At 40.8% G+C, this 144,179-nt stretch overlaps 1 protein-coding gene across 2 annotated transcripts; it reads right to left on the bottom strand.

The window, feature by feature from the left end:
• Window positions 1–25,874: 25,874 nt before the first annotated feature.
• Window positions 25,875–138,978, bottom strand: TBC1D4 (TBC1 domain family member 4; the record flags this gene model as incomplete). 2 transcript variants are annotated; one of them, XM_080352622.1, is made up of 20 exons in its annotated part: window positions 25,875–26,809; window positions 28,451–28,627; window positions 31,591–31,760; window positions 34,444–34,603; window positions 37,499–37,743; window positions 38,204–38,362; window positions 41,118–41,276; window positions 44,897–45,106; window positions 45,996–46,156; window positions 55,043–55,192; window positions 57,038–57,264; window positions 58,261–58,335; window positions 61,795–61,914; window positions 62,654–62,764; window positions 63,565–63,656; window positions 65,510–65,642; window positions 68,368–68,472; window positions 72,089–72,178; window positions 73,550–74,152; window positions 138,478–138,978. In XM_080352622.1, the coding sequence occupies 20 exons, from the start codon at window positions 138,976–138,978 to the stop codon at window positions 26,582–26,584; spliced, it is 3,876 nt and encodes a 1,291-aa protein (XP_080208748.1). In that variant the 3' UTR covers window positions 25,875–26,581. The 2 variants fall into 2 exon arrangements, with proteins under 2 accessions (XP_080208748.1, XP_080208749.1); XM_080352623.1 differs by lacking the exon at window positions 55,043–55,192.
• Window positions 138,979–144,179: the final 5,201 nt, after the last annotated feature.

Raw genomic sequence — 144,179 nt, 5'->3', positions numbered from 1 at the left:
GTTATATTGGGGTGGTGCCTGCCAATGACTCACGTTTTACCTTTAAATCTCCTTAATTTTATATGTTACCCAGAATTCCTTGCTTTCTAATAGCTGCAAAGTGTATTTTTTTTAAAAAGTAATTAGACTAGCTGTGTATTCACTCACCTTTTGACAGAATTTTCTCTGCAGTAGGGACATTACGTTTAATAACCTAAATTCTCTTCAGTTACATCAATATAAATGTTACTCTCTCAAAATACGTAGTTTCCCACTCTTAACATTCAGTTGAATCTGCTTGTTGCTACTTGTGGGTTTGAATTGTTTTAACGATAGCTTTGGTGTTCTTAGTTTTAGGAAATTGGCATATTAGATGGATTTTCTCCCTTTTTCTTGGCCTTTGTATAAACTTCTTTACTATTAAATACAGACAATCAGGATTCCATGCTAATCTTGTTACTTAGACCATAAAAGCAGATTGGCAACAGGATTGCTGCTTCGTTTTATTCCTATAAACAAGAAGATCTGTCCAATTGCTAGAATGGATTTATAATGATTCATAATGGACTAATTGTTCACACAACCCTACCAATTAACAATACACCAGAGATTAATTTGTCTTTTGACATTTAGGCCACATGTTGCACCTATGAAGGGTATATGTGGTTACCCATTAAGGTAACTTGACAATCACATCTTTGACTAGCTCCAAGTCTTTCCATGAAAATCCACCAGTACCTATAATCACCTCTGTGGAAAACAATAATAAAAAAATATATTCTGGGTAGCTGTTGCCTTCAGTATTTTACATATTAGCTGCACTAGGGGGTTATATCACAAAATGTCCTTAGCCATAAAATAACCGCCATTTGCAAATACTTCTGCACATCAAAAGAAGAATGCATGGAGTGTTTCTACAAGACTGCACCCTTTAAGTCCCTGATTCTGCAAATGCTTGACTTTGATGAATGTGGCTATTACTTGTGTTTCTAAGGTTAAGCATATTCATGTCCACAGGATCACTCCTTAGCTCCCAAGCATCTTGAAGCAGGAACATTGCCTAGAGATGAGTACACCTCTGGGAATAAATTTTCATTGATGTGCTTCCATGCACAGTGTATAAAGAATCAATGATGTATATATTTCTTTTCTTTTAATGAGAATAAATCCAGCCTATGTCATCAGCAAGACTAGTTTATCACCAGCACATCACAGCTAAATGAGTCACAAGTCATCTAAGGCCAGTCCTGCCTCCCCAGACCTCGCTGTGTCCCATGGTGGTTTCTACCCACAGAAAATACAGCCTTTAACAGCACCTTATCAGGACTTACTTAGTGGAGGATACGATTACAAGTTCAAATCTGTGTGTTTTATATATTTCGGGTAAATATCATCCCATTTTTATAGGGCCATACTGTGATGGAGCTCAGACAGGGAGGTTTGAATTAAACTGCTGTGGCAGCAGACAACCCAACGGTTTTGAAAGGATGAGGGCTGTAAAAAACATTAGTCACATATCATTGTTAAATATCTTTGCAGAAGAGCATATTGAGAGTTCATTCCTGCTAATTCAGCAAAACAGAAGAATAAATGAAGTTTATTATTCTTCACACAGGCGTTTACTGTTTCAGAGGATCAGGACTGCAGCACTTGAGCAGCAGAGCAAGAAATACACAGGTTTGGGCAATCATAGTGTTTTCACTAGTACAAGAAATAGCTGTATCTGCCCAAATACACTCTGTAGAGATCAGCAGCCAAGGTCTCAAAAACAAAGTTGTAGAACTGGATTATTTAAGAGAGGAAAAAAGCCAACAACTACCCCACACATCATAATCTCCAGCATGGCACTGCACACACACACATACACATATTTCTGCAATGCCAATTTTATTGCCAGTGCCAGCTCTGCATCTGCCTGGGGTCTGGAGAGAAGAACCAGAGGATTCAAAGCACAATCCAGTCAGTTTTTGTGTGCACACACAGAGAGAAACGTTGAGGGTATGGCTCAGAAATAATGCTCTGAACTCCTGGGGCACAACTAATTCATGCCAAGGCTTGGTACTACAACAGTCACCCCACCAGCACTGCCATGGGGAGGGTACCCCATTCTCAGGAAGGCCTCACCCAGCCCCAAAAATCCATTTGGCTTGCCTATCACTGGAAAGATCCCTGCTGCTGCCCACCCCACCCATGGGCATCCTCCACTTCATCCTTCACCCCAGGCAGTCCCCAGACATGGTGGCAGCGCTTCCAGTGCCCTCTCATCAGCAGATATCCATGGCAACCGTTCTCCAGCCCTGGAAGGAGCAAGATAAGCTGGACTGAAAGTCTCCCTTCTGCTCCTGCCTCCATCATGCATGGCAAATGGACAGGCAAGAGGCTTCCCCAGCTCTCTCAGATCAGGATGTGTATTTCTACCTCCCTTTGTTCCCTTCTTTTGAGCCATCACTGGCACTCTCACCCACAGGCACCCTCACACTCTTGGTGTTGTTCACTTAACAAAGATACTGTCCACCGGCGCTCCTCTCGCACTCTGCCGAAATTAGATCTTGGTAGCCAAGCCTTGCAAATCACTGACAAACACAGAGGCTCTGGCTATGCCAAGGCTTTTGTTGTGCTGCCCTCAGAAACCAGGCAGCCACGTAATAAATAGATTCTTAATAACACAATCAAATTGGGGGATCAAATAACTGTAATCATTGTAAAGCGGTTGTTGATGCCACAGATATTCAGACAGGATAACAGCTTGCACATCACGTCCTCTCTGCTTGCCAGCAGCTAATTTGCACACCGTGGCCCCATGGCACAGCAGCTGAGCCCTCGGTGGATTTGCAGCAAACCTGTCGGCCATGGACCATGGGGTCTGCAGACAGTAACCACACACAGATGCAAGACTTCACACTGATTTCTGGCAAATTGTGATATCAGCAGCCCTGGACTGGGCTGGGCTGCCAAAGAATTTTGAACTCTGTTCGGGGAGTGTTTCCATCCTCATTTGTGAGCTAATATTTTTGGATATCCAGCTAAATCTGAGTTGCAGTTTGGCTTTGTGTTCCTCGAATGAAACACTTTTTGTTTCACTCCATAGCACTCTTTGCCAGATCCTTGGTAGGAGGAAAGACAGCGGAGTTTGATAGGAACATAGCGCCAGCACATAGTCCTGCCTCAGTGAGGCTGCAGCAGTTCAGAGACTAAGTCTCTGTGTTGCATCCAACTTGCCTCTGACTCCTGTATTACCCTAAAGAGAGGCTGAGAGACAGGCGTCTTACCTTATTTTTTCCATGGAGTGACAAAATGCCTCTGAATCTACATTCCCAAGAATCTGCCTTTCCTTTGGCTAGCGCACACAAAACCCTGTACCGCTCTGCAGTCTTACAAAGGTCTTTCAGGATTAGTCACTGAGGACAGAATCCATTAAAATGCCTTAGAATATACCTATGAAACATCTGTGATAAATTTAAGTGTTAAGAAAAAAAAAATGCGTAACTATTTTATATATTAAAACCTGAGGCTCTTCTTTTTTTTTTTTTTCCCCAAAATACATAGAAAATTAAGAACATCTGCAATCCAAAGAACTTTGTATCCCCTTCTTAAATCACAAATTCTGACGATTGAAGCAGGTGAGTTTGTGAATGGCATGGGTCACGGATGTGCTTCAGGTGACTGATTGACATAACTGGCTAAGAACCGACATCTTCAGCTGTGCTGTGAAAATAGCAACCTATAACAACAACAGAAACCTGTGTTTTCCCCAGACAGATGCAGCGGATGGGCCACATATGTAGCCTATTAATACGGAGAGATGATATATACAGGCTTTCTGCCTCATCCTTCTAAAAAGGTTATTAACTGTCTTGCCTACATCTGAGGGGAGAGATTGGCCAGAGCTGTCATATGTTCCTGTCAGATTTTTCATACTAGCACTGCAAATTAGGGCTTTGGGGAGTTAGCAAAAAATAAAGATAGGTGCTATGGAGCCGGGAGGAGGAAAATGTTGAATGCTGTATTTGCATAGGGTTTAACAAAAATGGGATCAGAGTGAAATTCAGCCTCATGCAGAGGGCTAGCTTGAGTCCCATGAAACACCCCATTAAACTCTGACAGCTTGCATTATGCACCCCACAGCTAAGGTAGATCCTTTGCATGTAAAAAATACCCCCATTAAAAAAGAGCAGTCTGGCTTGGATGTCCACAACTTTTCCAGCTGGCTCCAAAAAGATAGAATGCAGCATCAGCATACATGAATACCATGTTTGAGGACAATAAAGTACATAAAACGCAGCTACCACTAGAACCTAGAAGGAGAGACAGAGAGAGGGATCACAGCAATTTTCTCCTACACAGAAACAGCCATCATTGGTCAGCAATACAAGGGCTATAGAAGTGATGAATTTCTGCACTAGAAGTCCAGTTACAAGACTCCTCCACTTTTGTGTGATCTGTTCACTGTGTGTTCGTATGCTCACAAAAAAAAACATTATCGGGCTTTATTCTTTCCTGCTGGCTATTTCTATATGATATTCTACATGTCACATCTTGTCATAAGTCTGGGCATCTCAGAGGCTGCCCTGTGTGCAATTCAGATCAGCAGGTTGAGAGAGGTGATTCTGCCCCTTTACTCTGCTCTGGTGAGACCCCACCTGGAGTCCTGCATCCAGCTCTGGAGCCCTCAGCACAGGAAAGACATGGACCTGTTGGAGAGGGGCCAGAGGAGGCCACCAAGATGATCAAGAGGGCTGGAACAGCTCTGCTGTGAAGACAGGCTGAGAGAGCTGGGGTTGTTCAGCCTGGAGAAGAGAAGGCTGCAGGGAGACCTTATTGTGGACACTCCGTACTTAAAAGGGGCCTGTAAGAAAGATGGGGACAGATTGTTTAGCAGGACCTGTTACAATAGGACAAGGGGTAATGGTTTTAAACTAAAGGAGGGGAGATTCAGGCTAGACATAAGGAAGAAATTTTTTACAATGAAGGTGGTAAAACACTGGCCCAGGTTGCCCAGAGAGGTGGTAGATGCCCCATCCCTGGAGACATTCCAGGCCAGGCTGAATGGGGCTCTGAGCAACTTGATCTAGTTGAAGATGTCCCTGCTCATTGCAGGGGGTTTGAACTGGATGACTGTGATTCTGTGTGACTTTAGAGGTACCTTGCAACTGTTCTATGAGTCTATGATTCCTGCATGAAAAAAAATGAGAAAAGCTCCTTTGCCAAGCTCCCATCACACCTGCCCCAGCCTGTTCCCATACCAGCGTGAGGCATGTGGTGCTTCAGTCAAAAGAACGTTTCTACTGAATCAAAATGCCTTATAATATTTCAACTCCCTCCTAACTTAGCCCGAGGACTTTGCTTCAGCCCCATTTTGGCTCCCCATTCCCTTCACTGGTTCACTGCTAGTTCCTGCCTGTGCCTGCGGTCTGAGCTTGAGTGCTCAACCCATCTGAGTGCATTGATTGCCCTGATGAAGCTGTAATAACTGCCTAGAGATGACTTCCAAAGAAAAGAAATGCAGAAAAGATGAAATAATCAATTCCGGTAAGAGTAGGATTCATGTTGTTAGTTGCTTGAAATCTGACAAGCCTTAAAAAAGAGCATGAGTGTTTCAAGAAACTGGCTAAAAACCTGGAACAAATAGTAAAAATCATTAACTGCTCACGTTTAGAAGTTCAAAGTACAGAACAACCACAGGAGAGTTTATTTCCAACCTAACTGGAGCTTCACTTTCTCCTTTGTTTAGATGGTACAGGGCAGCTGGAGGCAAAGACTTGTCATTTTATTTATCTGTAAAGTACCATGCACACCTCTTGCCCCATATATACAATAAAATACTAATAGTCATAATAGCAGTAACAAAAAGCTCTTGTGAAAGTTTGCTCTTTGGAGGCTTCCAGAGCCATTCCTATCCAGCTAAAAAAAAAAAAATAAAAGGGAAAAAATAGTCCAAATACATCAGAGTAAACTACAAATAAGCACTAAAAGAGACTCCAGGATTTGCGAGTTTCTCAAAGATTTACTGTGCATCACTGGAAGGCTTTGCTCACTGGGAGAAAGATAACAAAGCTTGGTTATACAACGAGCAATTTGACTTTAACCACAATTTTCCTCCTATTGTTTTTGAAGATATTAATGTTTTGTTAAAAAAGAGCTTTCCCTACCCAGAACCTGGCAGCTTCTGCTTGATCCTGCAGTGAAGTCATCATAATCCTGTTTTATGATGCCACAGTCTGTTGCCATGAAAATAATTGTCGTGTCATAAATTCAACATTATAACTTTACCGTGGAATGAAGAAAGAGAAAACAGGCTCTGAGGGTAAAAATAACCTGGTGAAGCAAACAAATGTCTTTGAAAAGTAGCCACAGAAGCTCAAGGGAAAAAGAAAACACCTGAAAAGTAAGCAGATGTCACCAATGACACAAGTGAAAGTTGCCCCCAGTGTGAAAATTCTTCCACAAAAGACAAATCAGAGGATTTAGGTCACAGAGCAGTCATGCCTGCATGAAGGGTGGAACATATGGAATTTTTTGCTGTTAATTAGGATGTGCCTATGGCAAGGCCACTGCAGTTAGGTTTGCTTCAGTTCAGAAATGCTCAGCTCAGCATAATGGTCTGGTTGGAATTCAGAAAAGAAAACCATGTGTGGGTTTGGTGTGGTGGGTTTTTTAGTTTTATTTTTATTTTATTTTTCACAAATGCCAGAACAGACAATGTAGAAATCAGAAGGAATAACGTTACAAGGAATGGAAGAGTCCTCACAGTCTCCAAGCTGGGGTGGTGATGCCCCAGGTGAGAGACCCAGGTTTGAGATGCCAGCTAGGACACAGGTCCCACACCATTCTGCTTAGGGTCAGCTTTTGCTCTTCACAAAATGAGAATAGTGATGTTTAGTGACCCATGTAAAGTTGACTGGGTTGGGATGAAGGGGATCTGGATTCTGTTCTTGTCACTTCCATCACTGGGTGAGTGATGCTGGGCCAGTTATATTGCTATACCCCCGTTTCCTCAGCTTAAACAGGGCTAACAATACTGATCTCCTCTATAAAGAGCTTCCCAGTACACAAAAATCTGGATGTTATTATAATGATTGGCAATCACATCACTAGGGTGGGATTAATTTGTTCAAATTCAGATGTGTAAAATATTTTAACCCTTTCATACCAACTCTACGATCATTCTTATAGTCAGTTTAGACGTTAGCATTCTCTTTTGTGTCTGTGCACAATATCTACAGGACTTGAACCAATCACCAAATGTGAATGCAATCCTGAATATGAACTACATATCATACATACATAGAATCACCTTTTGAAGGAACTATTGAATTATCAGGAATTGAAATCTTAACCCATGAAGTGAAACACTCTGGCTCCTCAAAGAAATATGTTATGTAGCCAGCTTGTCCAGGCTTATTTTCCATATGCTATTGACTCAGTAATAAATAGAAGTCTTATTTGTGACCCCTAAACAAATCAAGGCCATCCATATAGCTCTTACGGTGATGTCTGTTTCTTCAGTGAGATGTTTTTTCTCACTTTGTTCTTCTTCCCTGAGTCAAACTTCAATGAAAGTTCAAATTTGGGACTAATAGTGATGTGGAGTTCTGTGGACTTTGGATAGAGTCTGTGGTGAACCATAGTGCCACGTCCACACTGGGCCTTATACAAGTATGAATGTGTCTTTCAGAAGACTGTCCTTGTCATAGCCACCCATGATGTATCTTACAGACCTGGCAAGGTGGGATAATATGACGCTTGGGGAAAGAAAGCTCAAGTTCATTGAAGTCCCACAATGTTCATGATGAACTCAAGAGCAGAAAGAAGCTTTTATTTAAAAAAAAAAAAAAAGCCTTTTAAATTTTACTGTCTCACCTGAGCATGAATGGGTCCAAATTAACATTTTAAATGAGGCAATTTGCTGTAGATCCAAGCAGGTGATCAATCACACTTTATCTAGGTCTTCGCAGGGGAAGAGACAGTGAATGGAACTGCAGCATTTAAAAGAAAGAACAAAGACACAGATACACCAGTGGTGCTGCCTGTCATGTCCAGAATAAAGAGAAGGAGATTTTAGAGAGTCTCCACTACAAGGAGATGCCCCTTTTATGAGCCAGCTTTATTGAAAAAAGCTCACAGCTTTCATTTCTGTGGTAAACCCTGAGAAATGGACCAAGCAAGACTAGCCAGGTACGTTCAAGGCATCGTTCTTACAGTCCATTTCCCTTTGATGTTTTCTGTTACACATTTTCCATTAACGCAGCATGTATTTGTTAGCTCGTTTGGCAGCCTGTTCTGCCCTATATGCAGACCTTCTTATTATATCAGCTTCACTGAGGTTCAAGAGCAACCCAAATGTGAAAGGGAGCCCTCACTTAGTTTCATAGTTGTGCTGCAAATGCTGCACAAAGGCACCTGAAATTTCCTGAAGGACACATTGACCCACAGACCACTGTGGGGACACCATGATTTTCCATCAGTGTTGCAGGGATTGAAAAGTTTGAAGGTTTTTTTGTTGGCTTTGTTGTTGTTGTTTTCTTGCAATGATTTAACAATGGAAATTTGCATCACATGAGATCTTCCAAATATAGCCTGTACTGATGAGAAGAGATATTTTTATCTTACTTTGTACTTCTCTAAGACCACCTCAGATACAAAGAGCAGAGGTTATTTAGGGTGATGTCCCAGCTGTCTTAGCCTCTCTATAGTGCAGCTGAATACATGAAGTTGGATTTATTGACTAGGTTCAGACTACTGAACACAGGACCCCAGAAAAAGATTCCTTCATCGAACTGGGGAAAGAGGTTGGATTAAGGCAACAGAGATTTTGGCTTTTATTCAATTAAGAACTTTAAAAAAAAAAAAAAAAAAAAAAAAGAAAATATAAAGCCGCAACAAGATGTTTTCCAGTTTTCCACTGTATATTTCCTTGCAGCTTGCAGTCCAATGTATTAGAAGATTGTAAAATTATTCATGGCCTTTTCCTCTGAGATACCTATCAGAGAAGAAAGATGGTATATGCTCTCACCTACTTTCTCCTAGGCTTGAGATAGTCTCTGATGTTGACTGGATTACTTGAAGTTCAGCTTCAGGCTAGAAGAATCAAATATTAGTGATGAAGACAAAAGCTGGATGCTTTATTCAGATAACCACACATATTTTTTTCTGGATTATTTGAAATACACAGGATTATATCTGAAAAATTCCTGAAATATACACAAAACCCCCAACAATTTCAAGACTCATTCTTGTTGTCTTGTCTGGGCAGACTCTACAGTAATACATCCTTATTCCTTATTCATGCTCATTGCTATCATTACAGAGCACTTAAAATTTTTTTAGCTTAGATTTAATGAAGGCCCTTCATTCTTGACTGTTTTCACCTCTGTTTTGCCATGTGATAGGTAAAGGACAGCAGTCTCTCCAGAGCTGCTTCTGTTACAATCCTCTTTGTTAAGTTACTCTCAATTAATTTCATATTTTCTGCTACTCCCCCTTCAGGGTAGGTCAGGTTTGAAGCAGTGGTTGTGATGCTATTTCACTGATAGCCATGTCCAAGAAATAAAAAGAAGAACATGGTTTATCTGAAAACAATACCTTTACTCTGTAGATTCAACTGAGCTGCACATTGCTTAGGTGCAAAATCTTTGCCTTTCAGTATGGATAATACCTTTCCTTGGCCAAATTCCAGAGGGATTTCATTACAAGTCTAGACATGGCCACTTAATTATCTTATGCCAGAAGGAAGAAGATTTATTAAATAAAACATTATTTGATTTAATTATGTTTCAGAACTGACTTCTCCATTGATGATACAGAAATACAGGAGGCAATGTAAACACCCAGATCCAGAGGCCAGTGCAAGCAGTAGTTAGGCTGCCCCTTAAATTGTGTTTCTTGAACAGTTTGCAGGTAGAGAAAAACTAGGAAATATTTATTATAATTCAGCTGGTCTTGTACTTTGAGGCTTAAAGACCACTCTTGGGAATTCATTGGCAAGAATCCCCAATCCGAGTCAATTCAGCAGAAGGGTGAAGAAATATAGATGAGTTTTCTAAAATGCAGAAGTATTCGCTATCTATTGTTGTCACTATCTGCACTTAATGTGAGCGACGGACATCACAAAAAGTGCCAATACATTACTCAAATGGTCCATCCCACTCAGAAGTAGAAAGCTACAGTAAAGTGATGCTTGGACAGGCACTTTCCATTGGATGGGATTTAAACTAAAAGGTCCTCCTCCAGTCCCACAGGCACCCCTCCACAGAAGTTTTGCTGTTTTGTTCTTTTGTTTTGGTTTGGTTTTTAATGATATATACCACAGCTGGAAACAGAGCGCCTGGACAGTATGCATGATCCACAAATGACAACTTCAGTCATCTCTTTTCCTTTCCCACACCAGAACGAAGCAACATTTGGAGGCAGCCTTGCTGAAACCCATGGCAGACTTCTCCACCTCACCCTGCCATTTGGAACACATTGCCAGCCTCTCTCCACGGGCTGCCCACAAGTCTGGTCTCTGTCCCAGGCCCACAGATGCTCAACCCTGGGCTGCAAAAGCAGCTGCAGATTGCTTGGATATATACAGAGCAGGTGGCAAATCCCAGATCTGTGCCGGGTGAGGGTGTTTTAGGCCTCACCTGCATTCATAAAGGCAGAAATGGCTACACCGCTCACAGGACTAATCTGCATCCAGAGAGGCAAAATGCATACTTTGGAGCCATGGCAGAGATCTGAAAACAGTTGCTAGAATAGGAAAATGTGAAAGTGTGTGTGTGTTTGAGGATAAAAATTGGTGCAGGCAGCGGCCCATCACACCGCATAGGAGTATTGGGCAATGCTCACAGAGGCATGAGGGCTTATTTTGTCCCCACTCTGTCTGCTAGACAGTCCATGCTAGGTGGCTACTTGCCGGTTACCAGTTCTCCCCAGTACAACTGGAAGAGCCAAGGATCACGTCTCAGCTTATGAAATGAACTAAAATCTACTTTTCTGAAGAAAACCAATTGTCTCATTTAAGACACCATTCTCCATGTCAATTAACAGCATCAACAAAATTGTCACCCGTCTATCCAGGTAAAGAGTAATTTTCCACATGTAATGCACAAGTAATTGAAGGAGCAGAGGTCTTTGTGAAGAGACGGGAGTAGTTGTTTTTTACATATCTGATACATCTTAGCTTCACTATTGTGACGGATCTTGTCAAAGGAGAGTTAAAGTGTCAGGTGTGATTCAGTTTATACATACATGTGCCAAAGGTCTGGTGCAGTACCTGTTTGAAATGAGCCACCTTCTGCCACAAAGGACCATGCTCCTCATGGGAGGGGATGGAGTCGGTACCAGAAGCACTTCTGTTTGCCCTTTTGCTTCTGTCAGCTTGTATATTCTAAGTATACACAAATGTGTTGTCTTCTTAAACAACAGGCTACAAAAACAAGGGGGAAATACGTTTTCCCAGGTCTAGACAGCTCAAAGGGTTATACAACTACAAAGACCTACCCACAAGTGTATGCACATGAGAAGACACACAGGAGATGATGGGGAGAATAAAAAGAAAAAAAATCACGGCAGCTCACGAGACTAAGAAAAAAGAAGGCATTCAAAAATGTATAAAACCCTAAACCTCATGCTTTTCAGGATCCTAACCCATAACTGTTGAAGCTCTGAGAAGACAAAGATCATCGAGCAGGAATATTGGTAGCAGTTCTTCCACAAGGGAATAAAAGGTCACGATGACGTCTTCCCTTCAAGATGTAGTTTCCTAATTTTCTCCCTGGTACCAGGAAAGAAATCACCAAGAAATCCGTGCCCTTGTGGAAGGCATGAAATCTTCTGCTTAATATTTACATCTTCACTGAGGGGTAATATGGAAAACAGGTTTGGGGAATGTAGAAGCAGGCAGCTTGGGGAATACTCTGGACCGGGCTGAGCCTCTGCAGAGGCAGACAGCCACCTACTGCCAAAAAATGAAACAGAAAGCAGCAACACAGGCTTCCTGAGAGCTGCATTACAGAAAAACATGATTCACATGAAACAGCTTTGCTTGGCACACTAGGCAATCCACACTAGCCAGCATCAGGACAAACCTGTCTCCGGAAACATAATATTTTTTTCTCCCACTGACATGTTCGTGCTGCACCTAGGGGGAAAAAAATCAGAAGTAGATGATGGAGTGGTAGCCTTTTCCATACAGATACGCTGCAGGTTTTCAGTTTCCATTTGTGGAAAATCCCTTCTCCCCCTCCCTCCAACGCGCACAGTCAAATTCACACCGAATCCCCACAGACTGAAACGCTCTGACAATGAAGGGCAGCAAGGGGAGGTCAGCAATGCAAATCGGAGCAACAGGAGCACAACGCAGGTAGCTGAATATCAGATTATCCATGCACCACAGCCTACAGCTTCCACCTGGAAGGAAGAGAAACAGAAGCCTCCCTTTGTGTCCCAGGGTTTTGCAGGAATTAAAACACAGCTCCCCTTTGTGGCAAACCCAGACTCTCACCAGGAACAGGGGGCAGCCAGTAAACTCCCCAGGCTGTCCTCCGGGAATGGCCTATTTTAAGCCTGCTTGCAAACATCTCCCTGTATATGTGCTGTGTTTTCACGGAAGAATAATTTAATCTTCATTGCCATCATTAATTTTTGACAGAGAGCACCATACGACATCCTGTTTACAGCCCACTAAATCTCCATTATGAAGCCATGCTTACAGAAAGAAGAACAATCTGAAGAGCCATGTTAACTTTTATGATTACATTCCAGCCCTGAAATACAGAAAGATGATTAGAGTTACACACAAAATGTAAATTAGAAAAAAAAAAGAAGAAGTTTTCAGGCTCTAGAGCAAGAAAATCTCAAGTAAATAACCTGCAGTAATACAGCAGATACCTTTAAAATGCATGTGTAACATACTGGCATTTATTAATTTATTCTTATTGCAATACTTACCCTGTTTTCTCCAGAAGCACCGCATAGCACAGGTTAAGTGCTGCTATTCAGAGCCAACCAAAATTCTGTGACAGAAGTGGAGATTTAACGCTGGTCAGTGGTATTTTGCTGATACTTCTTGCACTCATATCCTTTCATTTAGAAACCTGAAGAGAATTTTGGTGAGAATTGTGAATTTCCTCACCGTCAGCTAGGAGAACTGAGGAGAGCCAAGAGCTCCAGAAGGCTTTAAACACGGGAGTATCACACACACAGCCAGGACTATGAGAGGGACTTGTAAAATCAGGACTATGAGAGGGACTTGTAAAATCATTGCCAAATTTGACCCGATAGCATCCCCATGTACACAAAACATACACTGAGGTAACCACCACTCAGGTGCACCCAGTTAATTTAACGCTTCCTCAAAAATCAATGGAACAAGAGAGGTCCCTCCAGAGAGTAATTCCAGATTAAATTACTTGAAAGTTAGCATAAGGTCTGGCCTGTCCTCTGGATGTCTCCCAATCCTCCCCTCTTGCAGAGAGTACATAGAAACACCCAAATAAGTGACTAGAGTCGTGGGCTAAATCTGGACAACTGTCCTCCAGCCCACCACCTTTCTTTGGCTTCGAGATGAGACTTTCTCTTTTGCAATGGTTTGAAGAACATCCAAGACACAGGCAAGATTTCTAGCCCTACTTAACTATTCCAGAGGGAGACTATCTTCCTCTAATATATACTTTAGTAAGTATAACTATATATTCTATTAAGTATTTTGTGAAGCATTTAAGTATATGTTTAACACAGTACTTAGGTTTCAATCCTGCTTCTAGCAGCAATCATTCTTCACATACACCCAGTCTCCTTTGGATTTAAGAGAGGTGAGTCATGGCTCAATACTCTGAAATAATCCTCATTAACGTTAACTCCCGGTCATCAGTTTTTGGTGAATAAATAACCTCAGTGGCATTACTGAGGTAAGAGCTCACAACTATGCAGGATAAACCCAGGCTTATGTGGGTATCTCCATTCAGTGAGAGTCTCTGGAAATAATTTTTCTGGAAACTGAGATAATAACAATTGGACACTACAGTGAACAGCACTGTGGTTAAAATATTCTTCATAGATTAAAAAAAAATACATAAATGTTTATCATTGTGTATATTTTGCAAACTTACGCAAACTCTGAGTTTCAGATTCGTTAGTCCTTTCAGTCTCTCAAAACCTAACACCAAGCACCCATAACTCACCTTGTTAGAGGAATAAACAAAATTCTGAAGATTGATTTTTTTGGTTGTTGTTGCTGTTTTTCTATTTGGGTGATAGAAACAAAACAGAGAATCACTAACAGCTTTGACTGTTTTCTATCAAGTTCCCTCACAGTCAAAGGTTTTGCAAAAAGAACAGGAGACATTTTAATCACCACCTTTCAAGTACTGCTGTTCCTAGCCTGACGCTACTGATGGCTCTCAGATATTACCATCTTTATATACATATATATACATATATTTAATTTTTATAATTAGCATAGCCTGTTGAACCTCATGCTCCAGCCAGGGCATTGCATGGCCTTCATCTGGGAAACACTGATGTCCTGTTTGATGCTTCCTCCACAACTCGCACATACACTTCCCCAATTTTGTATTTTTTTGCCTCTTCCACCTATTTTCTTAAAGAAAAGTTGTTCGCCTTTCTCACAGCCTAATGTCCCCACCTATTTCCCACACTGGTGACAACTGCCCTCCTCAAGTCTTCTCCTCCCTCATCATAGACGCTGTGCTCCTTTTGCTTAGACCTACCTGCTCCTGCCTCCCAGCTCTACCTCAGTCTTTGTCAGGGGTTTGCTAAGAGGTTGACAAAAGAACAAAGCAAAGTGGGGACCACTCTTTGGTCCTTAAAGAGTCCACTTTGCCCTTGCTGTCCGTACTTCTCCGTGGAGCTCCCTCTGCTGCTGCTGGTTTGCTCCACCAGCACCTACACCTTCACTTTAAGTTTCTGGGCCAAAGCAAAAGGATCAGGGGTAGGAAACAGAGTGGGGGGGCACATTGAGACAGTCTTATTTGTTGTTGTTTTTTTCTGAAGATTACATCACTTCTCAACTGAGAGGGTCACCACCCTCTCAGCTTGGTCCCCTGTTGTTCTGTCCCTCCCTGCCACATCTGCAGCCATCCTTGCCCTCTGTGAGCTACCGTGCTTTCTCCTTCCTTTCCCTCCAGCACGCAGAGCGGAGAGCAAATCACAAAGCTTTTAGTGCAGGCGGTGGTCAGAAAGGAACTGAGTGAAATGGTTTCTTTTACTGACACTTCTTTGTTTCCATGGCTGTTAGGGACAAAATTGAATAAGGAGGTAGAATCAGCAACCACGTCAGCTCTGCACTGTGGTTAAAGGGCTGCAAACCCTGCTGAGAAACTTGTGATCATCTTTTTGCTTTCTTTTGCCTCCCCTCTACATCTGATGCTTTTCTATTTAATTGGTTTGACAACATTCGCCTAGTAGAGATCAGACACAGGATTTGGAAGAGAGAATGACTGTTAACGAATGTAACAATTACATTATGTAAATGAGAAGAGTGCTTAAATACTTAACTTAGGTATCAGACTCCACAGAAAGCTCCACACCCCAAACCTTTGCAAGCTCAGTGCTGTACTTTAAGTTAATCCTACATGGTATAATAGCCATGACTGTGTGTGGCTTTTCACATGGACGGAAAGGAATTATTAAAAGCTTCTGTAGAAAGATGCCCAAAGGAAGCCACTCTCAGTACACAAGTTTTATTGGCCCTGTAAATTGAAGAAATATGCTACACACCCTTCAGCCTTCTGTACTGAAATTGTATTTATCCCTTACAGACACAGAACAACGTCTATTTTAACATTAAAAAAAAAAAAGCAACAACCAGACCAGATGGTTACCTTACAAAAAGGTAACCCCAAGGAGGTCATGTGCTCTACTGTCTGGCTTGGTATTTCGTTTTTTCTGAAAAGAAGAAGTTTTTTTCACCCACAGTTCAGAGGCCAAGCCAATAGGGGTTTAGTGCACTCAATCTTTACTCAAAAGCTCACCTCCTCCTTTCCTGGATGTCAGAACTTCAAATGGTGGTGAACTTGGTCTTTGGGAAGGGAGAAGAGTTTTACTCACTTGAGTGCTGAAGTGCCTTTTGTTTCATGGCAAAATCCAGCCTGTGGCTTATTTCACGTGGGAAAACGGATCAGTTTGTGGGGGGCAGTACTTGTGGGGGCTGTCAGTGTGTTTCTGGGGCTACCAAGGATTTGGTTGTACGTGCTTCCTCCTCCCTACTTTGTTACAGTGAAAAGGAGGTAACTATTATCTCTTGACATGTTTACAGCTTGGAGAGGGTTGCTGGCAGATAGAAGAGAGATATCACAAACTTGATTGGTAACTCCAGACCTCATGGTGACAAGAGCCTCCGTCATGCAAAGAAAGTGGCGGGGCTTCTCACATGCCCAACACAACCCCAGTCCTTGTTCTCTCCTGCAATACACATTCCCTCCTTCCCTTCTGTTTCTCCTTTTTCTTCCCCGCCTTTGGGCCCTTACACTTTTAACCGAGTCTGGAGTAGTTTGTTGCTGTGCACACATTACACATGGTGGGAGAACACACGTTTATTTTATGATAGATATATTGAAACCAGGCCCAAAACTCCAGTACACACTATCTACTTAAGGCATCTGCAGCAGAAAGATCTTTCTCCTTCACCTTTCCCTGCAGCTCCAGGCAAAGTTTCATTGCTATTCATTTTCCTGTCGCACACAGGATGGACTACACTTTATTTCTGTGTTCAGGGCTTTACACTGAGGGTCTCTTCAGACTCTGACTCACCTGGAATGAGGAGGAAAAAGAAGAAAAAAATACTATTAGCTTGGATGACACCATAGTTGAAGAAAAGCAGTGCCTCAGGTCTCAGCATGTGTGGAGGGACAGCAAGAGCATCACACCGCCCTCTTCTTCCCTTCCTGCCCTCCTGACATGGTGGCTGGAGACCCTGACCCTGCGGTCCAGGAGCAAGGAAGGGACAGAAAGTGCTATCAGGATTCTGGCTCACCCAGGGGAGCAGGGAGAGAGACTTACACACACTCCAAGGAGCAGAGGATCTGCCATAGCTCAGATAGCCTGAGGGTTCGTGTTTTGTTTAATAGCATGTTCATTATAATTTCCCTCAAAGCATGCCATAAATGGGAGAGTCAGTAATTGAGGTCCTTTGAGGATCTAATCACACTCTTTATTTGAATCTCTAAGTATAAAAATAAACAAACGGGCTGAGGAGGCTGTCAATATTACATATTTCCCCTTGCTTTTTTTACCAGGATGCACTTCTAATGAGAAACAAAGCCTTTTGTTTCATTAACAATTGTGCTAATGATCAGGTTATTATACAAAGGGAAAGAAAGGAGGTACCATACCTCTGTTTTTCTTACTGGTATGTGGGGTGGGTGGCAGAGAAGAAAGGAACAGGCAAACGTTTTAGGACCCACCACAGCCAGAGAGAGGTGGATATCGAAATCAGATGAATGAGATTTCACCTTTGGTGGTGTCTCTGTCAAGTCAGTGCTGAGCCAGAAAGCTTGATAAAGACAAAATCAAATCTTCCCACTTCTATAAACAGGCACCTACAAAATAATTGTACATCTGCCTAAACAGATCATAATTGCCCTGAGCCCATGGTGCTCTTCTTACCAACTCACTCATTCTTATTCCCATCTCTTTGATTTAATGGTAAATTTCTGAGACACTGAACATCTTTTGCTGTCTTATGAGATTTATATTGTAGCATCTCTCTGTGCCCTGTTATATCACCCATAAATATTGTTTCCAAAGTGCAGGGTCCTCCACTTAGCAATTTTGCATCATTTTAGTGCTTTAGTTCTCTAGGATGTTATGGTAATTTCAGTTGGTTATAGGAAAAATACATACTTTTTGTAAGAAGTAACTAGGACAAATGTCAAGAAGCTAGAAATCCTGAAAAACTGGCATGTTACCAGGTGTTTTGGTATAAATAAGCTGCTGTAAGAGCAGAAGTGTTTGTCATATCTGTTTTATGATGTCCTGCCATAATTCCATTTCTTCCTGCCTACCCACACACAACCGTTTCACATATCCCAAATCCCCCCCAAACTAAACTAATGTTTCTTTCCAGAGCTGTTGAAGTGCATCAGGTTGCCTTCCACTGAGAGACAGTTAAAAAAACCAGCATCTTCATCTGCTATGGGAGTTTACAGTCATCCAGATCCTGGACCTTTAAGAAGCAGGAGCTGCACCAGGCACATGAAGCATCCTCCTGCATTGCTTGTGTGTAACCTCTCAGGAGCACACAACTGCCGGACAAGGTGCTCTGCCTTTTCCCCAAGATGGGCAGCGGTGCTACTGCCCATCCAGCTGATAGAAACACATTCCTTGGAAAACCACAGAGCTTTGATGCTACGTTTCTCCAGCAGGCTGGGGTTGGTAAGAACATTGCCCATAGACAAAGGAAATGGTCAGTGATCTCACCCTTCGTGAAGAATATGAGCAGGAGGGGAAAGACTAAACAAGTGGGGACCAGCTAGCCTGAAAGGAAAACAAGACATGCAGCAAGATCTGGTCCTCCTGCAGAGAATAAGAAGTTGGAAAAATAGGAGGAATAAAGACATAAACCAACCAGTTTAATACTAGTTTGCACATTTTGTTCTGAGAAGAAATTCAATGGGGATCTGCCCAGTCCAGGCTGTAAAAAGAGCCAGTACCAAGCGTCAGAGCTGGGCTACCCTCCACTGCTCTCTTACATCTCCCTCCAGCCACTGGCATAACCAAATCACCCAACTCCTTCCTACAAAGGAGAAGTTTACTGCAGCACTATGTGAAGTTTGCTTTTACACAGAATAGAGGAACCAAAAGCTTTGTGGAGAACTTTACCTGTGTGTCTCCATTAGAAAACGGTTAGAAGTTATCCTCCCAGTCGGCATATTATTATAGTTATGCACAAGCACGGGTCACTGTGAAAGCAGTTAGGCCACTATAAGCAATTCAGTAGTTCAGCAATACCTCACATCCCTTCACTGGTCCATTTGCAGTAGGAAGGACCACATAGTTTTTACTTGGTTTTAGCCAGAAAGTGATAAATGGATGTTCTTCCCAAAAGTCTGCTACCTTTGCTCCTTTCACAATGTGCAATACCAGGAGTCAGTGACAAAAATACCCATTTCAGCCCACCAAAGCCCTCTGAAGTTTTCGGGATTACCATAAGGGCAGAGGACACAAACATCACGAATTCTGGTTGGGATGATGGACTGGCAATACATCCAGCTCCAACAGCTGTGACTGCTCGATGGGCAAAGGGCATCATGGAATCTCTGCTCCCTGGGCTGCTCAATCCCATCCCTGATACCAGGACCGCAGGCTACGCAGGATGGACATGTGCCTGGTCACCGAATTTTTAAGATCCTCTCTCCCTCTCCAAAGCCTTAAGCACTGCTGAAGTTAACATTGTTCCTAATAGCTTCTTAAATAAACATGTAACATTAAGAAAATTACTCTGTAGATTCTCCCTCATCTATATTTACCCAGGCATAATACCAGCTGCCTACACAATTTTTGTCTTGCTAATGCACAGCAATAATCATAGATCCACCCACAGCCCATCTATTTTAGTAGAGTGCAGAAATAGACATTAAACCTATAAATGTCAAAGCATGCCTTCATTTTAGATGTTAGTATTATTTAAATTAGCACTTGAATGATGTTTCCACAACGTGATAGCTTTTCAAATGATGGTATATTGCACATGAAGTGCACTGGCCCTGCTTTAAGCACCTTCAACCCATTAGGCCCATCTATAATTTGGTGCTTTCAGAAACGCAAACACATTGCAGAAGAGATGTGGTCCCTTTGTTTATGCCCAGAAGTCCTCAGGGAAATGCAGATGCTGTAATTACCAGAATAAGGTTTGAACATCAGGCTCTGGTCGGGAGGTAAACATGTCTCGCGCTTGTTGTCCACACATACTTGAGAACAGCTGCATCTTGGTGGTAGGAACAGCATGTTATCTTGAATGTGTCCCCTGCATCTCAGAGCGAGTGTGACATATGAAGGCAACGCTGTTGGAGGGAAAAGAATGGAAGCAGCAAATCATGTTTTTGCTGCAGCTCTGGGAAAAATAGGAACAAATCCTTCATTTTTGTACTGATCACTGAAACCCCAGTAAGCTTAATTAAAATAAAACCTGGGAAGGACTGGTTCTTTCAGGCTTAATGGGCATAGAGAAGCCTATCGCAAGGAAGTCTTATTTTAAAAAAGTGCAGAATTGAACTGCAGTTAGACCAGATCAGCCCAATGCTGGTTTCAAGAGACATAAAAATAAATCCTGCTCAACCAGAATGGTACAAAAGGAGACAGCCAGGATCAGATTGCTGGGGACAATGTGCTTGTTGCAAGGTGTAAAAGTGCTTCCGTAGTTCTCTCACACAAGAACAGAGGCTGAACACTGCAACCGAGGCGCCTGTTTCTGAGAAGGCCGTATCTGTCATTCAGTAAGTCTTCTCATTACAGTAAGTTCTTTGACCACAAACATCACATTTTACTACAAACAGCGTGCAAATAGAGCATCGCGCTTCATCAGGCAGGATAACAAGTTATTTCTCCTCATTTAAAAAAGGGCCATAGGGTGCTGCTCGCACACTGCATGGCACAGGAGCCCTGCAACCAGGACACCAGCTGCACGTACAAAAGCAACAGTGACACCTCGTGGGCAATATTCAGGTACAAATACTAATGACTATGATTTCTTCTGAAGCACCAACTTGAGCAGATTGAGCCCTAAAATATTAAGGTGAATGTTTTTTGTTGCACTGAGAAAAAATAAAAGTCCCGCACCCTTTACTGAAGCCTGGAGAGGACAGGGCTGCCAGCTTCATACAAAACTAGTCTTGTGTCCTCCTAGAGAAGTGGTGATGGATGCTGACAAGGCTTTGTGGGTCTACAGCAGGCTTTTGTTAGCATCAGGTGTCCAGCTTGCAGGAAATCTCCCATGTATCTCCATTTACTCTGATTTGGTTTGGAATGTAGTGCTGTCTCAGCACCTAAAACTAAACTGGAAGACATCTTTCAGAAGCACAAACTGTGCGTGACAAACGGGCATTCACTCCACAGGACCAGACTTGACCATGTCTGAATCAAGGAGCCCTGAGATGCAGCACAGTGGTGATTGTCTAGGCCTCCCAGAGCCATACACAGACTGCACTCCTGGATGTTCAGCAAGCCAGGCTTTGCATGGTGCTATTGTGGCTGCTTCCAGGCTCTGGCTAGCTCAGATCTACTCTTCACAGTGTGCCCAAGTATCTCTGTTCCCCCAGAACTGCTACTGATGATAACCTAGGAGGAGCTGTGGACTCCCTCAAGGGTAGAGAGGCCTTACAGAGAGATCTGGATAAGTCAGAGAGCTGGACCACCACCAACCATATGAAATTTAGCGAGAGCAAGTGCCAGACCTGGGACAGGGCAGTCCTGGTTTTACATACAAATTCAAGGATGAAAGGCTGGAAAGCAGCCCTATAGAAAGCGTTGTGAGATTTGGGTTGATGGCAAGGTGAACACGAGCCAACAGTGTGCCCTGGCAGCCAAAAGGGACAACCGTGTCCTGGGTGCATCCAGCACAGCATTGCCAGCCAGGCAAGGGAGGTGATTGTCCCGCTCTGCTCTGCACTGGTGCGGCCTCACCTGGAGCACTGTGTGCAGTTCTGGGCACCTCAATATAAGGAGGACATCAAACTATTAGAGCGTATGCAGAGGAGAGAGACCAAAATGGTGAAAAGTCTCAAGGGCAAAACTTACCAGGAGAAGCTGAGGTCACTTGTCTTATTCAGTTTGGAGAAGAGAAGGCTGAGGGGTGACCTCAGCACAGTCTACAGCTTCCTCATGGTGGGCAGCAGAGAGGGAGGTGCTGATCTCCCCTCTCTTGTGACCAGTGACAGGATACAAGGAAATGGAATGAAGCTGCATCAGAAGAAGTTCAGATTGGACAACAGGAAAAGGTTCTTCACTGAGAGGGTGGTCAGCATAGAGTACACACAGACAGTGCAACTTGGTTTCTGTTTTGAAGTCAGATACAGACCTATTTCCCACACTAAAAAGTGACATCTCATAGTCCAGCATTTTACAAGCACACGCTCACTCAATACTTCTCTCCATGTATGTTCCAGCAGGACATGATGTATGGCATATAAGTCATCTCTCAGCATGTAATCTAACCAAAAATAAACCCAATATATTAGAACCTTCTAACACTCGTTTCATCAGAATGGAGACTTGAATAAGTTGCAATTTGAGTACAGGAACAGTTTGGATAAGCTCCAAGAGAAATTTTTCTGATGGTAAGACTAAGAACAACAATTCCAAGTTCCCTTGTTAAGAAGTGGCTGCTGAGCAGGAGTTCTGAAGATAATGGTAAAGGAATGGAAAACCTTCTCAACTCAAATGAAACACCAGCACATCATTTTGGTAAAGGAGCTCCTTCCTTTGGTCCAGAGTCAAGGTCAACATTAAAATAAAGCCAACCACCACACCAAGTACCAATCCGTCCAGATTCATTGCAAGCCAGTGAGAACACAACCCACTAGGTGCTCAAGGCCCACAGTAATCTCAGTTTTATTTCTCAGCTTTTTACTGTCAACTGTCGAGTTTAGTACGCTTTCAGGCAGAGTGATCTAACATATTAAACTTTAACCACATAAACTCTACCCCTTGTACACCAGATGTCTGAAGGAAGGATATAGCTAAGCCTTCAATATGCCTTTTTGGAAAATAAAGTTAAATTTTGTTCTTTCTAGCCACTAGAAAGACGGAGGAAGGTAAAGTATACCTTAAATGCATTCAATGGCTAATACTGACAGGAAAAGCTGAACTACAGAAATACAGAATCAATTACAATTTTTCAAATGGATGGTGTAGCCTGGCATAAAGCTTGGAACGTTATGGCCTGCACATGCCTGTCAACACCCATCTGTGACTGCAAAGACTGAGTGGATAATCACTATTAACACCGCCTGGTGTTATTCACCTCCACACACAAGAGGCTATTCGCACTAATACCTATGTGGTTTTAGGTTTAGATTAAGTGTCCAAATGTAGACTCTCTCGATCATACTAGTAATATCAAATTATTGGATTAAACTGCTGGAATTCTTTCCTACATTACAAATTGTTTGGTTTTCTTGTAGTGATATTAAGCAAAGCAGTGTCATGTTGAAGAGGGTGTAATCAAACCACAAGATCAGCTAGATTTGTGATTTCAAGTCAGGTCTTCAATTGGAACATGCCATTTATCAGGAGACTCTTTTTTTCAGTAAAATCCAATGCTTTTTTTAGAAAAAAGTGAACAAAATGCAACTTAAAGGCACCTTAAATAAATATTCCCCTTTTTAGAAGAGAAATACATACTCTCTTTTTTAGGAGAGGGGAAAAAAAACAAACCAAACCAAACCAACAACCACCACCAACAACCTCTCACCCCCTCCAAAAACCCAACCAAGCAAAACCCCCACACACACACCTCAAAACCAAATTCAAACAACCACAAAAACACACCACCACCACACACTTTCCGGACGCTTCTTCTATCCATGAAAGATGTGAATACAAGAGAGTTCCCCAGATTAGCCCTTCTTACCAGACTGACCTATTTCAACTGCATCCTGGCAAGCAGTACTCTTCATTTAGAATCTAGTTTGCTAGCTAAAAGGACACACCTCTTCCCAGACTTCATAAAAATGTCTCTGCCAGCAGAAACCAGTCTAAGTCAGCTGTTCCTGAAAACAGCTGATACTTTTTCCTCCCAAGTTACTTCTCCACAATTCGACTGCAAAAACTGTGGGTGCTGCTGTGCTTAGCTCAGACAAAACAATCACTTTATTCTGAAAACTTTTTTTCGAAACAGAAAAACAAGATACAGGAATTAATGAGCAATTTATCCAAATGCAGGAACCAGCTCTTCTCCCAAGCAAACATCCTTGCAGCTCTGTCTCTGGCCCGCTGCACCTTAGATTTCCTCCTTCACAGTTGCGCAACTGCACCCAGAACAGAGCAGCTGTAAAGCCATTGACAGGGAGAGACAAACAGATGGACACAAACACACACAGACTATTCACAGTCTTCTAGATAATCTTGCTGGTTATTCATCTGAAGATGGTCTGGAGCATATCTGATTGAGGGTAGACTTCAAGCCAGACACCCTAGAGATACCCCATTACAAGCCACACTCATGTCCAGAATACAAATGCTGTCACAAATGATCTGATGTCACGAGGCACTTACCTCCTTGTGGTTTTACTGCTGTAGTTCATTCCTGCCTGTTGATACGGTGTCCTCCTCCTCCTCCCAAGCTAAACATACAGTGTAGAGTTCATAAAATTACTATTCTCAACATGCATGCGTACTAAATGAACTGCTACAGAAGAAAAATGCCTTATAATAATTTCGTCTTCAGTTAAGAACAATGCAAGACTATTTTCCTCAATAAGAATTTCTATCCTCCCCGTGTCCTTTTGCAAACCTTGTTGTTTTTTTTCCCCCACAACTAAAAAGATCCTTTTCATCTTTCATTTAAACAGTACTATGGAGAATGAGATTAGTACTTGAAGTGTAGAAAAATAAAAACCAGCCAGAGGCCATGGGGAAATGCAGCAATGACATTTATTGGAATTTCTCCAGGCATTACATGAAAAATTCTATAAAGGAAACAGAGGGTAACGCACATTCAGTGCATCTTCAAAAAAACAGAACAACAACAACAACAAAGATGATGTATCAGAATAACCGTGATTCTCTGCAATACATACTACTGCAGTTTCTGGGATTGGTTTTGTATGTACACACCAGCTAAAACGTATTTTGTACAAAACTGCAAAGAACTGCCTTTTCGCTTGGCATTTTCCCATCTAATACAATACAACATTCTTGAAATATCTAGACAGAGTCCACTTAATTTTATACACAGTGTTAAAGACCTTTCACCCCAACTGTAAAAAGAAAGACTTAAGTGAATCAATATCTTTAATCAAATAAAACACCATGGAAGTAAAAAACAATAACAAACCCAGGAGACCCCAAGCCCCTAAGTTCCACAGCAGCGTGCAGCAAATCAGCATTGCTCTTCACTTTCACGTTAACATCAAGCGTAATACTTAGAAAGCAGTGATATTATGTCCTTGCTTTCTAAATTGGGCAATTTTATGCATAAAGACACTGCTGGATTTGGCACTTTGCTTAATTGTTTTTCTTACTAAAAAGAATAAGTGTTTCCTGAAATACAGTATAAATGGTAAGAGATAACATGACCCACTGTAACACTCAACAGTTCAGACATGCACTCCAAAACACGTGTCTATTACACATTTGTCTAAGCCTGCTTAAAAATTCCACTCAAACATTTTCAAATCTATATGCATCTTTTTATACCTTTATAAACATATTTTCTCCCTTGAAATGATCAGAGCTTACCTCATCTTCTGCCCAGAACACAAAATCATGACTTTTGTTTTAAAAAGATGACCACAAAGCAGTATTAAAACAGGAATAACCTGGAAAGCATTATTAAAACTGCATCTGTACTTCGGAATCCCCTTTGAAATGTATACCCCACTGTCTATGTGAAAACTGAAAGGTACGTAATACTTGAAACCTGCTTGGTCCTCATGCTCAATTTCCCATAACCTGCCTCAACTTTTTCTTCAAATAAAATTTAAGAAGAGTTCCCTGGCTCCCGCTACAGCAAGACAAGGCTTCTTGCAGTATTTCTTTGGTTAAATGAGAACCTCTTGCACGCATAACTCTTATGACAGCGAGTCTCCTGCGGAAAATTAACGTCAGAATAAATACCACCCTGCAGCCTCGCTTCCTTCCTCCTGTCATCACGACCAAGCCCAGGACAGGTGGAAGCAAACGGGCTGGGAAGTAGCAGTCGCCATTAGCTCTTGCCTTTACAGGTGCTGCGAGTGTGTACAGATAGCTATTTCTTAGCTCTGAGTGATGGAGGCAGAGCTACGACATGATGCTTTTTGTTTCCAGTTCCAACATGCACGTGGAATTCTGCTGCTGACCGGTACAGCCCAGGCAGCGGATGGCACTAGAGCTCTTTCTGTACGAACCAAGTCATGATAGCTCATCTGCTTATTGGTCTGTGCACGCAATGTCAGTAGAATTAAAAGAGAGGCACGCATGAGCTCACACAGATTTTCCACAGAAGATGTGAAACATGCTGCTCTTTGGAGGGAAGATTACATTCTTTTTTTTTTTTCTTCAAGTATTATTCAACATACATATATATAAAGATACGCTATCCTCACTTCACTGCAAGACAAGCATATCTAGAGTGAATCTGTGGATCACCATTATCTTGGCTTTGACTACTGAAATTTCTCTTTTCCTTTAGGTCAACTCTAAATATACATCGAATCATCAATATTACATATGAGAACTCTTTATTTTCCCCTTCTGATTTATTTACACAATCATAAAAAAATTAAGAGCTTGAATTTGCATACTGACATTTGAAGGCGCATCTGTAGCTGTAAGTGTCCCAGCACTAGTTTTGGATAATACCATTGCCTATTGCTAATTTCTCTGAAAGCAGCATACTCATCTTTTCTTTCCCCTTTTTTTTTTTGAAGAAATGCTGCCTAGAAAAACCCTGGTTTATGGCTTACTCCTTATTTTTTATTTTATTATTTGGATTATAGTTTACTTCCTTTAGGAGCAGTTCACAGTCAGACAATGCTTCTGCTGGCAAATACTTCATCATCTGCTCAAGAGTCTTTTGATACGTTATCTTCTCCTGTTCGAGGGTCTGAATTAAAGTCTTCATTTTGTTCTCTCGAGTCAAAATAGTCTCCAGGCTGGATTCCAGATTCTGAATTTTGGCATGAGCGACCTGTAAACAATAATATTATCTTTATAATCAATTGAGACATTCTGAATAACTTTTTTTTTTAATATTATAATATGGTATATGTTAAGAAAAGACCTCAATTACACAGATGTTCTAAAAGACACCTGTGTAGGCAGATGATACACAGAACACCTACTGTGTATCATACACAGAATCTCCTTCTAGTGGCCAGATCAATCTGAAGGCTTTGTGAAAGCTTGACAAGGGGAAGGAGACATGCAAGTTGGAGCAAGCAAGGAACAGTTGAGAGTAACAAGGAACTGGAACTCCAGGAAGAAAAAAGAAATCAGCAGCTGGACTGACACTGGAAGTGACAGCTTGTATGACAGTGATGGAGCAATGGAAACCCTACGCAATAAAGTAAATCAGCATGATTGAGAGGTTAGAGAGAAAGAGATCCTCAGTGTTCAGGATAGAAGCAGACTGCCTTCCCTATTTTCCAATAAAAGACCTATAGCTTCCTCTGAGAAAAAAAAAAGAAAACAAAAGAACTGACTAGTAATCAGAAGCCCTGGACCTCATCATTAGCAAATGTCTCCCTGTGGGAAGTGGGGAGAATTCTGACTATTCCTCGGAAAAGGCCCAAGCAGAGTAAGGAAGAAGATTTACAAAGAAAGAGATGAAGAGGTTGAGGAACTGAGGAAGATGCACTGAAGTACAGCACTCTGGAAGCTTTGACAGAGGCTTTCAAATCAGTCACTCATAATTATTCTATGCCCTTGGTGCATTTTCAGAATAGAGGTAAAAGCCCAGGTACTGGTAAATAAGTAAATAAATAAATAAATAAAAAGGCAAAAATAATAACTTTATAAAAGGCAAGCGACCCCTGTTTTCAATATCGAAAGAACACAGCACAGCACCCTCGGGCTATAAACATAAAAATAATGAGGACTTGATCTTTCCTTTCTTGCTTACTTCTATTTCCAGGTTTCACAAACTGAAGGTGCTCTTGAGCTCTTCTCAGTGCTTTTTTAAATTTACAAATATAGCAAGAAATGGCCTGGTGATGTAAAAAGAACTTGTCTTTCAGGAAAATGTAAGACAATACATATTGAAACCTGAAATAAGTCTTGGCCAGGCTACGGTATAAAGGGCAAAACAGTGAAGGAGGAAGAGAAGACTTTTAAAGCATGACTTTATCAGGCATAGTCTGGTGGGCACTCAGTTCTATTCAAGTCTGCTAGGAGAGATCATGTTTCAAAAGTAGGCCTGTGAGCTTCAACAGAAGAAAACAGAACCATACTGCCTACAGAAGTCTGGAGAAAGCAAGCCTACTGCGCTATGGATTATTTCTTAAAATTCTCCAATAAGGAAGCAGAGATGAAGGAACAGAGAACTTATTCTTCAGCAAGATACACAAACTCTGCCAACAATTTTTATGGGACGTAAGGGTAGAGGTATTTTGAGAAAAATAAATCAAAATAAAGAAGGAAAAGTCTAAGAAATTATAAAAGAGCTAAAAATATATCTAACAGATGTAAATCACCATAACTGATCGAACTGCTCAGCTGCATAAGATCTTGCAGTTTGGAGACCTCTCATTGACATTTTAAAAAGACACTCCTCTATTGGCTGAATCACAGAAATGATCTCTCTGTGGGTTTGTAGTCCTAAATCACTTACCTGTAGCTTCTCCAACAAATCCATGTTTTGTCTCTTCAGATGACTGTTCACCCTCTCCAGCTTCTCCAGGGGTTCACCTTCATCACAAGGATTCACATTTTCCTGCAGCTCATCCTGAAGTACATGGTACTCTACTTCATAGGCATGGAGCTGTTTTGAAATATCCATCTCAAACACCTGCCATGAGAGAAAAGACAGTTTTTAACTACAATAGAGAACACTTATTCCCATGAATGTTTGGTTAAGAGGCAACTCTGCTTGATTAATCTTTTTTCCTGTTCCTTTCAAAAAAGTATTTTAAGGGGAAGTCTACAATAAGAGCATTTTAGCATCTAGAGTTCTTATTGCAGCCACAATAAATCATGAGACTTCTCAATAAATTGTACCATCACTTCTACAATTACCAAATACCATCTCTTACTACGAGATGTATCGGCAGAAAAGCCTTATTTAATCACATGATTTTATAATATTCTTGCTCAGGAATATTAAGAAGCTCAATAAACTTTTAAAATTCAAGTCTCACACACCTGTGATGGGAGCAGGATCACACAATGAGGAAGAATAATCCAGGAATCATCAGATCTCCACTCTCAAAATTGGATCTCTTGACTCCAAGTGCCCATTTATAGACTTTTATAAAGCACTCTTCATGGTTACAGTTTCCCTGTGTTCTGTCTCTTCGTGAAGATACACTATTTTCTTATTGGGATGCTTTGGTGACAAAGCATTATGAACACTATAGAACTGACCATGTAAGCAGTGATGGGACCATATGACCCTTATGTGTTTATTCATCCAGTCACAGCCTCTCAGCTTCTGAAAGCTGCCAAATAGTTTAAGCTGGGGAGGGAAGGATCTCTACAGTGACATTAATTCTGTTCCTTGTTCTAGAGATCAAGCATTACACCAATAGAAGACACAAAAAGATACCCCAGCTAAACAAGTTCTGCATTACAACCACTGTTTTTCAGGTAATTCAAAAAAAAGGTAAAACTTTAAATTGCCTATGGTGTTCAAGCTGGGCAAGTGGCATTTTCCTCTATGTAGCTACCCAGTCAATTCTTTATCTTTGTATCTAAGTCCTACATAATGTCTACATTTTTCTTTCATAATCACAGAATCACAGAATGGTTGGGGTTGGAAGGGACCCCTAGAGATCATCTAGTCCAACCCACCTGCTAAAGCAGGTACACCTAGAGTAGATTGCACAGGAATGTGTCTGCTATAAGAGGACAGTCCTGGGAAATTACAATGCTGAAACAGCCAAGTTACTCCACCTGCAGCCAGCCTAGGTAGGAGCAATCCAATACAGGCAGTTCACACATAAATACAGATCCAGAAAGCTGGTAAAGGTGAGCAGGTGACTGTCATCTCAGAGCTGAGCTGACCTGCGTACAATCACATCCACCTCAATCCAGGCTACATAATCTGTTTCTTTACTCAAACCTAGCGCTGCACAAAGCCACTTCTACCATGTGCTCACTACAGCACGATTGCTCTGCAACACACACAGACCACAGGACAAAGATTTAATTTCTAACTATATCAAAAATACTGAACTATCACCTCTATCGCCATCAGAATCAGAGAGTTGTGAAGCCAGACACTAAAGTGCCTGACAGGTTTACTGTGGCAATCACAATCAGTGCAATGAGAAATTAAGATTTAGATGTCATCTAAAAATGAATTCTTAACTGACAGCACCTGAAACATTCAAGTGTTAACCAAACCATTGGAATGCATCAGTGTTAACTGTATTCCTGCATATGGAGATGGCTTTCTAAAGATCTTTTGTGATCTCTGAACTGCCACCTGAAGGGGGAAAACTGTTCACATGTTCACAGTTCAGGTACCAGACTGAGACTCATTTTCAATTTGCAGCTTCAACTGAGAAGAACAGGATGTAGAGAGATGAAGGTCTCAGCCACTGACAGTATTTCACAAGAAGCTTGTTGCTTCTCCTGTATCAGCATCAGTAATTCTTTTTCTCCCTTCTATTACAGAACCACAGAATCGTTTAGGTTGGAAAAGACCTTTAAGATCATCAATTCCAACCATTAACCAACCCCTCCCAAGTCTACCTCAAAACTGTGTCCCTAAGAACCTCATCTACCTGAGCAGCCTGTTCCAATGCCTGACAACCCTTCCCATGAAGAAATTTTTTTCAAATGTCTAATCTAAATCTCCCCTGATGCAACTTGAGGTCACTTCCTCTTGTTCTATCACCTGTTGCTTGGGAAAACAGAACAACACTCTCCATGCTACAACCTCCTTTCAGGTAGTTGTAGAGAGAGTTAAGGTCCTCCCTCAGCCTCCTTTTTCTTGCCCATTGCCACAACGTTGCTGTGATACCACTGAAATAACACTACTGCAGTCCTCCTTTCCCTTACCCGAAAAAGGCAAGGCAGGTATCAGTCCCGAGGAACTTTTACCTCTGGCATCAAGAATCTGCCAGATATGAACCCTTCAAGAATGGGGTTGAGGTGAAAAGGTGAAATTGCATGAGGGCACCCTAGAAGTGATCGCCAGGAGGACACAAACTGCCCATACAACAGAACAGCAAAAGCTTGCTTGACCTTGATTTTAATACAGATCATGGAAAACAGGGCATCGCCAACCTCCTAACTCATAGGATTTTAAGTTGGAGGTGTCAGGAAAGTTCTTGTGGGGATACCTGGCCCTATGCAGCCAGAACTTCAAAAGGTCAGAAGGAGATGTTGCTGTGATGCTGCTTCTTCCCACCATGGCAAGCTGTGCTTCCCATCATGAACTGCTGGTCTGCTCACCCACTAGCAGGGAGCAATAGCTGGGTTTAAGTTTGGAAAATAGGCTACTTTTATCCTTCTAATGGTGACATGGAATTTATGAGCAAAGTCATGTCTTCCCAATACCTGGGGCAAAAACGAACCTTTGAACTAAATCTTGATGCAGCAACTACGGTCTTGCTAAACTAACAGTTCAGAACACATTGAAATTAGCTTATATCCTATTTCCATACAAGCTTCTCAGAAGATGATTCCTTTGCATTTCAAACCAAAACAAACATACTGAGAAGACTTTTACATATAAGTTAGGCATGATATTTTCAAAGTAAACCAAATGGGGGGAAAAAAAAGTAAAGAGAAAAACAACCTTACCTGGGTAATAATTTTTTCCATTTGAGGCTGAGTCATATCTGGAATAGTGGTTTTAAGAAAATCAACAATGTTCTCAAAACTCTCACATCCCATTATAGATGTTTCTTGACTGCTAAGGAGGCTCAGTGCTACTTTAAATATGACTTCTGTTCCTTGAAGAAAAATAATGTCTAAAAAATAAAATAATGAAAATATCTTGAAAATGAGAGCTAAAGTCATTGGATAAACATTATATTTGCTGGGATGTTTTTCTCTTTAATCAATCATACTGCAGATGTATTCAGTTCAGGAGAAGTGCAATGTCTTATTTCAACATGACATAAACGCACATAAAAGCATTTTCTGTCATCTTACAGATGTGAAAGAACATTAAAGAAAATATTGCACGCTTGTTATGTCTGTAACAGTTATCTGCAATAAGCATTTCATTACTGCCTACTGTAGATTGTTAACTAACTGCTAACTCTTTTTAAAGTGCATTTATGACTGAAAAACAATTGGGAAGTGGATCACAACACAATGTGCTGACATTTTACTGTTTTCAACAGGCAGAAGCTAGACCTTAAAAAATGGTAATGGAGATACTGTAACCAATCATAGTATTTTCAAAATCCATACTAGTGATCACACTGGCTATGATTTAAGCCCCAAACCCTTACTTTGAGGTATAAGTATGTGGATAAGAGAGGCAAGTACAGGCTCTGCAGGAGTCAGCAGACACAGTCTGCGCAGAAACCTGAAACTTGATCACAGTAACTAGAAACTTGGTCTCAGTAGCACCGACAGACTTGCAGTTCATAGAATCACAAAATGTCCTGAATTGGAAGGGACCCACAAGGAGCATCACGTCCAACTCCTGTCCCTGCACAGAACAACCCCACACTTCACACCATGTGTCTGAGGGTGTTGTCCAGTCCCTTCTTGAACACCACCAGGCTTAGAGCTGTGACCACCTCCCTGGGGAGCCTGTTCCAGTGCTCCAGCACCCTCGGGGGGAAGAACCTTTTCCTGATGTCCAACCTAAACCTCCCCTGGCACATCTTCCTGACATTCCCTCGGGTTCTGTCACTGGTCACTAAAGAGAAGAGTTCAGTGCCTGCCCCTCCTCCTCCCCTTGTGAGGAAGCTGTAGACCACAATGAGGTCTCCTCTTAGTCTTCTCAAGGTGGGACAAACCAAGTGACTTTAGCCACTCCTCATATGGCTTCTCCTCTCAACTCTTCACCATATCTGTAGCCCTCTTCTGGACACTCTCCAGTAGTGACTGAGATGAATGCAGCACACAAGCAGCTCAGATAAGCTTCCTCTGCTGCTGGCTCTGTTACACCACCAAGAGCAGCACCGCATAACAACCTCAATTTCTGATCCTAACACTGACAGGTCATCCTTGGCCCTAACCCAGTGTCACAGAGTAGCACCAGGACACTGGTGAGGCATCCAGCTCACTCACACACAGCTCCTACAAGTCTCCCTTCTCAAGTCTATGACACACATTCAAGCCGCATAAATATCTAATTTATGATGGGTAGACACTTAACCACCTGTTCCTGGTATGTGACAATGGCCTTTAAGGATACGGGAATTCAAAGCATTAGGAAGTAAAACAACACTGTGACTTTTCAGTTTTAAAATCAGAACATGCCTTGCTCAGCTCATTTACAGAGAAATTAATACTGGTTCTCCCCATCCTTAAAAAATAGTTTACCAAGCTCAAAGCCCACTGAAGTTAAAAAAAAAGGGGGGGGGGGGGGGGGGGGACCTTATCTTTGAAAGCCAAATAATAAAAAAAAGCTTGAATATCCTGGAATTCAATAATCCCACTGGGAAAGAGATGTACTCATCATGTGCATATCACTGAAAACCAGATACACCAATAATTTGCTCACCCAAAGAGCAATCAGAACAAGTTTGCTGTAAAAGGAAATAATTGTGTAATGGAGAAATCACTAAACCAAAAAAAAAAACCACCCAAAATCAAAACCCAACCAAACAAGGCCCTCTTCCCCCCAAACTACCACACCAAACAAATTAAAAACCCAACACTCTCCAGTAATAAACCGTGAGACAGAAGTCAGATTGAATTTCTTAAGAAAATACAAAAGGTGCCATACGAAAACAGAAAAATCAAACGCAATTAGTTTTACATTAATAAATAGTTCTTTTAAAACACTGCATTACTGGAGTTTTGATTAAGCTGGCAGTTCTTATTGACAATAAGAATAAAACAAAACCAAGTACTTGACATGCTGATACTGTAAACACTACAGAGCACAATCGTTATTTAAGCTTCTGTACTTGATGTTATCTGAAGAGGAAAGTACCACAAAAAAACTTTTTAAATGGAAAAAGAGGCATAATAAGACTGGGAAACTGTTTTATATATATATACACACACACACGAATACCTGAACAGCCTTTAAGTTCCAGTTTACATGAATTTTTATTAGATAGTACATTAGAATCAGTTATTCAGAAACACTTTCTTGAAAACCGATGCCTTCTCTTTTTTCAATTTGCAAATTCAACAAGATGAACTTTTCTATACACGTAGACTGAATGCTTAATGCATAAAATACATTTGCAACAACAAACTTCCTGCTGTTCACACTTCAGAATTCTCTTGGCTAATAACAGCAGACACACTTAATTGCTCAAGTCTGATGTTTCAAATAATACATTTCAGTTTTCCTCTTTGAAAAGGGGCAGATATGCCACTAGAAAGAACATTGCTACTTGCCACCCACACTAGTCACCCCAAATGTCCCTAATATGTAGAAAACTACTCCCCGAGTGTTTCAAATCCAAATGGACAACATTGCTCTGTTTATTATTGCAATAGAATAAATTTTCTTACCAAATACTCTGGCTACAAATCCTAATGGAAACTGAGATGCGAACAGTGTAAGAAACCACGGTGCAGCATAAAGACTGGGACTGATTTCATTTTCTTCAAGATGATTATACAGGTCTCTGTGATAATCATGAAGAAGCCTTGAGAGCTGATACATCTGAATCTACAGTGCATGATGGGGTTGGAGGGAAAGAAGTAGAGAAAGAGAAGTTCAGCTTTACTCAGTTTTCCAAACCATTCACATTTCACTCAAGGGAAATTAACTCCAGTACAGATGGCAATGTAAATGAAGCTTAATTGTTGCCTAGGGCCCATAGTGATACCTACTCATGTATAAACAATCCACCCCTAATGAATTAAAACCAAAAGAGTGGTCAATAACAAGAACAGTTTGAACCTGATTATTAATGAGGTATCATTTCAGATTCATAGGCATAAGAAGAGAATATATTGATCTAACTCTATCAACAAACCAGAACTTTCAGTCTCACAGCACTAGAAATAGCATTTGCAAGATGCCAACACTCTCCTTTACAGAATTTAACTAATTCTGCCTAAACTTACACATTTCAGCTTTCATCCTTTGAATCTTGCACACATTTTTGCTGCATTTAAAACTCCTATGCTAGTCATCACTGTAGGGAGCTGCTGTACCCACATAGTATATTAGATACAGTGGGTCAATAGAGCTGTCCCACATATGTATTTCCCAGCACAGCTCCCACATGCCAGTGGTCCAGAGAAATTTAAGATACTGATGCAAAAAAGTGCTGCTATAGAACCTGGAAAAGTTTGCAAGGCAAACTGGTTAAAAGTTGCTATTCAACGCTAAAAATAGCGCTCTATGGCAAATTATTTCCTTGCAATTTTGATAATTTTGATATTTTATATTCCACGGTAAGTCACTCATAGCACAGAGCAACGTTTCTCTCAGAAAGCAGAAGAAGCAGACATATATCAATTAGCTGTCAGGTCCAATTTTGCTGTCAAAAGTGCCTTATGCCTAAGGTGAATCCATTCCTCAATAAGGAAATGACTTAGTGGAATCAGCTACTTTCCTACTTTTGGTAGTCATGATTTTTTCCCCACCACAATCGGACTGCACTTGAAACTATCTTATCAGTCAGCAGAATCCGCAAGCAGACAGATCACTTCTCATTCAGACAAATTAGCTAAATTTGTGCGTGTCTTTAAGTTCCTCCTTTAATTGCCAACGATACTAATTAAGCACAGTTTGGACAGAGTCAATAAAACACACATTTACATGTGAAATTAGAAGAGTATCATAGAGGCAGTAAATCAATTGGATGGGTTCATCATGAACTAAAGATCTACAACAGACAACAATTAAAAATATAAGTCAAATAAGTTTTCATTATCCTAAAGAAAGATCCAGGTATTTCTTCTACAGGACAGAAGCTAATTCTGCATATAAGCTTACTTTCTGTTTCAGTGCTGTAAATGCAAAAGAATTTGCAAGTGGTCTACTCCTGTTAAAATCTAAAACTAAGAGAGTTAGGCTTAAGCAAGATCCTGTAAGTCATCTTCAACAGTCTAGTTTGTCTTGAGCAGAAAAAACTTCCACTTCTGTCTAGAACAGGATAACTGCCTAGAAGCAAATTGTGTGGAAAGGGGTAACCTCATTTAAAAGGGCAAACTGTACTACAAGTGGTAAACCTTCTCAAACCTAAAACGCATTTTTCCTAAGAGCTTTGGATGATGAAAGTTTCAGACTTATTTAAACAAAAAAGCAAAACCTGGACATTTGAATGCTCTCAAACCATCAGATGGTACAGAAAACCTACAACTGCAGTATGACATACAGACACTAAGAGAGCATCTGCTTGGGGGGGGGGGGTAAGGGAAATCCCACAACCACACGCCTACCATCCTTTGACACCCACTGGTCCAAAACACATTTGGGATGGGGCAAATGGGACAGGGAAGAGGCAGAATGATGCTCTTTATGGTTGTTTACTCTTAATTCATCACAACAAACTTGTTAAAGCGTACTTATATCCAGAATAAGACATCTCTCTTTATCATTTTTAGAATTAGCACATACAATTTCTTTAACTACAATCTGTTCTGTTGTTCTGGACATTTGCCAAATAAGCATCTAATCTGACTGACCATGAAAAGTGGACTGAAACTCCCTCTTAAGTTTTTACTTAATTGTAAGTGTTTGCCATGCAGAGAGCATGAAAAAAGAGACTTTTAAAAACTCTTAATTTTCTCTTTTTCCACTGTGGATTTCCACTTTAACACAGCTGAGGTATATCCCTTCATAATATTAGGGACTTACGGAATCATAATAACTTATTTAAGTCAGTGGACAGTTGTATCTCAAGGTCAAAGACTCATCAAACTTTAAACCTTGGAGTTTATACAGATCTGAAAGATGTTCTGTTTCCTTCCTAAACAGGCTCAAGTATCTATAGCTAGCCATTAAAAACCAACAGTGCAGAGCATGTATCATTTCATAAGCAAACTAAATTATTAAAAATTCATCTGTTTTCTTTCGGTGTTGGGGGTGATGGGATAGAGAACGATGAGAGAAAAAGGTTGCCAACGATGACACAACACAGAGCAGCCCCAAGTACAAATGCCTGTGGAGTACTCTGACTGGCCACTGGGTGCCACTATTGATTTGACTAGGAGTAACTAGAGAAAAATCTACATTTAAGTGCTTAAAGAACTGCAGAAAAACAAAATCAAATTTATTTTTAAACTCTGTCTATACAGATGCAAGCATATTAGGGCTTTTTTGGAAGGAAGAGGGAGAAGTGGGGAAAGGAAAAGGAAGAGCAAAATAGCAGAGAAAGAGTTTCCAAACAGGAGATTATAGAGACGTGTGACAGGAAAAGCCTGCAAGTTTTGAACTTCTCTGTTTGCAAACTCAGAGTTGAAGAGGGGTTTGACAATAACATTTGCATGCATGTCACGATCTCCAAAACAGCACAACAAGCTTCATAAGGCCCCGGAGAACAAGAGCAAGCTCTGAGATCTCAAAACTCATTTAAAACTCTGGTTTGCTTTAGGAGAAGAATGGACTTACCTGTAGTGACATCATGTCTGGCCTGTACTGTTTACGGAAGCCAAGGTCATACATGAGGAATTTCAGCATTTCAAAGGCCTGTTCCTCACTCATATGTAGAAGCAGCACTCCAGCTACAAAGCTTATACCTTGACAATAACCCACTTCTTTGTCCAGCAAAGAATATGCTTTCAGGAGATTAAAGAGTGACAGCTGTCCTGCTCCCAGGTGGGCAGAAAAGTAAGGATGTGTAGGGAACGTCCGTCCTGATGTGAAGAGAGAAGAGTAGTTGATATTCAATTCTTCTCATAAAAAAAACCCAAACATCCATCTGGCAACCAGCACTTCTCTCTTCTCATAGACCTTTTCTCTTTGCTTTTATGTGCAGGTTCATTTTAGACAGATCGATCTGTATTTTATTGATTTTAGGCTGTATCCATTGAGCTCATTTAATATTCTCATCTGCACAGAATTTGCAGATACAACGGCTTGATTTCTCTCTTCAGACAGATGTAGAAGAGCACAAATACAAACAGCATAACCTAAGAAATCATTTGCTTAGAGGACACTAAGTGGCAGACACAGAATGTATCCTGACAACACTGAAAGTGGGGACTGACACAGCAGCATCTATCTCCAGCAATAGCTCCCATTAAGATTGTTGTGTTTCTGCTCAAAGACACAAGAAACAAGCCAGAAAAGTCTCCCGGCTATGAACAGACGTACCTAGATCTACAAGGATGGCGTGCTGTTGAGCAGTCAGTTGTTTCAGAAGTTCTTTGTAGGAGATGTCAGGAGGCTGCTGCTTATTTGGTAGTCTGTGTCTGACTCGATGCTGCACAGCCAAAAACTGCCAAATTTCTCCCCGACGACTTTTTGGTACACCTGCAGATCAGTCAAAAACACAAGAGGCCTAAGGAGGGGCATATTTTCAGTGCTATAACACAAGAATTCAGTTTTTCAAAATCTTTGCCGTTGGCAAAACCACCCTGGACGATCCCTTTATAAGCACTGAGCTTCAGAAGTTGTCCACTCTGCAGTGTATTCCCTCAGTAAGCACAGTTTGTCCCACTAATTAGACATTCATTACAAACTTATGGTAATTAGACTGAGTAGTACATTGGGCAACAACTGAGGTACAGACATCACTTGTTTTGCCACCTCTGAGCTATTAGTTTTCAGCAGGAAAAGATGCACAACTACATGCAGAAAGCAGACTGTCCCGTTTAGAAAGGCTGAACTAAATTTAGAGGTGTAAAATATACAGAGGTCCACCTCCTCTTCCCCCTCCCCAAGAGCTGCTCATGTCAGCTGATCGGAGCCAGCCCAGCAAGAGCCAGAGCCGGAGGGGTTCAGCCGGGGTTATTAGGGGCAGTCAGCATGGCTTTACCAAGGCTAAGTCACACTTGACCAACCTCATAGCCTTTTATGAGAATGTAACAAGGTGGATGGATGATGGCAGAGCTGTGGATGTGGTCTACCTTGACTTCAGTAAAGCCTTTGACACAGTCTCCAACAGCATCCTCACAGCTAAGTTGAGGGGGTGTGGTCTAGACAATAGAGTAGTGAGGTGGGTTACAAACTGGCTTAAGGAGAGAAGCCAGAGAGTGGTACTCAATGGTGCGGAGTCTAGTTGGAGGCCAGTATCTAGTGGAGTGCCTCAGGGGTCAGTACTGGGGCCAGTATTATTCAATATATTCATTAACAATTTAGACGAGGGAATAGAGTGTACTATCAGCAAGTTTGCTGATGACACTAAGCTGGGAGGAGTGGCTGACACGCCAGAAGGCTGTGCTGCCATACAGTGGGACCTGGACAGGCTGGAGACTTGGGTGGGGAATAACCTAATGAAATTTAACAAGGGAAAGTGTAGAGTCCTGCATCTGGGCAGGAACAACCCCAGGTTCCATTATAGACTGGGGAATGCCCTATTAGAGAGCAGTGTAGGGGAAAGGGACCTGGGGTTCCTGGTGGACAACAGGATGACCATGAGCCAGCACTGTGCCCTTGTGGCCAGGAAGGCCAATGGCATCCTGGGGTGTATTAAAGGGGGGTGGTTAGTAGATCGAGAGAGGTTCTCCTTCCCCTCTACTCCGCCCTGGTGAGACCACATCTGGAATATTGTGTCCAGTTCTGGGCCAGTCAGTTCAAGAAGGACAGGGAACTGCTGGAGAGGGTCCAGCGTAGGGCAACGAAGATGATTAAGGGAGTGGAGCATCTCCCTTATGAAGAAAGGCTGAGGGAGCTGGGTCTCTTTAGTTTGGAGAAGAGGAGACTAAGGGGTGACCTTATTAATGTTTATAAATATATAAAGGGTGAGTGCACTGAAATAGGCTGCCCAGGGGGGTTGTGGAGTCTCCTTCTCTGGAGACATTCAAAACCCGCCTGGACATGTTCCTGTGCGACCTCATCTAGGTGTTCCTGCCACGGCAGGGGGATTGGACTAGATGATCTTTTGAGGTCCCTTCCAATCCCAAACATGCTGTGATACTGTGATGTCAGTCCATAGGCTTGTATAGCAGAAAGATGTACAGATTACAGAATGCTCAGTTTAAACCTAAAAGCATTAATGCTGCATACCAAAGGAAGGACACAGAACCACTCATATTGAAAGACAGCATTTCTCTTTAGTCAGGCTAACACCTGTGAAAGCATAAACTAAATTAAAATACTACTTTTGGTATTTCACATACAACCCCCTGACTCCGTAAACTGACCTTCGGAAGTCAAAATAAATCGTCAACTCTGCTAATATTTTCCAGGCAAATAATCACTTAACAAGAATACAAGTTAGAAAAATCATATCTTTGTTCCTAAGTCTAAACTTCAGTCCAGTAGCAGAATATAGGGCAGCAATTCAAGTTGTTTGTTGGTTGTCTTCTTTGGATCACTAACAGGAACTGCCTTATTTCTACCAAAATTTTCTTTGGTAGCGATTTAAACTTCCCTTCTGTACCACTAGCAGATTACACTGAAATGTTGTTTTTCAGCATTTGTAATACAGACATGAGATTCTATGGAGGAGAGCACAGCAGAGCAGTAAGACTAGATTCACAGGCCTCCTGGCCTACAGCTATGCCACAGAAGACCAAATTCAAGCCGAATTACCTCAAGCCTTTCACTTGAGGAAACAAAATACTGAAAGACCATAGTCCAGACCCCATAAAATGTAGTCCTTTTGACTCTATGAAGCTTGGTTGTGATTCCCCTAGGTTTTGGGTACAGTTCACATTAGACGTTATGGTCCTGCCTTCTCAGTGAGTAATTGAAATCAGAGCATCTGAAGCTCTGAGTCAACTGGATAGGAGCCACAGACCAGAAACCAGAAGGTCATAGTGTCAGCTGCAGAAGCTCCAAGTTCAGTCTTCAGTACAATAATACATGGGCACAAGATGCTTCTCTCAGAAGAATGACTACAGAAGTTTGCTGACACTATAAGCTGTAGACACAGCAGAACCTGTTTTCTGTTTGGCAGCAGGAGGAGGATGCATTTGCAAAAAGAAGGCCATTTTCTCATTATTTTGTGCTACTGGAAAAAGTGTACTGCTGGCAGATTTCCTTCAGTATCAAAAGGCAGCTTCACACACACATCAAAAAAAATCTTCAGACTTCATAGTTAAAAGCCATCCCACATGCATACCTTCTTTCAAAGTGGAATGAATATCTTCCATGTCACATCGGATTTTGGCTCTGCAGTTCAGTAACTTCTTATCCCAGACATTTATGACATCTTTCTGACATGTACCAACTTCATCATAGTCCAGTTTGACTTTTCTTGATTGGAGCTCATCTCTGCTTGCTAGAACACAAAACACAAAGGAAAAGCAGATGAAAAACCAGAACATTAGAAAACTAGAAGAAACATCAAATAACCAAAACCCATTCGGGTTACATATATATTCCCGATAATCTGACTCGGGATACATATACCTTCTACAATTCATCAGTTAATAGCTGAGATGGGGCCAGTCTTTTGTTGTAAGATGCTGCAGGTAACAATCTAACATCTGTCACTGGGCCATGAACATTAGTAATTCATGAAATATATGAAAACATATTTTTAAGGCTTGAGGCAAGAATTAAAAACCACTCAGGTACAGTCAACTTCATCACATCTTCTGCTTCTTTCAACTGCAAAAACACCTTTGATCATTTTTCTCTTGTTTATATTTAAGATTACAATTGTTCTAGTATGGGAAGTCTCAAACATATGAATGCTCGTACTAGAGATTTAAGCAAGCAAGCTAGGCAAGTCTTCTGAACTGAAGCGTGTCCCACTGGTCCCAGTTTTTACATGTCCCTTAGGAGAATCATAAGAGCTCTTGGCACTGCTACCTGGCATCATCATGCCAACTAGAAGTAAACAGAATGAACTAACATGAACCATATCCAGAAAGGCACATCTGTGCTGAAGCACAGAACTCATGTGGCCATATAATTAAAGAATTAGCTGCATAGGACTACCTGGCATACAAAATTTAATCCAGAGGACTCACTATTTCTGAAATAAAGCTGCAGCATTACTCTAGAATTCCATGGAGGAGCAGCTTTCATTTCCATTACTGAGAAATTAACTGTCATTGTTTTATCATACACGATACACATACAGAAAAACACTCAGATTCCCACACTACTGGTGGAAAAAAAAAACTGGAATTAAGACCTTCATGTGTCTTAATTTAAAGAGATCGGTTTAATTATCATTGGACTGAATTGTACACTCCACAACATGACCTCTGAAAACTGCAGTTGAGTTTATCCCAAATTTGTCTTGATCCATGTGCAGTACTTGCTCCTTGCAGGAGACTGGTTCCTCTTACAGATGTACTGCCTCTGCCCACCATCATCTCTAGGTGAAAGAAAACTCTCACATTACTATACAAACTGCAAAACAAGACAAGCAGGTCCTTTGTCTGATCAGCACACTTTGGATACATCCAATATTGGATGAATCCAGATGATTATTGCCTATTCCACTCCAAAAATGTAGGTGGCATTTTTTTTTCATTTCCAAAAACTGTGTGTTACACCAATGAAATCTTATCTATTCAAGTCTACAGGGGAGCTTAGAGAAGCAACATTATGCAAGGTGCAGTACACTTTCACCAAAACACGAATATGATCTTACCACAAGAATCTGCAGTCTAACTTGGGCAATTTGAAATGCTACTCTCTTGCTGTATGATTTCATTTGAGAATGCTCATTCTCATAAACAGTATGTGACAGATTCAAGATGACAGTAACACATACTTCAGTGTGGCAACAAACTCCAGGATTAAGTCCATGGGTTATTACTCACTGAACGGTACTTTGGCTCTGCAGTTAACTCTAGTGAAAGCCAGCAGTCCATTGTACTTGTCCTACTTCCTGTGCCAACCTTGGCTCCTTGCAGACATCCTTACTAATGTTCTTCCTAATCATTGCTATGTGGATTTTTGTAGTTCTTGTATTTCTAGGTGATCTACTGGAAAAAGGAGCTTTTAGCTGCTCATTAAAAAAAAAAAAAATGTTTGTGCAATTGACAGAACTTACCTTCTGTAAAACAAAGAGCTAATAGATTTCAAGTCTCCTCGACAGCAAAAGAACAGGAAAAGAGGTTCTATTAATATTTTGTAAATAAAAACCAACAAAACATTAACAGAAAACCACTGAAAACAATTCCACAGCAATTCCAGTCTTAAACCAGTCATATACAGCTGAATAAATTAACAGGTAGAAACATGACTTCAAGCAGAGGTGGCATTTCTGTTATATTTCCCATTCCTGAGATCTGCATTTAATTGTAGGCTAAAATGCCAAGCACTGCCCAAACCAGCTCTTGTTTGGAATGTATCAGTTCTGCACATATCCTGTCCATAAAATGGCCCACGTTACAGTAGCCCACAGGAAGGATGCCTAGAGACAGGTGCTAAGACAGTTTACTTTTCAACCTTTGAAAATAAGATGGTAAATTCCAGCTAGCCAGAGCACCAATTTCACTAGCAGTACTTACAAACCTCCATACAAGGAAAGAGACATGCTCCTTGGAGCACAAACCTACATGTGGGCTGGCAGACAAATTCCAGTTTGCAGTCTCCACTGCTGATGCTCCTGTTTTCACCGCAAATGATCAGGCAGGAAGAACTTATTTTCTACCTGTCTCTTAGAGAATGGAAATAACTTGTAACTGAATCTTAAGGAACTGGACTGATTTAACAGTTTCTAATACCTCCAGCTACACTGGGTGGATACAGAAATGAGTTTGTTCCCTTAGCAGCTCATACCACCAGAGAGACTAACATGAAATTGGTTACTGCAGCAGATGTCCAGATTTCCCACTCCACAACAGCAGACTAACCGTTTGCTAAAACAATAAATTAATATTTTGGCTGAAGTTAAAACAGGCTTCTCTGTAGGTGTTCCCTATGAATCTAGGAGTTTCCACAGAAGTGTGTGCCAAAAGCGAGACAAAGTGAGAGAGTGCATAGAGAAATATGCTACACATATAGAAGACACATTCAACGATGTACTGCTGTAGGGACATGGAAGGACTTCTGTCCTGCTGTCTTCTTTCCCCTCCCTGCCTTCTCAGTAAGTACCACTAAAGGAGGAAAAAGAGTTCACTGACCTTAATAAGATCAATACGCTTTTTTTGAAGAACGAGACTACCATATAATGAGGTTATACACCACAGAGAAGATGATGAGGGCAGCAGTTGTAGAGAAGACGTGACATTTTCAACTTGCACCGAAAGCTACTATATTATACTGAAGAACTTCTATATGCTAGGATAGACATTGCATCCTATCTTTTATTTGTGTGTGAGTCTTGACCAGCCACAATAAAGTATCTTCGCCAAAAGCTCAGGCAGCTGACAAGTCAGCATGGCGATGTTCAGATCCCTCACTAAGAGCCCTCAATTTTCAGTGTACATTGCTCATCTTCCAAAATAAGAACTTTCTGACGTGCCTCAAGAACCAGTTGCTCAAAAATCATATTTGGTTTCAAATACTTATAAATTATCACTGTGATGTGATTAAGGAAGGACAGGAAGCCTGGACATAAGGACTGAAAGGAGATTTAGATGGCTGACCATACCTAAGGGTTCACATGGCAACTGTGGTTCCATGTTCAACATAGATCCACGTTAGAATTCCTAGACTAGATAGAGACTGCAGCAGGCTTTGTCTGACATGTACTAAAAAAGGAAAAGTGATCACTTTCTTATTTTCCTAAGGCAACTCCTTACAAGTTGGCAGGTGGGCAGAGAACCTGGCAGACTGGGAGATGTGACTGAGTGAGCACATTTTTTTCTAGCACTGTTAACCAAAAAGTTACAGCATCACATCTCTGTTTGAGGTGCCCAACACCAGTACAGTTTTCAGCTTCATGCAGTAGAATATGTAGTAGTTTTTAGGTGTATTTTCTAAATAGCTAACCTTCCAGCTTCTGGTTTTCTTTTTCCATTCGAAGTAACAGAATTTGTTGATGGATAGCTTTTCTCCACAGACTTTGTAGTTCTTCTGAGTTTTTCCTCTCTCCAGTTTTATCTGAACCATCCTCATTCTGCAATACCAGCACAAGAGGGTCCTCCTCCAAGGGTGGAGCAAGAGGGGATAATGGTAACAATTCACTTCCATCATGACCATCTGCAAAGAATCAGAAAGATATTATAGGAAACTCAGATTATTTGACATATTATGAAAATCTAAGTCACAGCAGAACAAAAATAGCTGTCTTCCACATTCAGCAGTGAGGTGCTGATTTCAAAGACAGAAAAATGCAGTTCAACAGCAGAGAATTATTTTTAAATAAAGTGTTTACTTAAATAGCTATATTTAAACGAAATCAAGTTAAATTAAGGGTCACCCAGTATTTCAACACTTTCCCCTGGTAGCTCCTCTAAAGTTACAAAGAGACATTTATTCATAAAGACTCTCTTATAACTGAGCTTGTTTACTACTACCAAGGCTCTGTACTAAAAGCAACTTTTCCCCATCTGCTGAGCTGCACTTTATGGTCACTAAATTTAGAGTTGGTCATTTACCCATGTTTGCAAATTCTGCCAATGGGACTATATCAACATAGCAGGATTACAGATATTTCAGAGGTTTCTACCTTAAATCACCTAAAGCTATAAGAATTGTTAACACACTCAACTGGTGCTATGTGCAGTACATGGACAAGCCAGAAAAAACCTCAATTTTCTGCAAACAGTGCTATTATGTAAGCAGGCTAGGGTAAAAAAATGCTAAATGTTAGAACGGATATCTTTGTCAGCAAGAGGCAGTTCTTAGTTTCCTTGCTACCAGTGCAACCATGGCAGACTGCAATTCATTTTATTTTGATGACAGAATCCTCTGTTCAAAGCAACAAGGACCTAAAGCCAACTGGGCACAACTGTTCTCTAGTGAGGTTCTAGTAAGAAAATTATATCGAGTTGACTTCTCCCTTTCATATTTTCAGGTTGCAATTCACTACAGTAATAACTAGTCAGTAACAACTGCTTGTTTATTTTCTTTAAAAGCACACACAGACCTGGATGCTGCATCTTGGAAGGAGATTTATTCATAGGTGAAGCTACCTGCAGGAATATTCTCCGCCGCCAGGAGATGCGGCGAGGTGTGAGCGTGGCCCCCGCAGCATTTAAAGATTCACTGCTGCAGCCGGTTGATGTTCTTTTCTTTCCCTCCCCATCACTAAAGGAAAGAAAAAGCAGATGGGATGATCAAACTCAGTCATCTTCGGAGGAAAAAAAAAAAGAAATCATTATTAAGTCTGTCTAATGTACAAGCAAACCCACAGGAGCATTTGCTGGGAAGCTATAGAATGCAAAGTGTGCTGTGTGTGAGCTTCGCCTTGAATACAGAAGCGTCCAGTTGTTTTCTGGTAACACAGTGCTGTGCAACTTGCACTACTTGCCCCCAGGAAGAATTCGCAGCATTCATGAAGTGCTCAGCTGGAAGCTCAGAATAAAAGCTAAACTTTCTGAAGAGCTAAGAGAAAAACATAGTAATATTTAGCCCATAAAACAGAGAGCAATGGGGTTTGCTTTGCCATACGTTAGTCTTATAGGGGTGATCTGATGCAAAAAAGCAGAGATGTTGCTTTAGCAGAGCACAGTGCTCCACTTAATGCCATTTTACATGGCATGATGAGCTCACAGGTGAACATTTCATTAGAGGCAGTATTGTGGACTTCTTACAGAGCCGCTTTCCTGTGCTTCAAGAAGCGGACACCTTACTTGCACAAATGAGGCCAAACGTCCTCATCTTTCATCAGCATCTTCAGCTGAAGGAATGGAGCCTTCAGATACAGAGGGTAGGCTCAGTTCTTGGCACAATGATCTCAAGGGGCTGACCAACTCCCCAGTTGCCACATATATTTTAATAATAATAATAAACAATAAATAAAAAATAATGTGATAACAATCTAATAAAATAATATAAATTATAAATAATATATTAATAATATAAGAAGTATATTTACACTGTAACTTTAATAGCTTATATTGCTGGAAGAGGCAAGGAGAGGATATAGGGAAGCTTTGCTGGGAGGTGATTTTAAAAGGACACCAAGCAGATCTCTTTAGTGACTACTGCCAGAGGTAAGGACATTTAGCTTTCAGAAGTACTTGAGCCACTTTCAGAAATGTTTCAGCATTTTGTATTTCATAGTAAAGCAGGTGCACAGATCTCATATAGCAATGGGTACATTGATTATCTGCCAAAAGTCCTTCCACGTAATGTCAACAGCACAACACACAACTACAAGCTTCTTGGGAAGACAAAACTGAATTTGGTGAACTGTGTGTGCAGCTTCATCTTCATCATAGGGAAAACCGCTATATTAACACAGCAGTAGCTATGCTCAAAGCTTCATCCTGTGAAGAATTTCCATGCTACAGTACAAAGTCTGTAAAAAGAGTTAGATGAAAGGAAAGCCCAGCATGTTAAGCGTTCGCTATGTTTGTCATGGTAAGTTAGTTGCAGATGATCATAGTTTGCCAGCTGCAGTTGGTTTTTCCACATTTGGCTTGCACAAAAATAAGAAATCTGCAAGGCAGACAGACTAAAACTTACTGAAGTTTCAGCTACACCACCTCAACCAGCACATTTCATATCAAATACTCTGTGCTGAATGACAATCCACTGAGCCAGAATTAGCCTTTTTGGTGATAGAAGCTGTCCCTGTAATAACGTTTTACAACGGTTTCCTGACATCTGTAAACCTCAGTAAGCAAACTGGACTCACCATCATACACAGGTATGAGACCCTGCTTCCATATCCTGGCAGAGCAATAATAATGTATTCACATGCACCTACCCAGCATTATGCACCAGCTCTGCTCTCTAAGAACAGCACTATGGGCTGGGAGACCTGGACAACAGATAGTCTGAATTATTCTCTACTCTTGATTTAGATTCTACAATCTTTGGCTAATTCTTAGACAGCCTTGGGTGATGGGGTAACCACTGCTTGTGCTAGCTAAACACAGATTACAAAACTAATTCTGAATCTAGAAGTGCTGTCTTCTAAAGGTATTTCAGTTCAACTCTTCAAAATAAGGTATTGAGTTTGGCTGTATTAATCATTATAACTCAGGTTTCTATAAATAATGTGATGAAACTACTTCTTCCTATTTCAAGTCTTACATATCACATGCTAGAACACAAAAACTGAGTGATTTCCAGGGCTTACTAAATAGGAGCTATATAACACAGGAATGAAAACTTCCTTTCTATTGCTATGTAAAAGAAAACACCCAAATAAAAATAAAAATTCTACATCCAGCTACTATGTCTCTAAACATGCAGACAGTCCAAGGAAACTTATTCAATTTACAGTAGTAAAATTTACAGGAAAATCAGAATAAGAAGGTGGCTATTTTAGTCTATGAAACAAAACTGTCTACATTATTTGAGTCTCAGAGTTTATGGTGGGATGGATTAGTCACATGTGCTATCTCGTGAAGCGTGCAAATCACACAGTTCTGAGGACCTGCATTTCTGTTATTAAACCCTCCCTTCCAAAATTCCCCTGGCATTTTAAGCAACTAACATTAATCATCTCCTTTGTCGAAGAGCTGTCTGGTGAGCGATCAGAGGAAAACTTTTGAAAGTCTCGTGCACACTTTGCCATATTCAATGGAAGAGAAGGGCACCTGTGAAAACACTGAGATTTAGGAAAGGGAAGCTAGAAAGGGAGAAAGGAAAGCCTTCCCAGTTCAAGACAGACAGACAAGTCCTAGTTTAACATCAGATCTGAAGGTGTGAAACAATACCCTACAGAGTAAAAGCAGGAAGAATAAAATGGTAGTGCCTCCTATCTTGTGATGAAATGGTTGAGAAGGCTGGTGCAAAGAACAGATGAGTTAACTCAGTTATATATGCCCCACCTTGAAACAGGAGTTGCACAATATTTACTCCTTAGATTTGACCATTCCTCATACCTAAACTTCACCGTCTGGCTTTACTCTTGCTCATATTTGCAAGATTACTCCAGGTTTTAAGGCAGCTGTGAATTTTAACAGCCAAGCAGGCATGTGCTCTGCTCAGACAGGCCAGCAACACCTCATACGGTTCCTCTGAACAGGGTGGGCGTAAAGGGAAAAAGAAGCCATTAGCTATCAGCTTCCTGCACAATTAAGAGGTTTATTAATGTGAGTGGAAAGACTAAGAGCAAAAGCAGCTCCAAACCAAAAATTTCTTAAATGGAGTTCAGTCATTGCTACTGAAAAGCAGAGCAGCGTTTTCACTACCTGGGGAAACAGAGAGTTTCACAACTTTCCTGCCAGGGCCCTGATATCAAACCTCAACCACTCATGGGAAAAATTCTTAACAAATCTTAGAAAAGACCCTGTTCTGACAACACACAGGCTTGAACATCTACATGAGAAACATGTTGCAAGGTCAACTAGCAAAAACAGTTCCATCGTTAATTACAGTTTTTAATGATGTTTTTCCACTTTACGAAAAAGTTGCTACCTCAAACTCAATAAATTTATAACTGCTCTATAAACTATGGATTATAGTGCCTAAACACTGGGGCAAGGCAGAGGATGAGCATTTATTGGGTTGTACAGTGACATAGCAACCAAGAAGAAGAAAAACGCAATTACTTTCTACAAGTTCTTGTCCTGCTGCAGCCTCCCAACAACTGAGCAAGATAAAATGCATCACAGTCAGTGTGCTGCAAATGAAGAGACGGCAGCATATAAAATCTGAATGAACTGCAGAAGAAATACTGAAGAGCTGAATGGACAACTAGGACATAATTGCAAGAACTGATGGATTTGGTTTTCTTTACTTAATTTTTAAAAATTTATTTTAAGAAAACGACAACTAGATTATGGTACAGCTTCTACATCAAAATATTTCAGCTTGGTAAAACAAGCATATGAAATGGCAAAGCCAAATAGTTCAGTAGAGAAATTTCACAAAATTGAATATTTCTGGTTTATTTTACTGTTCCTGTCTTAATCACTTAATATTCCTCCCATGCAGCTCTGAAAAGAGGCTAACAATGTAGTACTCTATATTTAAGACAACTGCATCACAGTTCAGTGCTTCTCACCCAACATAGAAACTAAGATGCATTTATCAGCTTGTATGCAATAAAAAGTGAAAAGCCACCAATTCAATATAATGCCTTAAATAGTTCAGTCTGTACTTTCATCCTTAAACTATTACACATTCAGGTAACTGCAACTCAGTTTCACAAAAAGTGTCATCCCATTCACTATTCTATCAGATAATGCTTAATATGAATATGAGACAGCTAGTTTAGGAAAAAAACAAAACAAACAAAAGAACCCCACCAACTTGTTCAGATTACAAACATTCTAATTGCTTGGTTTCAACTACCCAAGTCTCTTCCCAAAACTGTTCGTTACAATGCTTCCAAAGACTGCTATTAAAAAAATGACAAAGCTACCCCATTTCTTGGGAACTCTTTATACAATACTTATCTGAATGCAAGCCAACTGATTCAAAAATAAACACTGGTGCTGCTCATGCCAAGATTTGCATTTTATCCAGCTTGCTTTCATTTCAACTTCTTCTCTTGATTGCTCTAAGTAGCAATTGAATCGACTTGACCTACTTTGCAATTTGGAGGTTGTGATGGTACAAAACCCCCCAGATCAAGTACAGAGACACGGCTGGTATTTAAACTCCAAGGACTTACACTGGCAGAAGTCTGTACGTAAGCCTCATACATGAAGCCTCCCCTCTAGGAGGAAGAAAATCCAGTTCCAATTCGTTTCTCTCTATTAGTTCTCATTCCTGTCACGTATTTTTATTCTGCATAATTACTTTCTGCTATTTTGTTTAAAGAACATTCTCAAATATTTTACTTTCTTCATGAAAAATGAAGTGGTTTTAGAAAAGCGATCTGTTCAAATTCAAGTGGTGATAAATCAGCTTAAATTATCCTTGCATAACAATGCTAGTCAAACCTGTGCAGAAGGTCATCCCATTTTTAAAAGTGCTGATTTTATTTTTGTATTAAAAACCTAAAGATTCTTCCAACAGCCTACCTTTCAGGAGTACCTGTTGAATAAAAGCCAGAAATTCCAGAAATTACAGAAATGAAAGTTTACCACATTATGCTCTCAAATTCCTGTTAGTTTACCTCCATGTTGACAGGACTTTTTTTAATCCTTATATGTGCTTGCATTCAGTATTAAATGCTGTACAATACCTGTCAAAAGCCAAGATTATGTGAACTGTTTCCACCCTAGACTTGTCTCTAGACAAATTAATCCACAATGCAATAAAAACATTCTGAAGGCACATATTGTGTTGATGCTCAACTTCATTCCTTAAAGCAGAAAATGTGTCAGTGTTTTCTGCTTTCCACATGAAGCATTACAGCAGTGATCATCTGAATTAAAACCCAAAAGATCAGCTGGGAAAAAAGAGATGTCTTTCACCATAGTGAACCTATCTGGAGAACAGGTTTTTTTCTCCTGGCTTTAGGTAACCCCAGCACAGCCATTTAAATTCTAATAAGTCAACTGAGGCTTCCTTTTTACTGAAGGTCAAGACACTTAGGGCATGATTCACGCTCTCTAAATGAACATGTTCCCAGTGACAGGCACAAATGGCAATGTGGATAACACATGGAATGTGGATAAGTAGGCAGGATCAGCTCTGCAAATGTCAGAATATTAAAGAAAAACACCTTAGGATGAGAGCAACCATGCTGCAGAAACAGCAACTTCTCTCCTTTGATGAGATGAAGATATCTACAATCAGGTGAGAGCCACTGTATCACAGTATCACAGAATGTTTGGGATTGGAAGGGACCTCAAAAGATCACCTAGTCCAATCCCCCTGACAGAGCAGGAACGCTTAGGTGAGGTCGCACAGGAACATGTCCAGGCGGGTTTTGAATGTCCCCAGAGAAGGAGACTCCACAACCACCCTGGGCAGCCTATTTCAGTGCTCTGGCACCCTCACTGAGAAGAAGTTTCTTCTCAAATTTAAGTGGAACCTCTTGTGTTCCAGCTTGATCCCATTACCCCTTGTCCTATCGTTGTTTGCCACCGAGAAGAGCCTGGCTCCATCCTCATGGCACTCACCCTTTATATATTTATAAACATTAATAAGGTCCCCCCTTAGTCTCCTCTTCTCCAAACTAAAGAGACCCAGCTCCCTCAGCCTTTCTTCATAAGGGAGATGCTCCACTCCCTTAATCATCTTCGTTGCCCTACGCTGGACCCTCTCCAGCAGTTCCCTGTCCTTCTTGAACTGACTGGCCCAGAACTGGACACAATATTCCAGATGTGGTCTCACCAGGGCGGAGTAGAGGGGAAGGAGAACCTCTCTCGATCTACTAACCACCCCCCTTGTAATACACCCCAGGATGCCATTGGCCTTCCTGGCCACAAGGGCACAGTGCTGGCTCATGGTCATCCTGTTGTCCACCAGGAACCCCAGGTCCCTTTCCCCTACACTGCTCTCTAATAGGGCATTCCCCAGTCTATAATGGAACCTGGGGTTGTTCCTGCCCAGATGCAGGACTCTACACTTTCCCTTGTTAAATTTCATTAGGTTATTCCCCACCCAAGTCTCCAGCCTGTCCAGGTTCCACTGGATGGCAGCACAGCCTTCTGGCGTGTCAGCCACTCCTCCCAGCTTAGTGTCATCAGGAAACTTGCTGATAGTACACTCTATTCCCTCGTCTAAATTGTTAATGAATATATTGAATAATACTGGCCCCAGTACTGACCCCTGAGGCACTCCACTAGATACTGGCCTCCAACTAGACTCCGCACCATTGACTACCACTCTCTGGCTTCTCTCCTTAAGCCAGTTTGCAACCCACCTCACTACTCTATTGTCTAGACCACACCTCCTCAACTTAGCTGTGAGGATGCTGTGGGAGACTGTGTCAAAGGCTTTACTGAAGTCAAGGTAGACCACATCCACCGCTCTGCCATCATCCATCCACCTTGTTACATTCTCATAAAAGGCTAGGAGGTTGGTCAAGCGTGACTCACCCTTGATAAAGCCATGCTGACTGCCCCTAATAACCCTCTTATCCTTGACATGCTTTGAGATCCCAAGTATCTCCAACATCCTAGTCACAAATTCAGAAATCGATACCATATGTCAAATGTAATGTAAACATAGATCAGAATCACCTCCTATACAGCAGCAAACACATAAAGACACGTACATAATAAGCAGAGCTGCTTTTTAACACCCAGCTCCCCCGCTGACCCTGGCTTAGTGTATTTGCATAGGCCCATCTGACTGCTACAAATCAAACATCTTTCTAAATTAATTCAGACTGAAACTGGCTCTGCTTCTGCACATCGAAGTTCACCAGAACACCAAGAAAAGCTGCCGGCTGCATCACATGTTACCTCAAAGCTACATGACATGGAAAGTCAGACGATAAATAATATTTCTCCAGTGCAATGTGGGTAGAAAGGTGGGGTCAGCTTAAAGTGACTCACTCTTCAAAACTGTGAAATATTTCTAAAACTGGTTTTGGAAAGATGTTCTAAAGTTAAGTAATGATTAGTTTACATTATCCCCCTATTAGAAAGTGAACCTAGACAACTTAATGTTTACTTCTTAAAAACTGTGGGACTGGGGGGAATGGGGGAGGGTACAACAGGCAGCAGTGATCCTGCCACTAAGGCTATGGGAGTCACCTTCCTGTAAGAATGTCTTACCTTATTCCATAATAAACACAGGTTTGTTCTGCTGGAAGGACCTAAAATATAGAAATTTCCCACTAGGTGTTTTGTAATTGGGTTTACAGTAGTTTTTGGATGCACGCTATACACCAATTACAGATTAGAAGTCAGAAAGAGACACTGTAAATGACAGTTAAATCAAGGTAGGATACAGTGGGCTTAAGGAGATGATATGTACTTTGTATTTATTTTAATCTATATCTTTTTAGAGATGAGTAACCTAAACTGTTCCTCAAAGCCACCTTTAGGTCAACTGCCTCTCACATTAGTTTGTATATTTACATAATTTCCCACAGTCTACCCTAAATGGGGATGATAAACTAATCTGTGTTTAATTAAACTGCATCCCACAATGCGAAAAAATTTCTTCATGCTCTCCTAAAAATTTCCACACCCATCTCACAAAACTGAAATCCCCATGTACTAGAGTCCTAACACACCTGGAATCCAGATTTCATCAACACTTGTTTTTGGTAAGAATGCAGTTTACTGTTAGTTTTGAAGGGAGAAAGAGTCACAAAAGAACCTTCCACAACTTTACAGGTTTCCATTGGGAATGACTGGGGAAAAGCCACTCTCAGAGATTAAGAGCACCAGAAACACAAGTATAATTCAGTGAACAAGGACAGTCTGATAAAGAAAAAAGGAGCTTTCATTGACAGAAGAGGAATTAAAAAAGGCAAGCAACTGGCAAAAACTCTTGGAGTTCAAAACTATGGCTCCACCTTATTCACTACAGTCCTACTTCAGAAAAATAACCCATCTGCAGTTTCCTCAAGCACCCTCCCGAAGGAGAGCCTGTTCTTACAGTAAAATGAAGTGTGACTTCCATCCAAATACTTCATGTTTCACACCGATGTCAGAAAGCCCTTCTTGTATCTTCATTTCTTCCTCACTCTTCTTTAATTGCAAGTTATTTTTCAGTTCTCTCTAAACATCTCACATCTAGTATCAACTTGGCATTTCCCTTTCCTCATGCACAGGCACCCCACATTAGTACTGTACACTCTTCACATCGCTCTTCTGTTACTTTCACATGCCAATGATCACAGCAACACATGCTGGTTTGCATTCAGCAGGGGAAGCATTAAATCGGCATGACACTCCTGAAAACCACTGCATTTCAAGTGACAAATCAACGGGACAGATTTGCAACGCTGCAACGGAAATAGGTCACAGCTACCAGATGACAGTACAGAAGCCTCTATTTTTAAATTTTAAATTTTCTTTGCATCAAGTACTTAGGAAGTGTGTTAGAAATGCAGGAGCACAAAGCAGAGTGGGAGAGATCCCGTGTGCTGCATTGCACTAGGAATCTTGTTGTTAAGCTGGTGGAACTGAAGAGCTAAGCAGGAGACAACGCTCTCACCTCTTGGAGAGGTCACTTTCTGAGGGCTGGAGCAACCTTCCTGAGCCCTGGTAAAAGCTTTTCAGGAAAGAAGGGGCAGAGACAGAGGAGGGGAGACCAGGTGACGCAGATTCACTCTCATTGAGAGCGCGCCGAACCCCAACAACAGGGCTGTGTAGGCAACAAGAGAACATAGCAGATGGGTCAGCATGGGTTTGGATACAACAACAAAACATCCAGGTTAAAGATACTGGCCAAATACTTCATCTTGGCTTATAGTAACCCTGTTTTCCAGAAGATAAAATGTACCAAGTGCACCACTGGGCGGGTTCCCTGATATTGATTTTGCTGTTACAGCTGACTTCTTTCAAGAAACATTTCAATGACACTGCAGAACAGGGAGACCATCTTATTTCTCTAGCTTTATTTCTTCTCAAAGCAAATTCAGAAAAAGAATCTCTGGAACATTCAGAAAATATCCTTAGAAACCTGCTTCCAGTAACATGAACCACCTTGTTTCTTCCCTTCAGTTTTCTCTTGTTCTTGTAAATAACAAGTATTGCTAAAACACATCAGAAAGTAAAGATTATTTAAATCAATATTTTTTGATCAATTTTTGTGAAGAGTTTAAGCCAAGAAGGGTAGTCCTACTACACAGTTAACTATTACTTAATAATAGTAACAAATATCAAGGGAACATAAAAATTGGGTTTTTTTTATTTAACATTATTAATTAATATCCAGTAGAAGAGAAGGAAAAATCTCAGCCTAGACCCAAGTTGCTACAAATTGTTTTGACTGAAAATCTGCTGATGATGCCACTTAATCAGTGACTTCTTAAAAGTTATTAGAAATAAGTGAAGTCAGCAAGTCCTTCAGTTTGAACTGTCAGGGTTTCCTGTTTGCATACAACATGGTCAGTGGAAAAAAAAAAAAGGAAAAAAAAGGAAAAAAAAACAACCACCAAAGTTTATCTCAGTAAAAAACACATTATTTATCTCTTCAGAAACACAATGAAACAAGGGTATTTCAAGGCTAGTTTCTTACCCTTCAACCCCTTCCATTCTCCTAAACAGGGAAAACATTTTTCCCTTTCTCTACAAGCTGGTGCAGCATTCACTCTGGTATTTTAATCTAGACATCAAATAGGCAATAAATAGTTATTTAAAAACATTTTTAGAAAGAGCCCGCAAAAGGCATAATTACAACCAAGCACTGAAACAGACGAGTAGTTTGGAAAAAGTGCTCCTCCGACGGGAAAAACTGAGCTCATCTGGACCTGAATCTTGTAAAGGTTTTGGAGTTTGGATGGTCACTTACGGCAGATAGTCAGAATGGAGGCAGAGAAAGAAAGTGCAACCAAAGAGGCCCACAATGAGCTGTGGTGACCTCTTCTGACCGAGTGAAGGAACTCCTGAAGTTATTCCACATGTTAATAGCTGGAGAGTCTCCAAAAAGGAAGGGGAAAGAAGTTACAGAAGGAAGCTTCAGAAAAAAGCAAACAGGGAAACCGCAAGCCTCACAGTTCAGTGGAGGTGTTTAATCCCTAAGTCCTTTCTTTAGACTTTAGTTTTAATTCTGGTCATGCTCTCTGGGAGTTCGGCTAACACAGCGACCGACGCTTGAAGCTGTCAGTGCCTTTTTCATCCTGGCGTAAAACCGTCAGGCTATTGTCTCTGCCATTAAAAGCGGTGAGGACATCTTTTCCAACGGGTTTGACCAACACTGCCATAAAGGTTCAGCTCAGGGGTGACAAATAAATAAACAGACTGGCACCGGCATCCAGCCTGATGATCAATTCGCTGGATTGACACTTCCCCCGAGTCACTAATTCAGAGATTAGTGAGTTACTGCAAAGCAACAAAACTTCTCAGGCAGAGAAGACAGGCTGAAAGTAAATAAATAAAACCCTGAGCAGCACAGAAACAGCTTCCACAAGCAGGAACAAGGGTGAGGCTCATGTACCGAAATGGCAGGAGATGGTGGACGTGTGGGGTGGGCAACATCCTGACTCACCTTGTCACCTCGAGGCAGCTCTGCCGCAGCAGCGGGGACCGGACGCTCTGGGACCTGCCGTTCTGGAAGGTGATCCTCCGCCTGGCGCTGGACGGCGGGTGGCTGAAGGTGTGAGCTCGCCTCCTGAACTGGGGGCAGTCTGAGTCTTCCTCAGGAAAAGGCTGCCAGCCTGAGGACACAGGGGATGCTGGAGGGGTAGCTGGTGGAGAATCACCCGGTGAAGCGTCCTGGAAGGAAGCGGCAGCTGAGTGAGGCCTCCTGCCCTGCGCTCCGCCAGGGCTCACCCTAACCCCGCGTGTCGCGCATCGGGGCACCAAAGCCTCTCCCCTTCTTGGTCACGGCCTATTGTATGCTAATTATCACCAAAACCAGACATCCTTTGAGAATGTATTCCGAATCAGCAGCGCCCTTCTTTAAGAAAAAAAAAAAGAGGAAGGAGAAATAAAACTACATACAAAACACAAGCAACATACTAATTACTCTAGGTACCCTCTCACAGGGATCGACATGGCAGCTACTGGACTCGTGGCTCTTTCGGGAAAACACAGGAATTGAAAAGACTGGGGAAACTGCTTTTAGCTGGTTTCCTCGACATATCATGAACATACTTCCTGTACCGTCACAGCGATATCCTGGAAGAGAGACTGTTATTACACAGCTAGTTTACGAGCAACTGTAGCAGGAAAACCATAACAGAATCTTCACCTCATGGGAAAACCAGCAACCAATCCTCACGTGAGGCGAAACATTACAAACAGGAAACAAAAAGAAAGTGAACAGAGTTCTACCCCCTCGTCCCCATGCAGCATCCCCAACAGCTGGTTTTAGGTCAAAAATCCTTACTTCCCCAAAGCAACTATTACTTACAGAAATTATTCTTCACCTTCAGAGCACTTCCTTTTGTCGAGAGATGACCTTTGTTAATTACTTCAGCAAAACAAAGCAGAAGCTCACCAGAAATTCCCTGCTTTTTGTAAAAGCTAGGGAAACGGAGGAAAAAAAAGCAACAACCGGCAATCCAACAATACACTGAAGCTGAAACTTCAAGTCAACATACATGCCAGCCTTCTTACACCCTCCAGCTCTCAGTGGAAACTTATTTGAGTTTTGTAAATTCATGTGCTTTGTGCTCCTTCCTTCAAATTGAAGCGGGGTGCTATGTTTACGCTTCATTAACACCCGCGTGTGAAAACGTGCCAGTTTTAACTAAGCTCCTTACGTACTTTGTCAGAGGCAAGGCTGTTGCAGCGCTCAAAGCTGTCCACACTTCCCAGGCGGCCTCGCATTCTGTTGGCTCCCTGCAAGAAAAAGGGCGACTGATTCAATCTGGTCTTTTTTTCTTTTTTATTTATTTTTTTTTTTTTCTGAAGGTTAAGCAAACACACCAACAGCTGTGCAGGTGAACACAGGACAGTTCAGGCACGTGATATGTTTGACATAACACCACAGATCGTGGGGCAAGCACAGGATTTTACAAGGAGCGACGTCTTTAGCTGGCAATCAAACCTGCAGCTCTGTTGACTCAAGTAACTAAGTATTTCTTGATCCATTTCAGTAAAATAGCTGAGTTCAAAAAGCTCCAGACTTCAGTACTGCAGCTAACGGATGCATTTGAACATACTACAATCTAAATAAAGAGTTTACTCTGTATCTACACATTTCAGACAAATTAATTCCACCTCAGTATAACTAATTGAAGCACTAAAAGTGGGAAAAAACACTCTCTGGCTGCAAACCCAGTGAAACAGCACCAGATACAAATAAGATTTTTCATTTATAATGCAGATAACCCTGAGGCAAATTTGTGAGAAATGAGCATTAGCAGATCCTTGCTAAAATTGTCAACAGGCACCTGGTTTGAGAGGAAGAGGCGACAGAGCCACTCCTAACTGACTCCCATGAAATGTGGATGCTAAGTGCTGTTGGACACTTCCAACTGCTGATTAAGTTGCTTTCAGTACTTTACCAAGCGAAAAACAGACTAGGTTTTAGGAAAACTACAGGTAGAGCTCCTCTTAATATGCCTGCAACTACAAGGGAAGTTTTGTCAACATCAGCAGTATTTATTTAGCCTACTTTTTCCTGGTGAGGTTTATTTCCAAGACTCAGAGTGCCCTTTAAGTACATTATCCTGTTTAAGCTCATTACCAATGAATACTCTCTGCCTGAAGCATCTCTTCACTGACCCTCACGATAAAACAAGAGCAAAGGATAACTTGGAAGTTTCTCACTAGCTTTAAAAACATACACTTTTGGCACTGTAAGAAGGGCTTTTTGATTCAGAAAAAAGAACAGAAGAGGTCAGTGCAGCATGGGTTGAAGCCAATCTGTTCATAAGGTCAAACAGAGGTTATATTTATTTTTCTGAGCTACTTCGTTAGGAAGCCACAGCCTGTTTTCAATTCAAACCTGACAAAAATAAGATCAGTCCAGCAAAAACAAACAAGTGAAAAAGTGACATTCTTCTGGGACTAAGGGAAGCCAGAGCACTGAACCCAGCATCTTTCCTACAGCAAGCAGTGAGCAGCTACTACTTCAAGTAGCTTAAAATGTCACGTGATGATACTTATCTAGCTAAGAAGTCATCCACTTAAAGTGTTCCTATATATCTGGTTACTACTTATTTCTAGTTTTGCCAAGATTTGAGGCTGTGTATATCTCTCCCCCACATATACCGACTTTTACCTTTTACTTAAATCTTTTTATCTATACAAAGATGCTGAATGCAATTGAAAAAAAAAGTCTCTAAATATACTTTAGAATAAAGATGAGAAGTCACGCAATAATTAGCATCCCATCACATCAATACCATGTGATGTGAAGCTGGTTTAAGGAGGGGAAAACCCACCACACCACTAGGTATTTGGGGCCTAAATACCTTTAGGAATTAGCCATGATCCACTAGGCTTGTTGTAACAGCCTGATGAAGAATAAGAACTATTGAAACAGTCATTGTATAGCACACGTATGCATATACCACCATATACACGCACAGAGACACTTATCATATATATCTGCTTTAACCAAACAATAAGTGGTGCACTGTATATTACTTTTCACAGTCTTGCATTGTGTAACCTCTAAATGGGTCTGCAGGGATGAACACCTACGTGTTATCATGATTCACTACAACATGCTGCTCTTCCTGATCTCTTGCAGTTTCAAGTTAAAGATGATAGAAACTTCCTCACAACAGCAAGTCTGCTGCATAAACAGCAAACTTAAAATGGCCCCAATCCAGTCTCCTGAACTCAACCATGGACTGTATAGATCCTTATACTGTAACATGCAGCATGTCACGGTGGCCCTGGTGAGAAGGAACAACACTACATAAAAATAAGAATATATAAGCAATTACCCTTCAGAAGCTCTTCAATTTAAGCAGTGCACTTAATCTAAATTATTCTTCCTTGACATGATCAGAGCACTAGTGTTGCCTGTATATGGCAGGGCTGCTTACTGGGCTATTCCCAGTGATGCACGCCTGGTTCCACAACCACCGCAGGGTCAGTGACTCCCCCCCATCAGAGCTAGATGACTTTCCAGTCACATGTCCTTTAGATGTGGAAAAGAAAACAGGCTCATCACAGGCATGACTGTGGCTGTCACCATTTGATGATATTCCAGACTGCTAAAAGATCTTCTGACTGTCATTGCTCTCTTTCATGCAGGCTCTCTCCCTCTCTTCAGACTAACTCCCCAGTGTGTAAAACTTGCTACACAACACAGGCCAGATCTGACCAGGAGAGTTTTAATGCTAGCTTCAGTCCTAAGTCAAATTCATGCCTAATCGTAAGTACAAATAGTTCTAAGGATTCTCCCTGGCAAATAATATTTTGCATCCTTTATAGGGAACATCTGTGGCATTCTACGTTTGAAGGTTACTTTGTGACATACCCAAGTGCAACTCGGGTCTTGATTTAGCATGGTACTTTTAAAATTAGTAGCAGAAGGAACTTAATTTCACTACTCAAATTATATTTAGCCCTTGCCATCCAGTATTTACAGCTCATCACACATTCTCTGTAACAACATTCTGGATCCCAGCACCAGCCTTCTTCAGATACTCCTCTAGATGCCTCTTCTCTGCTTTCAGGTCTCTCCCTGCTGAGCAGGGGACAGTAAGCAAAGCTTGAAGTTCAGACTTCTTTAAAAGCTTATGTAACATAAGACAGCTCCAGGAATTGTCTGCAATTCCACATCATACCTGGCTAGCAATGAAGAACAACTCACTATTTTTTTTTATAAATCTACTGTGTTTTTTTTTTTCCCCGCTAAAGAACAACTTGTTACTACTTTCTGAAGATTCTTAGTGACCAAAATGAATAATTTTAGATGTGAGAAGTATGGCATTACTTGTCAGAACCAAAAGATTTCCAGTTTATGCAGGCACATTTAGTCCCACTTTCAAAAAAAGATAACATGTCTCCTTATGGGATCATACAGCAATCCTGATTATTTCTTTTTATTCTGAAGTAATGCATCTCATAATGCTCAGCTAACTCATCACCTACAAGGAACATTCATTATGCAGAAAAAGTTGCTTTTTGTCCTCTCTGTATGTATGGTCTTAACATAAATTTTCTAGCACAGTTAAATCACAATCAACCCAGCTATAACCCTCAGATTTCAAAACAGGGATGTTGCTTCATTAAGTATTTAACAGACTGAGGTCAGAAACAAACAAAAAAAATCTGATAGGTCTTTACTGTCAGGGATATCTGGGACAGCTGCTGACAATCAGTTGTTAATCTTACCCTTGAGAAGATATTTTCCAGAGAGCTAGTCAAGGATTTCTTGGCCTTGTTTTTCAGAACATCAAGTTTAAACCTGCCACCACTGGTAGTGCTTTCTGGAATCGCACTGTTAGAAATGGTCTGTTGAAATGAGCAAGGACATAATTTAGCTTTGGCAATTCTTTTTGCAATTGCAGACCTCCAAAGACTAGAGCTGAACAAAGTTACGTAATAAACAACATAACCTTGGCCTTTATCTAAAACAAACAAACAAAAAACCCCACACAAACAAGAAACCCAAAACAAACCAAATAACCCCAAGCACCCTACCCTTCCCCAGCTCCCAAAAAAAACCAAACCCACAAAAAAAAAAACACAGTTAAAGGAACATTTCATCTCTGAAGACTACCTTGTAAAATCATATCAATTTAACAATATTGTTTCTCATTTCCTTCGCTAGACAAGTTTGTAGTTTAACCTGAAAACAATGGCCCCTCTTCATCCCTGTTTCCCGTAGAAATGACTGTTTGGGAGCAGGGATCAAGGAGGAGGGAAAAAGACAGAAGACGTATCCTCACGCTGTAAGGAAATCTAGACCTGAAAATAACTGGTTATCTGTCTTCCCTCCCTTCCTGCCCCTCAACCTTTACATAAATAAATAAAACAAAAAAACAACCAAACAAAAAGCCACAAACCAAGCATGCCAGTGTAAATCAAATCAAATTCCTTTGCTTTCACAGTCCTCTCCAAATTACAACATCAAGCTTCAGCTACTCCTGATGACCTCTAGCAGTGGCCTTGCCAGTATTCGAGGTTGCATTGGAATAGGGTGGAAGAAAGAAGAGGAATAATACAAAAATAAGCTAAAAATAAGCTTTACCGATGGTGCTTCACCAATGTGAATGTGCGTTTTCTGCTTAGATTCACAGAGTTGGCGCAGATGTAAGATCACAAGTTCATTTTCTTCCTGGTCGTTCTCAGGCTTCATTTTCTGTCAGTAACAGCAAAGAAAACACAAAAAGTTGTCTTTCAAGTCATGATTTGCTTATTTTCCCTTCCATATGTATCTAATCTTTGAAGTTAATACATATATAATATATTGACATGCCAAATGTCAGAGCGAACTATAAGTGTGTCAAATTGCACCACTGTCTGTGTGCCCTCATGCTTCTGAGCAAAACTGACCAAAACTTTCCATATGGAGAATATTACAGGCTGTGGAGGGGACGGAGCCTCACGCCCACACATTTTGTTTCCTAAGGTTGTCTACCATTGCACAGCCTTATAAATGGAATAAGGAACACATAAATGACAGAGGAATTCCCTTCTTCGAGGCAGCCAGAGAGAAGCACAGCCTTTGGAAGCCTAAATTATTTGTAAACTTCATCTGCTTGAGTATACCTGCTTACAGCTCTTGCCTCAGAATAAGTCAAAAGAGAGCTGCTGCAAATATAGACCACCTCTTTGATACCCACATGTCTCACCTGCTCTCAACTCATTCCCACATCGCTTTCAAGTAGGGAAATGCATTTACAGGTGAAGAACTAAGCTCAGAAAAAAAAAATACGGAGTATGAACACGGAACATCTCAGCAGACTTGGGAACAAAAACTTCTGACAGCAGTGTATCACACATGAGGATAGGTTGGAGCATGCTATTTCCATGTGAAGTTTTGTGGAACAATAATAAATTCTAGATCAACTACATAACAAAACAATCAAAAGAAAAAATATCCAGTTCATTTTATCATGGTCCTTCTCAAATTTGAGACAACAGCATCTAATGTATTACCTGAACACGTTCAAAAATGTCCGCTTGCTCATTATCACTTAATGTCGACAGATGCCTCTGAATAACAAGTTTGGCTCTTGGTGGGTAGAGCCCTGAGAAAAGAAAGGAACATAAAGCTTCTAGATTCTCAAATGATCTCTCAAAAAAACTTTCATAAAATTATAGTAGAAGGTATATCCTGCATTTGAGTTTACAAAAGTTTAACGTATGGCAGCGGTATAACTGCAGTATCCATGACACAAAATACTTGAGGTTTTGCTGAACCACATGGTTTTGTCTTCTTTCTTTAGCAGTAAAAACAGAACTAGCAGCAGCTAAGTGGCTGGCTCCTGTGTAATAGCTTGTGCTCCCTACCCCACTGATGTCTTCTGTCCTAGTACCAAGAGGTCACCAAGACAGAAGCCTGAAAACTGTATGAGAGAGAAGAAAGAGAGGAACAGATCAGGGCTATAACTGGAAAGATAATGCACAAGAATAGTCAGAAGTATTCAGATGTTTTTAATTGAAAAGTTTAGATGAATTTCTACACATAGAAGGGGTAGGGTATAGGGTCATATCAGAGAAATGAAGACATTTTTAAAAGAAAGAGCAGCGTAAAAGCCATAAAAATAAAGCAAAGAATTTCCGATGTTCGATAAAGCGCACATGTGCTCACAGGGCTTGTTCTAGGAAGCTACAGAAACTGCGAGGAAAACAACCCTGAGAATCAGATCAAGATATATATTTTTTCCATCCAATAATGGGCAGAGAATAGCAATCAGAACAGATCTAGCTTTTCCAAGGCATGAAGCCCTGGGTTTGGTTATGATAAACTTCTAGACTCTAAACAAAGCAGATGAAGAAAAAGGAAGGGACACGAAAATAAGTCTTTCAGTTACTAAGTATGAAGTTTATGAAACTACTATTACTGTACTCAAGTTGTTACCCTAGAAGAAATTTTATTTTGATACTGGATACTTATCCCAGGCTTTGTAAGTACCTGTGTATTCAAGGTACTTACACTGTCTTACACAGCAGCCCCTATAGTTTTTCACTGACAGAAGACCTTCCCAGGTAAGCTTTATCACTTCTGAATATCTGTTGTAAACCCAGAAAATACCAGTCACAAGCTAACAGAATTTCACTCCACTAAGATTTTATACTTCGCTTTTCATCCACCAGAGGGTGGTAAGTAGCAATAGTGACTTTTAATGCATGGGAAAACCGGCAATTATGAGCACCATCATCAACCGACCAGAAGATAAATGACTAGTATAACATATTTGCATGGGTTTTTTTGCATACAACACTTCAAAAGGAGACACAGTGGAGTGACTATAAAAATAGGATCCTGCTACTAACTTTTCTTAAAAATTTCTACTTCATAATATTTTTGTATGCGTTCTGGCACACCTCACTTCCAGAGAAACTACAAAGGCTTGTGTATTCATATTTGAAGCCATGTAATTGCCTTAACTTTCTATATTAATCTTTCAACTTAATAGTTTATTTCCTATAATGGAACTAGGTTTTGAAGTGTGTAAGAAAATAAACACAAAGAAGGAAAAAACAACCCCACACAGAAAAGAACAAACACATGAGAAAGCAAGACCCTTTTTGATCACAACTACCTTTTTACGACCCATTCTGAAAGCATGGATCTTCAGAAAAAAAACCAAACATATGAACTGGTGGGTTTTTCTGCTGTTTAATGTTTAAGACAGATGCAATAATGAAAAAGTATGTTTTTATAACACAAGCTATACTATATTCAGTTGCAATATCACTACTGTTAGCACCTGCACATGATTTATACTACAATCGGCTGCAATATCATTACTTTTCTGTCTTAACACTGTTCGAGTTGAAAGCACATGGTTGACATAATTAAAATTAACAGCTATTGTGAAATTCTTCTAGAATAATCAGAAAAAAAGTACAATTAGAAGATCAACTCAGCCTCTACCTTCAATTCTTTCACAAAGTTTGTGCAATGAATGCATAGGGCAGGCCTCACACAGTTTAATCTGCGTCTTGGCATTTTGCAGAGCTGCAGCAGTGCTAAAGGCTTGTTTCAAGGTGAGCATTACCTCATCGACCTAAAGGGGAGAGAGGGAAAAGACAGTATAGAAACAAAAAAAATGTACCATTTCAGCACAAAACCCCACAGACCCATCCTGCTGGCAAAGGAGGTGATTGTCCTGCTCTGCTCTGCACTGGTGCAGCCTCATCTGGAGCACTGTGTGCAGCTCTGGGTGCCACAGGATAAAAAAAGATATAAAGCTACTGGAGAGTGTCCAGAAGAGGGCTATGAAGTTGGTGAAGTGTTTAGAGGGGAAGCCACAGGAGGAGAGGCTAAAGTCACTTGGTCTGTTCAGCCTGGAGAAGAGGAGACTGAGGGGAGACCTCATGGCACTTACAGCTTCCTCACAAGGTGGGGAGGAGGAGCAGGCACTGATCTCTTCTCTCTGGTGACCAATGACAGAACCTGAGGGAATGTCAGGAAGATGTGCCAGGGGAGGTTTAGGTTGGACATTAGGAAAAGGTTCTTCACCCAGAGGGTGGTGGAGCACTGGAACAGGCTCCCCAGCCCCAAGCCTGACAGTGTTCAAGAAGAGACTGGACAACACCCTCAGACACATGGTGTGAACTGTGGGGTTGTCACATGCAGGGACAGGAGTTGGACTCGATGATCCTTGTGGGTCCCTTCCAACTCAGGACATTCTGTGATTCCCATGGCTCTTCACTTTTCTCCATCCTACTAGACTGGCTCCCAGCCTCATTACAACCACCAAATGATCTTTACAGCTGGCCTGCCTTGTAGTCTGTCCTGATCTTTCCTCTGCTAGTACCATAAATACAGCAGTGCTATGTGGCCACACAGCAGCACTGGAAAAGCTCAAATTTTATCTAAGAAAGGTCAGAGGTGACAGTGTTTCTCTATACTCATTCAAATGCTCTCCCAGACCTTATATACAAAGCACTCAAGAGTTCCTCCCTCTATATTTTAGGGGAATACAATGCTTACTAAAAGCTGTTTACTTGAGTCTTTGCATTATCATGGAAAGGAGACAAGAGCTTGATAACAATCTTAGGAAAGACATCAGTATTATATTTCAGAATCAGGTCCCTGCTCTTACCTGTTGCTTTTTTTTTTATAAGCAGGAAGAAGAAAGCTGAAATATTTGACACCAAAATCATGCTGTCTAACACTGGAAACATACAGACTTTTTTGAGGGTCTGTCACTCGGAGGAAAAAAATAAAAGAAACAAAAGAAGGGCACCTGAATGGGGAAATTAGAATTAGTTTGTATCTCAGTATGCTTAAGTTTTATTTATTTATTTATAATCTATAATTTTAAGCACTACTAGCAATTTCTGGACATTCTTTTTAGCAATAAAGCAGGGTATTGAACAGTGAATATCTGACTTGAAATACAAAATGATCATTTTTAAAAACTGGCAGCAATGCCTCTCAAATGGAAGATCCACGGAACAGCGCTAAGCATATGGATTCTGACTACACTAAAATAATGAGAACGGCAGCACAGACTGTAGCTATGTTTAAAGTAAATTTACACAAGACGACCAACACAGCCTGCCTGGTGGCACGGAAACCAGGAAGCCGTAGGTTTTACAGCTCTGCCCTGCCACAGTCAGACTGTCACCGGGGTCCCGGTGATCACAGCTGCAAGTAGCTCAGAAATGTTCATTTCATATTGTAATGTGGGCATACCCACACGGATCAGTACTAGAATATGTAAAACGGTGCATAAATACATGGTTTCGTTATACACCATATTTTAAGTCTTTGAATTATGCGTGGTCAGATTTATTGACAGGTCAGATTTAACATTTTCTGCTAGCATAAAGATAGAGCTAATTTCATAACAAGCTCCCATTTTGATCAAAGAGTAGCCTCAGCTACCATTGTACACCCAGGGCTGTTTGTCTGCTGTTTGAACTCCTATTGATGTGAATCTATTCACTCTCAAACTAGTCAGCAGATTGACAAATTACATTTTCAGCTAGCTAGTAGAGCAATTTTTAAGGTTAGCTGAGAAAGAGATAGTAGCTGTTGGCATAGCCATCAGGAACAAGTATGTTTTGGAACAGAAACAAACTTCCTCGAAAGTACCTTAGCTGTAAAAAAAAAAAGTAGTAGCCAAAATTATTTCCCATATGCATCTCACATCATTAAGCTACCTGTATCAGTTAAATTAGTGGCACCTAGAACTTCAGTTGATTGATACAATGGACTGTTTTATATAGTTACATCCACACATATTATGCTTTTCATTTTCTCTGATGAGATGCTACTTTCTTCTCCTGAGGAGCAAAATAGACTACAGGGAAAATGATAAAGCCACATGGAGGCTAAAGACACATACAGAATCAGGCCAGTAGTTTAAACGCTACCCTGAAAAGTACATTGAAGTTTTACTATCAGCTGTTTCTGATTCAATACATGGAATTACATGTTTGATGGGGAACCAAGTGTCTCAACAATTAGAAATGCAAGAGTTACTATCAAATATAGAGTGCAAATACGCTCACAGTCTGCATGCGTGGACCCATCCATCTGGATTTTTTCTATTTGTTATTGCTGTATGCATCAGTAGAATACCGGGATATGGCTGTATATGAACAGAATGTACACATTTCCTATTGCATGTTTTCATATTCACAGCTGAGGTCTCACACCTGAGAAGACACGACCACTGAGGCTCAGCTGACACAGAAGAATAACAGAGACTCCCATGGTTTGGGAAACATCTCAGTCATCCCCTGATGAAAGGGATAGGATCATTAATAAATACTCACCAGAGACTCATTTGCACACTGGAACACATAGCAAATATACTGGCTTAACCCAGGTTCAACAGATTCCCGGCAAATGAAGCCGAAGTGATCAACATGTTTTATACCCTAAAAGAGTTCAGAAACAACATTAGTGGACTATTTTATGAACACGTTTAGTTTCCAAAGTGATCCTAAAAATAGTTACCAGACTCCAACACTTGCTGACACAAAGATCTAAGAAACTGTAAATGCAAGCTCCCGATGATCTATTTTATAACTACAATAATTATATATATATATATATATATTTTTTTTTTTCCTGCATTTAAGTGTTATATAAAACTCTTTACACAATCAAAACAAAAGTTATACAGCAACGGACCTGGACTCGAATTTCTTACATTAGAAAAACTGGATTTTCAGGGAAGCTAACAAGAGTCCTAGGTTATATTTGAAATTGCCTTTGCGGTGAAGACTTGATGTAATGAGCCCACACTAAAACATGGGACTGGATTAGCATCAAAGTAGCAACAGATCTTCACTTTCCTGTAATACAAGTTTGGAGTACAGCAAAAAGAGCAGGGAGTGAGCGGTGACATGCAGAATTCCAACCAAATTCTTAAAAAAATTCTCTGAGTTATATACCAGAAGTTTCAAGACTTACTACACATTATTACTGATGCTTTCTTTCAAGATCCCAGTCTAACTGCTTGACAGAGAATGCTGCCTTGTTAAAAACACCACTAGGAAGATCAAAGAGAGCTGTTTCCTAATAATCACTATATTCTCAGTCTCAATTCATGGAACATGACTCACTATTGATAAAGCTTTTGCCAACGTTTTTATCATCTGAGTATGGTAAAAGTAAATTTTCTCCAAGAGAAGGCCTAATTCCTCAAGTTCAAATACAACAGAAAGCAGAACTCGGTTGCTTGGATCCATCTCCAAAGAAAACACCTACATTGGAAGAGAGGGGAGGAGGCAAAACAACTTGTCACTACAGAAAACACTCTAGACAAAATCAGTAACGCACTACGTGACAGACTGAACATACTGTCACTACACGCTGTAGTTTTTAGAACCAAAATTCCAAAAGTTACCTTTATGCTACTTAAACAAAACTTAGAAAACTGCAGAAGACATGTAAGATGGCACAAATGGCATTAGTTTAACATAGCCCACACTGATCCTGGCTTAATTGAACCCATCCTCCTGTGACGCCACATAATAAAACAGATGTATACACATATGTTGATCTACAGAACAGTGAAATGCTGTTCTCTGTTTTGCAAAGAAACCATATTTACTTAAGGTGGTTTGGTGAGATGCCAGTTCCCTCACTGCTGACAGTGCCTGAACAATTTTACGGCTGTCCAACTTCTCAGTCCCCACAGGAGAACATTTGTGGGGGAGACGGACGTGGCACTTGCACAACTGAAGTGTAAATAGCACAGTATGTTCCTCAATTAGCAGGAACTCCACCACTTTTCTTTAAAAGGGTGGCCACGCTTGCCATGCCAAAAGAGCCAAGATGTTGTTCTGGGTTCCTTCAAGGTCAGCAACACCGCAACAAGAAAACTTTTGCAGTTGTCCAACACCTGAGCTTACAAAGGGGTTTATCATCAACTGTATTTGCTGCTTTGACAATTATATGGAGTGAAGATAATGAATTGAATGCAGCAGATCAGCCATACTTAAGCTACAGAATTAAAATACGCTTATTAGACCAGACTCAAAGAATCAGTAACGCAAGCTGAAGAGAACATCTCCTTTCCATTGTTTGTAAAGCTTAGAAGAACAAACTTTCCCAAGCTGTAGTCTCACAATACGCAGTAAATCAATGCCTTATAAATCCACAACAGAGAAGCCCTGTGGCTAGCACAGAGTTCTCAATAGAAGCACTGATGAGGTTTATGCAACCAAATTCTTCATCTTGAACAAATTAATGTTTCACCTCTATTGAACATTGAAAAATCCCTGACTTCTCTAAAGTAGCAGTTTTGCATCAAAAACTAACAAAAAAAACCCCACCACCCCACAGTATTTTTAGTGACTATTTGTGTTATTCAAGCATGCAAAATAGCAAAAGCTTTGTTCCAAATGAAAGTCAAGAGGTGGAGTGAAAAACTCCACCTCCAAAGCCCAACACACAGCACTACCTAACTATTGTATGCAGTTATTTTATGGAAGAAAAGCCAGGCCTTGAAGGTCTGCCATGGTCTTGCTAGCCTCCACCATCCTTTAAAGTCAGCAGAACAAAGGTTGTCCACGATTAGAACTGCTTTCTTTGACTATTATCAGTATGTACATGCAACTCAGGAGCTCAGTATTTAAAGCTGAAGTGTCACTTTTATTCAGCTTGGTACACCCACAAAGCAGGAGAAGACTCCAGCTGTCCGCAAATTTTCCTTTCCATACCACTGCTTCAAGAATCTCTTTGATCTGTATTTATTATAAAGCTATTAATACATCATTGTTTTATGCTGTCCAATTCTAGATTTGCATTTGCCTTTTTTCCTACCAAGAGTAATATAAATTGCAGTTAAACAGCAGATTTAAGGGCCTACAGTTTCAGTTGGCAGCTCAAGATTCCACTTGAGCTGCAAGCATTGACCAGTTCTTAATTTGTATTAGCATTTGTAGCACAGTCATGCAAGAGCAGATTTGTTATTAGCATAAAAATGAAAGCACTTGGGAGTGAAATACAGGTTTAGAGCATGCCAGGAAGTGTACTTTGAACTCAAATAATAATGTTTAAGGAGGCCTGAAATGATACATGTGCATAGCGAACGAAAGAAGGTAATAATAAACCAAGACCTCAAAGCAGAAAGTACCAGAAGCAACAGGGGCTGAATAATAGCAAGATAGAAAGGTAAATCACTCAGCCGTGCCATTTAACTTTATAAGACACATTTATTTATTACTTGACATAGCTAGGTTCATCTATTGCCATATTCTCCAGAAGAAATAATGCAGGTGAACTGCAGTTTTTCTGGAGGGTTGATCTGCTGCTCTTCTCCTTTCATTTCAAAGGCTTTCATGCACTTAGCTGCTCAGAGGCAGAACACTCAGAGCACCTGCAGCAGAGAGTAAGCTACTTCCAAAATTATACCAAATGTTCTCCCAAAGCAAAACAGTTTATACCTTGTTTTCTGACCAATGACCAAAGTTGCCCCCACCACACCTCAGAATGGTTATTTTGAACTCATCCTTTCTGCACTTAAGCTCTTTGGGAAAGACATTGTGTTATTTTTGTGCAGTATCTACTTGAAACTGCTACCAGACAAGCAAAAGCCCTGATTCGAGTAAGAGTTCTCACTCTTGTAAGGGCAAATCTGCACTTCAAGTTTGCTGAAAGTGTTCACGAAGCAATCACAGTTTAACACCTCATTTCTTCAGCTGTATGCCCCAAAGAAGCCAATGCATCAAACTTCATGCAGGATTTATATATACACTAGCTACAAATGCTCAAAAATCACTGTCCCCACTGTGTTTGGTGGATTTTTTTGTAATTAAGGAGCCAGTGGGGTAAAACAGCTATTTACTTTAATTCATGGTAATTTACATAGGATAAACTGTTTAAAAAAGGCTTTTGAGACTGAATAAGGGAAAACAGCACAGAATGCTTGAAAAGAATTCCACATTTTTCTCCTGCCTATAGATGAACAAGGTAACCCAGCCAAAGAACAAATAAATTCCTTTTCTTCTGGTGATCTGCATGTTGCTTCTTATTAACACTTACCTGAGAACATGAGGAAATATCTTTAAAATTCTTTTCAAGCACAACAGATTTAGTGTCTGGACTGATGAGGTTAACTTCAAACCTTCCAACCTGGGACAGGGTGGGGGGAGAAAAATAAATCTATTTTATGACTGTCTTGGAGGCACAACATTAACAGCAACAAGAACATCACAATCTAGCCCTTTCTTGTTCACATAGAGCACCTTCAGCACAACAGCTTACTCAGCAGGAACAAGGGTGCCATAATTCAGCTTATGTTGAGTAAGAACATTTCAGCAAGAACAGTACACTTGGTTGAATAGGAAAAAGAGAAGACAGGGTTTTGTTTCTTCTTTTGCCCCACTCCCTTTTCTTTTCAAGTTATTTTGGTCCAAAGATCACATGTTTGACAGACAATACTAAAACCTTTAGTAAACAATGTGGCTAAATTAAAAGCTGCAATAAAAACCAGAATTAGTGGATTTTTTTTTTTTTAAACTACACCATAGATCAGATGAGAAACTACGTTGATCTTAATGTGATATTTTTGTTTTTGTCATAATTCCAGATGAGAAAGAGGAGGCTCTGCAGTAAGCTATTTTTCAGCTTTCTCAAACTGCTGCTCAAGCATATGGAACTTATTCCATAGAGCTTGGGCAGTTTCTCAGCTAAATCCTTTTCATTACTAGTGATAGCTGTGGCTTTCTAAAGGGCAATGCATTCTCACTTCAGTTAGCATTTCCCCAAAAGAACAGAAGGCAAGAATGATCTTTAAAGCAATTGGAAAGACAAAACCCAGGCATTTAGCCCCGTGTTATTTTAAGGTCCAAAGATCTTTCCTTTTATGGGTCACCTCCTTTCAGTGTCCTTTTGTTTTCTCAATACAAGCTCAAATGCACTTCGGGCAAGAGAAGAAATAACCATGGCATCTGAAGGAAGAAGCCTTCAGTGCAGAGACCTTTGAGTACTCATCTGGGAAAGACAAGGTGAACATCAGTACAAGTTTTCATAAAGCAGCTGGCTCAAACATAAGGCTGTGAAAGCCTTATGTTAAGTTGTGAGCTTCTTTTTAATTGCACAACAAAAAAGAGGATTTGTTCACATGGAAGTCTTCATCAATTCTCTTTTTGAAAGAATATGCATTTTTTTTCAGCTATGTCCCAGATCTCACCAATACAGATTAACCAGGACTGCATATAAAATAATAATTTCCCTAGAAACTCTGCTCCTGTAATTAATTACTCCATAAGTAACTCATTTTTCTTAAAATTTACCTGAGCTCATGAGTTCAGGTGACTTCCTTAAGAAAGTTCAGCTACTTATGTTCCAATAATTTATGAACAGATACATGAATATTTATGAAATACCATGAAATCCCACTGGATCCATACTACTTATGTTGTAAAACTTGTCTTGGCTTCAAACTGCACAGGGGAAGATATGGTACAAAACCAACCAGAAATTGCTCATTCTAGCACACACCTGGAACAACATCGTCCTGTTCTTCTCCGAGTCAGAGGGCTGAACGTGACTGGGTGCACTTGCGTGTCTTCTGCGTGGCTGTATTTTTAGGTTTGTGTCATGAACCTTTCTTTGCATAACTCCAGTGACGCTGCTGCACCGGGAGCGAAACTCTTGCTGTTCATCAAAGCCAGAGTCCTCTAAAATTCGTTCTGGGAAGGAGCCGCGAGTGCTGGCCAGGTTGGTTAAGTTGGTCTGGCTGCCGATTGTAAACATCGCAGCGTGCCCTGTGTTGTTATTTGGGCTGTCCAGCTCCTCAAATGGGCTATCTGATGGAGAAGATGGCGCATTTCCTTCGCACAGGGGTAAGTCCAAACTTGACTCGTTATTCCGCTGCTCGTTTAATAGTTTCAGGCGCTGGCGCTCATGAAGGCTGAATTTCTCAATGCAGTCATCAATTAGTGTGGAGGGTGCTTTCTTGTGAGCCACCGTCACCTTTCCACAGTACAAGACCTCAAATTTTTGAGAGTCGTAGAAGGCATCTTCACTATCCTTACTTGGTTTGGCATCTTCTTTCAGTGCTGCTTTGGAGACCTGTCTTATGCTGCTGATGACATCGGGAACCTGAGGGACAGTTTGAAAGGTCTGTTTAGAGGCCACAAAGGAGACAGCACAGACAGTGACACATCAAACATTTGCTAATGTAAGTATTTACACAAGTTATCTCTTCAGTAGAGCACCACTAGCTTCTTGGCTGACAATATAAAAATAGTCAATTCTAAAATCACAGTATCACAGTATGTTTGGGATTGGAAGGGACCTCAAAAGGGATTGGACTAGATGATCTTTGAGGTCCCTTCCAATCCCAAACATACTGTGATACTGTGACCTAGTCCAGTCCCCCTGCTGGAGCAGGAACGCCTAGGTGAGGTCGCACAGGAACATGTCCAGGCGGGTTTTGAACGTCTCCAGAGAAGGAGACTCCACAACCCCCCTGGGCAGCCTGTTCCAGTGCTCTGGCACCCTCACTGAGAAGTTTTTTCTCAAATTTAAGTGGAACCTCTTGTGTTCCAGCTTGATCCCATTACCCCTTGTCCTATCATTGTTTGCCACCAAGAAGAGCCTGGCTCCATCCTCGTGGCAATCACCCTTTATATATTTATAAACATTAATAAGGTCCCCCCTTAGTCTCCTCTTCTCCAAGCTAAAGAGACCCAGCTCCCTCAGCCTTTCTTCATAAGGGAGGTGCTCCACTCCCTTAATCATCTTCATTGCCCCCTGTATAGACAATTCATGCAGTGAAGGCAAAACAAATAATTTCTATTTTTTTTTTTTACTGGAACCTGTTTCAGAACAAAAGGTTTTAAATTACCAGAAGATCTACTGACAAATGTTCACTTTTCTTTTCCTTTTTTTTTTTTTTTTACACTGAGACTGCCTTCTCTTTTCTGTAGCCCTTTTCCCAAATCAGCGTCTCTTGCTGACATATTTTGTACAGGGCTATCACTGTTTCTTTGTTTTTATTTTGCAGAAACAGATATTCCATTCTTAGGAGAGCTGAAAAAAAAGCTTTGTGAAAAAGAGACCAGCAATACCTGTCAGTTTCAACTGACATTTTTGGAATATAGGTAGCAAGCACACAGAAATTATATTGAAACACCATGTACAATTGTATTAGTTCTCGTTTATGATAGACTACAAAAACCTCACCCCGTCCTTCCTATGGCGTAGATTACTTTAAGGTCACACTTTTCCACTGGCTCAGTCATCTTGCGATTAAGCAACACACCCAAATTGCTCTTCTCCTCCATCACTCTTACCTACAGATTCCCACTATATTCTGTAGCACCAAACTGCACATCTCCAGTAGAAACTCTCAATTTCAGCCCTATATTACCCAGTCTTTTAAGGCCACCTGGTTCTTCTTCCATCTTATCTCAACCACCTTGCGAAGATGTCTGCCTCAATCAACAATACTATAATATCGACATATGTCATATGCAAGCTCCTTTTTCATTTTGCCTTCACTAAAGAAAACAAGGATTTGTCCAACTTTACTGACTGCAGATCAGAGTGATTCTAGTTGTTCTTTTGACAGTACCTGCCTCTGCTTAACCAAACTTTTCTCACCAGGTGTGATCTCCTCTGGAAGGATAATTAATGGCACCACATTACATGCACTGGGGAAATAGTGACCAAGAGAGAATATCTATTTGATTTTCTTCACAAAATAAACTGGTTCTCAACACTTACCTAATCCAATGCAATCTGTCAATAGCTTTTGTATTCCATACAGCTTCCTACCATATCTATAATATTTGATTATTTGTTTCAAAGTATTTTTTATTAAAAAAAAAACTCTGAAGTCACACCTTAGTAAATAATCCAGGCTCCCTACAGTATCTCTTCCTTTCAGTCAAATGATACCAGTTGCAACTTGCTAATGAGGCAATAATCTCGTATGCCAACACTTTTGCAAGTCATAGTGGAAAATTACCTCATCTTAATCCCCGTCTCCCATTGCACACTCCTCATCCATTGGGCATTCAACTCAAATCTGCTTCCAGTTCGTTTATTGCAAAATGAAGTTCAATTACCCTAAGATCTACTGATCGTTTGGCTTTCAGCCCTATAGATGTCATCATCATCTCAGTTTTCAGTGAGGCTAAAAGTTAGTCTTGACATGACACAGATACTAGAGTGTATTTAACCTCCACTAGCCCTCACTGCCAGGCTGCTTTACCACTGCCCAAGGTGTGTTTCCTCCTGGCCATGCTAGCTCAGCTGGACATGGACAATTGTCACTTTATACATGATGGTTCATATTCCAAGATGTAGCTCTTTTTCTACTTATCAGTTCTTGTATTCTTTCTATAATCTACGCTTAAAGGAGCTCTAGAATTTAAATCCCTTGGCTCTCTATTTTGGCAAGATTCACAAGCTAGGTGTTTTTTAATTAACATTTCCCTTGTTAGAATCCAGAACAGGAAAATTCACTTGTATTTCTATTCAAAGTACAATGGCAAATAATTCTATAAAAAATGCGTAAATTCTACATGCAGTCAACTAGAATAAACAACATCAGCTGCTTAATTGGCAATTTGGATTTTTTTAAAAGTGTACTGCCACTTCTACTCCAATAACCAGGTTCTGCCACTTGCTTATCACTTTTAACATGAAAGACTGGAGAAGAAATTCCTAAGTCTTTCTAATAACAGTCAACAGCCTCCTAACACATCCTATCCCTCCCTTCCTGATCTGTTAATGTGAGGATAGGCTGAGGTTAAGGCACTACCAACTCTACCACAATAGGATCCCCCATCCATCTCCTCCTCTCTCAGAGATCTTCCCCACAAGCATACACACAGAGCTTTAAGTAACTGCAATTCTATTGAAAACAAACCAAACCACACCCTACCATCCTGCTATTTATCACTTAGTTTTATTTGCATCTTTTCCAAACCATGCATGCTCTTCAGACACTAGTATTCGAGTGACAAATACTATTTCACAATCCCTGCTCCTTGTATAGCTTTAGCTTCTATCTACCACATGAATTGCTACAGGATTTTCACTTCAGCATAGAGGGACCCCAGCATTAAAACAGAGGTTTCAGCTCATACTGCTTCAACTAACCCTTATTCCCTGCTTTGTTTGCAAGCTTTTTTACAAGCTATGTTATTTTTTAGAGTACACTCTCATCAATATCCACTTTTTTCCTGTTTTTCTACCTATCCACAGAAGTGATAAATCAAAGTGGAAAACTGAGATCCACTTAATTTCCACAGTTAACAATACTTTTCTTATATATAGATGAAAACAATGTAATACAGGGATATCACAATCGATAAGAAATATCTGTCAGAATGTCCAGAACCAGTTCCAAATGCTTGTTGGTTGTTTCACGAATTCTCTAGATAGTACGGTGTGAAAAACAGCCCCAAATATAAGATGCAAGACAGACACCAACATTGCTAAGCAATTAGTCATACATATGTATTTTATTGATCTTTAGTGTACAGGAATAATGGTACAATGATGACAATGTGCCCAATGACTGACAATGTGCCAGCCTGTACTGTTACACCTGACCCTCTTCACTTCTAGAGTGACACAACCTTATGAAAAACCAAGCGCCACTGCCATCTGAGACGCACCTGATCAGATTACAAAATTTTCACTCCATGTTTTGATTTTGGGCAAAAACTGTAACTGGGATCAAGTGGAGTCTAAACAAGAGTTTGCATCTATATTTTCCTGAAATGCAAGACAGAGGAAAAGTTACACAATTATCAAGCATAGCAACCACCCCAGTGTGGCTTTTTACACATTTCTTTGGCATATAAAATTGTTTTTTGACATTTTGCTCCTCTGTGTAGCAAGAAGGCCCAGTCACAAAAGTATCACCATCAACACTGTGTAACTTTTTTGAATTTGGATATTAACTTATTACCATTTCACATTGAAATTTCAGGGCAAAGTTAGACAATATGATAGTAAGCAGAATGGAGATTTTAAAATACTGCTGAAACTGCTTAACTACTTTAGAAATCAGTTTAGTAATTTTAAGAAGACAGACTCCTGAAACATTCAAAACTTACTGATATGTTTCCAAGTTTTAATATTACCCTGCAGCAGTCTCATGAAATTAAGCAGCCACAGGTGACAATGAGGATTCTTATTCCTGAAACCCATGGGGCTACTGCAGATCCTCCTGGACATATCTACCAGCTGTTACAGGAGAGAAAAATCAGTTAAATGAGTTACTGCATAGTTTTTCAGCATCCACCTGTATATAAAGAAAATAAATCCTTAAAATATTTAAGTAATTAATCTATTTAACATACTAACAGAATCACAGAATGGTTGGGGCTGGAAGAGACCTCTGGAGATCACCTAGTCCAACCCACCTGCTAAAGCAGGGTCACTCAGAGCAGATCACACAGGAAGGTGTTCAGGTGGGTTTTGAATGTATCCAGAGAAGGAGACTCCACAGCCTCTCTGGGCAGCCTGTTCCAGTGCTCTGGCACCCCCAAAGTAAAGAAGTTTCTCCTCATATTCAGATGGAACCTCCTGTGCTTCAGTCTGTGCCCATTGCCCCTCATTTTGTTGTTGGGCACCACTGAAGAGTCTGGTCCCATCCTCTTGACACACAACCTTGAGATATTTATAAACATTGATGAGATCCCCTCTCAGCCTTCTCTTCTCCAGGCTGAACAGACCCAGCTCTCTCTAGTCTCTGCTCATAAGAAGGATGCTCCAGACCCCTAATCATCTTTGTAGCTCTCCACTGGACTCCCTCCAGTCATTCCTTGTCCTTCTTAAACTGGGGAGCCCAGAACTGGATGCAGTACTCCAGATGCAACCTCAAATTTTTGTTGTCAAGCCCTGAAGATAGTTGTGTCAAAAAAAGAGCCTGGAGCAGAGGGGGACAGGCAGTGTATTTGCAGGGTAAGAGAGGAACACATCCAGCCCAAACAAACCAAGTGGTGTCACTGATGGGACAATGCCAGAAACCTTGATTTTCCTGTGCTTTGCCTCTCCCAGGTCCCACAGTCTAGGAGCCTATCACCCTTTTCCGAGTACTGCTGGGCAAAGGAGGAAAAAGATGACTACGTCCTGAAGGGAGCTGCAGAGGGCTCCTCAGGCATAAAGGCAGGAGCCGATGGTACCATGCCAGGACAGCAGTTCTCAAACCAGAAGGAGAAAACAAAAGTGTAATGAAGGCCATGCCTATAGGTATTACTCATTAAGCTTCCCTAAACTGTTGAGGAGCAGCAGACTATTACTTTTTAAAAAGTACAGTGATAGGACAATACAAGCTTGTTAGAGACAGACAAATTCCCGATCTATACAAATTAACTTGACAAGCACCTTAAACTGACATTCTAAATGTTAATTGTCCAACATACTGTGTCTACTGACCACAGAATGTAAGGAGTCTATTAACTTCTTACTTTAAATGGTTAAGAGAAGAAAAGGGTGAGCTCCCAAAATAGAATCTGCAAGGTCCTTAAGAGCTAAAACCCAGGAGCACATATGCCACCAGGCAAAAAAATGAAAAGTTTTCAGAAAAACAAACAAAAATCCTGACAAGCTTCAGATAGATATGTTTTATTATCTAGATGAGAGGAGTAACCAACATGCTTATTCAAATATGTTGGAACAGCACCCAAAGCTTTTTCTAGTACGGCGGTGACCTTATGCTTATACAGTTACAGGCACACTGAACTCTGTCAGGTTTTAATAAATTGATACCAAACAAAATGCAAGTAAGAGTTTCAGATGAGCTTTCCTTCCATCCAGCATGTGAAGAGCTGCACATGCCTGTCAGGAGACAACAGTGGCATGTGAATTTTAAGACTTTTGAACCAGTGCTCATAGTAACTCCTAAATCTCTGAATAGAGCCAAGAGAACTCCAAAGAGCAGAGATCCTTCTTCAGGGCCTGTACCAAAACCCCCACAAATGCAAGAGGCCAAAAAGTCAAGGATGGACAGTGGGCACCAGAAGTACAAGACTAGATCTGTGATACCAGTTCTGTTCCTCATTGTGAGGAACACTCCAAAACTCAGTTGAGGAGAGAAAAAAAACCCCAAAAGCAATAAACAAAAATAAAACCCACAAAACAAACAAAGAGACAAACCACTGAAACAAACATAAAAGAATGAGTTAAAAAGCAAGTAACAAGAGCTTCATAATAACATTAGGGGCAATATTTCACTCCAGGGAAATGGGATAGAGCTAGTAAATGTAATTAAGGACGAAAAAACAAACAAACAATACTTGGGAATCCAAATTAAATTTATCATTCAGACTCGAGTAGCACAATATTGTATGAATCACTCTTCACCCAATTAGACCTGATCCAATATGTGGCGATTCAATATGCAAAGGTAGCTGTGCTCAAATCATAACAGATGGCACTGGTCAAGTTCTGCATCACCTACAGTAAGATTCAGCTCTGAATATACAACATGAGAAGTGTGGTAGGCGTTACACTGTCACAAACTCTGTTTACTACAGACAGTAAGAGTTTTAGTAAACTAATGACAGCACCAATTTCAAACAAATGGTCCCTCAGTCAATTATATTTGCATCTTACCCTTTGCCCCACCTCCCCTGTGACCTTGGGTCTAGACCTTAAGAGCTACTGTAGTGTATCACCCACTTGGCCAGCTAGCATAGAATAAGGCTGCAGCACTTAGCCCTGGCTAGAAGACAGATATATTAATACCCTAGATCTGCTAATTCCAGCTCCGCAGTTCATGGGCTCCATCCAGTTCTGTCCCTTGTGATCAGAACTACAACAGGGCCAGCATATAATGGGGAGCAAACACCTTCCTTGTGCTTTAGTAGCACACTATTCAAAGTGCATGTGAATAGTACTGCCAAGAACTATTCTACTTATACATCAAGAAACTTCACTATGTTCAATGTAGGAAGGTGTTTTCACGTTGGAAATATCAGTTTAACTGATGTAACTAATGCAAGCTCTTCTGACTTGATTAAAACCAAAGAGACAAAGACATATAACATCAAATTAAAACTTCCATGTCATGCAACGAGCATTTTGTAAACATTAATTCTAACTTTATCAACCCTGCCTTAAAACCCCCAGAAAGAACTTCAGTTATGAAGTGTTTATCACCAATATCTTGAAGTTGCAAAACAGAGAGGCTATCAAGCCCACTAAATCATGCATACTGCAGCATAACACCAGCACAGTTTATGACAACTCTGCAACAGGCAAAGTATCTCCATGGTGATACTGCACGCTTTCTTGTATAGTGCTGACAGAAGTTGAAGCATTTAAAAAAAATATATACTCCCTTTGAGTTTACAACAGCCTACAGTGAGCAAAGGTGGAGCTCCCATTTTGCTGGAAGAATATTATTCAAATGGACCCCGCAGTAATTACCGAATTTTAACCCAAACTTAGAACTTGAATGCTACTGATATTGCAAAGAACAAAATTCACTTGCTATATCTCATTATTTCCACAGCCAGATAGAATTTCACTGTGTAGAGAAGCTGCAGCTCGTGATAGTTTGTCTCTAGCTTCAACATGGAAAATTTCAGTCTGGAACTTATTAACAAAGCAGAGCCGCTCTTCATAACATAAGGCTTATAAACATTAGTCTGTGAAGTACTAATCTAACAAACATGCCTAGCAAATTAGGCTCCTTAATGACAGGAGTTCCAGCAAGGCAGTTATTTCCAAAGCAAAGAAGAAGCTTGGCCCCTCTCACTTCACCACCATGGGAGATGCAGTGCCAGATCCTTTCCACCACGCAAAGAGACACAAGATGAATGAACTTCACACCTTTATTTCCAAAGCAGGGAAGAAGCTTGGCCCCTCTCACTTCACCACCATGGGAGATGCAGTGCCAGATCCTTTCCACCACGCAAAGAGACATGAGATAAATGAACTTCACACCTGCATGTTAAGAGAGGTCGGTACCTTCTGGCATGAGCTCCAGTTTCAGAAGCACAGACATGTCCAAGCAAAACTGTCACGGCACTTCGGTGTCACGAACACGAGGACTCAGGAGCAGATTGCGATGATAAGTGAGAGCACAAAGACCGTCCCCCCCTCACAAAGGGCTGTCAGGGCTGCCACAGCATTTCCTCAGGCTCAATTCGCAATACCACGACACAGCGAGAGCTCCGTGCAGCAACCGTAATGCTCCCAAAGCCAAACATTTCTGGCTGGAAGTACGCATGCTGCCTTGGATTTGAATAACGAGTCCCACTCATGATCCAGTTGCGTATATTTAAAAATCAAGAAAAGAGAAACAGGATACCAACCAGAAATCAACACCCCGTGTTTTGCCAGTTGCTGAAGGAGTTCGACATCTATCAATTAGAAACAAGTGCAGCACCAGGAAAAAAACAGGAGTTTTTGTACAGCAGTCAGACACAGCTCTCAGCATAAAGCTGCATATCAAGGCAAGAGAACCCAGCCACAGCAGTGAAACAGCAAGAGAGACAAAATAAGTGACATATCACATCCTGTTATGTATCACATATTCAACAGAGGCAAAGTTCTTATCTTACGCAAAAACACACCCAAGCACCAGCCAAAGTGTAGCTATCAATGACTCTTCTCAACCAGAAAGAAGGGTGGGAGAGGGAAGAAAAACAAAACCAAGAAACACACAACTGTTTTAACTGCTATAAATGTTTTTAGTGCCATGCAGTTAGTACAGCACTGATCATCCAGACCTGGCTTCTAAATCTACAGCAATCTGCTGTTTCACATGCTGGTGACAGTACTCCACTCAGCAGCTTTCACCATTAAAAATGTATCTTTCCAATAAAGAGATAAAAGACTAGCTCAGAGTGATCCAATTTATGCAGTCACACAAACAATTTGTTGACTTAAGTTATGGTAGAAACATTTAGAAACCAGAATTTGTCTCCATCAGCTGACCATCTTCAGTTTTACAGAAATAAGGAGGACTTGTAGCCAAGAGAAAAGTTATCACAAAGCGAAAAGAATTACAGCCAAATTGCTAAACATTTCTATAATCCACCTGCACTTAGTGTACTTCTAAATATACGGTTTAGAAAACACGAAGTCAGGTTCTCAACAGGCAGTAATAAGCATCTGCTCTCAACTCTGACTCATTCTGCTGCAAGTCTGGGCTAACACAACACAAGCCCAGTAGCAGGAAAGCTGGAACACAGGGGCTGGCAAAGAAAAGACCCAGTGAAAGCAGCTTTTGGAGCTTCAATCTGATAGTCAGCCCTGGCAGCCAGTGCTTTCACAATTCTGGCGTTCTCTACAGGTATAGTAGAGAAAGCCAAAGCTTACAGCAGCTGAACACACATGAGGAACAAGCCAAAAACCCATTAAAGAGTTGCATATAGAATTGCATATAATAAAGTTTTGCTTTCAGGAGACAGAGTCTGTATTTTTTTTTTCAGGTGACTGCTCAGGACCCAACTAGGTTTGTTTCTCAAGAACAACTACAGAACTAGGCACTTATGTTACTTTGACATTCAACATCATGCCACATGGGGAAATCACACATTCCTGCTGAAGGAAAAGCTGAAGACTACCACTAGACCAGCCTAACGGGGGAGAGATTTTTAGACAGACAAGCTAAAATAGAACTAAATAAAATTCAGTTCTCAAAATAATTCTTCCTTGAGATCAACCCAGGAATTACTTGTGTTATTTCGTTTTAATACAGTCAACAAGCAGAAAAAAAGTCTACTGCAGTTATATAGCTTATGCTTAGAGAACCCCATCACATTACCTAATTTGCTGCTGGAAACTTGTGGATCACCTAACACGTTCAGTGTGCTACACACGTGCCCAAGATGCTGCTTTGCCAAGTATCCAAATAAGCAATATAACGACAGAAGGTGGATCAAGTTACTTAATGGGAAAGAATGTGTAAGAGTTACAAGATTGTTTGGATGCCTGAGCAGACAACAGATGTGTTTTTTTTAACACTTGCACGTAAGCAGACTGCATGGTATATCAAAGAACTTCAGTGATGGCAGTGACAGCACAGCGCAACGGGAACATTAAGTAAGGAAGGTTCTTGCATTTAGTATTTTGCTCCTATGTTTATGCCAGACTGATGCTTTCCTATCTTTCAGATACACCTCACTCTCTCTGCTTGAATACTTTGCAACCCATAGGAAGTGTCAGTACAGAGCTCTCACGATGATCCTTATGTTCTTTGAATATGTAGACTAGTAAGTCTCAGTTCACCTACCAGCTATATACTTTGAGCATATGTAAGCATATGGAAAGTTTATTTACAAGTTCAGGACATAGCTCCCAGTGAAAGATTTAGCGAAGTACAGCTTGCTTGTAACATCAGTTCATCTTGAACTTTCCAACTGCTTCAAACCAAGTTTTTCCAAATTATAAAAGCACAAATTCAGATTTAAACTAGGAATTTTCTCCTGAAAACTCTGCATTTTTAACTTAATTTAGTGCTTGATTTTCTAGGAAGATGTTTATTAAAGAAGGTGATGTTTTTAAGAACTCCATCATATTTAACATATAAGCTATTTTTAAAAGGGTTTCCCTGGGGAGATAAGACTGTCACATGGACAGTCCCAAACAATTAATACATTCTCTGCATTCATTTCCTTCTGGGGGAAAAAACCCCAAAAGCTGGAGTTGAAGTATTTTGCCCATTTATGGTCACTATCCACTTCTCAAACACAGATCACAAGAAAGTGAAGTTCATTTTAGCAGATTCAAGGTGCAAGTGCTAAGACTGAAATAAGTGTTCTACGCACCGTGTTTAAGGAAGCGTGAGAGTTTTTTTAATTCAGTGGTTTCAGACAGAAGCCCTCGAGATTTTAACTTAAAAGGTGAACTAACATGTTGATTCACTATGGAATGAAGACACCTTGGAAAGACTGTTTTTCCCTAGCCAAGAGATCAAGGTTTCAGGACTCTTCCACAGCAGATTATGATGACTACTAATGTATCAGACCAGATCTTGCTGAAGACCACTTGCATCTGATTTCCATGGATGCCACCACATTTATAACTTACTTGCTACGATAACCACCTTCTCTTCTACCATGGAACAAGAAGACAGTAAGGGGTTAGTAATTCAGCATTTTTTTTCTGGGAGACAGGAAAAATTACAGACTCTATTCAGTCTAAGAGATCCAGCAGGTGTCTATGTTTTTGGCCTGGAAAAAGTAAGGCACTGCAATAACTTCTAGCTCCCTTAATGAGGCTGGAAGATCCTCAGTTAAGTGAAACCAAGAAGTTAGGTCTTCTCCTATTTGATATTTTCCCAGAAACTCTTGCCTGCAGCATTCAGAGGTTTTTGACTACAAACTTCCCTTAAAAATGGCTCTGCTTATAGAAGGCTGAATATCACAACCAGCGTCAAACAGCATGTGACACTGCAGCAGAGGCACAAAGAATCACAGAATCACAGAGTGGTTGGGGTTGGAAGGGACCTCTGGAGATCATCTAGTCCAACCCACCTGCTAAAGCAGGGTCACCCAGAGTAGATTGCACAGGAATGTGTCCAGCCAGGTTTCGAATGTCTCCGGAGAAGGAGACTCCACAACCTCTCCGGGCAGCCTGTTCCAGTGCTCTGGCAGTCCCAAAGTAAAGAAGTTTCTCCTCATGTTCAGATGGAACCTTCTATGCTTCACTAAGTCTGTGCCCATTGCCCCTCACCCTATTTTTGGGCATCACTGAAAAGAGTCTGGTCCCATCCTCTTGACATCCACCCTTGAGATATTTATAAACGTTGATGAGATCCCCTCTCAGCCTTCTGTTCTCCAGGCTGAACAGACCCAGTTCTCTCAGTCTCTCCTCATCGGAAAGATGCTCCAGTCCCCTAATCATCTTCATAGCTCTCCACTGGACTCCCTACAGGAGAGTTAAGGAAGTTACTAGTGGGTTCAATACTCCTTTTCTCAAAAGAACATTCACTAAGAAACTGTGAAAAACAAATGCATGTGTGTATCATCAGTGTATCGTATCAGTGTATACACAGCAGGAAGTAGTGGATTGCAACCTAACAGCCTTTCAACAGCTTCTCTACCCGTGGCCAACTAATGTTCATTAGTTTTCAAATACTTTGGAAACACACACCTGCACAAGTTCCAGCTTGTCTGGTTATCTCATAGTTCACAGGAGCAACCGCATTACCCCGTGACAGTATAAAATGCGCAAGCAACTGGTAGTACAATTAACTTTTCCCAGATAACAACCAGCAAAAAACCCTGGCATAAACACAACGGAAGAGGATTTCGAAGCTGTATTGATCCAGATGCTAAATTCCCATCCGCTCGGCAGAGCAGGGAGCTTCCACCTCACTGGACTTTCTTCAGCATCCAAGTCTTGAATCACCACTTTGCAGGACAGGGGCAGAGAAATAATGATTACTGTGCCTGAAGGCAGAGCTAGCACACCATAAAACATCAAGTGCTGCTCTCACTGCTAGTCACGGTAGCTTAATCTTGTCAATCACTAACTCTTAAAAATACTAAGATTTCATCAGCTGCTCACGTTAGTTACAAAAAGAATGAAATACAGTTAGTTTTGGTGTTCAATAGTAAATTTATGTGGCGATAGCTAAATGGGTATTTCAGATGTAACAGCTGAAAGCAATTAAGTGCATGGTTGTTTTACTTTTACACAGGAGGAATTCCAAAAGAGCTACAGAGTTACAGTTAATAATAATAATATAATAAAAAACCCAACCCACAAGACCCAGGGACAACGGAAAAGGAAATGCTTTCCCAGAAAGTTTTGAGACAAATAAGTCAAAGAGACAGTAAAGGTCCTTTCAGAGGAACAGCTTCACAAAGCAAGACTCTTACACCAATAGTCATGCACCTGATCAATAATCTAAGGGTCTGATAAAGACCCATGAGGCCATTTGCATGTATTCCCATAAAGTTTGTGAGAGACTTGTTTTGATTATGAATCTGGGTTCTGTAGAACTACAGGGAAAAGAGGAGCATAAAACCACTCAGTTACTGTGTGAGGAACAAAACACAATAGGTGATGAACACAGAGAATCAAAACGGATGGGAAGGAATTGTTTTGGAGGATACATGGGAAGTTTCTGGCTTTTTTTTAGGCAACATTTTCATATATGTCAGGCAAAGTAAATTTTGCAGTGCTTCACTAATTGCTACTGGTAGAAACTACTTGTTTCAGTACCACTAATCTTCATTTTCTCAACTTAGTATGCCTGGTACATGATAGATGTTTCTGAGCCAGCAGCTGCAGAGCACAGCCTGACAGCACGCTAAGATTTAGGGGAACAGCTTTTGGAATTGGCTTGAGTCTATGCAGATAAGCAGAACAGGCAGGCTGCATTAACTAGCACTAACATTGCTAACAACGTTCATAGGAAGAGTGGCATGTGCTTTATTGTGTCCTAGCAATACAATCACAAACATAGGCAGGATTTCTGGAATTTACGTTCATTATTAAGGCACACTGAAGCCCACACTGCTTCACCTCTGTGGCGGCATCTTCATCTTAGTAGTACTCTTAGCATATCTTACTATTAGCACATCTTACTTGGGTACTTATATATTAAGGTATTTTCCCTGCATGGACAGGAGAAGGGCAGCACAGCATCAATATCCAGGGCCTGGCAAAAGTATGCTTAGATATAACATGGCAATCCCCATAATGTCGCTCAGCCTTGAAACTAAATGTCCAGCCTTGAAACTAAACTCTCATTTCTGGACTAACAGGGAGAGGGTTGGGAAGAATGGTTTTGCCACTGACAGAACAGCATTCTCACAACATTTAAATGCTACTTTGAAGGATAATATAAATCCCATTCACTTCAGATTACCACAGGAGTTTCTTAAATCACTTCAGCTAAGGTATTACTTGTCATGCTTAGCTGCAATCAAAGCAAGAGATGTCTTCAAGTAACTTAAAAGTTTCACAAATAAGCATCTGAGCCTTTTTATAAAAGAAGGCAGTTTTATCTGGACTGATGAACTTAAAACTCAATTTATCCGCAGATTCATCATGCTACAGCTGAAGGGTTTTTTTTTTAAACTTAAAATAGCCCAGATTATGAAATACTTCTTTCTGCAACAGAAAGTCAGTTTGCTGATGAGAGTTAGCAGTGATCATGTAACTATTAACAGAAACTGGAAAATAAGCTCCCTCAAGGAGTGAGCTTCATTCCTCCTGCCCATCAACTCTCCCTCCCCTGGGGAAGCTTAGCCTATCTGGGAATTATCTACATCAGGAATTTATTCTTGGTCATATCTGGATGTTCTGTTCTCACTGGAGTCAAGGCTGAAACGTGTTTTGCAAAGCCAACGAGGAAACATGTCAGCTGTATCAATAAGAGCAAGTACATTTCGTAATATATCTCTTCTGTGCTTCCCAGCATCGTATCTAGGAAGGTAAGGTATGTCTTACTCACCAAGTCGCAGCCTTTTGCGTGGTGGGATTTGCAAACATGCCTTCTAATTTCAGCTGTGACACCCAGAACTGCTTACAAAAGAATTCCATACATTTCTATATAAAAGATACTGGTACACTTCAGGGAGGAAAAATAGAAATCTCAACTGCAAAGGCTGTCCCAAACATGACAGAAATACACAACACTAGTTAGATTTATTATTCTCTAGGGAGTTTTTAAACCATCTGGCATAGTCCCAGGTGCTGTAGTATCTGTTCATGAACTCTCAAGGAGCTGAAGCTAGTAAAAGATACACATTGGCACATATCTGTGGTTTTGCTCTCAGAAATACTTAACATCTTGCATAAATTAGGTAACTTCAAAACAGAGTTATGATACAATGAAGCAAATGTAACAGATTCATAGTTTATCAAGAGAATTTTTATTAGCACTATAAAAGTTCAGAAATTAATATGGATAGTCAGCTAGCAGCAAAATCTGAAAAATACAAAATTCATTTGAGAAGTCAAATTAAATTCGTAGAGGAAGATATAGTTCATAGGGATTCACATTAATAGAAGTAAAACTGAATATATTAACACCACCAGAACTTTGGATTCTGTAGTTCTTGGAAGGAACCTACTTGGAAGCTGAAATCATGGTTCATGCAGCTAACAGCTCAGTAATATGTGTGTAAGCAGGAAGAGCACATTATTATTGATACAGTATTGGTCCTCTCAAACCAACCAGAATTCTGCCTTCAGAGCAAGGATTGATATGTTAAGCCATGATATTAGTTTGAGGAAGAGATAAAAGAGAAAGCAACTCCAGTTGCTAAAAGCAGATGGCATTTGCTGTCAACCCTGAAACTCCCAAGCATCTATCAAAACTGCAGCGGACAAAACAGCGTAAGTGTTTCTTACCCCACCATTATAGGCAGCACGATTAGAAAACCTCAGATTTACAAAAATTACTCAAGCAGTGCCAAGAGGACAGACAAAACTCCTACCAGGAGGGGAGCCCTCCCAAATGGCTGGTCCTTAGAAGGGTTCCTCTGCACAGCTGGGAAAGAAGAGATGTACCTGGAATCTGAAATGCTGAAGAGCTTACCCACCACCACTTGCCAGTATTTTCTCAAGATATCACACCAAAAGTGTTTACACCTAATTATGTATCATTATAGCTGCATACAAATGTTTGCAGACACAGTTACATTTCTACAAGTTGGATGCTCACAACCGCGGAACACAAGGACGTACTTTCACACTCCCATTTACAAAAATTGTCAAGTTTTGCCACCCCAGCTTTACCCAGCACTTTCACAGGCTTTGTGTGCAGGCCGTCCTGTCCCTAAATACAGACTAAGAACTGCCACTGTAAGACTCATTCTGCTGCTCATAAAATGGCGTTTCAGAGCTCTTAAGTCTCTAGATAACTTTTAAATATCTAACAGACTGAACAGGGAAGGGAGCTGCTCTTTATATTATAACAGGTCCCTTCCTCGCTTTAAGAACAAAGCTGTATTTATATAATTCCACCGCCTATCTGAACACCACCCTGTGCTATTTAGCAAAACACACACCATGCTTTTGTGATGAAACACCCCGGGCTAAGGCGGCTTTATCTTTCCACCGGGACATGAACACCCATCCATCCTGAGGCCCATTACAGGCACCGCAGGTTAGGGCAGAAACAGCCAATTTCAGGTTCATGTACTCAGCTTGGATTTAATCAGCAGCTGCTCAGTAAAGCCTCTGCACACCCACAAGTCTGAAAGAGCACCAGCCGAGGGACTAAACACTTTTAGACAGATGCTGCTTGCATAGCATATTAATACAAAACTAATCAAATTATGTACTGTGCTTAAGTCCTGCATTTACTTTGACAGACTAAGATGACAAAAAAGGACGAAACAAATGTGATGATGGAAGAGACAGCCTGAGAATAAATGAGGGATCCAGCACTTGGTTGAAGTTTCTTTGTGATTTTTGTTTTTGTGGGGTTTTTTTTGTTTTTGTTTTGTTTTTTCCCTTTTCTGATTTAAAATTGCAGAACAAATGTAAACTCTTTATGTTTTCCCCCAAATAGTTAAATTTGCTCCACTTTAATACTCTCCACTGTTGCAACCTCATGCCAGCTCTGGTCAACTAGAATTATTAGAAGACCTACAACATTAGCTTATAGGGCTGAAAGAAACCCTGCATCCTGCATACAGGGCAGTGGGACATGTCAAAATAAATAAGACCTCAAGTTTGCTTTTTGAAGTAGATACTTCTAACCACGCCTCCCGCTCCAAAAAAACAGGTTCAGGAGCCTGCAAACCCCCCTCAGCTAATTAAAAACTGGATGGTGTATTGGATGTAGGTGGCAATGTTTGGGTAGCAGTGAGAAGAGGCCAAGGCTGTGCCATGCTGGACGCAGCTGATTGCAACCCACCCACCGCAGGACAGGGCATGGCTGGGCCCATTGGCCAAGGAGGTGGCACCCAGAGGAAAATTGTTTTAAGAAAGGGGAGAAAACAAAACAAAACAAACAAAAACAAAACCCAAAATAAAAAAAACCCGAACAACTACAATAAAAAACCACGACCACAGGCAGAGCGAGGAAGAAAGTGTGAGGAACAGCCCTGTAGACACCATGGTGAGAAGAGGAACAGCTTCACGTTGGAGCAGAGATGCCCCTGCAGCCCCTGGAGGAGACCAGGCTGGATCAGGCTTTCCCAGTGAGACCAGCAGCCCATGGGGGTCTCACGCTGGAGCAGGGGAAGAGCAAGAAGAGGAAGGAGCAGCAAAGAGGAACAGTTATGGGCTGACCCCAGCCCCCATATGCCATCCCCCTGCACTGCTCAGGTAGGGGAAGAAGTAGAGGAGTCAAATGAAGGAGTGAAGTTAAGCCCAGAAAAGAAAGGGTGGGTGGAGAAATAGGAGATTTTGTCTTTCTCAACATCCAAACCTATTTTAATTGGCAATAAAGGAAATTGATTTTCCCCCAAGTTGAATCTGTTTTGCCCGTGACGGTAACTGGTAAGCGATCTCTCTCTCTTTGCCTCAATCCACAAGCTTTTCCACCCTATTTTCACTTCCATCCTGGTAGAGTGTGAGCGAGCAGCTGGGTGGGTGTCTGGCTGCTTGGTCAAAGTTAACCCAGCACAGTTAAAAAACAGATACACAATTTTCATTACTATTTACGTGCTGCTAAATAAACTTTTTGTTGTTGGTGGGGTTTTTTTGTTTTTTGTTTTTTTTTTATTCCATCAAACACAGACTGTTTTAACACCTGGATTTTTCAGGCTGTTACATGGCATAGCACAGACAACCAATGTAGTAACAGTTGCTGAACCGAGATGCCAATACAGGTCCTGCCATGTGCCTTTGCTACTGGTGGCCGATGGACACACCAACAGGGCACACTTCAAACATGAACACAGAAAATTAACACTCGGCAACCACTAATTCTGTCCTCATATTTGCTGCTTACAGCAGCATCTCAGTTCCAGACCTCAAGGTGCACACCACTGCTTTTTTTTATTCCAACTTGAGATTTTTACATCTTAACTTTTACATTCTTTACAGACACGTTCAGCCGAGTGTCTCAGCTAAGAGCTTCCCATTTAGAGAGCCAGAAACCAGACAGGGAGACTTTTTTTTTTAAACAAGGTCCTGAAGTCATCAAGAAATAGGCCAAGAAACACCCACATGCAAAGCTGCAGCAAATAAACCTTGAAACATGCACAGTGGACTTTAGAGAGCTTGGCAAAGAAACAGAGGTGTGGCTGAGAGACTACAATGCCCATCCTTGTTGTTATTGTCTTGCTATATTCTCAGGGTTCAGTAAGGACTCTCTGCAAGTTCTTTTAATTTTAAAAGCAGAAACTACTTAAGTATGCCTCATTTTATTCTGAAGAGTGAAAAGGAAAAAAAAAAAAAGAAAAAGTATTTGTTTAGTACATTGTTAATTATATTTACAAGTGCAATCTCCTTTCTTTGACACATCTCCCAAGTAAGTTTCACAGAATCACAGAATGTTAGGAATTGGAAGGGACCTCGAAAGATCATCTAGTCCAATCCCCCTGCCAGAGCAGGAACACCTAGATGAGGTTACACAGAAAGGCGTCCAGGCAGGTTTTGAATGTCTCCAGAGTAGGAGACTCCACAACCTCCCTGGGCAGCCTGTTCCAGTGCTCTGTCACCCTCACTGAGAAGAAGTTTCTTCTCAAATTTAAGTGGAACCTCTTGTGTTCCAGTCTGAACCCATTGCCCCTTGTCCTATCATTGGCTGTCACCGAGAAGAGCCTGGCACATTATTTCTAGCCAACCTACAAAAGTTTACATGAGGTGAACCAGCAATGTCCACTCAGTATCTCTGTCAATTTTTCTGAAATCGCTCATAGCATCATTTTCCTAAGCACTCAAGGAAATGGTTTGGAAGATGCCACTCCCTCAAATTTCAGCAACAGGAAAAAGTCACTGTCAAATGATTTTTTTTAAATATAGGACTGAGTCTTTATGCACCAAGCAACTGAAAACACTGCAACCATGCAACTTGAAGGTGAACTTGGAGAGATAAGATATACAAGTTCTTTACAGTGAATTCTGCCTGGCAACACTTGAAAGCACTGGCGAGCACCATCAAACATTTGGTGAGAATTACACTAAAAAAAAAAAAATAAAAGCTCAAATTTTATGCAGTCAGACTCAATTTATATCCAAGTTCATTTTTAGGCATTGAGCTCTGTTTTTTCATACTTTGAAATGAGAATTTGGATACTTCCTTCCCTAGTAAAGTTGATTTATATTACATAGCACGTAAGCAGCATGAAGAGCACAATCTGATCTGTGGTGGCTGATGAACGACTGACAGGATATCAGCCTATTTATGTATGTTACCACTTAATGGGATGGTCTCATAAATACAGAGCAGAATGTTGAGAAAACCTGCTCATCTCATCTCTCAAAAAGCCAGGGCACAGCTTTTTCCAATGCTTTTGCAAAGCCAAAATAAATTCTCCGCAGCTCCTATTTAATAACAGGCTCTCAAGGAACTTAAAAAAAGCTGTTAGGAAGGAAGTTATTTGCCTAACTATGGTTCTTCGGTCCAACTCAATAGGGCTGGGAAGAGACTGAGTTCTGAAAAGCTTGTTTTGAGGATTCAGAAACCAGGCAACACAAATAGGCTGCATCTGCACGTCTTAACTTTTGCTGGAAGCACAGCCAACTTCACCATTTACAGCAGTGTTCCAGCTGCTTACATTCTGGCAAACAAGTGCTTGGACTGACAACCAGGACTTGATACATTTATTTTTCATACACCCTTAGTTCCTATTTTCATGCACCCTAGGTTACAGGGCAGGAAGCAAGGCTGCTTTATGTTTACAAAGCATCATCATTTATTTCACAGAATGAAACTATTAAAATAAATGTGCAGTGTAAGAAAACACAACAATGCTATTTTTTTTCCTTTTTTTTTTTTTTTTTTTTTTTCATAAAACTGGTAACTAGTGTTCAGAAACAGCACTCAGACTACAATTCCACATTGCCTGACTCAGTTCTGGTCTTCGACAAGCCCTGTCACTCACAGAGGTGTCTGTCTCCATTACTGCTGACAGGTAGCAGCTGAAGTCTTTTCCTGGGAGACAACCAGGAATATACAAAATGCTGCTCACATACAAGCAGTTGTGTCCTATCCCCAGTGTCACAAGGGATGGAAGGATAATGCTGAAGAATGATATCCTCAAGCATAGAGAGAGAACAGACATTCAGTGGCCTTCCTTTGCTGGAAATTACCTGATGTGCAGCACTTAAACTTCATTCCTCACTTCAGATATTTGATCCTCTTGGGGAAACTAGAGCTCCCCAGTTCCTAGACAGCAAAAGGAAAGATGTTCAGAAGGAAACATCTACTTACTTAGAAAACAAAGACCTTACTGGGATCTCCACAGCTAATTTGGAGGTGGCCCCATCTGCCCAAGGGTTCACTGCATGCTGGCAGGCTCCTCACAATGGACAAGTCACAAGGGCAGGCCATGAGACTGGAAAGAATAATCACAGGTCCCAAGTGAAACATCAGGCATCTTGTAAGTCTCATTTCCTGGCTAAAAAAAAGGTTTCTGAAATTGCATCATCAGTTTCTTCTTGTCTTCATAAGCATCTAGGACCCATGTCTTCACCAAAATCTGACCACCTGAAGAGTGGGGAAGGGTGAGTGGGTAGAAGAGAAAGTGAGCATAAAGCAGAGACGCCCACACAGGGGAGAACTGTCGAGCATGTACCAAAGGCATCTGTTCTGCTCAGCCGGCCAACACACACACAAGTGTGTGCACAGCAAACACCAGCCGCAGCTGGCGTAACACACTGTTCCTTGCCCAGCAACTGGCTGAGAACACAGGGTAAGCCGGAAAATTAAAAGACTCAAAAACCAAAAAAAAAAACCAAACCAAAAACAAAACCCAAAAAACAACAGAAAAAAAAAAAAAACAACCAAACTTGATAAATTGATTTATATGAAGAAAAAAAAAATTCTTATTGTGCATTTGTGTATTTTCCCTTCCCTCTTATTTCTCCTTTGTCTCACCAGACGATTTCATGTTCATTTTCCAGGAAACACTGAAGGCTCAGCAGAATCTTCCGAGCTATGTAGCAGATTAGAATACAACTTTCTTATCTCTTTAAAACAGAAGGAAGTGGATCAAAATAAGAAAGTCTGTAACTCAAGAAATGGCAGGAGTGTTTGTTCTGTAGCAATCTGGACTTTTCCTATTACTGAATGAGAAGCCATATTACAGTTTTACACGGACACTAACACAGTGTTAGTCACTTCAGGCACAGTGAAGATCAATACCTCTGTCCTGCTCCCTCTTAGGCACACACACATTGCAGTATTTCATTGGTTACAGTTACACTTCTCTAGAGCATGAACCCAAATAATTCAAACAGCTGATAAAAATCACACATGAAAATGATAATTATTCATTATCATCAATGCTATATCAATTTAGTGTGTTCAATCCTGACCTGTTCATATTTACACTTTGCAGGATGTCATTCAACACCATCTGTGAGTCTGTGATTTAAGAATATTGAAATCATTCGGTAACATTTCCCTAGCTTAGATACTGCCCCTGCAGACAAATTGGAGGCGTCACAGCTGAACTCTGCAACACCAACAAGACGGAGCCGCATCCCCAGCAGGACAGCAGTGAGCCTAACACATCTCCTTTAGCTTGTCCACAGCTTCCAGACACAAAGACTTGACATTTTCCACATACATAAGAACTATCCCTCACATCCTTCCCCAGAGAATTTTCAAGGCTGTTATACTACCAAGCTGGAATATCTATTGTGTGTCTTCAAGGACTGGAATAATTAAGTGGTTGAATTCAAGGAGTGTTACGCAACCCCCATGCACAGAAATAATTCTTAAACCTTGGCAGTGACAGCAAGGATTTTACTATCCTGTAAGACAATGCCACTTAAGCAAGAAGCAAGGTAAAGACTAAAAAATTAGTAAAGCTGACTTCTGGCATACTTATTTTCAACAGAAAGATGGGCTCCAAAACAGTACATAAGACACTGATGTGGAAGTACTGGTGTCTGGCTAGTCAGGGACCTCCAAATCCCAGACAGCTATTTAATACTTATGAACTAAGTCTGGGTCTCATGCTGATTATTTTTCACAAAATGAGCTGGGGCAAGTAATGCACATAATATTTCTGTGCCTGTCAATCAAAACGCAACTTCCTCATGCTTTAGACAAGGATATTTATTATGAGTAAACAGACTAGATAAATAATTTAGTGGGTGGTGAATAAAAGATGGAGAAGAATTTTATGACTACAAATGACTGAGATACAGTAACCATCTGATGTGGGAGACTGAACTTTAACTTGTAGCTGAATCCCATCCTATCCTGTCCTGTCTGATCTCCAAAAAGCTTTTTGTTTTTCCCTCCCAAACGAGTCTGCCTTTGAAGAACTGGAATTCCTACTGCAGACAGCAAAACCACAGATCACTGAGAGCTTTCCATCTTGCTGACAACTGGTCAGGCACTGGCACTCCAGACTCCACAGACTGAATTTACTAGACCATTACCAACTACAGCAGCAACTTGAACATCTCTGTTAAGCACAGGTTTAGGTGCCTATGGGGGAATAAACTCAAGACCGTGAAACAGCAACAGAGTGAGAATCCACTAGCACAGAGCTCAATTTTTCTATCATGTCTCTGTATACCAAGTCCAAGTTTACTAGCTAAGTATCCCAAACTAGGCAAGAGTCTCTTTGAAGACAAGTAAACACAGCTTATCTTCCTCTGCTGCTTTCCACTTTCCAACTGATTTAAATATCTAACAATAAGATTCAAAAATCCCGTCTTCCACTGCAGTCATTGGAAAGACTAATTTTTAATGAGCGCAACATCAGAACCAAGTTTATTGAACCCAAACTGTTATTTCAAAGGACAGCGAACAGATTAAAGGTTTTTTTTTACTTCATCTTGCTTATTTACTTACCATTCTCTTCCTAGTTATTTCCTATTACTTTTCTCTTGCTGCCTTATGCAAGTCAAATTAATTCCTACTCTTAAGAAACTTATTCCTCCTAAAGCAAATCCTTCATCAACGCCTCAGTTATACCATTTGAAAAAAATGGGTTAAGGCAACAGGGGGAAATTCCAACTACTGAATTATGAGAACTTATATTCTTCAATTTAGGGTTGAATTTAACCTCCTTCTTCAGGGAAGACAATAGTTTGCATTTAAAAAAGAAAAATCATAGAATCACAGAATCATTTGAGTTGGAAGAGACCCTCGGGATCATTAAGTCCAACCATAACCTAACGTAACTCTAGCATTAAACCATATTCCCAAGAACCTCATCTAAACACCTTTTAAACATCTCCAGGGATGGTGACTCCACCACTTCCCTGGGCAGCCTGTTCCAATGCCTGACAACCCTTTCCATTAATAGTTTTTTTCCTAATATCCAATCTAAACCTCTCCTGGTGCAACTTCAGGCCATTTCCTCTTGTCCTATCACTTGCTACTTGGGAGAAGAGACCAACACCCTCCATGCTACAACCTCCTTTCAGGTAGCTGTAGACAGTGATAAGGTCTCCCCTCAGCCTCCTTTTCTCCCCAGTTCCCTCAGCCACTCCTCATCACACTTGTGCTCCAGACCCCTCACCAGCTTCGTCGCCTCTTCTGCACTCTCTCTAGTACCTCAATGTCCTCCTTATGATGAGGGGCCCAAAACTGAACACAGGATGCAAGGTGGGGCCTCACCAGCGCTGAGTACAGTGGCACAATCACTTTCCTTGTCCTGCTGGCCACACTATTCTCAAAAAAAAAGCCTTCACATCTCACATCTTCCTCTTATACTGCACTGTTAGCCCAAACGTTCTTTAACTCTCTATGACGGCTAGATGAGCAACTGCCACCTGAGCTGCTTATTGGATAACAAGTAGTATCACTGGTCGAAAGATAAACACCAGGATATTTCCTACAGCATTCAGCATTACCTGACAGCTGCATTTCAAAGGCTTCCCCTTCAGTCTCTGGTAATAAGTGCACTGTAATACAAAGAAGGTCACATATCTACTAATACACTGCAGTAAGCACAGTATTTTTTTGCCATACCACCTCCACCACACCCTCACTTGGCCACTTAGAGCTGGTCTCCTTGTTAATGTGTAAGCCTGAAGAGAGGCACTGATTTCAGAGGGAGCAGTCTTCCTGCTACCAGCTCTGGATCCTTGGAAAGACTTTATGGTCATCAGGATAAATCCTATGGAGGCTTGAGCTGAATCGTGTCTAGCAAGTCTGGGAGTCCCACCACAAAGCTCCAGCGAGTAGCTACAGGATCAGTTCATGTGCATTTACTGAACAATTTATCACACTTTGACAGCTCTGGGAGCTGCAGAAAGCCCTGCCAGACCTTCCCTTATAGCAGGGAGTTTTCTAGCTTCAAAAAAAAAATATATATATATTGCTCAAGTTTTAGACATTAATCAATGTTTTCTTGACGACCCTTGCTCACAGAAAGCAACTAAACATATTGTAAAAGTAGCCTGGGATACAGGCTCCGCTTTATGCAAAAGGTGATCCTGGTTAACTTTGGGCAACAATACTGATTAAGAAAAAAAATAAATTTAAGGAGTCTGACAAAGGTTCTTCATGGCAGATCCTCATTAGCAGACCAGCTTCTCCCAAACTGTGCCTTGCATTGACAATTTTCTGTGAAAGAGTATGAACATTCAGAAAACAGTACAGTCTACTATACAAGTAATTAGCTTGCAAGTTGGAGGAAAAAAAATAAAAATCCGTCTACACACTCATTGGTTGTACAAGTAAATCCACATTTAGCCGCCTTCTACCACCCTATGAATCTGTAGAGTTAACTTTTCAAATCAATTAATAGTGATTATGAAGTTATGTATACAAATAAGCTGGTTTTGCACCCAAAACTAAATTTCTTCAATTTCATACCCCTGCTTGAAGAAGACTTACAAAAAAAAAAAAAAAAATCCTTACTATTTCAGCACTTCTGTTTTTTCTTTTTTTTTTTCTTATTTTAGAAAAGAAAAGGGTGTCAGATCTGAAAAGAGACTCAAATACTGAGACGCAAGAGTTCTGTGAAAGATAAACCCTTACCAATTGCTTGTAAACTCTCAATTGATTCCAGCTGAACTACCTGAGCAGGAAAGTTGGGGGTTTTTATATAAGCTGGGAGGAGAAAAGAAAAACAAATTTTAAGAATTTGTATCTAGGTTCAAATTGTACAAAGGACTTGATTTTTGCGAGTTGCAGGAGAGAAGACTTTTGGCAATTTGACTTCTGACAAGAGAAAAATTAAGTGTGTGTGTGAGAAATAATTCAAATGAGATCAGAGAGGGTCACCTGCAAATGATGACAATGAAGTAACCTTTGGGAAAGAATCTGATTGCTGGCTGAACACCTTCCAGTTCCATCATCTGGGAAACAAGGTATTGCTGAAGTCTCATAAAACCAAGCTATGCTATATCAGTTCTTTGCCCATAACTGCCATTATCAAAGTATTTAATGAAATGTAACACCACCTGTACTCACTTCAACTGTTCCCCCTCACCCTCACTTTTTTCTTTCCTGTCCCCATCAATGAACTGAAATATATTACCCAAGAAATTCATATAGCTATGGAGACAGCTCAGTTGCAAAGGAGAAACTGTTGGATAACAGTGAAGAACTAATTTTAGCTTTTAACATGAAGACTGCTGTTGGAGTTACATCTTATACAAATTTAGACCTCTCACATGACAGCCTTTCATTAAATATTATGGCAGGAGTCAAAAGACACTTTTAGGAAGCCTGGAAAAATTAGTAAGATATTTTGTTCCCAGCAACAGAAGGCAGGAGAGCAGCAGCCAGCATCTTCCCAGTTCTTTGGGGAAACCTGCACAAGCAGTAATAAAATCTGTTCTTTACCAAGAGCCCATTCTGACACTAAGTAGGCAGATGTTGCTCTTTACAACTCCTACTTACAAGTATCAATAAACCAGACTAAGAATATACCCTGTCAACTACACCTCCTACAAAAGAATACCCCTGTATATTTTTGTCACAAGTGCCAACTATCATGCCATTAAATATTCCAAAAGATGGCATGATTTTTGCCTAAACTATAGCTCTGCTAGAAGAACGGTACTGCTGCTTCTGATATGTAGGCAGACACTACCTGGCAGTACACAAGTCCCGTCCTAGACTTTGTTCTTGAAAATGGTAATAAGTCAGGGAAACAACGATCTTGCAATATCATAAAATATTATTGCTACATCACTGATTGAGTCTGGCAGTCTCTCCAAAAGCATCAACGTAAATAGAAGTGGTCTTGTGCATGAGGTAGACATGCTGATAAAGGTATTTGAAGCAGTTGTTGCCATTACAAAATGCAAACTAGCTGAACGCACCCAGTAAAAAAAGTGTTTTCAGATGGACCAGGCAAGTTTATTCTTCTGAGCAGAGCATTTAATCCACAGGCATAAGGCTGAGGCTAATAACTTACCTAAATCCTAGTATTTGGAACAATAAAGTCAGAGCAATATATCACCACTGAGTGGATACTTTTACAATCCTCTGAAATGACCCACACATATATCTAATCTATCTGAAACAAAGCATGCAAACACTAGAGGAAAGGACATAATTTCTGGAATAAATGACTAACCTGAGATAAATGCTTGAGACACTCAAAGAGATCACATTAGAAAGGTTCTGCATCTACTGAGTGAGGGAGTCTTACTATATATCAATTCCTAACAAAGAAATCCCACTCTAATCCTGACTTCTGCCCCTTTGGTTCAAACTGTATTACCAAAGAGACTCAATAGGAAGGACAACAAGACTCAAAAAGGAAGGGCAACTTAAAATTTTTAAGTGTCTCAGTGACCACTCAGAAATCAGAGCATGCGTCTTTACTGCACAGTTATCAAGGAACTACCATCTTTGCAGCTGATAAACAACCGCATCAATCCAACCAAGCAAAGCTCCACAATGTGCTTAAATACTGTGTGGCATCTCCCATGGCTGGCTGGGCTGACATCCTTCATCCGAGCTGAGGGTGGGAGAAAGGTGCTGTGTTACTACTCTGAGTAAAGCACAGCCACGACAAAGCTACTATTTACCTGCCAGCACTTGAGCTGCGTTCCCTGCGCCTTTGCTGCAAAGCAGACAGGTCTGAACAAGAGCTGGAACGCATCTCATGCTCTGACCTGCACCTTTGACAGTCTCAGGGCTGCTCTGAAGGTTTTCTACACCAGTGCCGTAGTCTAAGGGAATAGAGCTTGGGTTTAGTGGGATTGTACTCAAAAGCAGCACTGAAGCAATTGACTACTAGGTCTGAGGATCCCAGGCACACATCTACCTGTGGCTAGCAACAGGGCTGCTGCCACCCAGCATGTCTCCTCCATAGAAAACAGAGTACTCCCCAAGGGGTAAATAAGGGAAGTGCACTTTCATATCTTCCTAAAGATAGAAAAGTCTCATCATCTTTCATCCAGCATCAAGACAACAACAATGTACCTAAGCCTAAAAAGCTTCAATTTACCTTCCCAAATGTAGAGAGGTTGCTCTAACTAGGAGCAGGGGAGACATAGTTCTGATCTCTGCTCAGAAATATCTTAGTTTCTCAAATTATCTTCTTCAGCCTTTGAAGTCCAAAGGATCTTCATCTGAAGTTTAATTAAAACTATTTGTCTTAGGAAGCAATGGTGCTGTTCCAAAGCTCGGTTTTTGGTTAAAACAACTGGGAGGGGGATACAGGAGGGAAGAAAATATTCTGTGCTTTAGTCATTCTTACCAGGAAGAAATGTAAGGCAAATAGCCTGTATCTTCTTTTCCCCTAAAACATACACATGCTCCAAAGCAGCGAGCAGCACCACTGAACACTAGAAAAGCCTGACCTGACTACGCAGTACAAATGTATCACCTAGGTTTATACCGCCTGTCATTCAACAGGGAACTTCAAATTCATACTGTGACAATTTACCAGTCATATGTTTCCCACACATTTCTCCTTTTGGGACAAGGAGGAGAAAAAACACATCCTTTAAGAATTACATTTTGCACGTGTGGTGTAATACAATACCACACAGAGTGAAAAGAACGATGTGCACCAGCCTGAAACCAACAAAAATCCTGTTCCAGGCCCAGAGTGCTGCCAACATTTTGGGGTTTTGTTACACAACTGCATGAGCTGGTTCAGCTCCCACTGTGTGCAGATTTTCTCTGCTAGTAATTGTTAAAGACTGTTTTTCCCCGCTGTGTTATGAAACAATGAGGAATGATAAACGTACCCAAGAGCAGTATGTGAGTTGAAGATTATTGTTATCAAGTGCTGGTGTTTGGCATGAGATGAACGAAGTTCTGTTATGTTACAGACAGCTCCCCTCTGCCAAAACCCTAACCTCATTTTTCCAGAGGAAAAAAAAAAACAAAACCAACCACACTTAAGTAAAAACGTTTTTAGGAAGGTTATCCACGTTAAAAAAGATAGAGCTGGTCCCATTATTTGTTAGGTACTGGCAGCGAAATGAATAAAACTAAACCCAGACACATTTGGTTTGATGTTTAGAAAAATCCCGTAGTGTGAAGACCTTAGCTTCACATATAACTTGTCTGTTGTAGCACAGGGCAGTAACACTGACAGCAACTACCATGCTTCGGTCCACTTTCTTTTTAATCAAGGTTGTTTGTTTATTCAGCTATTCTGAACTGAGTGAAAGTACGGTTTTGCTTAGGTAGACTTTGGTCACCATCAGCTCTCCCCTAGGAATCATTGTTCACAACCACAAAATTTGCTTATCTTAATATTTCAGTATATTCTCCTATTTGTACTGAACATCCTTTTTTATCAAAAGGTACACATACCACTGGGTTCTTTGAAGCACTTCAAAGCTTCCCTTCTTGAAAGCAGCTCCACAAGCACATACCCAGCCTCAGCTCACCCCTGCGAGCTGCGGCTTCAGGCGCCTCTTTCAAGACGTGGGAAGTGTCTTGTGAGCCCAGAGCCTCGCACGTCCAGCTCAACACGGGTGGATGGGGTGGACAGGACACACTTTACAGGAGCGGTGGCACGAGGATGCTGCAGCAGGAGAGGACAGAGGATCGGAGCTCTGCTTTAGGAGGATGCTCAGGAGCAAGGTGGGAGAAGGGAGAAGTCAGGAAAGAACTAAGATTTTTCTAGATAAGTGGCATATAGCTATGCAACTGTTTATTCCATTAATTATAAATGCAAGCACTTGAGGAGTGAAATACGAAATACATGCGGCTTCTCAGAAGTGGATAGAGCACAAAGTGCACAAGCGCAGGATGTGTTTCAAATAGCGTTTTATAGCTTTTTTATAACAGCATAATTGGGGGCTAAAACCTTTCAGTTTTTACCCTTCTGCAAAATACGTTACAGCAGCCAACTGAGATCTTAAGCATCTATTTGTACATGACTACACGCGATTTCAGTGCTTTGTAATGCTAAAGTTTAAAAAAGGGCAATGTGTGGAAGTTTGGTATCCATTTCATATGCACACCGCTTACGGCACTCTGAAAACTACAAAGGAATAGAGAAATTGTTTTAAAAAGCCCTCTCCTGTGTTACTAGAAATACAATTGTCACAGGTCAACAGAAAAACAAAATTAATTGATACAGGATAAAAAGGAGGGAATAAGACTTGGCTCTTGGTCAAGTTTTATAGCTTCAAGACTGTAGAAATAACATAGAAGAATGCAAAGATCATCCTTTAAACACATTGATGCTGATTCCACAGCCCCCCCCCCGACTATTTCAAGTCTTCATGCAATAACAACCCTTCCATCCCCCTTATCTCCTCTAGCATTGTTCTAGTGCATGCAGTGCAAGACCTTATCATGAGTTCCACTGCTGGATCTCTTAAACCCAGCGCTTGTGAATGAAATACTTCTGTTTACATTTCTTCAAAAGGAAATTGCTGCAACAATGGAACAGATACAATGAAACAGATACAGCTTAGGTTTAAAATCCGCACTCCTTAGGAAGCTGCTGGCTGTACTTGCGGTGTACGAGATTATGGATGGCAGAAGCAGATGTCCAGGAAGTTTGTGCTTGTGCAACCATTATGCGCACTCTTAACCACCTAAATGGCACAAACCACCTTTGCTGTTCGGTGCAATCAAGTGGAAGAGCAGTAGCAGGGCAAGACATGCAATTTGTAACTATAACAAAGCAAAGAAGACAAAGGTAAATTTAAATGTTGTAAGAAATAACGCATGGTTTATCTGATTTTTCCCCCATTCCCATTATTACTACATTTTCTCAATCCATGCCTGTAGCTCATAACCAAGTGTAGTTTACATCAGTATTTGTACAATGGATTCTTAAGACACAGTTTGGGTTCAATACTTGACCTTGTTATTCCCGCAACACATTGAGCTTCACGCCTACATGCTTTGATAAGCCAGAGGAGTTATAGTATTAAGACAAGACAGTAGAAAATCCCTTAAAACCATCTGAAGTACCAAACAGGTGCTACATCTACTATAGAACAATTTAGTTCTAAAGATCTCTGATCAGTATTTTGCATTTACTGTAATTTCACAATCAGTGATGTACAGACTCCTTCTTGTGGGCTATGAGAAACATGCATGAGAGAACCCAGGAGACAAGTACCTGACAGGACCACAGCACATGCCTATTGCTACTGTTGGACAATGACCTTTTTTCCAAGTCAGAGATCAAGTTGAAAAAGAACTTCACTACCTACTCAGCAACTGTACAGAATAGGAGAGCATCAGCACTGTCAGCAACCAAATCCCATAATCATACCCAAAGAAAGGTTGTGATTCTATAGTTTGAGACTTTTTAGTCTGGCATAGAAGTGATTTCATTAGCAATATTAAACTGCAATGTGAAATTTGAAAGATCCTGGCAGAAAAGATTACCATGTTTTTTCCATCATGACACTTTTAATCAGCAGGCAATTTGACAACTCTATTCTGGAAACAATTCCTGATACTATTAGGGAAATAGTTCTGGCTCTGAAATTCAGAGTCTAAGTTTTTCTCATTAATTCCATACAAAGGCAGGGAAATCCAACCATCATATAAGCGTTCAATCATGAATTAAGAGAGGCATTGGCAAACTCCTTATTTGACACAAAGAATAATCCAAGTAATTTACAGCACAACTTTTGTCATACTCCTCTGTAATACTGGAAATAACTTGTAACTTTGTAAATTGATACATTAATTCTCTTTAAGTAAAACAAATTGGCTATTCCTAAAGATGTGTTCTGCTAAACATACACAGTGATTCAGAAATGTTGTATTTTTGCGTCAATAAAAGGAGCAATTTTTAATGTCCTACTTCATGCGTAAATAGAAAGGAAATGAGCCATAAAAACAGATGCTGAAACTCCCTCATTCATCAGACTGAGGAAGATGGTCCATCATTACCCATTTGTTCTCTGCAGGAGCTCCCTCTTCATCAAGGAAGAAACTGCCTTTTCATCAGTAAGGCTATTTTATTTACATAGGTAAGTAGACATGATTGCTGTTAGATGTGACCAGCTTCCCAACAGCTAACTTCACCTGAAGCTGTTCCCACACACCCAGAAACTTTGCTGTGAGGGGCTCTTTCATTTACTATCCATACTACCAGTCTGAGTAGCTATAACTGCCTTCAAGTTCCTCAAGAGAAATGCAGCAGTCAGTCAAAAAAGTCTCCTCGCACCTACTTTCCTTTAAAAAATACATCCTTTAAAAACATATCCTCAGCGGTTTACTTCTTCATATTGAGTCATTTCGCAGCTTTCTCTTGTTCGCTGTGGATAAGTAGCTGGCCAAGTATTTTCACTGGTGCTTTTAAGGCCATCAAAACAAAATCCCCTGAAAGTGCTGACACCTTACAGCCTACTGCTTGCCTTCAACTCCAGACCGAAGTCTCATCCCTGCTCACCCACGCCGTGCCTCCAAACTCGCTCCCAAGCCCCCTGTTGGCTCTCATTATCTTACCCAGTTGGTTTGCTCAAACGTGAAGCATTAAACCAAGGACTAACTGTTGCAGGGCAGCCTTACAACAAGGGAAAGCCAGTGAGATTGCATCAAATTTAACCTTTTCTCCCCTTGGACCTTCAATATTAACTCATGTACTGCTCTCCACACACAATCACCCCTGCTCTCCCTTCAACCTACACCCAGGACGTAAGATTACTTCAACACCATGACATCGTGTCACCGCTGCGGCTGCCAACTCCGACTTCATGTGTGAAGCAGCCTGAACCACACAAAGCACCTACCTATCTTCAGATATCCTCAGAGGCTTTGTGACCGCTCCACGGGAGACCCAGATAACCCTAAGCAGACGCTGGGCAGTGTGGACACAGCCCGTACCCTCTGGAGGGAGCTATCTGGGCAAGCATGAACACACAAATCCCATGTGTTCACTGGTAGAGTCAAGAACCACTTCCCAGAGCAGATGCCTTCAGCAGGATGTATGTGAATTCAAGCAGGAAGCTCTTCAAGGGCAATATTGTGCCTTTATTTAAGCTTGCACAGCTCCCACGGCAGCGCAGCGCTGACTCTTCAGCTGTGCAAGAGACACTGCAACTGCTAATGCTATCAGCTTCACAGTAATTAGATTAGATCTGCCACTCAAAACTGCACTTTACACAAAACATTACAACATCCAGCCAGGCACATGCTGTTCACCATGTCATTATCCTACAAGGATGTTAGAACTAGTTGTGCCTTCATATGCTTCTCGATATCAATATGTTTAACACTTTCTGTTTGCGCAGTCTGGTTCTCAGAGAATGACAGACCTCCACCATAACATACCGAGCTTAATGGGAGTCTGTTTGTAACAGATCTAAGCCCTGCTCCTACCTGAACACCAAAATGCTGTTTTGGTGAACAGATGCACCCTGTATCACTGATGGAGGTGTCATTTCAAAAAGGCAGTGTTTTGTGAAATGCAACACACAGTCACAGGATTTTTCACCATCACCTCCCACAGATGCCTCAATTTCAAATCCCAGCTCTAATGACTGAAGGTACCAGGTAGCTGCTCTTTGGAGGGAAGGAGGTAACAAACAGCCTGATGCATAACTTGGTGCCCTAAAGCTGATATCTCTGCACTACAGTAGAATTTTCTTTCCTAGCTTCAGCTTTTGTCTTCTCCCATGACTAAGAGAACAGGAAAATGAGACTCCACCTTAGGCCAAAATATTTGGGGAACAGGCCCTACTGGCCAAAGTGATTTTCCTTTATCTCCCCCATGTTCATAGACCTCTGGAGCACTAGTTCCGCAGCACTGACGTTTCAGTTCTACCTGATCTAGAAATACAACACTCTGTACAAGCACCTCGGTATTTAAGTAACTTGTAGATAAATGAAGGTACATACGCTATGACTTTTGCACTCCTCCTTTGTTTTTTCCTCACTTCCATCCAAGCTTTTATCCAGTACAAAATCCAACCAAAAAATAATGAATGCACCAAAAACATAGCTATTCTTGTTGGAGTTTCCTATTGAAAGAGAAAGTATTTTAGAATTGCTCTCCAAAGGGACTGTTCCAGAATACATCGTAAGGACAACCCACACAGCAGCTGTTCTGAGGAGTCCATCCTACCATCGTTACCCTGAAGTTTTACTATCAAGGCAACACCAAAGTCTCATAACAAGTAGACAATAAAGGCAACTACAGGAAAAAAAAAAAGGAATAATAAATGTACGACTAGAGTGCAGATTTTACATAGGAAAACAGCAGCTCCAATGCAGTAGACAAATTATGTCCATGGCTTTCGGGCAGGCACTTTTTGTAGCTTCAGTCCCTCATCACAGCACTAACGATTTACATATAAGCCCTAAGCACAAAAGCACTAATACTTATGGATTTATTACACACAAGAGCCTTTGTAATTAACAAATCCAAGACTGAGCTACTTATTCACAAGGTAAGAAACCCTAGTTTGTATAAAAGAAAACACTACATAGATAGAGGGAATAAGAAAGACGTACAACACTGACACATTACCAATGATAAAAACTTTTTTGGGGGTAGCAGAGTGAGTGAATGAAACCAGATGCCATTCAAGTCAGCCTCAGAAACATCCTAATAAACTATGAGAATCCTTAAAGTAGAACACTTACATGATTAAACCAGCTCCTAAAGCCAAGTTGTTTCTTTAAATCCATTTGTTATCTTTCACAGTTTTATAAAACCAATACTGAACTATAACATAAAGGAAAAACAAATACAAAAAACTTACTTTTACAAAAGCTGTTCTTTTGTGTATATTAACATACCGAAGAGCACCATAAATTTCCATTGAAACACATAAAAAATTAACACAGATGGGTTCCTTTTCCTAGAAGTCCACTCATGTTACATATCCTATTTCCCCTCAAGAATGCAGGCAGCTGAGCACTAAGAAGGTGGGACCAAGACTTTACATAGAAAACACCTGATACTGCATTCAAAGGCTTATATTTACTACAGGTGATGTTTACTTAAGGTAGTACTTGAAGTTATTTCACTAGTTTCCTCTTAAACTAGCCAGAAAGAGATGCTCCTGAAGTTTGTCTTAAAATTTATTGATATACAATGCACTGTTACATTCCTAAACTGAAGTAGAAATAAATTTACATAATCATCAGAATCTGGCTTAAGTCGTTATGAAATTAGATATACTACCATTTTCTAGTTTGAGAATAAGAGTTTAAACCTAAATAACACTTTGCGTGTTTCTAAATAGTGATATTTATGCTATAATCTCATGGATCTTCCTGACTTATTCTATACCATCATTTCCAATTGTGTCTTGCTAGTACAGTAAAGATGTAAGAATTATTGTGCCTTGGTTGTTCAGTGATGCTAACAGACATTAATTTTCTTCCAGGGTTAGAAGTTTGCTTAACTGGTCCTATATTCTTCGAATATTATATGCCGTATATGTGTATTGCTAAGCTCTCCTTTGCTTAATTATTCTTTTGAGCTTTTAAGTGCTTCTAAAAAGTACAATATGAATTTACTTATATTTGAAGCGGTCTGAAGAACTTCCTGCTAAATGTACTCCTAGTGTTTATTTGTTTAAAAAATGCTGCTATTCCTACCACTCTGTTTGACGCTTGTAGCTAAGATGCTGCAAAACTCATGAATGACAGTGACCAAATCCCAATGCTTTCTAAAAATCTGCCTATCAAGCGAGAATATTTCTATTTTATTACCAGCAAAAATTGTTGTGCCATACTTGTCAGGGAAACTTAATTTCTCTCTACTTCACAAAATCTGACTCTTGTTTTCTCTCAGATGGGTGCTTAAAGATTTTCCACTAAGCAGTATACAATCTTGCATTCATAGGCTCTTGTCCCATTCTTTACTTCTCAACTCTGTGACCACTGATCTGTGCTGCTGTAGAATAGATACTCTAGATCCTGGTTTAAGTATAGCAGACCTGGAGAAACACTTAAGGCTTGGAAAAGATGACTAATTTTCAAACACAGGCAGTATACTTTTAATTAATAGGTATGGATTCAACAAGACCTGTTTCCATAAAGAAAACCCCCGAATTATTGTCAACTTCTGAATTTTTACAACTATTATAAATTTATGGATTACAACATAAAAAAACTTCCCAATCCTATAAAAAATAGACATATTTTTTCTTAGGCTTATTCTAACGTAGTTAAGAAAGAGACTGAGGATGATCAATATTTTGTTACCTAGAGATTCATGAAGAAAGACTTTAAATTGAGGATGGCGGAAAGGAAACTGACACTGAAAGAATTAATTTTCTGTACTGATGTGATAGAAGGTCAAACAACTGATGAGACAGCTCAGATGAGAGACAGTTCAGATGTCATTACCTTAAAATATTGTTTAACAAAGGTGACTTTTGTTCTGTCATTTTCTAAAAAGCAAATGTCTAGATTTGGACACATGATTAAATATACTGTGATTGCTTAAAATGCTTGTTTCTAATTTGATTAGATCAAATTTGTCTCTGCTGCATTTAGGCAGGAGAAATGGTGTTTGATTGCTTCATCATATCAAAAGGTATCCAACGGCAAAACATTTTGCATTTTAGGCCCTTACCCTACAATTATTGCTGTTTGTCCTATATACTGTTTTACTGAGCCTTTATAAACACATGCCTCACCCATCATGAGATGTTTTGTTTTGACCAGTGTCTTTAAAAGCTATTCCAAATATGCTCTGGACTCTTAATGATCAACTATGACATTTCAGCTTACAGATATTTACTTGGCAAGGATTTTGCTGCTTTTTAGCCACTGCATCAACTGCGTGTAGGATCTGGACACAACACTTCCATCTTCACATGAGTAGGTGTCTGTACTGCCAGACTGTATACCTCAAGTCTTAGCTGATTTTCCTTAAAATGAGGAAGGGAAGAAGGAAATAAAACACGCTTATAATCCAAATAAAACCTGTGTAAAAATGACAGAGAGAGTTTACTTTCCAGAACTTCAATGACAACCTGCCTTTTTTGATCCAACAGTTTTTTTTGGTTCCACTGGTAGTTCTGCTAATTCAGCCTAGAATTTAAAAATAAAGCTATATTGTGTGGGGTGTTTTGGTGTTTAGTTTTAGGTTGTTTGTGTGTTTGTTTGTTCGTTGGTTGTTTGGGGGGGGGTACTTTTTGTTGACAAATAAAATGTAACAATAAACTTCTGCCTTCAATTGCACTATGTTTTCCTATAGCTGCTGGAGTTCCAGAAGGGTAACTGAGGGCAGAGCCTGCAGGCTGAATGCAGCAGAACTTGCTGAACTGGGAAGCACAAGAGGTCTATGGGCCACCTGCTCTGCATGGACAACTCAATTAGAAACACGTGAACACACCTGCTTAATGGCAAAACACACAGGGGCTTTGATCATGCACAAGGAACGTGGCGGCTGATTAAGGTGTTAATAGTCACTGTGTCCCAAGGAAAAAAACGTATGCCAATGTTTCCATCATCTAATGAAAATGCTAATCAGCCTCTTCAAATATTCAGCAACTGTGAGCTTAAGCCCCTAGTTAATTTAAGCAACACTGTTGGATTATTTTGCTTTTGCACCTGCTATTCAGGACCTGTCTGATACAATCTTTTCTATTTAGGGTGAGATAAAGCACTGCTGACATTGTAACACAAAGAAAACACTAAAGACCTATTAAGATGATGGCCCACTCAGAAATATAACTCTGGATGGAAGGTGCTTAACCATTTAGAAGCTTTAAAAAAAATATGCATGGAACACACCCTACAGAACATGCGAAATAATGTAGTAAAATACAGCAAACTATAAACCACTGTAAAAGCATATGGTTAGAGAATGTCCGCATCCTTTGTATATAGAGGTCGTGATTTCTCTTAGCCTGTAGCTTTCTTGTGGAGAGCCACAGCAAATCTATCACTGGACATCCAAAACTAGATGTGAAGAGCCCTTGAACTGCTTTCCCTCCTTTTGCTGTTCCCCTGGTGTTTCTGGCAGCTCCAGGTGCCGTCTGCTCAGCTCTTCTGCAGCTTGTGCTGCTTCTCCCTACAGCTCAGTCTCCCCTCAAGAAACATTAAAGTTTATTCTTAAATAAAAGCATTAAAACAGACATCATAAAAACTTACCATTTTCTCCCTTTCCCAAATAAATGTTTTCTTGCCTTTTTTTTTTTTTTTTAAATCGTAACTAGGAAACCACATGCTTTTGTAGTTTGCTGTTGCTCAGTTATAGCTATTGAACTGCATTACAAAACCAACTGGTTAACAAAGCTGAGAGTTACTCTTTTGGCACTTTCTAATCCAGTAGGAAAAAAGCTTTTCAGATTATGGAGACTAAGAACATGGTTGTAGGCACAGAAGGTGGAGAAGCCTTCAAGTAGTCTTAATTTGCAATGCATCACAGATGCAATAATCTGCAAATCCAGGTTATTCAGCAAATATGTACATGTGCTAAATTTTTTTCCAATCCCATTGCTTTAAAGCTTACTGTCAAAATTAATCCTCCCTGTCAACTATGGCATAATTTATCTAATATACTATTTTTTTTCCAGGAAAGAACAGCACAATGTCACGGCCTAAAAGCATCATATGTCATCTTGTAGCTGTATTCCAACCAGAACTTAAATTGCAACATAATTAAATATAGAAGCAGATGAAGTATAAATAACTTCAACTGAATGCCTATAGCAGAAACATCTTCACTGTTTATCTCCATTTTACAGGATTTTGGTTTTAAAAATTTCAAGTCACCTTCCAATGTATCTAGTGGATCTGATGTCTTCAACCAGTCTGGGAACCTTTCTGACAGCTCTTAAACAAGGAAATTGACAGTTAAGCAACTGAGAGAAATAGTCCAAGAAATATATCCAAAATAGCTTTTGCTGAGATGCAAATGTTTTATTGGTGTAATTAACACCATTGTTAAAGCGTGTATAATTTCTGAAAACCTTTGGAGGAAGCCTTAAATAACTGACATCCTTCCCCTTCAATTGAAATACAACAGCTTAAATTATACACAATCAAACACTCTGGCCAGCAGCCTGATGACTGCTAGAAATATTAGGAACTTCAAAATAACAGGACAGCTTTGTAGACTTGTCTTTGCACTGGAAGAGAGCCTGAAAAGAAGAAGCAAGTCTGAGGATGCTACATTTGCATCCTCCTTCCCCAGGTGAAGACATAGGGCCTCTCCAAAGGCATTTTTCTCATAATATCCTTACCGACACTTCACGCTTCTCCTTTGGAGAAGCAGCATAAGGCTTGTGACAGGAAAAGATTTAAATATAGGTAGGGGTAGTAAGAAACATAACACATGGTCACTGTGGTTTTATCTTCTCCTGCTTGTATGAGACAAGGAAAATGACCGCACGACCACCGGTTCCAAGTACCTACTACCCACATTTGCTTCCACTAACTAGTTCTTGTTGTGTTCTTTTATATCTAAATGGTGAGGGGGAAAAGGTGGCCCTGGAAGTGCCTGGATTGTGTGTCCAGGAGGATGAAAAAAAAATCACACAGGCAATCAGAATTTTTTGGTGTTTAAGGGAAGCTGCATGAGAGAGAAAGCAAGTCTTACCGTCCTGGCCCAGCGCTAAAGCCTCTCTAATGGATGCTAAGGAGTATTTAATCTCTTCCCAGAAACCTCAGGAGCACAAATCACAATCTCCTATTCCACTTCTGAGAGTCAGCAGCTTATTTTGACTGTGAAAGAACTTGTAATAGCTAATCATAAAGCAAAGACGCTGAGAGCTTGAGCAAACTCCAGAAATAAGCATACCCAGGGCTTTGGTACTGCGAGAGGCAGCCAAGGAAAGGTTCAGCGGACTCCAGTCATCTGGCACGGTGCTTTCCTCAATTACATATGATCTTTTTATTTTAGTTACAAACCATGTGGAATCTCTGAGTTTCGACACTTCCAAAAATACTTAAAACTATTTGGAAATTTTACGATCGTGCTTTCAAGTTGCGTTTAGAGAAAACCCTTCAGAATGCATCACTGGCATTCTTACTTCTCATCATTTCCTTGTTGGTTTATGTGCTTTTATGGTATTTTATGTCAAATGTAAACTTAGACTGGGAAGCCAATCCACAGGAAGCACAAAACGCAAATTAATATTCCAAAATGAATAATGACTCTCTCAGCCTATACACGTTACAGATGTTGAAGAATGTCCTTTACATTTAGTGCTTCATTAAGATTTCGAGTTATTTTCTCCCTAATGTCTCAATTCACCCCTAGGCATATGCTATTTTTTTCTTAGTCCAATCTTTCCCCATTTAACCAGTTTTAATTTTTGAAAAATGTTCTTGAAATTTTCACAGTCCGAGCAGCAGTGTCATCTTTTTTTGACATGTTACTGGTAGAACGAACTATTCCGTATATGTTACTTTATGCTGTGTTTCTTTTTTTATTATTTTATTTTTATTATAGGCCTTTAGTACAACAGTTACTATTGTAGTGAGGTAACTGTGTCTGTACTGAAAATCATTATCTAAACCCATGCTTTAACTTAAAATAAATGTTTAACCTAAAGTATGCTAGGTACACTAAAAAAACCAGGACTGCACAGCTCATACTTTAAAGCATTGAGTTCAAAACTAAAAGCATCAGTAACTGTTTTTTATCAAACAGAACTGAGGCAAATTTATGCTTCCTCTTCCTTTAATAATACTTGCAAGTTCAATTAATTTCATATTTTTGAGATTAGCCAATACTTTCACCAGCCTGAATTTACCTGTACTTAAAACCCAAAGTGCAACAATGGAACAGTGAAGGAATAGATTTACCTTTTTTATTTAATAATGAAGATGAAAACTCGAAGGAAAAAAAAGGTCAGTCACTGCAAACAACTAAATTCTTAAATATATATAGAGAGAGAGAAAGAGAGAGAGAGAGAGAGACTGACTACTCCATGGACCAATGTCCGGTTAAAAAAACCCAAGCTTTAGATAGAATTTGGGAACTCTTAAAAAATAAGGATGGTTATTAAATGGAGAGTGATTTTTACCTTATCAGCACAGGATGTTTATTCCTGATTAACTTTCTACATAGGTGTTAATCTTTAATACAATAGAAGTAGCGCTTGCATAACACAATACTTGCCCATGGTGCCTGCATCTTATGTTCTATCAAAGTATTCTGATGTTTCCAATAAAGGCTTAAAGTACTGTATTCGTATTAGGAACCCTAAACCAGAAGGTGCTATGTGGTCAACCTTGAACCACTATAAATTGAGAATATATGTAACTTTAAAAAAACAACAACAAAAAAAATCTAACATATGAGTGATGGGCTAAAGAAATGCATGTTAGGAATTCTCATATTCTGACTCGGTGCTCAGAGGACAGGACCAGTGCTTGGGGGACCAGCATCAGCTCCAGCTAACCAACAGATCTGGCATGCAGCTTGAGTCTTCCCACCTGGGAGTCTGGAGATGGTTGGTTGCCAAACATCTGCTTTCAAAAATGGGTAGAAAGCAGAAGAAAAAAAACCATCTTCTGATAAGAAAGCAATTCCACTTTCTGAGGAAAATGGATTTATTTTGGTATGCCTAGTTTCCAAAGGCAGATTCTGACCCTTTTCCATAGCATGCGAACAGCTCTGACGTGGCAGTGTTAACTCCACAAGGTGGGTTTATTCCACAATGCTCTTTGAAAAATGAGGTGGACTTTGTCTTCAGACTGAGGTGTCTTCTAGGGTGCACTGTATCTCACCTCCTGCTCTGAGGGCTTTATGTCTAACGAAAAAAAAAGAAGGTAGGAGGTGGTGTGAACTCAGACCTTGTGCTATGGACAGAGTAAAGCAGAGTCACAAGCTAACAAACATTTCCCGGTCTCCCATATTACGAGTATCAACTAAGAACCTAGTTTACTTTCCGACATCAAGAAACGGTCCCTATGGATTTCTCCTTGTAAAGACAAATCTGGCACCCACCTTGGATTTTAAAACTAAACCAGGGCAATTTGTGCAGCTTATTTGTGCAAAATAGAGCATTTTTTTTTCTCAAATTAAAGGTCTGTAAAACTTGCACTGAGTAACTAAAATAGACTATTATTCTGCTGGGTACATGAGGCAATCTCCCATGGAAATTTCCTTCCTTTTGCAATCCTAATTCAAACGATGTGCTGGTAAGTAACTGTTGAACACTCAACTGCTCCCATGCCATAGTCTGTTCCAAAGGTTTCTGAACCTCATCAGCGCATTAACAGTATTTAAAAACAACAACAAAAAACAAACAAACAAAACAGAAAAAAAACACATTGTGAAAGAGTCTTAATGAATGAAATGTCTCTATCATATACTGTAGTTGGGGTGAGCATATATATGTATATAAAACTGCAGAAATCAGACTCATTACTATTTTCATTCCCAGTAAATGGCAAGATTCTTGCTGAAAGGGTGAGGATGTGGTGTTTTGGATGCTGGCTGGATGCACGACTGAATCTGCTGTGCCATTTTGACATGAAGGGACATGCTCCACAGCACAATTCCAACCCGCTTCAAAAGTTAGGAAGTCTGAAAGACTGTCTTCCATCAAGTGTGGTGTTTACTGTTGGTGTTCTTTGTTGTTGTTGTTTGGTTTTGTTTGGTTGGTTTGGTTTTGTGTATTGTTTGTGGTGTTGTTTGTTTGCTTGTTTCCCATATAGTGACCACTCTTAGCAGCATTATGTGAAAAAGAAGTCAGACTCCATGATGCTCTCTCTCTTTCAGCAAATTACATTTCAGCTTGTTTATGAATTTTTAATGCTTAATTCTACTTGGGTTAGTTTTTTAAAAAATATTTTCAAGTGCAAATCAGCTGGACCTATAAAAGCACACGATAAATTCCACTTGAAATAAAAGTTGTGTTAACAACAGACATCAAGTAAAATCAGCTGTTTCTGTAAAGCCTAATTCTAAAATAAAGTATATGGTCCACAATATTGTCCAGTTGAAGTGTTATGTATTTTAACAGACCTCTGTTTGCATTAGGTCCATTTGCCTCAGCCCACAGTAGGTAAAGAATTATGATCTTTGCATCTTAGCTCATATTTAAAAATAAAATCTCTTTATTTTAAACTTATTAAACAAATTTGTAATATTGAATAGACATGGGGCACCAAATTTGCTTCTGCCTCAAATTCAGACTCTCGAAACTGGTTGTTTCGAATTCAGAAATACCTGATAGTGATTAAAAACAGTTTGTCTGCTCTGTGATGAGAATGAAGAGAGACCAAGCAGCCACTACTGATAAATATAGCTGGAAACTTCAAAGAGAAACTGAAGTATCTGCAGACAGATTACCCCTGTCTTCACAGGTAATCTAGGTGTTATGATCACTGAAAATCTGGGGAAATCTGAAGAAACTATAAAAAACTGTTTCAAAATATTCAACATCTTTCTCTCAGGAAATTTTACGTTTAGTATTAGACAAATTGAGATATTTTAAGAGCTGACAGACTTTTCCTCTCAAAGCAAATCGTATCTGCCCTTAATACATGTTAACATATTCTAAAAAGTAGCTGCTGTATATTTAGAATGATTACTAAAAGTAAGGCTTTAAAAAGCTGGCCTTTGTATTTAAATTCAGTACATGAGTAATAATTTTCCTTCTGAAACTGTTTGATAAACAGATTTATTAGGAAATATCTTCTCCAAAATGAGATCAGCTGCTTTCAACTATGCCCAGATCAGTCTAACCATCACATCTCAAATTCAAATGCAGCTAAGAGCAGTTTTCACGGATGGCAATAGAAAGGGCAATGCTCTCTTTACTACAGAGGCATGACTGAATTAATTTCAGCTGTGAAATTACTTTTAATGCTATTGGAAGGTCTTTCTCTTTAAAACGAAATTACTTTTACTGAACTGCATACTGCTCTAGTATTTCCTAGTGTCTCTAATTTACCAGTTTTGCTGTTTTGAAATATTATGGAAATAGACTGGATTCTCATCTACCTTTTCCATAACATCAAGGGAACTTACACCGTGCTACTGGCTTGAGATGCTTATGGTTAAGACATGCAATTACCTCCTAGTTTTATCCTGACCTAAAAAGCATCTCTTCAGGGCTCTCTTATTTCGGAAGCTGGCTCAGTACTGGACCTCACATATGGGTCTCACCAGCTCTCCAGACTGTATAAAATATATAGTCCAAGTATTCTGTCTTTACTGTCTGCTCTTAAGGTACAAGGGATGACCAAACACTGCTGTGCCAGGAAGATGCTGTCTCCTGGCCTCTTTTCAGAAATAAGAATAGGAGACGGTGAGCAAAGAATCAGCTAACTGCATCATGATTTTCTATCCTTCCTGAAGACCATCTCAAAAAGAAGTCTCCCTTTTTAGAGCTTCTCCTACCCCCAAAGACTAGGGTTCCTCTCTTAGTTCCTCTGGCTGGCCTGTCAGCCCACCTGGAGTGAAACAACAGTGCTCTGGTGCACAAAGTTCTCTTAAAAACATGGATGGAAACAACACTTCTGAACATATGAAGTTAAGCAGCAGTAGAACTGTGCTGCTTGCAGAATGCTGAATGCTTGGGAGGTCAGGCACTAACACGCATGTAGCAAAACCAGGTACCCACCAAATGTGTGGTTGCTAGGCCAATGAAGGTCTGATGCCCTGGTGAGTTCAAAAGGAACACGACATTTAAGAATCACAGAACACCAGGTTGGAAGAGACCACAAGGATCATCCGGTCCAACCTTTCTTGGCAAAAGCACAGTCTAGACAAGATGTCTCAGCACCCTGTCCAGCTGAATCTTAAATGTGTCCAATGTTGGGGAATCCACCACTTGCCCGGGGAGATTATTCCAATGGCTGGTTGTTCTCATAATGAACAATTTCCCTCTTGTGTCCAATTGGAATCTCCCCAGGAACAACTTGTACCCATTACCCCTCATCTTTCCCATGTGACTCCTTGTAAAAAGGAAGTCTCCATCTTCTTTGTAGCCACCCTTTAAATATTGGAACACGGTGATGAGGTCTCCCCTGAGCCTTCTTTTCTCAAGGCTGAACAAGCCCAATTCTCTCAGCCTTTCCTCATACAGCAGCTTCTCAGCCCTTTGATCACCTTCATGGCCCTTCTCTGAACTCTCTCCAGCCTGTCCACATGTTTTTGTACAGCAGGGACCGAAACTGAACACAGGATTACAGGTGTGGCCTGAAAAATGCCGAGCAATTTCTATGTATTGTATTTTCAAAATACAAAAGGCATCTGTGGATTTCAGTCTTTTAAGTGGAAAAAGGAAACAAACAAACAAACAAGGTGGGAGATTTTCCCGGCTTTCTTGTTTTCACACACAGGAAATAATCATCCCATATCTAGCAAAAGCCAAGGGAGTTTGAACACATCCCTCTTCCCCAAATCTGAGAAAATACACGTTATCTTGGCTTGGATTAAACTGCTGCTGTACTTCTCTCTCAGAGAATCAGCACGAGAAACCTGGGCTGCAATGAGATGCCCAAAAGGCAAGTCACCCATCTTCTCGTCTCTTCAACTCTTTCTGGAGATCTGCCTCACATTTAGCATTCATCTTTTAGAATGAGCCAAAATTCTGACCCTATATAACCTGCATCTGTAGGATGGATGTTCTTCTGTGAGGGAGTTGAGCTTTCAGTTGATTTTACCCATCAGCAGGATTTCAAATACCGATTTATCATTCTGTAACATAGACTTGCAAGCACCAGACAGGGAACATGTGGCCCTTTACTAATGATTACTAACACCAAAATGGAAATCTTTGTCTAAAGTTCAAAGGAATAACAGGAATTAGCAGGGATTTAATTTCTCTTAATCTCTTTCAAAACGCTGTCTGTTCTATTATAACCTCCAGCACAGAAAAGGAAACATTCACTATGTTAAATCTGAACATGTTTTAAACATACCTAATCGCTCATTTCCACACACTCATGTCTGTGCCTGGATTAACTCATAACATATTCAGCTTCATTCCCTTTTCCCCCCCTCACATTTTTAGTAAAATTCTCATCACTTCTGAGCTGAAAATGTCTTACAGAGACACTCCCATACACCCCAGAAAATCTATATGAAAATCTTGATGATACATTTGGCAATTTAAAATAATGCCCATTCCTCCATGGAAGAGTATCACTTTAGATTGTTTTTTTTCCCCAGTTAACACTTTCAAAATAAAGACTGCTCATGTCTCCTGGAATGAAAGGAGGCTCTGCTAAACCAATAGCTCACTCTACAAGGCTCTGATCACAAATTTGCCAAGCTTTCTGGACTAACATCTTCAAAACAGTTCAGTTACTGAACTATTATATTATACTTTTGAGTTTTGGCTCCTGCTTATAAATAAATAATCAATCACTGCAAGAAACTCTTCCAAGGTATTTGGACACGCAAATTCTTCGGTTTGGTCTTTGTGTATATTCTGAGATTCTTGTCTCTACCAAAATCTATCCAAATTATAAATCTCTGCAAAATGTTGGCTAACAGGTATTCACTAATAATTGTACATATAAAGTGGTCACATCCCCCAGATGCTAACCAGATCCTGAAAGTACTTTCATACAACCTTTATCAATTTCTGCCTGCAAACACAGCTCACAGTGGATTTGCAATATGCCCAAATGCACAAATTCAGGAGCAGCAAGGAAATACTGACTTTGGATAACAAGCGAGGGAACGGTAAGGAGGAAAAACAGGGACCAGAAAGGATTAAGAGAAGAAAGAGAACTGCAGAGGGAGCTGAAAGAGTAACAGAGACTGTGGTCAAACACATGACAGAAGGAACAAAGCAAAAGGAAGCAAGAGAGATTGATGGGGACCTGTGTCACACCAGGGACTGCCAATACAAAAACAGTGACAAAACCACAGAGATCAGAAAAAGACCCAAGAAGTCAGAGTCACACTGAGTGCAAACAAGCACGGAGGCAGCAACAACCTGCAAACTGGGAAGGAGTTACAATGGCAAAGGAATTGCAAAGGTGAGCTGGAATCAGGATGTAGAATTTAGTACCCACTATAATTCTCAGTCCAGCATTCAAAACGTTTTCTCTCAGTAAATGTCTGGAAAAAATTAACATTTGTTTGTTTGGGCTTTTTTTTCCATTACCACTGGAGGATGTCTCGTCTATTGCCATAAGTTATCCAGTTAGCTCAAAACGGGAAGACCTGCAGTGGATATAGTGAGATTCTTGAAAATTTCTGTGGTTGAAGACTGATTTTTTTTTTTTTTTTTTAATTTACAAGATCCCTGGCTCATTCATATCAAAGAAAAGGACACAATCTGAGAACAAACCAGAACTGCAGTGGAAGACAGTCCGCCTGTTCCATTTATAAGAAAATATGTTGTATGTGGCCTGAGGAACAGAAATCGGGAAAGGAGGATGATTTTGTAGTCACAGAAGATAAACTACAGGGAAGGAGATCATTTGTGTACTCTTTTTCTACCACTGTGGTCTCCCATGGTGCTAAGCAAAGTGTTTTAAGCATCTCTTAAGTGTCCAACACTTTGTGCACCTATCAGTGGCTGAGTGACTGATTTAAGGCCCTGGTGTCCAACGAGCTGGAAGGCTGGGAAGTTACAGCTGGAACAGAAGCCAGTATAATATCCAGATATATCAACTGTTTTGTCAAGACAGCTCCTAAACACCCTAAATTGAGCACTGATGTAATAGATATTTTAAAAATACTTTTTTTTTTCCTTGCAAATTAAAGACACTTCTTCCCTTCTCTCACAAATGTAAAAAATAAATTTAATAATGCTTTTATAAAATATTCAGATCTTATAGTAACAAGTAGCTCAGGAAACCCTTTGAAGCAGTTAACAATGACATCAAGGTGTAAGACAAAATATTTGTGACATGGTAAAAATAATAAGTATACAAGAAACTGTCGCCAGGTTACTTTCTACAGACTTTTTGTGCATTCTGCCATCTATGGGGGCTCTTGCAATCAAGAAAGGGATTTTGTGAAAGAGCAATACCCTCATCATTAAAGTCTATGGTATACCTCTAAAAAACTACTTTTTCCAACAGATCTCAAAGTATGAGTTTGTCACATTAAAATGGCAACTTACTAAAAACAAACAAACAAAAAAAGTATTTAGAAGAGAGATCCAATAGCAGGTTCTAGAGTTTGTGGCAAATCAAGTTAACAGCTTATTTCCATAATATTTTGTACTTATTTAAGGTTGATAATTCACAGCAAAGTGAAGTATGTCTGCTGGAAGGGGGCAGGTGACATCTGAGATGTATTCCTATTAAAGCACATTTCAAACCAGCCAGCAAATAAGTAAAAGAACGTTTGTAAAGGTCTTGGTAAAAATAAAAATTTACAAATGCAGAAACAAGACGTAACTAAGATGCTCTTCAGATTAACCCGCCCAGTGAGATTTTTGGGCCTACAGCCTATTTCTGGAAAACGCACACAGGTGAGCCAGCTCCCTGAAGCCAGCTTTACTTGTCCAAGAACACTTGGAAGACCTGTGCCTTTAGAAATTAGCTTGGAAAGAATCAGCACTTCTAAACATTTAAGCAAACAGATATTAGCAGAATAACGTAGTTCCGTGCAATAACTGGTCCCTTTGTGCCAGCCGAGCCATAACGCTGCAGAATTGTGTCCCCAGCTCAACCAGGAATTGCGGCTCACGACGAGGCAGCGTGACTGCAAGGTCATCGAGAACAGTTGTTTGCAAGCCGGGAAATAACCTGAAGTACTTTATTAGAAATTACATATACAATCCCTGCTGAGAAGCAAGTGATCTAGAAGGCAAGGCTCATAGGAAAGGAACTTATTTATGTAATATATATAGAGTCGGACTTTTTAGAGGATCAGTCCCACAAACAGGAGGTTGATATTTGTTCAAACAGGACTCATGCTGTTCACAGCAGCCATCAGTACCATATTTGCAGATTCCTCTATATGAAACTGCAGAACCAGCTAGAAAAACGCAGTTTCATTTGGTCACGTCCAAATTATTTCACAAAGATTAGATGCTCTCATGTATTTTTATTGCGACACATGGATGTTTCTGCTTTATATCATTGCACTGGGGAATTCTTGGGGTGCACAGCAAAAGAGGCAATTCTCATATATAAACATTAGATACTCAGAATCTGAAAGAGCAAAGTGAAAGTCACCTGTGCTTGAGAAAATACAATAATAGTAGAAGCTGCAGGAAAATTCTACAGAGATAAAATCATCCTTCACAGAGAAGCTGGAGAATTACACAAGCGTTAGAGATCCCCAAAGACTGAAAAGAGGCATTTTTATTAATCCGGACTATTAAGCATTGCTAGTGACTCAATCTAGTCTTGAAAATATCCAATCTTTTTTATAGTCTTCAGAAGTATTCCACACATAAAGTCAAAACACCACACACATCAGTACTTTCTTTTAAATTTACTCATCTCTAAAAGATTCTATCTAGTCTAATGAGGTAAGTTTATTTCCAACCTACAAAAAACCCCACAGAGGCACAGAGAAGCGATACTTTTATGAATGGAACTGCCATGCTTGAGGAATTCAAACACGTTTTCACGCAACAGCACCCTTCCAAATACGTGATTTTTTTAATGTTGCTATTCACTTTCCTTAGCTGGTGCCATCTGTTTGTATTCCGTGGGCTGGAGCAAGAAGTATGCTCTGTCATATACACTGCTGCTAGACACTGAAACAATCCAAGTTGACAGAAAGAAGCCACTGGATGAAATGGGTGATGAAGACCTAACATAGTGCTCGGAGCTCCCTGGTCAAGAGACAAGGACAAAGGTCTGGCTCTCGGTGGTGCTTGCATCCGTGAGGGCCTAGAGGTAATTTAGTTGAATAAATTACTACTGGTGTGAGGTTTTTTTTCCTTCATGTTACTATATTCAAACTACGCAAGTTTCAGTAAAGCAGAAAAATAAATTAGTAACCATGACGTTGAACCCTCCTGATCCAAGTTGGATTAAAAAAAAACCATAGAGCCAGGAGGAGAACCTGCACCAAAAGGAAAAGAGGCAAGAGGTTACATGACTAATGGGGGGGGTACAACACCCAAGAAGGTATTTAAATAGTTATTTAGCCTGTAAAGTTGTAATGACACATTTGTAAGCAAACTAGCAACTAACCATGCCTGGTATGAGAAATAACACTATTCAAGAAGTGACTCTGACAAATATATTCCTTCCACTTGTTAATTACTCAGGAGCCCGATTATCACAGACACCAGAAGCATCCCTTGCCTCCAAGCTGCCACTAATTGCTCCTCCAGCAGACTGCAAGCACTCCCATGGAAGGGTCACAATTCCCTGATGGAGAAGGAGAATTGCTCCCTCTTTCCCCCTTACTTTTAACCTACACTGCCATATTGTCTCAGAAACAGCACTTTGAAATTCCATGATATACCAGTTCAAGTCCCCATGAACTTGCCAGCTTCTTTAAGTCCAATGAAAGAACTAAGGGCTTGTTAAAATCTTCACCTTCTGCCCCTTGCCACAGAGCACTGGGGCAAGGACCTGCAAGTTATTCTTGATGCTCAGTTTTGAGCCTGCTTGCTCAAAAAAAAGCATTTGCCAGCTAGGAAGCAAAGGCACTATTAAGGAAGGTAGACATCATCTTCAAATCAAATTTCAAACAGCATCTTATATATGAAAATATTTCCTTGATAGTTACCAGGACGTCTGTCATAAGGAATTAAACATGCTTTAAAAAAAAAAATCATTATTAAGAACTAATCTGTCAAAACAATCTTCCAACAGAGGTAGTCCTCAATGACCACAAACTGAATATAAATTTTTGAAAGGATTAATTTTACGTAGTTGCACAGAGAGCATACTCTGAGGCTCATATTAAAGACATCCAAACCTCATTAGATACATACAAGATTAGCACAGCGACTTACAACAGTAACCTTGCACTGCATTAAGATGCAGAGAAGTTATAGCCAAGGCATTTTTCAAGGACAGATATTAACTTTATAATTTGATATATGAACTATAACTGTATTAACAGTGAAAAAGAAAGTGCCCTCTGCTACTATTTCCAGTGGATTCATGCAGAAGAAAAAACTAGAAATCGGTGATAATGTCAATGTCATGAGCATGTTCGCACATCTGAAAACTTCAGGCACTAGAAAATGCTGCTTAAACAATTAAGTGTTCCAGAGATTAAAGTACACTTATCTGGAGTGTACTTTTCCAGAGCAGTCCTTACCGGGCTCAGGTTTACTTTGCTCTTAACCAGGCAATCTACCAGCTGTAGCAGCTGCTGTGCAATAACAAGCATCCTTCAGCAGCAATTTGTCTCGGTACCGGCTCTAAGTGACTCAGCTGTTCATGTCACACTCTGGGAGCTACTTTGCTAATATTACAGCCTTTACCCATACAGCACAGCATCATTTCTCTCCATAACAGAGGTTGGGTTTTTCATTTGTTTGGGGTTTTGTTTAATTACTCATATCTTCTTTCTGAAACATGACGCGATAACTTTGATTGCCAAGTGAGCTAACTTTCACTTCTCATTGGCCACATGCAGTCTTGACTTAAAAATAAACATGTGCTAAGCCACGTGTTTTAAAAAAAGGAGGTGAAGGTGAAAGCAAACTTTAAATGCAAAGGAACTTTGAGTGAGTGAAAACAATAGAAAAGCTCTATTAAAATTGAAGCGATTGTCATGCATGCTTATTTTTAAGTAAAATTTTCTGTTCAAGTTTTTATTCAATAAACAGCCATACCAGAACATACATTAAAAAAGGGAAAAAAAAGAAAAAAAAAGAGGAAAAAAAGAGATAGAAAATAGGAAGAAAAAAATAAAGAAAAAAAAAAGAGAAAAGTTAATGGCAAAAGAAGCCCAAAACATAGAAGCTAGTCTTTATGATATTTCTAAAACATGAAACTTGCTACTAGCAATATGAAAAGGAATACAGTTAAAATTTTTATAATTCTGATAGCTATCTCTGAAAAGCTGAACTCCTGGCAACATGCAATTGAAACAATGAATGGCTTTTTTTCTTTCAAGTTTTAATTTGGGGCCAGCAGGCTTGAGGGAAACAGTAGGGGGAAAGGGATGATTCTTTCTTTGTTTTCCCCCCTCTATGGTGAGAATCATGACTTTGCTTGGTCAACAGTACTGCATGCAGTACACAAAACTCCAGCAAAAAATAGATTATAACCCTGGATTGGGAAAATTCCAAGGAGCTGAAAAAAACAGAAGAGCAAGAGACATGACATGAGAAAATAATAATCAGTAGGCCTGTATACACATATGGTAGAAAGACTGGAAAAGCCTGCAAATTCGAAAACTAATGCATCTGTTGACAATCAGTAAGGGATCTCACAGTTTTCTGTGTTCTTTGCTGTTCTGTGGGCAGCTCTGATTTCTGTACCAGGCTCCCCATTCTAACCCTGACTTCAGCGTGGTCACTCACAGGCATCAACTAGAGAAAACAACCTTGAAGAAATGTGTTCCTCTGGATGAACGCTCCCAGCGTGTACAACAAGGCCAGCAAATCTACATGCCAACAAAAATTGTTATGTTTTCTTATGTCTCTGTAGGGCTCCAAATGACAGTAGCACCACGTACTGAATCTGAATTAGAAACCTGCCAGATCCTTATCCACCTGCTTACTCAACTGAGCTGAAAGATACTTTGACATTTTAATAGGAATAGTACTAGTAGAAATTGAAAACTTCCAGACATTTTTATGATGTAGTAATACCGAGAGACTGCTGTATTTGATGGAAGGATGATACTTCAAGCAGTATAAAGACCTAAACGTGCCACAGACCAGTAAAGCAGTACGACCTTCCAGCAGCTGGTGATCCTATAGGAACATACTGTGCAATCTGGGCAGGCAGACTTGCGTAACTTGGTTCCTATTTAAGAGCAGGGCTCTCTTGACAGAACCTTCAGTTGTTGACTGAATAGTCCCCTGAAACCAACCCAAAGCAATTAAGCCCTGGATGAAAGCACGAAGCGGACCCTGCATAGTTTCATGCAGGGTTCATGTGGGTACATAACAACAGCCCTCCCAGAAGCAGCGATCCATTACAATTTATGGATGCTGCTCCCTGTAATGTGGCTGGGGAGCCCACGTGGTGCAGTGTACTCAAGAGAATTAACTGACCTCTGTAACAGGACACCATGAAGCCACTCTTCATTCCCAGCAAACTGGCCCAGTACCGGGCTGAAAGGAAGTATTTTCTGTATGTCACACAGGTAACAGACTTAAATACTTTATAACTGATGGACAGAAGAATATCACACAGAAATAAAGTTTGAACTTTCTGAAAAGAAACTCAGGTGATCATCAAATCACAGAATCATTTTGGTTGGAAAAGACCCTCAAGATCATCAAGTCCAACCATTAACCCAACACTGTCACTAAACCACGTCTCTAAGAACCTCTCTACGTGTCTTTTAAACACCTCCAGGGATGGTGACTCCACCACTGCCCTGGGCAGCCTGTTCCAATGCCTGACCACCCTCTCCATGAATAAATTTTTCCTAATATCCAATCTAAACCTCCCCTGGTGTAACTTGAGGCCATTTCCTCTTGTCCTATTGCTTGTTACCTGGTAGAAGAGACCAACACCAACCTCCTTTCAGGTAGTTGCAGACAGCGATAAGGTCTCTCCTCAGCCTCCTTTTCTCCAGGCTAAACAGCCCCAGTTCCCTCAGCTGCTTCTCATCAGACTTGTGCTCCAGGCCCCTCACCAGCTTCATCACCCTCCTCTGCACTCTCTCCAGGTACTCAATGTCCAAATTTAAACCTTGCACCATACCTGGTATTACCTGAAATCAGTAATCCCACCCACAAAAGCACAATACAGATGCTTCAAATCATTATATAAAGGCTAAAATATACAGCAGAGTTGAGAATTTTACCAGCGTGTTTTTATCTTATTAGGTGTTAACAATTATGTACGTGGCTGTGTAGGCACACACGAGCTGAGTGCTGTGTTTCTACAGGAGGGCAACAACACATGGGACTCCGCAGAGCATTCTGAGTCTCCCACAGAGCTACAGCAAGAATTTTAAGATCTGCAAAATGAGCATCAAAACCAGTGGAACTCAGCAGGAGTTTTTCAGGTGGTGGTATATTATGTGTATGAAATGTAATAGTACAATGGCAAAGCATAATAGCAGGACTAAATAGCTAAAAAATTGCCAACCCAGCCTGTAATATTGGATAACAATGAATTAGCACTGCCATGTTGAAAAAAAGCATCAGAATGAAACTGTAAGCTTAGTATCATAGGAAAGTTATGATATTCCAGTTTATATGATAATGATGCATTACATGATAGATAATACACAGAAACCTATACATATACATCCCTGGCTTGCCTGAGGCTGAAACTAAGCAGAAGTAACATAATTCAGCTGAATCATGCACTCTCGTACTGCAGAAATCAAGTATTAATCATCTTCTAAAAATCTGACTATTTTATGGTGGTCATGTGAAAACTCTGAGCAGAAGCGTATCAAATAGCCTGTCAAATCTGAAAAATTTAGGCTTAGGAAAGATATAAAACGGCTAAGCTTCTGTTCGGCTTACTAATGACAGCAATGTTAAAAAGGATTGCTGAAGTTTTAACCTATAATTTTCATTAAACAGAGAAAGTTCCCTTTCAGATTCCCACACAACAACTAGCAAGTGTATGATCTTAAGTGAAACAGATGAAGTGCAGAACGGTGGGTGAACATACAGAAACAAAATACTTGGTTACATACAGAAACACCAAGCTCATTAACCTAGCAGTCTGGGCTAGTCTCCACATTTCTCACACTCCCAACTGTGATGCTGTATATTTTAAGGACAACCTGCACATGGAGCAAAGAAAAAAAAAAAATAAAAAAATTAAAATAAAACTAAAAGACAAAACCAAAAAGCATTCATACAGATCAACTGGTGTGCTCTATTTTTTTTTACATTGCCCTCTTCTGTGCTGCTTTTGCAGACAAAAGCTTACTATGGAGGAAACTTATTTATTTTGTAAACTTCATGCCACCCCACTAAACTGCAGATATTATTTTTAGTTCTAGCACTAAGCAGACTGGGAATCCGAGGCACAGTGCCAGGATGTAAACCCACTCCTTCTGAGCTGGCTCTAACCATATTGCCTTGCTCCCACTCTGCTCCCCTGTTTAGGTCAGCAATTTCCTCAGGGCTAAATCTGAATACGTGCACACATATGCCGTGCATAATCTGGGTGTGTTTCTTCATAAATAATTCAGACAAAAGTGTGATATGCTGCTCCTACTGAAAGGCCCACTCTATTTTCTCTTTTGGCAAGGTTGGCCCAAAAAAGTGCTGCTGAAGAGTAGCCAACATCTTGCCTCTATTTATAATGCGGCTGGTTTACAAAAAAAGAGTGGATCCTCTTTGCAAGCTGTTTTTGTACCGCTCAAGCTTGCAGTCCTGCTGCACAGAAAATTAAGGGACTCTCATTGAGTATGACCACAAAGTCAGGCCGGAAGTTTTTTCTACAAAATGGATACTTATTTAAAATCTTTCTCTTAGAAAAAAAAAAAGTCTTGTATACAAGCCTACACCAAATGTTCCAGAAAAAGCACTATTTTCCACAGAAAGCTCTCCTGTCAGATGCTATGGGATTTGCACGTATAAGCAACAATTCAGCATATTAAATTATGGGGTTTGGTTTTTGTTTGTTGTTGTTTGGTGAGGGTTTTTTTTTTTTCGTTGTTTTGGGGTTTTTAAGTATAGTTACAGTAAACTGTTTTGCAATTTGTATCCTAAACTGCTTAGATTGCCACAGAAGTACCATGGCACTGAGGGCGGTCTGGTATTTATCTCCATTGCCAAGCATGGCAGCAGGTCGTACTCACAATCCCTTCTCCTTCTAATCTGAACGCTAGCAGAAATGATAACTATTTTTTTCCACCTACCGGAGTTCATAATTGTGCAGGCGACAACAGACACGGGACAAGCAGGAACCACAGAGCTTTGTGCATGTACTGCAGTCCACCCATAGACATCAACCTGAAGGTCATACATCAGCTTTCAACACAGGGTTTAGCTGGAGTTTATGTGTTGCTTTCCTTCTACCCTTCCAGCCGAGCGGTCCTAAAGAAATGAACTGGTTCCTCTCTGGCAAAGACGGCTCTGTTAAATATGTACTACCCTACTTCTATTTTTATTTAGAAATCCTACCGTAACTCGAGATCAAGTTGTTAGGAATAATCAAGCCAAAGCAAGGAACAAATTATGAGAAGGCATATAAAAATATGTTTCAATGAGTGAGCATTGCATGTGATAGTCTTTCACTGCTCTGTTACTGAATATTTAATCTAGTTCAGAAATACTCAAGAACCCACAGACCACTGACTGCTCCCAAAGTTCCTGGGACATTGCTCTCTTTTTTTTTTTTTAAATGAACATAACAGGAAACCCATCTTGGCATCACAGAGTACATGAAATATATTTAACATCAGCATCCTAAAAAACAAATATTTATTCATCTTGCTAGGAAAAGCAAAATTGTGAACAGTCTGGAAAGCAGTCATTGCTATGCCCCAGAGGATAATATTCTGACTTTCCACAAGATGTTTTTCAAGGCATCAAGGATCTCTAAACAGCACTGTGCAGATCTACACATCCTCGCCAAGAGGAGAAATGAAATAAAACATAAGCCCAGTCATTTTAACAAAGAAAGCTGCTTTTTAAGGTGTATCAACATGCAAAAATGAACTTCACAACTGAAATATACTTTAAAAGTCAGCTGTAGTGAGAGGGAGAAAACCACGGAGCCAGGGATGGTGAAGCTGGGAAAAAGCCACACTTCTATGGTCCTTTGGTTTATCTTATCTACTATCTTCTGCAAGTCTTTCACACAGGCTTTGAACAAGGAAGTCTCCCATGCTTGCATTTTAAATTTATTTAATCCTTCAGAGAAGTGCCATGTGCCCAATACTGTAGAATCCTTCCTATCTTCAGCAGTTCCAGAGATGCAGAACAAGAACAATCTTACCATATTGCCCTTCTAAATTTCCAGAAAAGTTCATTTGTAAAAGCTTATCTAATTTTGAAGAGATAAAACAATAAACAAGGAAATTAGGGATTCAATGAGAAAGCAATCAGATTTGAGTGGGGATGAAGACAACTCACTATTGCAAGTAACTTGTAAAGTCAGGAACTGTGATTTAGTAGATACAATTCCTCCAAAGCACCAAGCAGAGCCCTTTAAAAAAAATAATAATAATTTTTCTTTTTTTGCAGTGGTTCAACCGAAATATTTTGCCTGTCTTACAAATGATCCGAACTGAAGGGAATTGTAATACATCTAGATAATTTCTTCCTAGTGTGCGACAACTTTCAGAGGCTCTGAATTGAACAACAAAATTTAAGACACATTATACATGTACTTACTATTTGCCATGTTCCTTGTCTGAACAGTGTTCATGGTACAACATCCTTTGAAGAATACGTTGTAGGTATTTGTTCTGTTGACGCCAATAACTAAAACTACACAGAAGGACAGAACAGCCACGTTTAAGCGCTGCAGCTGAAGCCGACACACAAAGTTTCACCTCAGGAAGGTAAAATGATACCTAGAGGCCCCACTGCTGCCACGGTTTTCCCTTTTTTTGCCCAGAGAGGGTCTCCTCGGGGAGCGGCAGAAATCCCAGCAGCACCATCCCCTCCAGGAGAGAATCGAGTCATTAGCTTCTCATTGGACACGCTAATTCCCTGCAGCAGGGAGAGGGAGGACTAAGCAGCCGATTTCATGTAGAAGCGGGATGGCTTTAAGCAGGCTTTGCTTTGACCAGCGGGACACCATGCTGCTCATTTCAAGGCCTATGGCTGCTGTGGAGAGAGAGGCAGAGGCCAGAGGGAGCAGCTTCAGACCATGGCAGGTTTTGCGCTGGTGAAGCACAACTGTGTTCAAATGAAGAGGAATTGGATTTTTCAAGACATGTAGTTAACTCTTACAAAGACATAAAAGTTAAGACTCTAATACGGGCCAAAACGAGCCCTTTGGGGTGAATGCACATGGTTTTGTTTGCTTGTTTGGTTTTTCATGTCCTTTTCCCTGCAGCCCTAAATATTCTACTAGAACTAATCCCCTACGGCACAAACAGGCTTACCTCTGACCAATGCCGAAAAGACTCAATCACCACCTCTGCAGGACAACCAAATTTGTTTGTTTGCCCACCTCACCTAGTTAATACACCTGGAAAGTGGGGAGGGAAAAACAAACCAACCAACCAACAAACACCATGTTTGCGGATGAAAACTTGCATATCCAAAACTGATGCATGTTCTCTGGTACCCAAAACAGATCATATGAACGGGAGGTCACGTACTTCATCTATCCCTGGGGCGATTACTTCCACACTTCATGCTTTCTGTCCCTCTCTGACATTCTGTATTGCCTTTTTGCACTCTGAAGACATCCTCAGGGCAGATTTAGTTGTTCATGACACGATCATACCCTGTCGTCCATTACTAATGCCCCAATTTATTTTGGAAACCACGTTATTGCATGTGGTCTTGATGTACCTATTTGTGTCAGAACATAAGGTGATGAATATTACAGTCTATACAGAACAGAAAAGTACAAATCTCCTGTTTATGAATTAAGTCACTTGGCGGCCTTAAGTCTGCTTTCCAGCTGCACTCAAACAACACATTATTTAATGATCTATACAAGACTTCCAGTACGTCTGGTCTTTCTACCCAGTCATCTCCTTGTGGTCTCTAAAGGTGTCTCAGAACAGTGCAGAATGTGTAGGCAGATGATACCAAAACTCACATACGGGACAAATGATAAAAGCTACACGGAAATAAAATATTTTCTTTTTTTTTTTTTCTTATATCTGAACTTCAAATACGATATGAAACCACAAAGGAAACAAAATCAGGTGGCAGAGGACAGCTGTCGCCAAGAGGGGACCATGCCAACACTGCTGAAAATAATGCATGACCTATAGCTTAGACAGCAATCTCCATGATCAACACCCAAAATTCATGACTGTATTCACTACTTTACCTAAGAAAAACTCAAGAGGCTCAGGGAGTTCCAGGCAAATGGGGAAGGCAGATGGAAGAGATGTGCACATCAAATGCTACACCAAACTCTAGCAACGAGTCAAGGTGGGTTAGGAGCAAATCACACTACTATTGTGCAGTGACTGTCTAGAAATTGAATATTTTTTAGCATTCACTTTCATAAGCACTAGCTTCAAGCATTTTGGTCTGAGATTTTTACCGTCCCTAAAAATCAGACCCTCCCTGTTGCCAAGACATACATGAACTAGTCAATTCTTTTGGAAGTCAATTTTCCTTTTAACTATTTTTTAAGAGGAACTGCCTCTACATTTGAAAAACAGGACAGAAAAACATACAAACAGATTACCAGAAGAGGAGCCTTGATTTGGTACACACAGATGCTCCAAGCTCCTTTCTTTAAATAAAATAGCCTTATTATCTAATCACTTTCTTACTTACAGCCACTCTCAGTGAGCTTACATCATTTCATATCTTTATCATTCTATATTTTATTTTGCCTTTCTGAAAATACAATCCTCCATAAGATTGCTTCTACTCTCCAAATAATGGGGTGGTTCTCAGGAACTGCTGAAGGAAAAAGGAAATAATTCTTTCTACAAACAAAGCAGATATGATAGTATTTAAAACAATTCTCTCTTTCCTCTTCTAAACATGAATGAGGGATAAAAAGGCTACCTATTGGCATTCAGAAACAGTTAACTGTTTAAATGGTTTTATTATTTCTTCTGTTTGTGATGTGGCAGAAAACTATCATGGAGAGGATGTTCAAAACTGGAACTCAAAAAGAGTTCAACAAGCCTAAAGTGAGGAGTACTCTCATTTTCAGAAAAAAAAAAAGTGCAAAATCTATCATTAAGGAAAACAAAAATGAAACATTAAGCTCCCAACTTTCAGTTCCACTTCTCAGGTCTTAAGTCAGACACTGTTTAAACAGAAAAAAAGAAATTAAAGAGCGCAAGAGTTTTCATCCAAGGCTGTGCAGCCCATGTGGGCTGGGGACAATGAGGCCGCTCACCAAACAATTCTGCATTCATTGCAAGCTTTTAGCATCCATGCTTTGTATTGAGTCATTTCTTTTCAGTTTGCCACCTCATGAATGAAATTCTGACCCACGCAAAGTTGGAGAAATTTTTTTTTGGTCTCTCTAAGACTTGTTTTCTTGATAAAACGGGGACGAGCTATCTTTCTAATAGGAAAGTGTTACCTCTGTCCTCTGCAATCAAAGTGCACTTGAACCAATTTAGCAACAAAACCCTGCATCTCTCCCATTTCTTGCAGAATCCTTCAAAACCCAGAGCCCATCTCTTCTTATCCAGCCTGTTATACCTATTCAAAACACAGCTTATCAAATGACTCAACCTGTGCAACATTTTAATATGAAGTGCAACAAGGCTGTACCTATGTACTTAATATTCCAAGAATTTGCTACCATTCAGACTGTGCTATGTCACATAAAAATCAAAGCACAAAAGAAATATGAATGTAAAGGTCATGAACTACGAACTTTCTTTTTCAAATGTTTCTAACTTACATTCTTCAATAAGAAGCTTTACAGAACGTGATATTATCACAGCATAAAAGCCTCCTTTGAATAGCTAAAATGAAAGAGTTTGTATTGATGCCTTGTTTTTCAGAATAAACTGTCTTGCAGCCTTGCTTTACTGAAATACATTAGACTACTAACACACTTGGAATAGACAAACATGACAGAGCAGGGATCTGAGTTACAGGCAGGCTGCCTCTGGCTCTTCTCTCTCACCGTCTACCTCTTATCACAGCTTTACTTTGTCAGCAAAATGCTCCATTATTTCTGCTTTGCCTTGAGACAGCCTAGTCCCCCAAAGACATGGTTACAGCAGAATATCACAGCTATAGATTTTACACAAAAAGCTCAACCCTACCGAGGTCTTGCATGACATTATTTTTTTCACGGCCGGCTTAGATTAGTTTTGAAACCTCATAACAATTTATTTGGACCATTGCTTATAAGGTTTCTACAAGGAACATGAAATGCATCAAGTAAGTTCTTGTTTAAGTGGAGGAGACAACTCTCTTCAGTAATAAGAATAAATTATAGTATAACCAGATCTAGGATGCCAGTTCAAGTTAAAAAAATATAATAAAAAACCCAGGCTTATTCATGTTTCAAGAAGAAAATGCACAGTCTAGATCAGCATAGTAATTAAAAAGTAGTGCAGAAAGAGATCAGACCATAAGCTTCTCCTCTAGAGAACAGGGAACTCAAGGCAGTTGTCAAACAGCATTGATTCGTTTCACACAACTAAAATCTAGTTTATAGAATAAAATCAGTATTTTGTGGTAAAAATCTATTGAAGTAGAGCTTGAAAACACTAATCAAAAGGGCTTTTCTTGGTGGCTGGGAGAAGGGCATGCCTGATATATTTATAAATGCTAACTTTTGGTTTAAAAAAAAAAATAATCTCTTCCTGGGTTTGTGAAGAAAATCTGCCAAATATAAAATGAGACAATGCTATCATTTGATGTCTACAGACAGACTCCACGCATCCTAGACAATTCTCAAGTGACGACAATACAGAACTAACAGGTATCTGGCTGCTATTCAGAAGCTACTAGCCAGCACTAAACCAGATAACTACCCTCATCCACTTCAGCTGGCTGCTGCTTTGAGAAGTTATGAGGAGTGGCAAAGACAGCAACAATTTTGAGGAAAAAAGCAAAAAACTTCTGCTCCCATACTCACCAGTCAGGCAGCTCCAGAATTTTTCTCGCCCCTTTTAAATATAGGGCAAAAAGAAAGAGATTCCCCCCTCATACACCAATAAAGGCATTTTAGCATCCACCCCCACACCGACAGCTGAGCTGTGGGTTTTACACTGTGCCAAAGTACTGCTCCAGAACAAGAGTCAACCCACTGGCTCCTGCTTTTCAGCTTTCCCTACAATTTCTTGGCTTTCAAATAAAATGTAAAGATATTTCATACCACCTCACTCTCTCTCATTTTCCTTTGGTCATGGCAAATAACACTAAAAAATGTTATCTTCCCACCTGATGTTATCAGAGCACGTATCGTATTGGCTTTTTATTGGTCGTCTGCTAAAGAAATTTGCAGGGAATAGCAAAAAGTATTGCTTTTTCTCCTGCGAACAGCAGCCCCTTTCGTGGTCACAGGGAACGTACATGCAGCCTAGACCCTGCACAATACCACTGCTGGACAAAACGATGGGCTCAAAGCCAAAATGTTCATTGTCAACTACATTGTTTTATGAATTACTGTGCCAGCATTAATCTCTTGGAAGTCAGCATTATCTTCTCATTTTCATAATTTACCATTAAAAATTACGGCTAGCTGCCTTCTAACTCAAAGACCACACGACACCTCCTGCACTGTTTCTTCGTTTCAGAGCTACTGCTGAACTTAGAACTACCCAGACTTTGGTACTACCAACTACTTTGGCTTTATGATTATCTCCAGCTAGCCTGAAGTCAGTATAGCTGCTGAAAAGGCTATTCCCCGCTTCTTGCTGGTCACTCATTGCTATTTTGTTCCTCTTGCCGTAAATGGTATTAGGGTTGTATAGTAAAGCAAAAGAGGGAAGCGGCTTGGAAGTAACCCAGCGAAGGTGGGGGAAAAGCCAAGTTTAATGTCCGTCAACTCCCTGATCCTGTTCACCACGCGGCTGCACAAACAAGTTGTGCTGCCACGAGGACAAAGCTGAGAGGAAGGAACGAGGGGTCGAGGTTTGAAGAGGACAAGATCACTCCTCTCAGTATCGGTGCCAGCTTACGTTGGCTGGAAGTGACTAAGGCCCAAGATGGAAAATGAGGTCGCCTTAAAATAACAGCCGTGCAAAATACTGTCTAAGCTAATGCGCACCACAAAGTTCACATAACCAACATGAAACAGAAGTACGTACTTAAAGATGTTGAAAGCGTGCATCTACTTTATAACAAACAATTAAGAGCTTCGAAAGAAGATTTCCAGAGCTAGCAACCTGCAGCCTGATTTCATCTGCTCAGGACTAGCCTTAAGCACAGAACAACAGCTAGAGACCTGCACAGACTTAGCCAACCAAGCCTCAATGATTGGTAACAAAACTCAGGAGGGGGGAAAATAATTCCACCTTCTTTTCCTTTTGATGCCTTTAAAACACCTGCTTGTTAGTAAGATATTTGTGATTCACATCGCTGCCTGTGTGTCTATTACCCCTACTATAGTTCTTGGTCTGGAAATCACATGCTGAGTAACCCTCAGGCAAGGGGCTTACTCAGTAATGATAAGAACATCAAAAAACCACAAAATCTTGACAGCTAAAATTCAGACAATCTTGTCAGAAAAAGATTGGAGCTTATAAAAGGGAACTTGTTCTCACTAATAACTTCCTTCAATAGGAAGATTTTGCCTATAGCGTCAATTTGATTTAATTCCACGCACATAAGCACATTTTCCTTCACAAGGAAAGAAGGGAAGACATACGGATAAAAAGTTTAGTCAGAAATAGTCTCCCAAATAGAAACGTTCATAGTATTTTGCATGTTCAGAAGAGTAATAAGGATCTGCTATGCTGCAGCATGAGGCTGTCTTACAAACTCATGGTACCAAGGCAGGCCTACCCCATAAATCAATCTGATTCAGCATCTCCTGCCAACAGCGGGAACCTTGGATGCCTTCAGTCCATACAGTCAGGCTCCTAAAAGCACATTTTGGCTCCTCCCTTGCCAGGCACGATCCCCTGCGCTTCACGCTCTTCCTGCGTGCTCTCTCCTGGCAAAGCGCAAGGGCGGCAGCGGTTGCCAGCAAGTCAAACGTAGTTACCTCCACTTGGGATACTGCCTGTGCTATCTTTGATGATGGCTCAAGCCACAGCTATGTATGCAATCTAAATCCCTCACATGTCCTATCTATGGCAGTATGTTGGCTGCAACAAAAATTAATATACTGAGAACTTTTTCAGTCATTTTCTTAATACTTTTTACACTATTAACTTTTTTTTTTTTTAAATAAAGATACCAAAGCAACTGTTCAGTAGATTTAGTAAGTCGGCTAACGGGTTTCGGTAAAATTCAGCATTTCTAATTGCATGCATTTTTCCTCCATATACCTGTGAACTGAGGGGAACATGTCTTAACATACTGAGCCAAAGGACTGCTATCGAAAGGCCTTTTTCTTGCTGTCACCATGCAAAATCAGCAATCAAACCTACTCATCAAACCACCACCACTCTCATACTCTAAACAGGGAGGAGAAAAAAGTCTGCTGCACATTTGATACACAAGCCAAAGCCTGTTAGAGTCAGGAAAAGACGGTCCTACTGTTGGGTCTTTTTTTTCCAGTTGGCACTTTATCAACAATGTCTCCACCCAAAGCTCGGTTGTTTGCAGCAGTACCAAGTGTGCCTGAGCACGGCCAGGTGTCCTTAGCGTGACTCACGAGCAAAACAGGGCCCGCTGGTCACAAATGATGGTTTCCGCACCAGCGGGGTTCTGTGTGAAAACACAACCCTCGGTACTCAATTTCTTCCCAACACCTACACCACCGTATGGACGGCTTAGCACAAATCCTGCATTTTGTTCACAGAGCAAACTGTGCACTCGCCCTTGAGCCGCTGCAGGATGCCAGGCCTCCCTATGGAAGGGAGACCGAGAAGAAAGAAATGAGCTCCATCTCCCAGCTCATCCTTCGCAGAGGCTGGTACCCCCAGGCTGGCAGGTGGATGCACCATGCGCTCGGGACAGGGGGTGGCACAGCACCCCACGGCCACGCGGGATTGTGCCCACAGCCCCGCTTTCTGCGGCCCCCGAGGGCGCTGCAGCCGCCCGAGCAGCTCGGCGCGGTGCAGCGCAGGTGCAGCCCCGGGACGGCTGCCCCGGGGAGAGCCCAGCGGGCACTGCCGACCCCGGGGACGCTCCCCCGTCTCTCTCCACGGGTGGGTGTGTTGCGGAGGTTACGGTCTCGCAGCGCCTCGCAAGCGCTGCGCTGCCCTGCCCCATCCAAACACACCGAACCCCGCTGCGATCGCGCAGGGCAGCGCCTGGGGTCCCGTTCGGGCGACGGGGGAAGGAAGCAAAGCGAGGGGAAACCTCGGGCAGCGCCCCCTCCCTCTGCCCACGCCGCCACTCGCCTGGTTGGGGTCGGTGGCCCGGAAGACGTGGCAGGCCATGGGGGAGTCGGGGTTGTCGGGCTGCGCCTTGATCAGGTAGGCGAAGTAGGTGAGGTCGTGGCTGTTGTGGATGAAGCGGGCGATGTGCTGCGCCTTGTGCTCGAAGATGAAGACGGCGGGCGCGGGGCTGGCGGGGCGGCCGGGGCCCGCGGCGGGGCCGGGGCTGGCGGGGCCGGCGGGCACACAGCGCAGCGTGGGGGAGCCCAGCAGCAGCAGCACCTCCCTGGCCGGCACCCCGCTGCCCAGGGCGCCGCCGGGCTCCTGCCGCTGCCCGCGGCGGCGGATCTCTGCCACCAGCCAGGGCAGCATAGGCAGCGTGGTCCGCCGGTCCAGGCACGACGAGCCCACATACCACAGCCTGAAACGCTTCTCCCCGGCTGGCGCCGGCTGCGGCTCCGGCTCGGGCTCGGGCTCCGGCTCCAGGGGGTGGGAGAGCGGCCCGCCCTCTCCTCGCTTCTCCATGGTATGTCCCCGGGCGGAGGGCGCGGCGGTCCGCGCCCGCTTGCCCCGGCGCCAGGTGCAGCCGGCGGGGCCTGCGCTCGGCCGGGGCCGCTGTTAAGCGCGCATCCCGCCGGGTGCGTCTGCGGAGCCGCGCCGCCTCCCTGCCTACCCGTGCGGGGTCAGCCCGCGGGGAGGGAAGGACGGCAGAGTCACCCTCCTTCTTCTCCTCCTCCTCCTCCTCCTCAACGCCCCGGGGAGGAGCGGAGAAGCTACGCCCCGAGCGGGCTCCGCGGCTCGGCCACCCGCGGCCGAGGGGCGGGACGGCGCCGCCCCGGGCTCCAAACAAAAATACAACGTGGCCGCCGCGCCGCGGGCCGTTCCGCCGTGTGCTGCTGGTCCCGCTGCTCTTGGGCGGTGCTGGCCTCTCCCTGCGGCCCCGCAACGCGACCGGCCGCGGAGGGAGGAGGAGGACGACGACGTCCGTAAGGGGAGTAAGGTCACCGAGCGGTGGAGGAAAGGAGATAGGGGGACGCCCCCCGCCCCGTTTGCAAAAGCTCTCAAGGTTTTTCGGAGTTGGTTTTGTTTTTGGCGAGAAGCCTCCCCGGGGCATCCCCCGCCCGGGGCTCCACTCCCTCCGCCGGTTCTCCCCCACACAGGGAAAACGAGCCTTGTCACAAACACGCTGAGGTGCTGCCGCGGCTGTGTCACACCAGTGTCTCCCTGCCGAGTCAGAGTTTAATTACGACTGATTTTGAAATACTTTTTTCTAGGTTTCTTTTTCCTGCTTGAGCGTTTGAGTGGTTTGTGTTGGGTTTTTTTTTTCCTCTCGCTATCGCGATAACATCTATTTGGTCCAAGAAAAATCCGCCACCTACTGTAAATGTTAGTTAGTAGTCCCCTCTACCTGAGAAAGTAGCTGAAGAAAGCTTTTCCACTCACAGCATCCGTATCCCTTCTGTAATTGTCAATGTTAGCTACTGCCCTTGTGTTTACATCCGTGGCAACAGCAGCGATAATTCCCAGTAACACGCTATTATGGCAACCGGTTTAACCCTCTCTAGAAATAACAAATCTGTAGCTTGAGCTGAAGAGCTGCTCCGTGTAATTTGAGGCTGCGTGCTAGGTTATTTGGGCAGAGACGAGTCATCCAGCACAGCAGGACACAACCCACGACAATCAGAAGCGACACAAAAACTGTCGTGTTAGCGGTATTTTTAATAGCTTTACAAGCAACTATGCTCATTTCCTGAGCAAAGTATTTTACTCCTCTTTTGCCCAGTTTAATAATCTGGTTGAATGCATTGTGATTATCAGTTGCAATTTTTGGTTTTAACATTCTGACTTGGAAAGACCTCAAATATACCACATGCTAAAATGAGCTTTTCTTAGAACAGGGCAGCTAATGCAAAAGTCTTACTTAGGCTGGACACCAGCTTTAACATTTGCTAAAAGTGTACAAGTTAAAGCCAGAATGGAATTGCTTTCCCAAGCTGACCGTTTGCACACATTAATATCTGAAATGTGGTGTTGTACACTACATTGTACAAGGGAGGTAGTTAAATGATAATGGCCAAATTTTCTGGATCACAAACCTAAAAAATTTCTTGTTGCTCAGTCTGCACAGTTAGCGTTAAGCCATGAATGTAATTGGAGATTTTGTGCTCCAGTGCTGCAGGATGACAGTTTGGGAGCCGGCAGGCTCCTGTGACAACGCACCTGGAAGAAGACCCGTTCGCTTCCTGGCAGCACTGATTTAATGCTGCAATGAACTGCTAGTTTTCTGCCAGTCCGGTTCCCTGAGCCGCCTCTAATTTAAGTGACAGGGCTCACACAGACACGACTGTTGGCACAAAGGAAGCGGGGATAGCTGCTGGGGGGCAATGGGGGCAGCAAGGCTGCTCGCTCCTTTGGGGAACAGTTCGTTAGGTGATTCATCCGGAGCGTGAAGCTGCAATTCAGTCACTTGAGCGCAAAGAGCGATTTGAACTACCGGGGAAGTGAACCGAGCACTGGGCTTGCACTGAAACACCGGAGAAACCCCCTTGTACGTCTGTTGCAATGATTTTAGATGGGTTAAATCATGAAATGGCTCTAACAAAGCAGCCTAAGGGGGAAACTCCTCCATACTGAATTGCTGCAGTTGGCTGCAAACACTGTCTCCGAGGCTATTAGATCCCTTTGTATTCTTTTGGTATATGACCCACCAAAACCAGGTTGCAGACAACCACCCAGGTTTGTAGATGCTGTGGCAATACACTTAATAATCACGAAATGTGGAAACAATCATCAGTACATTAGGAAAAAACAAACCAAAAAAACAGGCAAAGAGGCTTAAATCCTCTTATGCAATCACAGAGCCATTGATGGTCTCATGTTGTTCAAACAAAACAAGCAGCCTTCTCTTGAAGATGCTACAGAGCTGGGTTCTCAGCTGCTAAGGATGCACTTCAGTTTTGATAAATTGTTTTACCAATAAATTGTTTTAAATTGTTCCTCTCCAAGGAACAAAGTGTGGAAAACGAATCTGAAACTCTTTAGTTGTCACCACTGCACCAGTTATGTGTGGTTTCTTCTTTTGGATAATTTCCTTAATATGATATGAGATGTGGTTATTTTGACTTAATTTATTGTTATTATTGAATTCTTTATACAAATCCCTCTTAAGATTAATTTACATAAACTCTACCACTAATATTTTAACTACCTTCATAATCAAATTCTCAGATGTTAATCCAAAGTTTTCACGCTTTCTTCTTGCTTCAGCTTTTTATGTCTCTCTGAATCGATTATTCATCATAATCCCATTTAGCTGTCCACTACATTTATCCATTTACTTCATCATTTCTTTCTTATCCTTTAATTTGCCTACCACTTTTTATCCTCCCATCTCATTAATAGTGTTTCATTAGAAACTCAGTCCTTTAGTTGCATAACTTTTCTTCTTGAAGTTGGTCCCTTCTTCTCATTTCAGTTGTAAGATTTCATGCACCTTTTAAGTTAAAACTTTCTGATTTCTCTCATATTGAGCACAGTATTCCTTTGCTCGTGACCTCTGGCATATTGCTCCTGTAAATTCTCCCCAGTGTTTAAAACTGTAGCAGTAACAAAAGCATCATCCTCTAATTCTTTGTACAATATAGTTAGGCATTAGCCTAAACTATGTAATCCCTATAGCTCAGTTCACAACAATCAGAAATTGTGGAATAGAAAAGAAAGCGACTTTCCATAGCCCTTATCCACAGAGCCTTGGAAATTCATGTCTGTTCTTGATGAATGAGCAGTTTTTATCCAGGTCATCCCAAATGGAAAGAAGTGGAAATGTAGCAGCCATGCAGAGATGTGACAGACGAAGCCTCTGATAAGAGTCCACAATTAAAAAAAAAATCCTTTGTTATTATTATTATTATTGGTCAAGCTTCTTGGAAGAAATTGTAAAATTCAAAGTAAAAACTATATTGCAAGATCTAAAGTTCTATGCTCAATAACCGCCATATCATGTGCTGCAAATACATGTTCAGTTGGTCAAATAAAACCAACCACACACACAGTCATACTTTTTGAATTGTTGATAACCTGCCATTGATTGCTGTTGACTAAATAGACATTAGATACAAAATCTCTCAAAGTATATTATTGAAGTGACAAAACATGGATACGGTCAGCTAAATGTAAGTAAATGCCTCTGAACATTTTGGATTTAATGTGCTTGTCAATAAAGTACTACACATAAAGATTATTTTTCCAAATAAAATGGGTAAGTATATTTTCCCTCTGTTTATTAAAGGAAGTACATTTTGTTCATTAAGATGATATCTTGATAGCATATACTATTCCTGAACATGGCACCACAGCAGCCATTTCATGTATCACATCCAGATCACCAGTTCATCTTCAGTGTTAAAGGGTTTAAACCTGCAAAATGGTAAGCAACCACAGTTCATAGTATTTCTTCAGGAGCAGAGATCTCAGCATCTCACATGATCAGACTGTTAATTGCTAGTAATTATCCATCCCCCTAAGCTTTCTAGCCACAATTTTAATTGCAGAAAAAAATATTAAGTTATTAGAGGAGCTGTAGACTTGCCTTTACAATCCCATAATTTATGTGTAATTTCAATCACCCTGGACTGGAGTACTTTATTTCAATAATATGCCCCATAGCTGGAATTGCTTTTCATCCTATTGCTTTTCTAAGAATGCTGTCACTTAACTCTCTGGGGTTTCAAGGTTCACTACCATATTTGCATTAGTCATATTTTATCTTGCTCTCAAGCTCACCTTTTAGTAAAGTCTCAGATATAGATATTTTTATTTTAGAAAACATTTTATTAATTTACCCAGTCATAGTTGAAGACTCTAAGTTTGGGAAATATAATTGGAAGTTTTGGAAAGTAAGTCCAGTAGACTCTGCTTATTACCAAAGCTTTAAACTTCAGCTGCTAGAGAAATTCTGGTGCTTCCTCTATTAGGTGTGTAAGAACATCACTACAGCATATACAATTTTCATTATTTGGAGGCTGTATAGAGTTTCAAATGCAATGACAAAGGTTTGAGTAAGACATCAGTCAGATATTTCAATAGCAAAAGAGACACTTTGACACAGTAAAAATGACTAAATTAATCTGACAGGGGGTTGGGTGGTTTGCTGGTTTGTTTTTTTTTTTTTTCCTTCTCAAATGGCACTAATCTTTTCTCATAGTAATGACAGATTATAATTTGTTCTGCCAATAAGAACCACTCAAAAACAGATTTAGGGGAACTGGAATGAGCTAAGTTCAGAGGAGAATAATCCTTAGATAGAAATGTCATAAACACCTCTAGAACCTACAGCGACCCACCACATTTTGTGTCTGTGCTCAGTATATTGTTATTCAATTTAATGTAGGACTGATTAAGAGAGCCAAGGCATTGAATTATTATGTTTCTCTTCAAAGAAGCATTTGATTGTAGAGCAGATTCTTATTTTGTTATTCTTTAATGTAACAGTTGTCCCCCATCAGACTTTATAGCACAGCACACTTTGAATCTGGTGAAAAACACTTTTTTGTTTAAAATTTAAGTTTTGATCTTGAGCCTGGTGTGCTTATGTGTGATCATAGCATCTTTCTAGGTAAGAACATGTGCGATAATTTTAAGGGATATAAGATCAGCTTACTAAAATCCCTGTTGAGATAATATGGAGTTTGGTGGTTGTTGGCAGCTCAGGCCAGTTGCAAAGGTTG

This window comes from Nesoenas mayeri (genome assembly GCF_963082525.1).
Source record: "Nesoenas mayeri genome assembly, chromosome: 1".
Lineage (NCBI taxonomy): Eukaryota > Metazoa > Chordata > Aves > Columbiformes > Columbidae > Nesoenas > Nesoenas mayeri.
Note: the sequence above shows the minus strand (reverse complement) of the source record. Positions and strands in the feature narration are given on the sequence as shown.